The sequence below is a fragment of the Agelaius tricolor genome, unplaced genomic scaffold, assembly GCF_023055355.1.
Source record: "Agelaius tricolor isolate 1412-34295 unplaced genomic scaffold, bAgeTri1.0.p SCAF_8, whole genome shotgun sequence".
In the NCBI taxonomy this organism is placed as follows: domain Eukaryota; kingdom Metazoa; phylum Chordata; class Aves; order Passeriformes; family Icteridae; genus Agelaius; species Agelaius tricolor.
Window position 1 is genome coordinate 28985558 of NW_027269268.1, and position 144179 is coordinate 29129736.

A 144179-nucleotide genomic window follows, 5' to 3' on the forward strand; every position below is an offset into this window, starting at 1 on the left:
TTAACTTTTGTTTTAGCCTCTAAAAACAGTCTGAACTAAAATCCTCTTCCCGCTTTTTGTAAAATAGAATGCCTAATTTATGATAAATTAGAGGTTTTCAGAAACTGTGATTTCTATGGTAATTTTATTTTCATTAATAAATAAATTATTAGGAAGCAAATTCACAGGGGAGGAAAAGAATCTGTGGGTATATATGAAAAGCAAAGATTATTGCCTGGATTTATTGAGTGAGAACAATGGCGTGTTTTGTGCAGTAGTTGCAACTTGTTTTATCAAATCACATGATACCTAAATGAAAGTCTTTTATTGAATAGTATGCCAAAACAAAATTGAAGAGTATGTCTATTCCCCTTCAGATTTATTTCATCTGATACTGAGATAACAAATTTTTGAATTAAGGCAGTAAAGATAATCAAATTATCAGACCTGAAATATCTACATTCCTCTATTGGACAGAAACTCTCATTTTAGTGGTTAAATAATTTTAATGTTTTTTAATGTTTCATTCACACTATGTCTTTGATTGAGATGCACCTGCACTATTAAATACTTTGGCAGTGTTCTGCTTAAATGATGGCTTGGATAGCCATAAAGATAAAAACACAGGAAGAGCTAAATCTTATTTCTACTCAACCACTCTTCAGTAGTTGCTTCCTTAAATATTCAATCCAGTAATTAGTTTTGGTTTATGCTCAAGATGATTGCAATCAGATGGCTTTGCAGATTAGGAAGTACTAGTAGTCTTGATATTCAGCCAGTTAGTTCTTTCTCAGTTAGATAACAGGTCAAAAACCTTATTAGTGTAGTAGTAAAAAAACAATTTACATGATGCCATATTACTCTCTGAAAATTCCACAAGCATATATAATGATGCTAGAAACATTGTAGTTAAAATATAAGAATGTTTTTTATATCATACCAAGAAAGACACTGCTATCCTCTTCAAAAGTAGGATAAAGGCAGATGTGTTTTCAGACACAGAAAGATTAATTTTCTGCCATTTTGCGCTGTTGAATCTGGATGGATTTCTAGGACAGTTTGCCTTTTCAAATGACAAAAAACATTCAAAGTCCAGTTTCTTTTAAGTGATAAATACAAGGCTTTGATTTGAAATTTTAACTTCAGAAACTGGATCTAAGTTTAGCTGCCTTGGAATAGCAAGTTAAACTGCCTGCAAGTAAAAAAAATTGAGCTAGTATGTTACTGGATTAAAAGTGTTTGGGTTCACAGGAGATTCTTTCAGGAATTCAAGAAGTATGTAATGTGAAATCATTATAGCAATTACAGCTGGGTGGTTTTTAACAGCCTGAAATTTAACTGGAGCTTGTAAAGATAAAGATTTATATCTCTCTCAACATCAACCACTGATGTTCTTCTACCTAGTACTGAAATGTGTTAACAGCTTGCACTTGAGTAGATGCTGAAAATTACCATCCTTTCTTTTATGTCCAAACAGTAGTTTGGAAACCATGATACTGTATAGTCTAAATTTGATGTTGGGGAGAGTTGGGTCTGCTAAATCTTCTCTGCACATTGAACCTGTGTAGCAAATGACCAAAATAATTGTAAAGAGAACAGTAAAATCTCTAGCCAGTGTTAAATTTTTCAATTTATTTGATTTGCTTCTGACCTTAACCTTTTCCAATTACCACTTTTTGGAAGGGACAGGAATCTGTTCAATAAAGTGAAAATTTCATGAGTTTTCTGAGGAATTTCTTGCACTCTTCTGCAGGAATAGGTGATAACTGTATTCATCCTAGGGAGCAGCTAAATGTTGTTTTACAAAGAATTTACTACAGACTCACCATTAACAAATAGAAGAGGTGATGTTTTGGTGGACACACGTTCCTGCCCATGTTGTCGCTAGTTACCAAGAAAAGAATTTTGAGAAACTTTTGAAGCATAATATGAAGCAAAAAACCTGTCTCTTCAGCCTGCTCCTAAAAATCACCATGAATATTCTGGCTCTTGGGGCAGTTGATAATTAAGCCAGAAACCCAAATGACTCAGCTGCAGGGAAACTTTATCAACATTTATCCCTAAAGCTTCATCATAAATTAATCTTTCTTTTCTCTCCTTACAACCGAGACAGTCTGGGAACCTGATCTTAAATCAGGCCAGTTAAAAAGTTTTAGATGTCATAAGCATAGTAATTATTGCCAAATTCACATCAATTAAAATATAATTTATTTAGGAACTGCATTTTTAAACTCCCTATCTCTCTCACACACACCCATACAAATGTTTTTCATTGTATTTTGACTAGATGAGATGTCACTTGTAAACATTTCAGCACAGTTTATATGAAACATTTGTCTATACCCTTGAAAGAGTATTTGAATATTCAACAAGTCTCTGGTTGATAAACCATTTTAAATCACTGACACATTTTCCTACTTCCAAAGTTTACACAGTGTTGTTTCACTCTGTATCTCTAGAGAATCAAACAATAATGAATTTTAAAATATTTTAAAACCATTTTTAGAGTTTGAAAGGAAACACGAAGAGAAGGCTAATTAGCATTGAGAACTGTAAATCATAAAACACTTTATTTGTTTGGGTAGGCAAGCAGAGTTACGTGATAGGGTGGAGGCAGGATATCCCAATCATCATAATTTTTTCCTCTATAATTATGAACCCTAATCAACATTTTGTGTGCACTTTTTTTTCCCTTGTGCAACTAACCACCTAAGCTGTTGGTACTCTTTATGTAGTCTAAAATCCGATAGTGGGTCTGTATTGTAAAGCCCTAGCTAGATTGAAGAGGAGTATCTAAATTCATGTACACGGACTTTTTTCTTAAATGCAGTAATTTGAATCATGATGAAATGAAAAAGGCTTTCTGTTTTTTCTGTTTTTTTTTTTTTTTCCAACTCTTGTTCTAATTAGTCCTAAGTGCATACAAGAAATCTGGAAGTCTTGGCTACCTGCTCCAAAACATGCCATTATAGCTGTGCTACTCTTTTTGTGATCTCAGCTCAAGTAGACTTCCAGCCTACTTGATGGGAGTCACTAATGCTTGTGATATTAAACCTTTATTTATGGGATAGAGGGTCAAGAATTCCTCCTTGGTTTCTATGGTCACGGATGAGTAGGCTGGCTGAAATTACCTGGAGCTTCCTCTCAGTTGTGAAGTGCAGTGCAGAGAATGGCAAAAGTGCTCAGAAATCACTCTGGAGTTTAGGATCTCACCACTCCCCAGATCAGCACAGAGATACAGAATCTGTGTCCTGTTTCCTGGACCCTGTGCAGTTGGCAGTGCCTCAGCCACAAAGCAGACTTGTTCCAATAGAGAGCAATGCCTGCCTGCATGAATAATTATTTGTTACTCTTGGTATCCTTTTTACAGAGATTAGTGATATCTGAGGGATAGTGCTGTATTGGCATTGTCTTCTGCTGCCCAGCTGCAGCCAGCACCTGCATTTAGGAGAGGGCAATATAAATTGTGAATGGACCAGAGCAGAGTAGAGAATTGGTCATAAACTGAGATGGAGATGACTGATCCTGAATGCAGGAGCCCCAAAACCAATAAATGTGGGGTCAAAGTTTTCAAGTGGGAAAATATAAATCTATGTTAATAGCAGAATGAATTAACAGAAATTTAACAATTAATTTTCTTATCCTAGTGGCCTTTCAAAATAAGAAGATAAATTAGCTGAGCTAGTTAGCTAATTAAGTTAGCTAAACTTAAGAAATGTCTGAGTAGCCCTGAAAAGATGCATGGAGATAATTGTTAATATACTGCATTCTTAAAACATAGAAAATGTTTTAAAGCAGTGAACCAGTGAGTGAATATTGGTCAGACACAGCTTTTAAGGCAAACTTCTGAAGACAACTTTAAATATTTTGAGCAAGTTTTTCGCATGTGCCTGAGAAACACTTGTCACCTACAACAGCAATCAAACACAACTTCCCTGGTAGCTTAGGTATCTGTTTAGATATCTAGCTTTTATGGTTTTTTTGGGCTCAATACTGGGATCCTTACCAGTGCTTAAGAATAGTATTATGAAACTGAACATAACTGAACTTGTCAAAGGACTTGGACTGAGAGTTATTTTTTTTGGAGATGTTTTTTCTCAGTCCATTAGCATTGGTGTTTCCTCTCATTCTCCTTTGAAAATTGCAGTCTTTTTCTTCATGTAATATGTTGGGAGTTTTTTCCTCTTTTATTTTTTTAATTACTTTTTTATGTTGTCCCTTACCCAACCTCGTCTATAGCAATGTTGCTGGAGTTCTGAGTTAACTGGAAATTACCAAAGAATTATTTTGTAGAATTGCATTCAGTTTTAGTAACAGTCCTGCCACCAGCAGCAAATAGTGGCAGCTGTTCAAGGAGAGACAAGTTGAGTTCATCAGTCTGTTCTAGAAAGTTTCCAGCATCAATTTGAGTAATTTTGTGGCTTATATTTGTAATAGAGAAACCTGATTTTATTTGAGAACACCACTGGTACTTCTCAGTTGGCAGAGTTGATTATTGTGTGTTTGTCCTGTGGCTTTCAATAGAAGAGAGACTTTCTTGTTCAGTCACTTCCTTTAGTAAAGAAGCAGCAAAAATATAGGTTGGCAGAAGTATAAATTATGTTTGATGCATCCTTCCAGATGTTTTCATATGAAAATATTTTTAACTTTGATTTTTTTTTTGCTCAAACTTATTTCTATATAAATTAAGGTTCTTTAAATAATCTTTGAGATAAAAACTATTGATTTTCACAAAAGTGTTAGATTTATATAAAAAAAAGATACAGAAAGCACTGGGGGTGAGATTTTTGTGTGAGGGTAAGACACATATATTTTTGTCTTGATCTTTCTGCTTTACAACCAGCTGCAAGTTGGCATTTATCAAGGCTGAATTTATTATGAAAAATATGAAAGCAATAAGTTTCTATAAAGTTTCAGTATAAATCAGGTTTATTTTTTAAGTAATCATTTAATCAAAACCATCTGCATCTTCCGATCAGGCAGAGACAAATAGATGAAAGCTAAAACTTGAATATAATCAAATATGAATGTACAGAAAAATCAAACACTCAAAAAGAGTCCATGCATGCTTGCAAGGCTATGTCAGATTACAATAAAACTCAGTCTTCAACATTTTTTCTAGAGAAAATAAATATTTAGTCAGTTACAGCTCCAAAATGACATGTAATTTGTTGTTTTTCTAGGTCAACAAAGAACAGTAGAACAATATTGTATACAAATGGAAATCAAATAAAAGCCTATCAATAAAACATTTATGAAATTACAGATCACAAGGACAGCAATGAATTTTGGGGATGAAAAATCTGGAAATTGCACAGAACAGAAATACCTATATGTAGTGTTGCCTAAATGTTGATTTAGACTTCACTTGTTTGTTCAACAGAAATGAAGTTATGAGATCAGATTGGTGCATTATAGTCTTCCTAACTTAATTTAACTCTAAAGAAGTTGGACTTTTTATTAATTAGTGGACCCTTATCAATGCTTTCTCTCTACCTTGTTTGTGTGCCCTTTCAGAAATTGCTCTACTATACATACCCTTATATAAAATATCTTTTATGTGCAACACGTAGTGTTTTGTACTTAGGCCCACATGTATATTTATATGGTGTTAAAACTGACAATTTTCTACTTTTTTCTGTTAGTATTTTCTTATCTTGTAGGTTTTCATAGAAAATATAGCAGTTTTCTCCCAAATTTGCCCTAAACCAGGACACCAAGAACGAGATGTTAACTACAGTAACTAATTTCTAATTTCAGCTCAGATTCACCTTGGTCTTCTCTATTTCATTAGGGTCTTGCACTGTAAGACCTTCAATATACTGAAGTAGTTGATAATGTTTGATTTCTCTAGTTACTTTGGTTTTAAAAATGTAAAAGCAAAACAAATGTGCTACTAAAAGAATCAAAATTCATTGAGTTAATGTACTTAGGTAAGTACATGTATACAATAAATGAATGTATAGTACACATTACTCTATGTAATTTAACATATGTGTTAATATTTCTTCACGTGCATTCTGTGTATTCTACAATATTTTTTAACCCATCTCAAATATACATAAATTCTATGCTGTTCTGGTACCTGTGACTTTTTAGCTAGAATAATTCTTAGTCATTTGCACATTTGGGGGGGTTGGGTTTTTTTTTCCCCCTTCTATACACTATTATTTTCATCAAAAATATACCCATACCAAAATACTGTAGCTGTAGAATATGTTGGTATCATTGGAAATCATTGACTACACTTGACAGGCTTATGATCTTTCTTGAAGTACATAGAAGTCCAACTCACCTGCCAAGTGTTCTTTGATTAATGTGTATGCAGATAACTAAATGCCCTTCATCATGTGTTTTTATAAGTGATTTATTGAACAGTTTATATTTTTCCTGACAATTTTTTGTTGCCTTTTTCCCACTGAGCAATATAAGAGCAGCTACTTAAAGTCACTTGTCACTGAAGTAAGACAAGCTAATCTGGTAACATGATGGCTCCTGAAGCAGTGAGAAAGTAAGAGTTTTGTGGGATTTGGTGTTGGTTGGTTTTGGATGGTTTCTTTGGTTTTTATTTGTCTTTGGTTGTGCATTTTGTGTGTTGTTGGGGCAGGGGAGGGTTCTGATTGAGTTTTTTAAATCTGTGTTTCTGAACGAGACAGTTCCAGAGAACACTGCATTGGATAAATGATGGTATTAAGCATAAATCCATGGAAAACTAGGACTTAGTACCCAAGCTGGCTGAGATCTCCTTTCATTTCCTTTCTATCCCTCTAGACCTTTGCCCTCAGGAACTGAGCTGTGGATTTTACTTTTAAGAGTAGGAGGAAATGGGATGTCATATTCTCTTGTCCTCAGTGGCTGAAGGGAGTTCACCTGCAATTTGTTTGGTCTAAAATTTCAAGTCCTGTTGCAAGACATTTTGAAGTAGAGAAAGAACACTGTATAGTGAATGTCTTCCTCCCATTGCTTCCTGAGAGCCTTCATTAGCAGCCTCGTAAAATCCTGTGTTTTATCAGATTTCATTTATCTGCATTAAGGATGACCCCATCATGTTTGCCCATTGTCTGCTTGCTCATACATTAACCCACGGCTGTCAAACAAGCAATAGGTGGAGGTCCAGTGGGCTGGTACTTCCTGCTCCCTTTCAGATGTACTGATAAAGGATAAAGGAGTCTGTGTGGATGTCTCTCAGGGTTTGAGGAGCTGACAGGCTAAAGCTGAAGGGCTGGTTTTCCTCCTCACATGTCTCAAACACATGTACACACATATCTCCATATCAACAGCGTCAAAGCAAAGCTTCCAAATGTGAGCTTGTTTTGATGCACGTTTTCAGTCAGCATTTCTTCTTTCTTAGGTCTGAACAAAAAGTAATACTCATGTCCTCTTATTATTTCTATGAAACTAATCAGAGGCAAGAAATGCAGTTCTGATTGACAAAAGCACTGCTTGCTCTTTTTATGCATATCCTCGGGGCTGAGCAAGAAAAGTAAATTGAGCACCACTTATTCTATTCAAGTGATGTTCTTTCTTTCATAATAACATTATAATAATTACAAAGCATTAAAATGCTGAAATATTGTGTGTTGTTTCAGAAAACTTTCCAACAGAGATGATAAAAAAATATTTAATAGACAAAACCTGCTATTAACTACAGAAATTATAGAATATTCTGAGGTACAAGGGATCCAGAAGGATTATTGAATCCATCTCTAAAGTGAATGGCCCTTATGGGGATCAAGCCTGCAGAGAGGCATCTGAATGATAATAGGAAAAAAAATAGAGTTTTTATATATTGACATGATTTGAATACTCAATCAATTTAAAAGCTTCAGATTCAGGAAATATATGAATTTTTACATTGAAATTGAATATACTTCATATATCTATCTAATTAGCTTGCACTATAATAGAAAATAATTTTAGAATAATCTTGGCTCTGGAAAACTGTATTGGAACTTGGCAGCTCTCTCTAGCTATTGTAACATTTGAATTGTGCTGCTGAATCCCCATTAGGGTGTTAACCAATTTTATCCATAAATAAATTGAGAAATTATAGGTAATGATAAATGCACACTGCTGGTTCTATATATCTGTAAAATGTCTATGGAATTTGAAAGTCTATTGTCAAATTCTTTTTCTGGGAATTAGAGGGTGGGGTGTTTAGTGCTTCAAAAATAAATAAATAAGAAAGGAAATGGGCGTGCTGTTCTCTGTCAATTCCAAGCCCAGGTTGGTAAATTGGGACCTTTTTTCACGTGGATGTTTGCAATGGATTGACTGGATGTGGATATTTATGGGGAAATGCTAAATATGCCTGACTGAAATTTTCCCCTAAGGTCTTATCTTGCAGGGACTAATGTGCATTCTACTTAAAAAGATGTGTATCAGTGGTAGTAACACTTGGGACAGTCTCTCATGGAATTCTGCATGTAGCAGTAGAAAGAAGTGAACTTCTGTTAACCTTTTCACAGCACACCCAAGAGCAGATATTTACACTTAGGGAAAGTACAAAGTGATGCTTTTCATTACTGATGCTTATTACAATACTGAAGACATTCTGCCCAACTCCAGCCTGGAATGTCAATGTTGTTGATATTTCCGTGTGGAATGGAGAGATTCTGTTTGGCTTGTTTGGGAGTCTGGTGCTGAAGCTCATTTGAAGAAGAGATAAAGCAGATGATGGCTCTGTAGATAAAAAGGCAAGGCTAACAGGGAAGACACTGTGTGGTCAGGCACACATCAGAAGTAGGGATATAGTCTGAGCTAAAAATCAAGGAAAATTGTCATTGAAAATGGTTCTATGGATCATACAACTATATATCCATTTAAAAATCTTTAATGAAAAGCTTTTTCAAAGACTGGTTTGTTTTTTTTCATCATGTTACTTCCTTCTGAGTTGCAGAGAAAAGCACTCTTTTTGTTACAGCTGAAATATCAGATGCACTTAGGAATGCAAATCTGAGCTTGCATAATAGCAAGCTTGCAATTCAGCAAGAAAGTGAACTTTGTGAAAAAAATCCATTGATTTTGTGGGATTAGAATTAATGAAAAATGATCTGCAAGACTTTCAGAAGTATTCTTCCTACATTTTCAGCGGTAGGAGTATGAATCAAAGATGTTTCCACTTTTTTTAGTATTTGGATAATATTTTAAAATGAAAATATATCTGAGTCTGCTTGACAGATAAGTATGTAGGTATCATCTGAAATTAATTCTGTGGTAGTTTATCAAGGTAGAAGGAAACAGCAAAAAAATTCCTTGATTGTTGAATGTTCTAGATCCTCTTTGTAAAAATGGGCATCTCCAAATATTAATCAGCTTTCATCCCTTATGTGGAGGTGTAAAAATGAGGAAAAAATAGCTGGGCCCATTCTTTCCACCAAGTAGAGATATTTTCTTGAGGGGAAAATTAAATAGTAAATGTCCTTAAATAAGTCCAGGCAGTTACTGGTAAATATCAGATGTTGCTTAACAACTAGACCTTATTTAATGGTAAAAAATAGTTAAATATTTATATCAGAATTAAATCTATTTAAATTTGCAATGGAATTTAATCTGTAGTGGTCATTTTCCTGTCTTCTTATGGCATCTGACAGAAGAGCTATACTCTCTAGCATGTAGAACTATTGAAAAAGGATTGCTCTTTAACATTTTGTAGAGAAAATTTTAAGTAAATTATGTGACTGTTTTAAAGAAGGAGAGCAAAACACAAAATGCAAATGTTTCTTTTAATTTATTCTTGGATTAAAACAGTAGGTTTTTTTCATTTTGAAATGTCCATTTCCAATTTAGGCATCAACTAACTCTAAAAGTAAAGGAAGAAAAGGGAAAAAGAAGTAATAACAAAAACTGCATTGAAATGTTACATCTTGAATTAAGCTTAGATTAGAATACATTTCTCCTCCTTGCTCCTCTCCTTTCAGACAGCTTTTTTAGAGCTGGAAGGTGTTTTCCTGCTTATGTCAATCTTACTAGCCAGAAACAGTTCTCACTGCAATTTTTGCAGTTTTGGTACAGAAGGAAAGACTATAATGTAGTTCCATTCATTCTTCTTTGAGACATTGCAGAAGATGATTTATAGGCAGTTACTTTTTGCCTATCAAAAGCCTTAACCTCTGAAATACTCAGAATAACAGGCATCATTTGTTCCTTTGGGGTTTTTAGTTTATTTTTGTCCACTTTTAAAAAATATTTTCAGTTGCTACAGCAGATCTATGGGTGGATGTGGGCTGATACTACTGTAGGTTGTCATTTGTATTTCTAAAGTTTGATTTGTTTTATTTCTTCTTCAGCTGGAACTGTTGCTTTCCTTTACATTTGGCTGATTGCACATGTGTACAAAAGCCATCTGACTTATTAGCAACCCAGATGAGTTTGGCAAGGCAGAATCTTTTGAGCAAATGGCAAAATCTGTAGCTTCTCCCACAGCTGTGAGTCTTCCTGCAAGCTGGTCAAAATATCTTACAGTAGTTTAACATTTTTCACTGTCATATTTCCTTCTTACTCGAGATACACGTTTTCTTTTTTTTTTTTAAGTCCTATGGGGATTTTTGACTCCTACTTAATAAGTGGCTTAAAAAGAGATGCCTTAGGTCAGTCCTCTGGAAACTTTTGGTGGGCAAACAACAACTAGAAAAGGATTGAACTTCTTGATATATTTATTCTAAAGAATAAATCATTTGGTAAATAACATCCCTTAGGGAATTTACTCAAGGTCTTGGGAATAATGCTGTGTTCCTCGTATTTATGAGTTTAGTGTTTCATAAGAACCCACTCAGTTTTGATTCACTATTGTATTGCTGTTTTAATATTTTGGTCTGGGTTTTTTTGCTGCTTCTTGATTTCATTTTTAGTCAACTTGATTTGAGTGTTATTCTTGTAATCCTTGATTGCAATAGTAGTTTAGAATTTTTAAAATTTTCTTGTTTTCTGTCATATGCTACAGAAACTTTTCACAGCAGTTCACAGGCCCAGAAAGTCAAATACACCTCCCACTGATACATTTTCAGGCTTTATTTACGAATCAATACTTAGCCTCTTTTACACAATAGTGACCAAAACGTCAAGAAAAAACATATTCCAGCAGGTACTTAGCACATCGTCACAGATGATCCATCTTTCAGCAATGCAGCTACACAGTTTAAAAAAAGAGGGCTTCAGGTTAAAAATAGGTTGTATTGTAAAGACAATTACATCTTCAGTTGCCAGCATATGTTTATACTGGGTGGGCTATTGGCAATGAACTCTTTTATTAAGTGTGTTTTTCCTGTAAGTTAACTGTAGCTCGTTCCATTTTAGTTGACGCTATACCTCAGCTGTCTCTAAGGCAACCAGGCTGGCCTTTTGTCTTCTAAGAGAGGAAATCATAAGACACACATATGGATACACTAGAAAAAGAGACATCTGTAAGGAATTTAAATACTACCCACAGACTTTTCATTCCTATGCTACTGCCTGATTCTCCTTATTTATTTGTGGGGTCCATTCTTGTAGATCTGACCTGGATGAACATATTAGTCATAAGAGCGAAGACTTTATCAAATGATTCAACAGAAAGGTATGCAAGGGATGGAAGGTGAAATGGAGCAGGCATTTTACATACTCTATACTGGGTAACTTAAAGCTCTCAGAATTTGACTGAAGCCACTATGAGGTCGAATCAAGACAGAACAAGTACTAGCTAGAGAAAATGTCTTGTTAAACCAGAAAAATCTCAAAGTTCAAAGGCACCAGCAAAAATCTGGTGCTAAGATGGAGAAGGTGTTAGGTGAACAAGTGGTGTACTGGAATTTTAAGGCCTCTTTTAGCAATGGTCAATTCATTATGAGTAAATGATCGTATGATATGATTTCATTTAGAATGTAATGTTTTGCTTGTAGTTTTACTTAGCTGACTTTGCTTTATCACATGTATGCAAAGCAAGGGCATTTATAGTAGGCATTTACATCAGGGAGCTTCCCCAGCATTTTCTGCTAGAAGAGAAAATGAGGAGGAAGAGCTTCAAGTTTTTACTTATGCTAGTATTTGGATTTTTTATTTTATTCATGTTCTCTTCAAAGAAAAACTATTTTTTGAATTGTTGGGTGCTGGTAAATTGGAGGATGGTAAATTTACAGACTAGGTGAAGTTGTCTTGATGCAACTTTCCTGCAGAAATCTGTGCCGTCAGGAAAATGTATGAATAAAATTCTCTATTCAACAACTCTAAGAATTTCACATACTGCATTTCCTATGGGAACTGATAAAGCTATGTTAATAGTTATAGCAATTATTAGGAAAATCATTGAATAATGACTGGACAAACAAAGCGGTTTCTGGCAATGAATCTGCTGCAATGTAGTATTTATATTTCAGTGCAATTCAGTCAATCCTCTTTCTGTTGGAGAAGGTTGTATTCCTGACTCTCATCTGTGGAGAACTGAGGAATAGTTTAAGAGAAGTTAAGTTTTTAATTCAAATATCTTCAATACTATACAAAGAAAAATGGTCTCTCCTGAAACTTGATTTATTCCCCTAGAAAACTTTAGATGAAATTCAAAGACTAGGCACATCTTCTGGTGGAAAAAGGCTCACAGAAAGGGGTCTTTAAATTACATTTCATGGTTAATTTATCTTTAATGAATACAATTGAAAAAAATTGGGGCCTTAGCTGTTCTGAAAGTACGCGACTATACTATACTACTGTTGAATATTGCCAAGTTTCTGAATTGTCATGTGGTCTTTGTACTCTTGGTTTCATGGAAAAAAAAATTGATTTCATGCCATATGATGACATATAAATAGGAAGGCCTGTTTCCTTGGAGGATATAATTTTCTTTTAACTTGAGAGAATATTTTACCATCCCAAATAATTCTAAATGTTATCTTGCACTTCACATCTGTTTGTTTGTTTTTGTCTTCTGTCTTTTTTGATGAATATGTTCTCCAGGTGGTATTGTCTGCATGCATCTCCTTTCTGCAAGATAAAAATTATGGCTAGATTTAATTTTGATTGTACAACTGTTTTCAGTCTTTATTCAATTTCCTTTGATCGCTTTTCTTTCTTTGCCATGAGTCAAATATTAGTATAACTCAAAAAAAAAAAAAAGTTCTAGTATATGATTAGACTATGGTCTTTTATATAATTGCATAGTCTCCAGACATGTTAATTTAAGTAACTATTTCCAAATGAGTATAACTGTATTTTTTTATTGCTCCATTCTTCCTACACCTCAACAAGTCCTACTTCATGTATTCAGGGAAAGATATTTTCTTTTTATTAAAGAATTGTTGCCTATCAGCTTCTGAACAGCTGGCCTTCTTCACCTACTTAGTACTTTAGAAATTTCCTTTTCTCCAAATCCTAGATTGAAGTAAAATTTGGTTATTAATGCAGATAAAATAAAAATTATATCTTAAAATATTTAAAATAATTTTTATCTTCTAAACTATTTTTCCTAAACATCACTATTTTTGAAATATTGAGGTTCTGAATCCTTGTATTTGTCAGATTTTAAACATACAGAAGATTTTTCACTCCATTTCCCTCTTTGTGCTCTTGGGATGTGTTTTTTCCTGTTTTCCTTTCCTAAGCCACACTAATAATGTATAAGGTAAAAGTTATGGTTAAGATATTTTGCACCCAAGTCACTGATGTGATCAGGCATATATTCAAGATACAAAAATTGATATTTCTGCTGCAAGAATGGTACTATTAGTAAAGACAGTCAGTTTGGGATACAACTGACCAAAATATGGTTGTATTACAACCATAATACAAATATCATTATCAGAATTAGTCACCTGGGTTAATTTATAGGCAGAATAGAGAAATAGGCATTCCATGGCACAGCTAATCTCATTCTAAAGTGGATAAGACAAACCACATACTTTCAGTGTTCTCCACTGTCTGTGAAGGGACACAGAGGTAGCTCAGGTAAAGCCAAGCTGTCACGTCACTGTCTACAGAGTTGGGAGACATCTCCAGCCCGCTCCCCTACACACAGTGTGGAATTGAAGCCAGATGTGAGTACACACTACTTTTCATATGTAACACACGCTTCTATTTTGTTGCTAAGAATAAAATTTAATTAGATTTTGGTTTTTTTATTTTATTATATCTCTTTGACCTGCTGGACTTCTTGCCCAATAAAAAAACTCAAGAGTAACTTTTTATGAGCTTCTTAGAATCCTTTCTTGAATTTGAGTTACAAGTACTATTATAATTCTCATTCTGTGTTCCTGCTAGGTTATGAATTTCAGGATCATTCTGACTTGCCAATATAAATTTTGGAAATGTATAAAAAGTTTTGCATGAAAGCATCTAACTGTGTGGTGGAATAGTGTTGCTCCAGAAATTTATGATCAGTGATGAAAAATAAGTAATTTAGGTAAAGCTGATTATGATGAATGCAATTACAGTCAGGTTTGCAATTTCCCCCTTATATATTTGGGCTGTCTTTGGTCTTTATTTATTTAATAAATGACATATGTTTATTCTTGAGAAAGTTGAAGATCTTCAGCTTTGTGATGAAGTAAATCCCATTGAACTGAGGTGACTGCATTTCTTATTCCTTCATAAGCCATTCTTGGGAGCAATTTACAGAGGCATTGAAAATGAGTGCACGAGGGACACAGTGAACAAAAACAAGATCTCAGAGCTTCCCATGGGAAATGTCTTTCTTGTTAGGTCACACAATCAGGCTGTCACTTGTGTATTAAATACTTGAATCTTTTCAGCACAGATATGCATTTACCAGAGAGGGGAAGGAGACTGGTCCCTTTATAGCCCACTCACAGCTTATCAGTTATGGGGACATGTTGTTTCCTGGAAAGGTGCTCTTATCAGAAGATGATTGCACGGAGATATTTGCAACTGGTTTTGTCCTTCTTCAAGGCAAACCCTCTAATCTAGAAACCTGACTGGCTTTGTCTTCAGCTTTGGGTTTGAACAATGTACAGCAGCAGCAAAGTTCTACATAATGACTCTTTATTCTTAGTCTTTTTTTGAGCAGCAGTCAGTTATGTCTAGCCATAAATTCACTGTATGAGAGCGTAATGCAATGTCTTGGGCAGGCATACGCCTACTCCATTTTAGCAATGGCATAGATTAGTCTAGGCCACTTCAAATTTGCACTTGTATATTAGGTTTTAGTGGGTCTTTTCTACTTCCAAATGTTTAAATAGATTTAAATAGTACATAAAAAAATATGTTATGGAATGCTGGAATGGTCTGCCCAGGGAGGTGGTGGAGTCACCATCCCTGGATGTGTTTAAAAAAAGACTGGATGTGGTACTTGGTGCCATGGTTAGTTCAGGTGTTAGGGCTGGGATGGACTCGATGATCTTCAAGGTCTCTTCCACCCTGGTGATTCTGTGTGTCAAAAGACTGAGGTTTTCCAGTTCTACTGATCATTCTCATGAAAAGCAGACAAGAACCCCCGCCCAATTTCATTTGAAATTTGAAAGTAATCAGATGGTAAAAGTGATCTGTGACATCAAAATATGTAAAAATTTAGAGGCTTACTCAATGACTGTGTCTGTTCTTCCTTTTTAATTCTAGCACTGTTTTTCCATCTTGATAAGTATGTAAATAAATAACCTACCTTCCTTATCCAGACCTTTCCCTGTTCTCCCTTGTAGATGCACAGCAAACAGAGAAAAAGACTATGAAAGGTAATTTGTCATTATCAGGTATGATTATCAAATTGTGTCCAGGGTTAACTAGGAATATTCTGTTCTGCAGGGTAGAAAAAAACCCCCAAAAGTCATTGCTTGGTGCAGGGTTTATTCCACAGTGTCTCACAATGCTCAGGATCACTAGAGAGAAGAGGGTGTCCTTGCACTTCTTGAGAAGTCTGAAAACCTGGAGAGCCCAAGTTTGGGTGTTTATGAGGTACTCAGTCCTACTGCTGGATCATCTCAGTTTCTGCAAACAGGCTCCTCCTTCCATGCCTGAAGAACTCTGTTCATTTCCTTAAAAAGAGGGTTAGAGGAAAAGAAGGTCTCATAGATCTTTTCATTAGGAAATGAAATAAGTACTTTCTTGGCATCTGGAGTGGGAATTAGTTTAATATTATGTAACACTTCCTCTGGTGGTGTTTTGATAGAGCCAAAATACATTAATTGAATGAAACTCAGACTGCAACTTCATATAACAAATTTCAGGAATTATGAAAAACAAAATGATAGTGCTTTGATTTCAATTCCAAAGGCAAACATAAATCAAAATTAATGTCACCCCTTAGGAGCATTTCCAGAGCACACTAGGTGGTGCTCTAATTCCAACAGCAATTGCTGAATGTGCTTTATTCCTTCTGCTTTCCTGTAGAGGTATAACTTGTTGCTTTTCTTAGAGGTCTAAAAATTTTTAAATTATAAATATTTGCCCTGTACTTTTAAGATGCTCTAATGGATCTTTATTTGGTAGGAACAACACTAAAACCTCTATTTTTCATATTTTGATTTTTGGCATAGTGAAATAAAGTCCAAAGACTTCTGATCCTTATTTTATTTAGGACTAAGGTTTCAGACATGGGTTTTCCTTCTGTGCATCAAAAGACTGAGGATATTTTTGGGAAAATCCTGGATGTCATGCTCAAAAAATTCTACTGGAGACTGTTATAATCTGTGCCTGTTTTGGTACCACAACTTTATCAACATCCCTAGAAGTGAATCACACTGCACATAGTCTGGATTGGCTCTGTCAGAGGAAGGAGAACACGTTGGATTTAGATTCCCACTACTATCCATGTTACAGATGTGTAGCCTTATGACCTCATATGTAGGAGTTGCTATTACTTGAAAAATGACACTGGTCTTTGTGTTAAGTTGGCAGAAGAGCTTCAGATTTATCTGGCTCTGCCTGGACCTTGTCTTGATCTTTCTGGAAGTTTGTTTTAGCTCGTTTAGCTATTACAGCAATTGCCTAATGAGAAGATGACCATGAACAGCTCATTCTATCTTTTGCTTAGCTTTGTGCAATTTTGTGGTACAGTGCTTCTCGTTACGTAAAGTGCCCAATAATAGGCAATAATAAAACTGTTCTATATAGAATGAACTATGGTTGACCCTGGAATAAAATGTAGGGTAGAGGGGACAGGGAATGACAGTAAAGCCTTTTAAATTATACTAGAGGCCCTGGTGCTATAAACCACTCTGTGTGGTCAGTCACTGGTCACCACAGAAATGCAGCCTTGAGACTGGTCAAAACCAGTGTTACGGATTGCAAGGAGAACAGGGGAGAAGTATTCAATACATTAAAATATGCTGTGTGCAGGGAATTTGGTTGTACTGTGGAATTGGAATTGTAAACCAGGGGAGCAAGCAATGTGTAGAGCATGTTAGAAAGTGCATCAAAATTGTGCTATAGAGACCTTAGAGGGGAGGAAGAAAACCAACATCACGCTTCTCCTTGAGAAGACAAGGAAGCAGTCATCAACTTACAGTCTTAACCAAAGGAAGGGTGTGATAACACCAAGAATAAGGTGTAGATACTAGTAACTGGGTGGATTCAATTTTAACTACTACTTTGGAAGGCTTTTTGATAATAATATTTTTTCTTTGATTATTCTCTTTTTTATTTTTTTCACCCTGTAATAAGGAGTCCTGGGCTAATTGAGATTTACAAAATGAGGTTTTAACCCATAAAGTGTTTTTTTATCCCATGCAAACTGTACAAGTTGTAGCTCAACAACCTGATGCGCAGATTAGATTGTGCTCTGGAAGCAACGGCTCCAGCGTTTTGATAGCACTGTTTTACTTCCCCCTGTTGGAGATCATTGCATGAGCCAGGGAAAGAAGATAAAGAACATAATTTCAAGGGGAAGTATGAGTGATTGAGACTTCATACCTACCATGTATATTTACAGATAATTAGGAACTCTTCCACAGCACTTTCTCACTTTTCTGTACTCCAAGTGTGTGTATTTAAGCAAATATTCCTAGGGTACCACTGGCATACCTAATGTGACTAATTGTTAGTAATAATGGAAATTGAGTACGACTTTCAAAGCAAAAAAAAATGTCACTGCAGGGCTGGATGAAATTATTTTGGAAATATTACCCATACGTCTTCTTGTATGTATGGCTTTAAAAATGATATGCATTCACAGTGGTCCTATTAACATATCAGTAACAGCTGGAAATACTCTCCAGCCTTGATGTGAATTAGGAATCATGTGGGAAGATGTGAGAGCATTCCAGTTCAACATTTAGATTAACAATTTTAGACAGTTTGAACCCATACCCTAGGAACAAATCAAAAGGCATATATAATTTTTAGCTCTACACAAGTAATATATTACTTTACTGTATCAGAGTTTTTTCAGGGTTTTTAAACAGAGCCCTTCTCTTGTCAAGTGTCCTGTATTAAACTATAGTTCCATGTTGACATTCATTAAGAAGGAAAGATTTCATCAGATGTTTCCTATCACATCAGAAGGACTTTGCTTTGGGTAGGCAAATATTGCAGAAATTATCTTGGCTTAGTTAAATCTAAAAATAGTGAAGATGTAGGAGAATACCTTTTAAAATACTTTGCATGCTGTCAGCAATGATTATTTTTGAGTTTTCTAAATTGTTTAAAACACAAAAATGCCGACTGTCTTAGGAAAGTCTTTGCTCCTACTTTTGCCCTTGAGTTTTCTGTCCAAAAACTTGTTTTATCTATTAACCTTATTTATTAAGGGGTGTTTCAATTCACCTTTCTAATAGTGCTTTCAGCTTATAAAAGATTTAATTTCTGGAGAGTATTTTGTTTTTTATGTTTGAAATGCAAAGCTATGTGCAGTTAAAATAAATGTCTACTTTCCAAATTGAACTAAAAGTGGAGCAATATATCCCATTTTATTATTGTTTTCTATTCTAATCAGAAAGTAATCTTGCACCAGTATCTTTTCTGTTATTTCAAACTTCATGTAAAAAATTTAAAAATTTCCAGTCAATCATGCTCTCTTTTTCTCAAAAAATTTGACTCAGTTGGCTTGCTTCAACTGATTTTGTAAGACTAATAGAAGCCTCAAAGCTATTAAGTTCATACAGATTCATGAAAATTAACCTGAAAATTGGGTATGGGTGATGCTTCCTGAGTTAAATGCTGTGGTATAAGGTTACTGAGACCCATGAGTAGATTCATCTGTGGGAAAAACCTCAACTCAGTAGACACCTGAACATCTAACCATGACACCCCCAGCCATAAGAATCTAAGTATGCTGAATTCCACTATTTTTTAAGAGTTTCAGCAATGTGTAAAGGCCTATTATTTTTTGATTCTATAGAGGAAGGAGAACATATACATACATACATACATACATATATATATATATATATATATATATATATATATATATATATATATAAAATCCTCTATTAATGAATCAATAGAAAGCAAATGTTTTTCCCAGCATGCTCTTTCCTACCCGGAAAGCTGCTTCTGCTTGAAACTGAAATCTTTACATCAGTATCTCTGAAGCAAAATGTTTACTTTCAATGTTCCACAAAAACCTCATTCTTTTTGCATCAGCCTAAAATCTGGTTCCTTAAAGTATTGTGGAGCTCCATGAAAGTTGAGATCATGTACCTCTAGCTTTCACTCTCTGTCTGCCAGGTTCCTCCTCTAGGCTATCTGACCTCTGTGCCTCACTAAGTAGTATCCAGTAATTATGAAAGTTTAGTTTTTATCACATTATCAGGCTAATTTCAGTAGATGAGGAAAATTAGATAACTTGTAGTAAGTGGAATGAGATGGATTGTTACATCATGAAATATAGCATGCCAAGGTAAGGAAATGCCATTTCCCCATAGGAAGTTGAAACAATGAACACCTATTTTGAGATGAGGAAGATGCTATCAGCTTATGTAGACAAAAGCTCATCATATCTCATAATTTTATGATTACACAATAAATATCATTAAAGATAAAACAATCTCTTGTAGACAGTGCTTTTTACTGGTACTCTTCTAACAGCTTAATGAAGCAACCTTCAAAAACCTCTGTAAGCATTTTGGAAAAGTTCATATTGCATCCTTCCTTGTTCCATAACTGTTCCTGCAAATTTTTTCCAAAACCTTTCTAGCTTTAGTTTCATATCCTCTATGTTATTTTCACTCAGTTGACAAAAGGTGAAAGTTCTTTCTCTTGGTTTAAGAAGTAAAATGCTTCCATAGTTATGCTCCTTTTCAATCCAGACAGGACGAGAGTTTGGCCACTATAGGGTTTTTCTCTAACATTTTGTTCTTAAAGCAAAGGCTGAACATAGACTGTCATAAGCAGATATCACTTCAGGTCAAAGGGTCCATCAGACTTCTCTTCTTTGCATCTCCCTTTGCTATCTCTCATGATACTGATATTCTGCTGGAAATAAATCAATGCCAATACACTAAGATTTGGGAATATCTAATGTTTAGAGGTGTTTGACCATATGTATAGAAGTCTTTGTGTGAAAGATGATGATATTCAGTCATTGCCAGCCTTCAGTAAAAACTACCATGTGTGCTTTAGTTTATTTCCTTACCATACATCAAGAATAATCTAAGGGTGCAGGGAAGAAAAACCAGAGAAATTAGTTGCAGCCTGGTTTTCACTGCCTCTGTCTGCCTCTGCCATTTTCCCCAGGATTATATAAGATAAAAACAAAGATGACTTTTGTGACTCTAAGACTCAAAGGTTTTGAGAATGCTCAGGTAAGGAGAAGTTTATATTAGTTATGTTCTTCTAATGCTGCCTTTTCAAGCAAATAAAAACATTAGGATATTATTATTTATAACTCATAACTTAGCATAAATGAAGCAAAAACTTTACCCTAAACAAATCAGAGGTCTGGCAATCACTGGCTGTAGGAAGTTTAAGAAAGACAAATGCCAGATTCTGCACTGGGGATGGGGCAACCCTGGATGTACCTACAGACTGGGAAATGAGGTGCTAGAGAGCAGTGATGTGCAAAGGGACCTGAGGGCCCTGGTCGATGGCAAGTTGAACATGAGTCAGCAGTGCCCTGGCAGCCAGGAGAGCTCCCCTGTCCTGGGGAGCATCAGGCACAGCAATGCCAGCTGGGCAAGGGAGGGGATTGTCCTGCTCTGCTCTGCACTGGGGCAGCCTCACCTTGAATATTGTGTGCAGTTTTGGGTGCCTCAATATAAAAAAAATACATCAAACTTTTAGAGAGCATTCAAAGACAGTCTACAAAGACAGTGAAGAGCCTGAGGGGGGAAGCTATAAAAGGAGCAGCTGAGGTCACTTGGTCTGTTCAGCCTGGTAGAGACTGAGGGGAGACCTCAGTGCAGTCGACAACTTTCTTGTGAGGACCAGAGGAGGAGCAGGAACTGATCTTCCTGTTGCCTAGTGACAGGACCAGAGGGAATGGCCTCAAGCTGTTTAGGTGGGATGTTAGAGAGAGGTTCTTCACTCAGAGGGTGGTTGGGCTCTTGAACAGGCTCCCCAGGGAAGAAGTCAGAGCACCAAGCCTGACAGAGTTCAAGGAGTGTTTGGACCATACTCTTGGGCACATGATGTATTTTTTTTTAAATTTTTGACTCTTGGGGATATCCTGTTCAGAGCCAGGAGCTGGGCTTCACTGACCTTTGTGGGTCTCTTTTAACTCAACATATTCTATGATTCTATGATTCTATAACAACTCAATTGTTAGCTTGAATAGTAGCAATCCAGATATGCAAACAATATCATTTCCATCTGAGAATAATTTTTAATTAACTCATCTGTGCAGGGATTTTTGTCAAGTTGCCTGGTAACTTTACCTCTTTTCAATTTAGACTTATTAGAAAATAATAGTAAGATTTTAAAAAAAGCAGACAACTCTGAGAACAAATCTGCCACTTTATAGAAATCTGTCAAATTTAGGGCTGGGAAACTGTGTTCAGAATCCATGCCATAACAAAATTCCTAACATATTTTGCACGCTAATCACAGATATCAAGGTGGCCTGAATGTGTTAGTCAGGCTTATCCTCCAGCTTACACTTATTTGAAAGTGTTAGTTTCCTCCTTTTAGGTCTATAATTTATTGAAGTTACTTAGAAACTTGCATTAGTAATGCAGGATTGCAGTAATTTTTATATGTATATTTAAAAGTTTTTAAATTTTTTTACCAGTTCTCAAGTTTTGAAAAGCTAAACCACTTTGAATTCTTAAAAAAAAAAGAGAAGAATTTGGGTACTTAAATTCAGCATTGGGCTCAGTTATATACACCATCAAAAATACTCATCATTACTGCAAGATAACAATGGATACTCAGGCTATTTATTACTCTTACATCTGTAGAGACTAAAAATGAACATTCAAAAGCCCTTAGTGTAGAAGTCCAACAATGTCACTTTTCATTTAAATCACTGAGATGGAGAATGGGCCACAGAAAATTTGTTTCTGCAGAAAACATATGATGTACAGGAAATATGCAAATATACTCATTCTGTTAAAAATTTTCATTTGCCTTTCAACCCAGAAGAGCTTGGAAGTTTTAAAACTTTCAAAAGGCAATTTGCAAGAGCAACTTAGATCTGAGTTGTGGTCAATTTGCCAGATCTTCATCGCTGTGACACTTTGAGTGTTTTACAGTAATTTAGTTTATTTTAAGGTGCCATAAAAGACACAGGATGAAAATACTTAAGCTGTTAAACTAAATTTTATTTCTGTGGGAGTGATGGTTATGCATTCACTTTATAAAGAAAACTAAGAAGGATCACTAAAACTAAGATAATTTATTTGAATAAAGCATGTAATATTCCTTTGAATAAATAAAACTTTTAAACTTTTTATTTCAAGTTCTGAAGGTCAGGAAATAACTCACATGATCAGTTTAATTCCTTCTCAAAATATGTTAATGGGGTGTAAGCATAAAGTAGAAAGAAGCAAACAAGGATGGAATAAATACTTGTATATATGTCTGTTGCACTGGCTTGAAACTTGTTAACTCAAGGTGCACAAAATCTTTTCTGCTTATTCATGAAGATTAGCATCACCACAGCAGAACAGGCTGTGGCCCACTTTTTGAAGAGTTTTCTGGTTTGTGCAATCGAACTGCAATGATAATAGTCACAGGACTAATAGCTGGCTTGAAATGTAACCCTGTTAAACATCAACCAAAGCCTTCCACAGAAGGCTGCTGTGTTCTGCTGGTGCGTGACTTAGCTGTTTACAGAAAACTGACTGGCTGTTTCTGGCTGTTTACAAAGTGGCTCTGAAGGTTTACTTAGCAGTGGTCTGCTTTCAACAAAGCTGTGTGTATGATTTCCGACTGCCTTTTTTTTTTTTTTCCCCTCATTTTTTTTGGACTTCCATGAAAAGGGGGAGCAGTTTAACTTTATTTAGGACTCTGTTCCACTTGGTCTTCGAGCTTATTTTGGAAGAAAGCATGTGCCTTTTTAGAGGAGTTATCTTCTGGTCATTTTTGAAGGCTTTAGATTTGTTGTCACCTACCTCAGCTTTAAATCCCAAAACTGACCTGAATGGGGCTGCCCCAGGTTTACTTTTTATATTTTACTACTTGCAATTGGTGGGATCCAGTATTGTTAGAAGGTCCTCAGTAAACAAGTAGGTGACAGCAGCACACATTTTTTGACCACTTTCGCCCTACAATCCATAAGAATCAATTGTAGTAGTTTGTCTTTTTCTTAGATTGTTCTGAAATGTAATCCTACATGTCTAATGATATATTTTACTCCTTAAAAATAGTTCTTCACTTGACTGTATTTTTTTTCCTCTTGAGTTTATTCATCAGTTCACAACTCTGCGGCATCATACCATGGCTGACCTCTCCTGATATGCCATCTCTCACATTCCTGCAGCAAAATTGTCTCCCCCAATGACAAATTAAGGATAGAACAGTTCTCTCCATTCACAAGTTTGACCATTAAAAAAAAAAAGTCTGTACTTTCTCCTGCTGAATCAAGTAGAAAGGGGCTCGGATTGTGAGGAAAAAAACTTTTGTAAACAAATCTGTTCAATTACTCCATTGCATTGTAGGAAATACCTAACTCTTATTATATCCTCAATAATAGGATTTTTTTTTTCCTTGGTTTCACAGAACTGAAAGTTAGTTTTTATATTAATTAAGGAAATTATAAAGTGAAAATTGAAGTAGATATGCATTACTTGTTTGTTATACCATCTCTGATGGAATCCACTGAGGAAACAAGGCTCTTTGAGGTGGAGAGGACAGGCTGGAGGCCATAGGAATCTTATTTAAAAGGACCTAGCTGTCATATTAAGTCAGAACTATAAAATAAAGGTAGGTAATTTCATATGTTGTGAGAAAAGTATCTTAGATTATTCCAGTACTTTATTGTTCTGAACTAAAATTTTAAAATTTCTGAATGTGTGAAGAGTTTTGGAGCATGTCTATTCTTGGATAGCTATTTTGAGATACATTTAACCGTGTGACAAAATGTGATAAATGCATAAACTCACTTAAAATTTTTGGTTTTTATTATCCTTATACCTTGGATCTGAGCAATGAAGGCAAATTACTTTTATGAGATACAATATAATTATCATGGAATGTCTTGGGTCAAAATGACTCATAAGGATCATAGTAAATCTTTCAGTGTGTTTGCTTTTCAGGTTGTGCACCTGTGGTGATTCTTCAAATTTCCATAGTCTCATCTTCTTACAGTATACAGAATAGAAATTTAAATCTTAAAATATAAAGAAGGAAAAAAATAGGAAATAATGGCAGACATAGACAATTTTAACCTCTGTTTCCAAAATCACAGTAGATTGTCTCAGATTTATCACTTGGAATCATGAGTATCATATCAATAATACATGGTGGGGAGGGCAAAACAAAGTTAATAATAAAATCAACATTTGCATTTCTCACCATTATGAGATGAAATAGATTACTGCTTCAAGGTTGATTTATTAAATAGTATTCCTCAATCATCTAACTTAAAACCGGTAATACTTGATATTAATTAATGCCTTGAATAACAGAATAAAAGGATATGTAGGATATATTCAGATGACGATGACTTAGATGGAAGTCATAAAGCATAGAGGGTGAAATATTATGATGTTTTTTAAAAACACATGAAACTATTTCAGAAACATGTAATAGAAGGATAAGGTTAGTAGAAATGTTGAAGATGAAATGCATTTACTTAATTAGAAACTATGGCAAAACAATTCAAATTTGTAAAGATAGTAGTCTAGCTCAATACAAATATTGAAGAGATGAAGTATTTGTTGTGAAAAATACATGTGCATGGAGCTGGGAAAAATGACCTGAACTCACGAAAATGCTGCACTAGGTTGCAGACCCTTGGAAAACAGGTGCTCTTCAGCACTGGCTTAGGATCTGTATCCATGTAGCACTCCATAAAACCAGTTTCAAAGTCATACAAGTGCTGAAATCCCAGTCCTGAAAGTTATGTATTTGAATGGTTGGTTAAATGTCATTGAAAATGGAAAATAACACTGGAATTTAGGCACATATAAAAATCTTGCTGTCAGCCCTGTCCATGAAGAACAATGGACAGCTGACATAGCTTTCAAAAGACAATGAAAGGAAATGCCTTCAAGGGAACTGTTAAAGAAAAGCTGTTTAAAATAGCCCTTAAGACTTTTTTGACTCTGCCTTCAGCTCTGCCATAAGTATCTCAGGATATGACTGTAATGGTGGTGTTGAGGAGCTTTGTGTGTGGATGTTGAATAAGGCTATGGTGCAACTTTAGATTGCAAAGGAGCATGAACTACTTCTTCATGAAATCACAGGCCTGAAGAGGGAAATTCTAATCCATTTTCCTATGGGTACCAATTGGTGAAATAAAATCAAATAATTGCCTTGAGACTTTGTTTCAAAGGAAGTCAGCTATGGGGTAAGAAATTTGCCTGGACAGAGCTACCCATGTAGTGGGCATCTATTCCTGTCAACCCCATACAGCTGTTGGCATGAGTCTGTGTCAGTTGCAGATAACTTCTGCACACTGCTGTCTAGTGACACTATCTTGATGTCACCACAATGTATCAGTATGTTACTGAAAATATAATTTAGTTCATAGGAAAGCATAAGGATAATTAACATAAATTTTGAAAAGTATCTTCAATTAAATTTAAACAACCCATCAGCTTTTATCAGCACTCAACAGCATTTCTCATCAGACTGTGTGCAATCAGTATTGCCACCTATAATCTTTTGACCATAATTTTTGTAATTCCTTCCTCCTCTCTACTGGGAAGCTTTAAATAATAATTTCACTTACTGTCTTTACTCAGTAGAATATGTACAACAGTAGAATATGTACAAGATTTATTGTATTTCATTTCTCCTCTGAGCAGATTTTTGAGTCTTTCTTTGCTTCTCAAAGAACAGATTGTTACAAGCCAAAGGAGGAAACTTGACATATTCCTTACAGTTTAGAAAGTGTATGAAGTTTCACATACTGCAAATGAATATGTGTGGTTGGTTGACCCTGGCTGGATGCCAGGTGCCCACCAAAGCCACCTTATTATTCCCTGTCTCAACTGGAGAGGAGGGAGAAAATATAACAAAAATCTTGTGGGTTGAGATAAGGGCAGGCAGAGATCTTTCAGCAGGTACCCTCATGAACAAAACAGACTTGGCTTGGGGGAATGAGTTGAATTTGTTACCAATCAAATCAACATAGGACAATGAGAAATAAAACATGTAGGACTGGGTGTAGGTAGGACTGTAAATTTCTGTGAAGTTGGGTTGGGTTCACTTGTGAATATCAGGATTTTGGATGGCTCCATGGGGTGAAAATGAGAGGGGAAGTAAGATATCTGACAGCATATGCAATGTCTTCTTGGGAGACATTCTGGCCTTTACAATTCATTTCTAGACTTGCTTTTGGAAAATCATTGAAACGAATCCTTTACCTTCAAGAAATGAATGCAGTGTAGAGCTTAGCTTATGATAGTAGCTCAGATGCTTAATTTCTTTAGCCACATTTTAAACCATGTTCTCTACTTCCTGCTTTATCTGAAAGGATGGTGGATCCTCTGCCAGGATGAACATCTTCAGTTCCTCCTTTGAAATGCATATCACAAATCTCCTTGGCTAAATGTACTGCTCCTTTTCAGGCAGCATCCTTTGGTAATTCTTCCTGCTCTTCCCATTTTATTCACTTTCAAGACAAAAGGTCTACTACTGTGTTTTTTATATTCTTTTGGGGGCTTTTCCAACATCTCTCACATAGTATGTATGAGATATATGAAAAAGTTTAGATAATACATGTTCTGGAAAAGCAGCAGCATAAAACATGGCTTCCATTAAAAAATATATTTTCATTCACTTTAATTATAAATTAAATTTAAGGGTAAGAGATTTTTAAAAATACTTACATTAGTGATTTGATTCTGTAATTGTCTCCAGAAGTTGTTTAATTAAACAAATTCTTACCTTTAGTTTAGGAACTGTCAGAATACGTACTTTTAAAGGTCAGGGCTTAGGTAGTTTCCTTATTAATGTTGTAGGGAGGGAAAAAGAGGAGCAAAGATCACTGCTTAGGTACTTTGCCTTGCTTTGAATGGAAAGAAAAACCCAAACAAACCATAAAATCTTAACAATCATTTCGCTTTCATCACGTTTTAAAAGGCTTGCGCAAAGCCTTTCTCCTCTGCAAAGCCAAGCGGGATTTGTCCCTTTATGATGATTGCCTTAGAAAATTTAAAATGCAGGGAAACGAGTTTAGCAGCTGTCAAAATTAGTTCAACTCCTGGGACTAATAAAAAGAAAAACTGTAATGTTGACACATCAAATGACATCCTCGGGATGTGGGACTACACCTAATGTGCGTTTTGTCTGACCTACAAGATGTGTGAGTGGCAGCCCTTGTGCATGGTCATTAACTTGAAGAGGGACATTATGCTTAGGTCTGAAATTGTATATACTACTTAAAGGAGAATAAACATTATACTGTAAGTGTGGGAGACCAAAACAAACCTTGAATTTGTTGACAGCTGCATTGCAATACTGATGTGTGCTTAAATCCCCTTTTAACATGTGTGTGGGTTATTTCTTTAGTGTTTGGATGTGGATATGTCTAATAATGCTTATCTTTTTAAAATGTTTATTTGGCTTAGATACATATCTATTCAATGCATAGTGAGAAACTATAAGAATTACTAAGCTGGTGTTTTTAAAAATATTTCCAGATGCTAAAACAGACAAAAATATCAGTAGAAACCATAAGTATGAAAAAAGAAAAATGATGTTTTAAGAGAAATTTGTTTCCAATATACTGATTTAACTACCTTGAACTAAATAGGTCAAGGGCTCAAATGCAGAAAACGGTTGCAAGTCAAAATGTAAAACACCCCAAACCCACCACCCTTCAAAGAAAGATTTCCAGGCTTATCTGGATGAATCCTGACCTGAGAAAGAACCTCTTCCCTCCTGCCCTGAAGACAGCATGAAAGAGAGCTTTATCTTGTAGGTCAGAGAAAGTAGGAAGAGGTTAGAACTGCCAGAAGTCAAGCTGAAGCGACCTTTGCAAGGAAATGAAAACAAATAAACAAAAAGATTCTTTAGATAAGGAAGAGAACAAGATCTGTTTGCACGAGGTAACCTGTATTGGCCCCAAATAAGAGTAGTATTTCGAATCACTTTTAAATAATGATGCTAAGACTCTGCACAAGCCAGACAGCTAATGATTATGGACGTGTGGCAATGGAAACCATCTCCCTAATGACAGTACAATAAGCTCAGTATGTAACATATGCTAAATAGATTATGGGTAGGAATTGGATAAGTGCTTTCAAGAGTTTTGCCATTTCAATCTGGTAGCAGCTATTTAGGAAAATGAGATGAGAAGTAAAGGGGAGAAAAAAATAGAATTAAGTATAATTTGTGTTTTTCAATTATGTATCTTCCTACAGTAATATAAGCTTAGATAAGATACCCAATCCCATTACCAGAAAGGTTATTTTTCTAATATCCCTAACTCAATTCAAGCATAAGGCCTTCTGTGTCAGCTAAGGACATTGTGCTTTGTGTTTTCTATTAAACATTCTAAACATGCTGTGGAGCAATGGAGTCTTTTATGGCTTGTTTTGTGCTGAGAGAGTTAAAACTTTTGTTCCATGGACTCACAAACTTCCTTTTGTTGGGTCAGTTTGATTCTGGGAATGAAATCTGATGCTTATATAGGGTGCTACATAAACTCCTCCATTTTCCTCCTACCAAAAAACATGTTCTATGTATGTTCAAGGTCTGGACGTGCATCTTTTGTCCCAGGTAACAAGCAAAAGGACAAGAGGAAATGGCCTCATATTGTACCAAGGAAGGTTTAGGTATTAGATATTAGGAAAAATTTCTTTAGTGGAAAGGTGGTCAAGCATTGGAACAGGATGCTCAGGGAAGTGGGAGAATCCCTGTCCTTGGAAGTGTTCATAAACCTGTGCACTTGGTGCTGGGGATGTGATTTAGTAGTGGGCATGGCAGTGCTGTGTTAATGGTTAGACTGGATGATCTCAGAAGTGTGTTCCAACCTAAATGATTCTGTGTACACATATATAAACAGCTAGCTTTTGCCTTTGCTACTGTGGCCCAACTTCTTGGACAACTCATGGATACAAAATAATAGTAAATGGCTTGTTGCTTGCAAAAACTAAGCAATAATGCCTGGGAGGGTTTTAAAGGCTGTGTTATGAACACTGCACTGACTTTAGCAAGAAACTATTGTTCTCCAAAGAGCTTGGAGAAAATCTGCTTTCCAAAGGCAGAATTTAAGAAACTGTGGAAAAGAGCCAACAGCTCTGAACTGCTATTGCCTTTTCACAAGCAACTGGAGACAAATTTTATTAGAATTTTTTTTCCAAGAGGTATTAGCCACTGTATTCAGAGAAAGGAGAGGATAGACAACTCGACAAAAAAAGCTTTCATCACATTTTCACCAAGGGCTTGGGTGCCTGCAAATTTTTGTTTATTTTATTTTTGACAACTATTATCTGCTTGTCAGTATGGAAGTGCCACACAAGAGGGAGAAAGAGATCACCTCCTGTATGTGATGAGCAACCAACTTGTTCCCTAACATCACCTAAACTCATAATTCTTACCATGCTGGAGAAATATACTTTGTCCTCCTGGAATAACTTTACAGTTAATACATGTTTTGGTGGGATTGACCGTCCTCCTTGCTGTTGATTGATATACGTCCTAACCTTAGATCTTCAATGTGTCCTATCGTACACCCTGCCACAGCATTTAAGCACCAGGAAAAGATATTCTGCCTTATCTAAATCTCTGCACTGTGCTGCTTAAGACATCCCTTTTTTCCCAGACTCTGCAAGAGCCATTTCAGAAGGCTGCTTCGTGGGTGGCAGGGGATGCAGGAGGAGCGTGGCTGGTATGCCATTGCAGGTGTGCCTCTCCAAAGCTCACTACCTGCAGTGCAGAGAAAAAAAGACTCTCACTACTTGTTTAGGGCTACTTGTGGCATGTCCTTCCTATTCCCTTTTGTAGAGAAAGCTGAGCACAGATTAGAAGTAGTTCAGCACAGCTCTCTCTAGACAAACAATGAACACTGATGCATGGAGCAGGTGAAGCACTGCAAGAGATGTTGGGAGTCTTTAAGGAGGGTCTACAAAGATTTGAGAATTTGTAAAGCAGGTTTACAGTGTCCTGAATTCTAGCCATTTTCTATACATGCATAGTAGTGGCATATTGGGTGAAAAGAGCATTATCTTTTCTCTCTGAAGTGAAACATTCCAGAATTATCCCCAATTTCATTAGAGACAGCCACAACATTCACTGTATAACCTAAAGCTTGTCATTCTCAGAGCCAGCGCTAGTAGAGTGCTGCAGGTGATCTGTTGAGGGATGTATGCTGTAAGTATGATGGACTTTTATCTTTGAGAATATTTTACCTTAGTCTTTGTCACTTTTATTCATCTACTGATTTATCTGAGTAATATAATTTTCAGGTTTTTAACTGTGGTGTTTAATCGCTGTGGTATATTTATATTTTTCATCTTTGGAGGATTTACATTCCAGACTGTCTCCTATTTAGAGAAGCTAGGGCTCAAATGCAAGTTTGACTTGGAAGCAAAGCCTGTTGGTGTGGTCGTTTTGGTCTCTACTGTGTTCACATTTGGATTAATTATTTTTGTGGTCTTCTCATAAATAAGAATTAGCTTGCTTTTTTTTTTTTTTTCTGGTGAATATCTGTTTGCCATTGACGGATTCTTCAAAGGTGGGTACAGACTATTTTTGCTTTAAGAATGTTTTAATTTGGGTAATTAGGGTTATATCTCCAGAGACAAAAAAAAAAAAAAAAAAAAAACCAGAAAAAAAATTGCATTGTATTAAGTATTTTAATTCCAAATACAATTTTCATTTCACAAGAGAAAACTATCTGAAACTTTTGCAAAAGAAAATAACTACTGATATGCAGAACATTTTCTGCGTAAATACACTCCTTGCATGTTTAAGGAAATGAAATTTCACTAATGTTTGGCATATTATATGCATAATCCCATAGAGTTCAAAGTCTCGTTTTACGCTTCAGCACTGGGAATCAGGATTTCCCAACACAATGCAGTCAGAAAAAATGAATTAGCACTGACGCAGAGCTCGTGACCTCCTTGGCGCCAAGGGGCTACATTTAGCCAATTTCCTGCAAGGATATAGCTCAAGGAAAATTTCTCACTGATGCCTAATGTAACATATATGATCACATTTACCTTTTTGTTTTAACTTCTTCAAGAATGACTTTAAAAAAAAAATCAAGTTTTTAATAGTTACTTGAATACCATTCCCTTGTTGAAAATAAGATTTAATTTCATTGCCTTTGTATATGTCCTGTTTGATGGTTAAGTCCCGCGTTTTGTTATTTCAACAAACTTCAAACATGTCATAAATAAATTTCCACTGGGTTGGCACTTCCTTTTTGCTTCCTGATGTAGGGATTGATTGTTCTTTGCAAGTCTCTTGGGATTTTATGAGCTTTCTCAGAATGACTGACTTGACCACAAATTCAACCATCATAATTTTCAGAAACCGTTCACACAGAAAAGCCAATAGAGGCAATTTTTAGAACAATAGCAAGTGCTACGTATTGTATGAGATCAAATGCCTTCTCAGGTGTAGCAAGAGACACTGACAATGATGGAATCTATTCAAAATGTTATAAGTGGCATTAGAGTCAGTAGCAGAGAAGGTTGTTAATATGAAAGTTGTATGAGATAATATTCCTAGAATAAGTGTTTCTCACAAGGGGTGTCTTTGTATATGCATAAAAATACTGACATGGTTAAATAGATTACTTGGCATTTGGGAAGTTTTTCAAGTTCTGTGGAGATGAAACAATATTAAAACTACTTAATCCACTTAAGAATGTAGTAAAATTTTAATAATATCTAAATTAGTTAAGTAATATAATTAAATAATTAAGTATCTCACACAGAAACAATAAAAGAAATTTATGTAATAAAAAGAATTAACTGACAAAGTAAAAGTTCAATGTTTAATCCAAATGCTTAGTGAGAGAGATGTCCAGTGGTATCTTGAATAGCCAAGTGAATCCTGATCTTCTCTAGGCCTTGCATTTATACCTGACAGCTTTGAAGTGTCAGCTCTGCTTGGTGTCTGAAACAAGACTCTTGCTATGTTTAGTCTCGGAGATCACCTTTTAATATTCTACTAACTATTCAATATTATTAGTGTATTCTGGTCAGTTCTTAATGGAACAGCATAAATAAGATCACTTCTGGATAGTTCAACAGAAGTGTTAAACATCTGAGATTTAATTCCACCCTTTTTTCTTAAGTACTTTTGGCCATAGCTGGATATAATTTCTCTTCTGTGCAAAACTCTTCTGTGCCAAACTCTTCTGTGTGAAATGTTTGGGAAGATGTCTGTATCCAAGGAATCATAGAACCCTTTAGGTTGGGAAAAAAACCTCTGAAATCATCAAGTCCAAACTAAAGCTAGAGCTGCCAAGTTCACCACTAAACCATGTCCTCAAGTGCCACATCTACATGTCTTTTAAATATTTCCAGCAAAGGTGACTTAACCACTCCCCTGTGTCAGCCTGTTCCAGTGCTCGAAAACCCTTTTGGTGAAGAATTTTTTTCATAATATCCAATCTAAACCTCCTCTGGTGCAATTTGAGGCCATTTCCTCTCAGCCTGTTGCTCGTTACTTGGGAGCTCCATTCCCACCTCACTATAACTCCCTCAGAGAGAGCCAGATCATCTCCCTTGAACCTCCTTTTCTCCAGGTTAAACATCCCCAGCTCCTTCAGCTGCTCCTCATAAAACTTGTTTTCCAGGCCCTTCACCAGCTTTGTTGCCCTTCTCTGGACTTGCTCCAGCCCCTCAATGTCTCTCTTGTACTGAGAAGCCCAGAACTATTTCTGTGATGGCAACAGATGCACAATGACTTCCAACTCCTCTTGGTTGCTGTCCACGTGGAGTGCATTGATGCAGATGTACTTCAGTTAGGCTATCAATGCCATTGTCCTTTATGAGTTTTTGGATGTCTAATTTGGATTTCCTATTGACTTTTGAAGTGCTTTAACCAATTAGAAGGTTTCTCTGGAGCCAACTGGGCACATATCTGGGTTGGACTGCTATTGCCCTATAAGATCTTGAAGGCAGCCTTTTTTTGGAAATTTATTTTTGCCAACACTGAAAATGAGATTGTTCAGTTATTTCGTATTCCAAATATTGGGTAAAACTGGATTAAATATTTAAAGACAGTAATTGCTGAAAAATATGTTTTGTAATTCCGAATGATGCATAATTAGCATTCCTAGACTTACTATTTAAAATATTTCTGGAAAGCATTCTAATGCAGAACTAAGTGTTAAATATGCATTTAATTTATGTCCAAAAAATGCTGCTGGCACAGTCATCCACTTAGGAACAAGTGGTTACTTGACTACTGAGCAAACGTGATACTAATGAATGGAGTATAACATCACATAATTTTCCTATGTTCCTACCACAGAAAAAAACGTGGAGGGCTTTAATCCAAAGTAATAATTTTTCCTGTTTTCATCCACAAGTTGTACAGTTTCACCATGCTGTGTGGAAAAGCAGCTGGAATTACATACCCAGTGTAAGCAACTAGTATATAAGTTTGTACTCGGGCAGTCGATGAGCTCAGAAATATTTATGCATTTGCTTAACAGAACCAAAACTACTTACTAATTTGTCAGTGTATCTATGCCCTATTTAATCATGAGAATCATGCCATTTTAATCAGAATTTTATGCCCAGTGGTATAACTTTCAGTCTTCAGTTTTAACTAGTGTGCAGCTAGCACGTAAAAGGAAATTGAAAAGGCAAAACTGCATTCAGCAGAGCACTTTCTTATCCTCCTGCACAAATTTAGAAATTTGCTACAGAGAGCAGAATTAAGAGTTTCATCTCCATTGCTCAATAATTAATTCAAACTGGGAGAAGCTGTATGTAGAATGGTGGGAAGACTGATATTTTCATTGCCACATCTTATCAAAGAGAAGGTGAGTCTCATAAGAGGAGATGCTAAATGTCCTTCAATGTAAATATCTGTAGTTTAAAATCACTGTGCTCAATTTTGGGTCTGAGCTGCTTCATTAGGAGAGAAACTATGTGATGCCACATTCAGGTCTTTCTTATGACAGCTTGCTATCACTGTAGGCAGAGAAAATATCTAAGAGGCTGGATGCTCCAACACTGGCTGTGGTGTAATCCAGGAGAAAACAGTAGCTGGTATCAGTTTTGGAAGTGGGAAGATGAACAGGGAATCAACTAACAACTACAGAAACAATGCTGGGAGAGAAAGCCTTATAGAGAGATTATGCGAGAAATTAAGTGGTGAAGCTAAAAGGCGACAGGAACTCAGAGAGATGTGATGTACCATTTTACATAAAATTAATTTCAGGTAATACTACTTAAAATAGAAAATTTACATATGTTCTCTTACCCATTATATAATAGGAAGAAAACCCCATTGTCTGTAAGTCATTCATAACACGTACTGAGGAGATAATGTATCATGGGATACACTTGAAAAGGTTTGCAAACTGCTGCAGTATCTGAGATTATCTGCTCTAAGACCTAGCAGAGGGATCATTAATTTTCTTAGGTTAAAATTCTCATTATTACTTGTAAGGACATTGTGGTACTTGGAAGGAGATTTTTTTATTCCTTGAAATTTTATTTTCGTATATCTGTAATGGTATTTTATCTAGCAAAATAGGAAGGTGTTCAAAACAACAGTTTTACTCCAGACTTCCCTTTGAAATTTCTCTGATGTTTTTTTACTCAGTTAATTGTATATATACTTCATATTTATTTATTTCTCTATTTATTTCTATGGAGATATATAAGCTTTATCAGTAAGCGAGATATATCTGTAGGAATTTAGCAACTGTTGTTAATATTTAGAAAAAACAGCTTTTTCTATACTTTTATGTGAATATTTATTTTTTTTTAACAAAAAATAAGAATATAGCTACTCTGTTGATCAGTCATTGAAAAAAGAACATAATTGCCAGAGGTCACTAAGAGCTATGCCATAGTTTAAGCATCTTTTTGTTTGACTTGGATGTTAGAATTTAAATTCTGCCTGGGAAGCACTTCCCAATTAATGCATTTTAGAATTCAAGACCTATTTCTTCATACAAATGGACCGAAATAATTAATTTCAAGAGAAAGCAATGGGAGGAAAAGAAAGAGCCTTACTGAGCTACAATTCCACCCTTGGGGGAATGGGAACAGATGGTTGTACTACAGATCCAGAACTGTTCTGCATTATTTTTCCTCACTGTCTCTTATCCTGCCTTTCAAAGGCAACAACTCCCCTTTTCTGGACCACAATACAGATTTTTTTTGGATACTTAGGAGGATGTGTATAGATGTGGGGTTATGAGATTCCATATAGAAGGATGCATAAAGCCAGCTGAACCAGAAGCGAGATTGTTGCTCTGCTCTTGTGAAGACAGTGGTGTTTCTCACAGAAACAGTACCTGCAGGAGAAGGATAGAAATGGATCAGAAAAGTTGGCCAGTGGCTGTATTGTAAACATTATAGGGAATCAGACTGCATATAAACTGCATATATTCTATCTATGAATTAGATATAATATAGTGAGACAGCCTGTCTCACTAGTGCTGGATACCAGATTTTAATACCTGGTTGTGTAGAACTTGAAGTGGTTTTGATTCTCATCAAAATTTGTAGTGACGTAGAGGATATGTATTGTTTGCATCTTGTCATGGGAATTAGTATTTTGTTTATGCACTGTTTAGAAAACAGCCTTATTCTGGTCTGAAATGGCTTATGCAAGAGAAAGCTATTTCTATTGTGTTTGTTTTTCAATTAAATACATTTTTTCATCTGTTGAAAATATATGAAATAGATGAATAGTACTGAAATCATGTTTTTATGGAGTTATATGAAAACCTTGTGCTCTCTGTCTTATTTGCATTTAGGTCTCTCTAGAGAGTATGTTTAACTTTTTTTTTTTTCTGTATTTTGGCATGAGAAGGAGATTAGATCTGTTAGAAATGCATACTGTTTGGTGTAATCTGGAAGTAAACCAGAATGTATCAGAATTCTAACTAAAGAAATAAATACATTAGCTTTCACAACATTATTTTTCAGTGCATTAAGGGCATACTCAATGCTTTTCTCATACTCAGTGTGTCTTAGCAGATGGAATGATCCCACTGAGCAACCTTCTCTGCTTATAGTTTTCTACTCAGCAGATGACAGTTTAGGTCAATGATTGTTTTATTTGATGTAAAGAAAAAAAAGTAAATGTAGGCAATGTAAATAATAAGGATAAATTAACATTATCAAAGGGAAAAAACAAACTTTAAAGACTTTAGATGTAGAACAGATCAGCTCTCATCAATTCCTGAATGTTGTTTTTGTCTTTGAAAGGCAATTACTTTTGTTTTTTCATTTCTGCTAAGATAAATTTGGACATGTAAGTGTTAAGTATCAATTTAGACATTTGGGTCTTGAAGACAGGCAAGCAGAACATTATCTAATTGCTTCAATGATAATTTTTTTCAAAAAAAATTCAAATTAAAAAAAATCGCAAAAAATTTCAAATTAAAAGTTTTCTCATTTAACTCAAACTTCAATTGTTTAAAATCTATTAAAGAGGCTTTCCCATTCAAAATGGTTTTCCTTTTTGAATTGTTTTAGTGGTTATACCTTACTATGCATGAAGATGACCGCTTAGGAAATGGAAATATATTGCTTTCATTGAGGTATATATAAAGTATTAAATAATCATTAAATAAGCATAGTAAACCAAGAAATACTCCAAAATAATCAACTGCACACCTGGCAAGGCTGCTGAAAATTTAAGTATAAATAAGTTCTAACTGTGTCCATTTACCCTACAAATTATTGAAATCACAGCAAAACCACAAAAATATGTGGAGTTTCTTTGCACATTGAAGAACCATTTAATCTCACTTACTCAAAGAGAGCAAAGCATGTTATATCTTACAGAAGAAAAGCATGACAAAAGCATTTCCCATGAGAAATAGTCACATGAACTAGATGAAAAGGATTTATTCTCATACTTGTAAAATTTCCAGAACTACAGGCTTACAGCACGTGGCAACCTCCAGGACAGCTCAACCCCTTCTCCAACATCTGCTGTTCTCTTACAAAAACATGATGGTCAAATAAATAGCACTGGAATCCTGGTCAAGTCAACCACATTAGTTTAGAATATTATGTTCTCCATTTCTGACTTGAATCTTCCTTACTTATATGAAGTATAATAACTTAAACAGAACTAAGAGAACCTTTCACTTGAGTTTTGGGTGTAAAGCCGTTAGAACTTTGAGTATCTACTGAATTTTACTTCACAGATTAAATAGAGAAGTCATCAGTTTACATGCCTTGATGGAGTTTAGGTATATACCCTGCATTCTAGGCACTTGCCAAAGTGCATCTTCAGGTTAGGGACAATTACTTCAGAAATTGCCTCATATGAATTGGGAGCAAATTAAAGAGGAATCCTTTTGGTCTAAGTTTAGGATTTAGGTATCACTCTCAGTGATTATATAGTAATTTGTGAATCTAATTCATTGTTGTTTTTTCCTTTGTGTATCCCTTCATCTTTCTCTTTACAGATTCTTCAGTGAGAAGGAGATTTTCAGCACTGACTGGTGAGTATGCTTAAGGCTTAGCTATGTTTTGGTGTGGCACTTCACTGTGTTGCAAACTCTCGTGGCAGGGACAAAACAGTGGAGACCACAATTTGGTTTAAGCTGTCTATTTCACAACTTCCCAAATCTCATATGAGTGGTTTTGCTGTCAGTAGAAGTTCTTTCAAATGCTCCTAATCTTAATTAACACTTCATAAATTGTGAGCTTTTCAGTTTTCTCTGTCTTATTTTTTCAGTACTTTTTCCATGAGGCGTTCTTTGAGGTTCAAGTGTTTCTGGCTCTCTCTGGGAGAGCTAACAAGAAATTCCAGTAGATATCTGTTGCTTCATTTTGCATGGAAAAGGAACAAAACTTAGGGATGATGTCTTCTCAAGCTAGAGACTTGTAACAGCTATAGTTACCAATCTGTGAAACCTGGAGTTTTCAGGTAAAATACTCCTGAGTAGCTTTTCCCTTCTTCAGTAATCAATGATGTTAGAACAACCTGTAAAGAATAAGAGTGCTTGATGATATTTCCCAGGCCTTGCTACTCTGAAGACTGATCACAGCCTTACAATGAAGCCATTGAAATGAGTAATGCCATTCAGATCAGAAGAGTCAGTGATGTCAGCAACAAGCCTCATCCTGCAGATGTATTGACTTGCCTTCAGCTAACCTCTTCTTGGTGTTCTTTTCAGTGGCTGAGATTATTATTAATTAATTAATTAATTTATTTATTTTTACTTTTTTGAGTACCGATTTTTCTTCCTGGGAGTTTGAGGAAGCCCCTAAAACAGCTGATCTTCATTCCAAGCTGGCCCTAGAAGCTGCCTGATGGGTAAGTCACAGAAGAACCCAGAATCTGTCAGCACTGGTGGCTGCAGCTGCATTCCCAGTTCTAAACCACTCAGAGAGAAGATGCTGGTTTAGGAATCCCTGTGCACAGTTCTGCAGGACTCTGGCTGGAGATAGAGTGAATAACTGAACTGAGACTGTAGGCTAGGAAAGGTGAAGTTTTCTTCACCCACTGGTTGTTTATCATTGTTAAAGTTACTAAATTGAAAACAGTTATTTTAGAACTGTTTTTCAAATTAAGCTACAGTTTAATAATATAAGCTATACTTCTTACATGTTTCAAAGAACAATGTCATAATAAAAGGAAATGTTAACTTGTAGATCTTTGAAACATAAAGACCTCTGATTATGTAAGCTGAATGTTTTTAAACTTATTGCAGTAATGTACTGAATGAACAGATAAAATTCTACCACTTGGATTCTCTAAAGCATAAGCTACTATTATTAATCTTTCAAAAGAATACTGATCTTTTATATGTAATACTTGCAGCAATATCAAGACATCTCATTGCTGCACAGCCTGTTCTTTCAAATAAATATGCAAGCATGCTGTCACACAGTTGCCTGACAGTTAACATCATCAATATGGGTTTGAAAACTCACTCTCTTATTTTTAGAAATTACATTTGATAAAAGATTATTCTCTACAAAAAAACATATATTTGTATTTTGGTCATAGCTTGGAAGTGAAGTTAGATCTTAGTACTAGTTCAAGTTTATTTCAAACTAAGCCTCCAGGCAGCGTATCTGCTCATATGATTAGGGGTTTGGTTTTTGTTTGGTTTTTTTTTGGGTTTTTTTTTTTGTTTTTTCTTTCTGGAAGCAATACAAGTCCAAGGTATTTTTGTGCTTCAGTTAGAGGTTATTTAATGCACTTCAAAATAAGTGTCTCTTAAATGGTTCACAAAAACTGATTGGATAAGCTGAAACCAACAGTATCTACTCTGATTGTACCTCATGGACTACATTGACCCAAAAGTGTTCTCCAGCCAAATTACTGGACAGGGTGCAGGTTAGTGAAAAGTACATCAATAAGATATAAGATTTGAGCTTACAAATAGTATCTATCCTTAAAAACGGCATTATCCTTCTGGAAAAGATTCCATAACCCCATTTCATCTGTCTTCACAGTGCTGCAAAGCAGGTGGTGGATACATCTGTGCTAAGGAAGAGCACAGACCTCAGGGTTTTTGTGGGATATATGAGAAGCCTCCTTACCTACCCCTGAGCCCAAGATTTTACTCCCCACACAGCATGAGATGTGAACACAAACTCAGTAACAAGACTGAATTTAGTTCCCAACGCTGCGCTGGACATCAAGGACTGGGTGAGTGCACTGTTAGACTGCAGAATCCAGCAGAATTAAAATTTGAATTTTTTTACTGGGAGAGTGATATTATAAACTGTTTTTTGTTTGTAAATTATCCTTTCTGTTTCAAGTGGTATCTGCTAGGGTGATCAATGTATCTATTATCTCTTTTTGCAAGTTTGCTTTGGGGAGCTCTCAACTGTAATTATATTTATTATTATTACTTGCTTGGACAGATTGGATTTGCAAACTTGGAATGTGAAGTTTCAGACTTTTTTTTTAACACTTGCTTTCATGCATGCGTAGTGAAGAGTAACTCTAGGTGTCTAAAATGAGATTAATCCCAGTGTTGGCATGATTATTTAAGAGAGAGAATAAAGTGGTGTTAATGATAACAGAGAAAAAAGCAATGCTATTTTTAGGGAGAGATTGGATAAAAAGGGGATATAGAAGGGTTAGAGCTAACAGTGATATGTGGAAAAGGCTGACAGGGAAATAGAGATGCTCTTACAGGGAGACTGAGATGTGGTGCAGAAATCCAAGAGAAGTAATTTGAGAAAGAGAGCAAAGGGGAAGAGTTCAGTGACCACATACAGCTGATTGTAAATGTAGAGAAGGGATAAAGAGTTTGCTGAAATGCAGTTGAAAGGCAGTGACTGTCATGAATAGATACAACATCCTTACTCAGGATCAGGAAAGATACCTGAATTTAGAAGATGTTATTTTCATGACAGGGTTTTGCTGAGAAGAAAAGGGAATAAATGGTAATAAACACTTACTAGAAGTTTCTGTTGTTTGCCAGAAGCAGAAATGCTTATATAAAAGAGCAAAGATTTTTATGTTTTTTATGTGTTTTAAGATTTTTATTATTTTTTCTGGAATGTGGTACTTGTAATTTAGTACATTCTCAAGCTGAAACAAGGTCCCCTAATTCACAGATCCAAACTACAGATAAATTATAATTTTTTTAATGATAAATTACTAAAATTTTTGAACTTTTAATTATAAAATTGATGACCTCCTAATGTTTTCTACTGCCCACATTCCATTACAACATTTGGACAAGAGAGTATAGATAAAATGAGTCTATACGTGCATTCTATAAAAAGGTTTTTATCTCTCCAGAGCTTTTGAGATCTCTGGTGTATTGTGGAGTCTTAAACTTGTATTTAAGTGGCCTAATTTCATTAGTCTTTATTAGCCATTAATATTAATTAAATTTAAAACAAATTAATACCTGGTTCATTTGATCTTATTATTTCATCACTCATTTAGAAGGTTGTCCTGTGTTCTTTCCCAATAGTTTTATCTGAAATGCAAAACGAAAAGAGAAAGAGAACAAAAAGAAGCTATTAAATAATTTATCAACTATTATTTTTATTTTCTTTGAGGAAGCAAAACCCCTATAAATATTAAGAATTCATCCTATGAATATTTTCTAAATGAAAAAGTTGTAAAAATTCTGAATTGAACACTTTCAAACTTTTCTACCGGACAGCAACCATTTGTGTCTCCAAATGATGCAAAATTAAATATATTTATATCAAAATATTTTAAGAATATATCCTTAAATTAAATACAAAATAAATAATATTTAAAAGAACACAGTCTGTTCCTCAGGCTAATCTGTTGATGAGCTTACTGGCTTCATTAATTATTCCATTCCTGTCTTTTGGTGTAGATGTGATGGGTGGTTATGCTTGAAAGAAATGGGAGATATGCAAAAATTCAAGGGCAGCTGGAGCTGTAACTGAGATCTTAAGACTGAAAATGAGAATACTGAAAGCAATCCTCACACTAAGCCTTTGAAGATGATACAGTACATATGCAAGATTTCATGCTGGTCTTTCAAACAGAGCTGAGAGACCTGATTTACTATCAACTTGTTCAGCATGAATTAAACAAACATGTCAGCTGACTAACAACACTGACACTGTAAATAGCATGTCCCTCTGGTCATGCAGGTACAGGGGGCTTACCCTGCAGAATTTACGGTCTCCCTAGAGTACAATATTGAAAGAGTACAGAAACTGCTGTAAATTCCTGATGAAATGCAAGCATAAGTCTGTTTACTATTAAATGTGATTTACTGCAGTTACATGCGCTCTCCCTCTCCCAACCACCTTGTAATTTTTGTACAAGGTACAGGGATTTTAGACAAATAACAATACCAGCTTTTTATTTGGAGTTAGTGCAGAATAACTTGCATATAGAATTATCATCTATCTTTCAAATCTCCTTTTAAGCTGTATAACCTATTTTTATATTTTTTTAAGAATATCAAGGTTTGAAGTGAAAATGAAAATTTCAAAGAGATCATAATCAAGTATCGCTTCAAAACAAAAACAGTGTAGACCTGTAAGCTACTTTTTGTAATAATTGCAAGGAAGACCTACTCTAAAGATTATTTCATGACAGTATGGAGATAAATGGGATCACATTTATCACATAGAATCTGTAGAGTCTCTCCACTAGTAATGACAGTAATTCTGATGCTTGTGTTATGTATAATGCATTTTTATAAAACTATGCTCATGGAAAGTAGAACTGGAGATTGTGATTACCAGAAAATGTTATCAGTTGCTTGGATATATTATCCTATGCATCTACATAATTTTGTGAATGGCTAACTATTCACTTTGCTCAGACAAACCTGATTTTGTGGTAACTTTTACAAGTCAGGAATTTATTATCTATAAATCTTATTTTACTTAGATTGGCATAATTTATGCTTAAAAGTTTCAATACTTGGAAAGTTAAGAAAGAAAAAATGTGCATTCATGAACGTAATTCTTATTGGATGCTAGTGTTTGTGATAATGTTGAAACTTCTTGTTCACTGGTCTCATTTTTGAACTTCCTGCCTTCCCTTCCCTACTCAGATGGGTTTTACTATTTTTGACTGTGGTATACTTACTCAGTAGAAATGCAAGTACCTGCTTGGCCACAATGGGTTTATTACCTGTTTTCATGAACTCTTTAAAAAAATTTAGACATTTGATCATTGCTCAGTTTTGCAGGGTTTGTTTTTTTTATTTGCATATTGTTTTAACATGCACTTTTTATAATCTCTGTGGAATCATGTGATGGAATGTAGATTTTGTTCTGCCTTCACTTGTGCCCTTCTGCTTTATAACCAGAAGTACATTTTTGATCTGTTAGTTAGATACCTGCTTACTTAAGCTCTGTTCCTGGTATCAGATTTGGTTTGTCTTTCTCTTCACTGCCTCTCTTCTGTATTGGTCTGGGACAGAAATTTAAAATCTTCACTTACAGTGGGGTTTTTTTCCCTCATGTCTTTATAAAAGTGTAGTGGTTTTGGTTCGCCAATGCAAGTCACGGCAGTAATCCAATTTGTTTTTCAATTGTTTCTTAAGGTATTTTAGGCTTCCTTCAAGCAGGTAACCTACAGAAATGGATGCTTGAATTTTTTGAATACTGAATTAAATTTGAACATTAACCTCTAGCTCTTATGTCAACATTGCCAATTTAGACACTGATGATTTGTGTGACTACCAATCCTACTGATGGAAGTGTGAGTTCTTATAACAGCTAAAGTTGTACATCAGTGTTGAACTGTCATCCACATTTCTACCTGCATTTGATTGCTGAAGCAATATGGTAATAAAGACATTGTTCAGCATTTGCATGCCTGAACTTCACCCTATTATCCTGTTTGGATAATAAATAGCTGGCCTCTTAAGAAGAACACTGAGAATAGCAGGCAGACAGTGGAAAGTGGTGACGTCTCAAAGTATCTCTCATCCTGTTACACTGACTCAACCCACGATGGGGACTGAGTAATTAAAACTTATGAAATACAAAAATCTAGAAAAGCAACCCCTCCTGGCCAAAGCTCTGGAATATAATACTATTTCATCAATAACTCTTTTAAGAACAGCTGTTGAGACCCAGCAGAATTATTTTTAGAGCTCTGGCCACTCCTGTCACAAACATTTTGCTTTGCAGCGTTGCTTGCTCCACTCTGCACCCAACAAAGTTTCTGTAAGTAAAAAACTTCCTTCCAAATTCTAAGTTAAAAATCTTACCTTGTTTTAAAATTTTAGATGTTTGACTTCATATTTTCTGAAAGAGATTTTTTTCAATGTAGAGACTGTGTCAATCCACAGCCCAGTCTGGTACAAGTCCTTTCATGTCCCCATTGGAATATATTTTTCCTCTTCAAAATATATTTGCATCTGTATACATGATCTGCATATATATGATCAAGAGATCTGATTTGACTACATAATGGTAAACTCATAAAAGCATTTTGAAAGACTTAGCTGTGAAATTTATAATGTAGCCTGTAACACTAAATAAAAAACAATCTTGGTATTTCCACTTACATGCCAATAATCTTGAACAGATATAGTTTTATACTTTTCCTTGGGAATAACACCAAGAAATAAAATAGTAAATGAATATATTAGAATGTGAGTAGTTGCTGCTGTGCTGTAAACATAGTGCTTATACTTGGGCAATGTACAGAATCTCCACTGTCCTCCTTGTTATTAATTATGCCTTTGCTGCTTTCATTCTAGAGACAGAAGTACCATGGGCTCACAAAACCCTCAGTATAATTCTGCCACATGGCAAACACAACAGGTACAAGAAAATGTCTGCATCCTTCTTTCATAACAGTGCTTTCTCCTTACTGCTTCTTTCCCTGCTAAGAATACAGAAAATAGAGCTGAATCCAAGTTCCTTTTTTAGGCAGATGATTAAACATTCTCACCATTATATAATACGATTTCCATTTTATTTTAAACATACTTTGCATGATATAAAAATATTGATCACAGTGAGCTTTAACAATTGTTACTGCTATAAACAGAAATGCTGCACGATGGTTTTAGTGGAAATAAATTATATAGTCATTATCTCTTAAAAAAAAAAATCACAAGAAGGAGAACCTAGGCTTTTGGTCATTGACAGAAAACAAGTCCTTATTGAGTTCTTTACAAAATGTGAACCCCAGTTGTTTTCTACATTTGCTTTCCACGTCTTGAGAAAAGCACGAGTCTGTCTCTGAAAACCCCACAGGGTCTCTGGTGAACATTTAATTCCAATTTTTAGCAAAGTTTCTGTTGTTCTTTTGTTCTAATGGAAAAGTGTACACCAGTGTAGCAAGTAGTGCTCTCTTGGCTAATTCATAAGTGGTCTTTTCCAATATGTAGGTACACAGCGGCACACTTCTTCACTGAAGTAAAAGCCAGCGTCGCAGCGTCTCGTCCGCACTGTACACGGAGGTCTGTAACAACTGAAGAAAGGGGAAAAAAGGTGGGCATTAATATAAAACCATTGTTTATAGTTAACTGGAACAGAACGCTGTGCGCCTTCACACTGCTATTTCTCAACAGAATATTTAATTCCTACAAATACATATATTTTAAGTTTTTATGTTCTTATGACCATTTTAGTTGAACTATTCTTCACAAAAGACAATGAAACAATAACAAATTATACTGAAATTATTATTTTGCAACAGATACATATAGACTTTTTTATCACACTGCTGGTTGTAGTTGCATTCTAATCTTGTGTACTATTTTTTAGTTTTAGTTTGAAAATAGGATATATTTCTGTACTCAGATTGGTTTGTTGTAACCTACTGCATGCTGCAAATTGAAGGTGGTAATCCAGAATTAGGTGATAACCAAATATCTACCCAGGACTGTTTCTCATCTTATTGACTACTTCAATAAGCCTGAGAGAGGTTTGTCTGCATATGTTACACTGTGACTCTGATCTTGAAAATGAGAACATACTTCCTTTCAAGTTGCAAATTCCCACAGCCAGTCTCTGAGCCAGTGGGAATATATCTGCATTCATATTGCATCTGTGTGCACTCTGAAGAAAAATCGGAGGCTATTTATCATGTTTCTGATAAATCTTAATGGAGAAAGAACAGAATTAGTGTCTACCTGATTAAAATAAGTTTAACAATAATACGGCATTGAATCACAAATCACATCTCCCTGTGCAGTGGCAGAAGTTTTCCTCACCAACTCCTTGACTGAAAAATAGAACTTATACAAAGATAATATCTCTGGTTGTCCCTGAACCCTTCCTTTTCCTATTTAATTTTTCTATTAAAACAAGAACTTGACCCAAAATAACCTTACAATAACAATGCTAAATACTTTCTGGTGTATAATAGAGACAAAGTACAAGTCTGTGATTTTTTTCAGACACTGGCAATGAGTCAAAAGACAAAAGTATATGTCTTGAATTTCAGCACAGTTATAGTTAAAACTTGTATTGAAATAATGTGTGCCTGTTTGTCAAACACTGATACCATGATCTATTACGATAACTCTTACTTGCATACATACAGCACGCTAAATTGTGCAATGTGACTCTCCTCTTCCCTAGGTAATTCTTGTTTCAGTCTTGTGGTGACTCTTATTGTTGTTGCAAATAAGTTAGTATGTTGTGTGCTTGTTTTGGATTCTAAGTTACTACTTTGCAATAATTTGTTTATGATATGAGGTCTACACTACAGTTACATTAATTCACACCATCCAGTTCAACCAATGAATCTGACTATGAGGAAAGTGATAAGGAATGAGGAAGACTGCAAATGGGACATTTATTAACTAGTCACATCATGTTCAGTGTTTTCAATATCATTTATCCCAGATTAGTTCACCACTGTGGTCTCTGTAATTAAGGGAGTAACATTGTTTTATGCCACCTAATAGAGATTTGAAATCAGTGTAGCAGCTCATGGGAATCTCTCAAACCCCTAGCAATCTATTCCCCCAAAAATTTGGAAACAGTGGTAAAAGGCAATGAAAAGGTCTGTGGAACGATCTAATATTCTAAGTGAACAAGCAACCAGCCAGGGGTCCATTCTGGGAAAAAAGATGGAGTGGATGAAACACTGAAGTCACCCTCTTGCTGTCTCTGGCATGAAAGTTCAGACCATTGTACTGAATGACAGCAAAATTAAGAAGAAAAAGAGGCAAACCCAAACTCTTCCACATCCCTCTGACTGTACACAATGAAAAGCACTCATGAATACATTAAGCATGAGGAGTTCACTCTGTTTAGGATTCATGCGTCCTTGTGAACTTCAACTTGCAGCTGGAGTGCTATACAGCACCTCTCCCATGTGAGTTTGTGTCTAGCAGCAGTCAAGGTCAGGTTACTTCAGTCTTATCCTTATTTGGGACATTTCAACAGAGCAAGAAAGTCCCTCTCCTCCTCTAAAGTGCTTAACAGATGAAGTTCCTAGTTATCTGGCCCAGCCAAAACTGACCAAAATAAATTTTAGAGGTGGTAGCACAAGGTGAATAGCAGTAGAGTCATTGTAACTACATAAATGTGGTTTCCTTAGGAAACTGCTGAACAATAGACCAGGTCTTTCAAGAGATTTGGTCTGAATGCTGTTTACAGAGTGGTTTCATGTGACAGAGGTCTGTTTCAATGAGGAAAATCTGAGCATGCTGGAGCTAAGATAGATGTTTAGTCACTATTCACAGTGCCAGGCAAAGCAGCAGCAACTTTCTCTTTATGGTCAATAATTGTGAATTTTTGCTGTGCAGAATGCCCAGATTGTTACAATGAGCACTCTAACAACTCCATAGAAGAAATGAGGAAATGCTACTTCTTGGGCTGATAAACAGCATAATCACCTTAAAAAGCAATCTGCTGAGAGCTTTTTTTCCCTTCCCATCCTGTGCTTTGTAGACGATTTTGTATTCCTTTCATCTGCAGCAGGGTGTAACACTAGAAGCAGAGGCATTTTAGCTACAGTGCATAAAAATATTAGTGCTTCAAAACCAGAAACTACAAGCATTATTTGTAGGACAGGGAGCTGTCTAGGACATGGCTACAGGATTGTGCTCATGTCTAGAGCTCACACGTCTAGCACAAAGCTCAACAGAGTGGTACATCAATTTGTTTTTAATAAATTTGCATCATAAATATATTTTATATTTTTATGATAGAAATTAAATTGTATAATTGATGCTGTTTTAAATGAGCAAGGGATCTTTAAGAGATAAAAAGGATGTTGCAGGATTTTTATTCCTTTTAGAAACAGCTTGTGCTGGACAGAGCCAAAATGTGAGAAACCTATGCTGTTTCTTAAGGAGGAAAGATTGCCCCCTCTAACAGGGCTAACATCTACAGGACTATTGGTTCTAGAGGCATAAAGTAACAACATATATAAACCTTGCTTTCTGCACTCAAAGACAAAAGAAAAACAGCTCAGAAAAAAGGTAAAAGCATCCTATGTCATACTGTCCTTGGAAGTGAGAAAAGGATTCTATCGTATTCAACCACAACACAACAGAGAAAGGCTGAACTTAATTTCCTCCCTCAAATACTAAGTCTTTAAATCAAGAGAGATATTGAAATCAACATCAGATATTTATTATGGCATTTCTTAGCCTCTTAAGTGCCTGACTTCTTCAGGTGTGAATGTTCTTTTAAAATGTAGGTGGTTTATATTTGTAGCACTGCTGGAAGTGAAACTTATAGTGTAAAGGCTTTGTAATGTGTAAAGCTTATGTAACCAGGTTTCTTCTTCTGGTTTCTTCTTCTCATCAAACATAAAATTGAGTTATAGAGAAGAGATAATTTCTGATGTTTCTAACTCTTCTACGTCACTTAAAAGGCCAAATATTTGTAAACAAGTAATGCCAGTTAATAATCTTTTCCCTCATTTTAGAGACTTCAACACAAGTGTCACTACTTGTATTTGACATTTAGAATACTTATTATGCCTAGTAGCTTCCTCTTCTAGTTTATAGAAGTCATACAAGGTAAAACTGAACTGACAACAGGCTTACTATTTACTTAAGACTACAAAGCAGTTCAACAAGACAGCTGATGGCCAACCCAAAATTTTAGGCCTTGAACACCATAAAAGAAATAAAAACTGTGGTTTTACCTGCATGTCTGGTGATGGAACCTTTTTCCTTTCAAGAAGCATTTATTGGGAGATTCTATACATTCACAGATGCATTTTGCAGGATTTAGTGGCTGATGTCTAGGACAGGTCTTTTTACATACACACTGGCACTTTTCTTCATCAAATTCCTTGTTGGGCCCGCAGGACGCAGGGATAAGTTTGTTTTTGCATGTGCACTGACACGATGATCTGTCTAATTCTTTGTGAGGTCCACAGCTCGAGGGCCGCACGCCTCCTTTGCAGACACACTGACAGGTTTCTTCATCCAGCTCCTTGTTCGGTCCACAGATATGGAATCCTTCAGATGTGTCTGGAAAAGCAGCAGAGAAGTCCACTAGTACCAGAATTTTGTGTCTACTCTCTCACCTATTTTTATGTGAACAAATGAGCAAATCCATCCCTTTTATGGTGTTTCAAAAACAAGCATTTATCAAAAGACAGCAACAACCAGTAGTAGCAATGATACAGAAAATGATACAAATAATTACTACAACTTCTTGTCTTTAGAAGGACAGTTGATGCTTTAAGGGAAAGTGCTTACCAGATTCTTCAAGGTGAGAAGAGAAACCAAAATCATGCTGTGACAAACATCTGCAAATTTGATTATTCCAAATATGATTTTTTGGACAGGTCTTATTTGCCACGTGACACCTGCGAAATGAAAAATGCTGTTGATTTACTACTATAAGAGCTCAAGGGGAAAAAAAAAAACCTATTTCAGCTGTTGATTGCTTTAGTTTCTCACTATTGCAAATATGTTTCTAAGAGTGTCAGCTCATTCATAATTTTGTTTTTTATTCCTGTCAACTCTGCTACTAAAGGTTCTCTCCATTTCAGAGATTTTCAACCATTTGTTGAAGAAACCTTCTCATATATCAAGTTTTAGCTCCAAATTCCAGAAGGTGGCATTTGTACCTTGCTGATGTTGATTTGAAGCAGACCTAACCGTAGAACATAAGCCTCATATAGACAAGTATAAAAATTCTTTTGCATGCCAAATACTGCATGGTAACAGGCATCATTTTCCGTCTAGTTTTTTGAAGTACAAAAATGTTTTCATATTTAAGATGTCAAAAGACAGCAATAATAGTTTTGGAATTAATTCTGTAGGCAAAACTTTAAAAAATAAAATCAGTTTATCAGATTCCATTCCACTTTACGTGAAAGTTATGTGCTATTAGCTGACACTTTCTCATCAGTCACTCATTCTGACCAGCCTTCTCGAATCTAAAGAATTAGACTTTCAGCAGTGATGCCTCTTCACTTTAAAAATAAAGACAATAAACATCTAAACACTTTAGTCCTCTTTTCCTGCTACAGTTTGCAGCCAAGGTAGTAGTACCAAAGAAAGCAAAAAATCCAAACAGCAGCTGTTGCCTTTTTAAAGAACGAGTGAACTGAGCTGTCTGGTGAATCACTGATAGAATATTTATGTGTATTATCTCATCTTCCTTGCTTGCAATTTCTTTATCACCACAGCTGACATTACATCTTTGAACAAGTCAAGCCTAACTTCATGTATCCGGGCCATGTAATTTATTCATTGTTTCTGTAGTATTTCTAAAATCCTACTAATCTTTTAAGACAACACCTATATTACACATTTCATGCACTTTTCATTCCCCTGAGCACCATTACTCACACATTCAAAAATGCAGGTGCTGGGATAGTCTTCTGTGATCATCATTTAAGTAGACCACTCCCCTTCAACACACTAAATCACTCCACTTGTGAAGACTGCTGCAGTTTAACATTGCCCTGCTTCACCCCATGTTTTATCAAACTAGTGTTTCCTGATTTCATCCCAGTAATGATCTCACTCTTGCATACGTTTCCTTGGCATATGTTTCCTTTAGCCTGCCTTCCAATTCTGCTTGAGAAATTGTATGGAAAATCTACAGCCATCTTATTGTATTCTGTTAAAAAAACCCAAACCAAACCAACCAAATTAAACCAAACAAAACAAAAATCAAACCCTCCTGCTTTTTTATTGCATGAAGCCACAGATTTCAAACTTAAATACATTAAGTAACAGTAGAGAAGACCTTTATATATTCTGATCTAGTACTATGTTGTCTTACCTCTGTTGAAGTGTGATTCCTTAGTCACAGGACAAACTGCTACCTGTGGGTGCTGGTCCAAGTCTGGTACCTGTACTCTCACCTCCCTCAACTACAAGTAGCTGTTTCCTGGCTAGAATAAACTCTTGCACTGATCATTTCAACTGCTCTTAACTTAGAAACACAGAGAAGCTGGAGAGTCAACATAATTTGACTTTCTTACTGCCTCTTGGGTTTGTTTTTTTAATAATCTGTTAATTATGCAATTAAACTAATTATGAATAGATTTATTTCCAAGCTACTGTTTATGATCCATGTTTTGATGAACAAATTAGATAGATTATATTCTATTTGAGTTTAATTTCTGTTTAGGAACATGTCAGAAAACATCCAGACTTAAACAGATTGAAACCACTGAGGAAAATGCTTAACACCTCTGAGAAATTTGTTCTATTCATTCACCTCATTAAAAAATGCCAATTCATTCCAGATTGGCTTCTAGTTATTGACTCTTCCTCAAAGCAACTGTTAGTCTGTTATGTGTTTTTCACCTCCTATATATTTATACATCATAAAATCATCACTCAAAACTCTAAATTAAGGAAGGAGATCTTCAAGTGTTTTAATAACTTAAAATCAGATTTCTGGTGCCAGATTGTTCTGTGACATTTTTCATTCAAAATCACACACACAAAAAAATCAACAAGCTACTTCTATGGAATGCCAATTAACCCTTTATTTTCCCCTTCCATTCCATTTTATATGCGCCTCTGGCACATGAAGATGTGAAGAAAGATTTGCGAATTAAAGATTCCCTAAAAAACAAGCCTTTAAAAAAAAGCATTCAAAATATGAAAATATAGATTGAGAGAGAAATATTGTCTCCTAATTATTTACAGAGATATTTTTAGCTTTTCTTTTGAAAATAAATTGATTTTGCTGATTTTTTTTGTCTCAATTGGACTGCAGCTCTTTCATCAAGCAAATCCCACATACATTATTCTTCAGTTTTAAATCATCTTGCTCCAGTTTATCTACCGGGCAGAAAGGTGATGTTAATTTAGTAAAATTCTCTTTGTGTAAAACAATGGCAGCTCCCTTGCAGAAAGCATTCTGCTACTGTCACGCATAGCTCGCCTATCCTAACTGTGAAACCTTTCCAGCAGTATTTTAGATCTGAATTATACAGGTTTGCTCATAATGAGAAAGGCAAGAGAAGCCTGATACTTACTGAGTTTGTGCTGCTGGCAAGGAACGCCGTATGATGGAGTGGACTTGTCTGTACACATCCAGCTTGGACATGCACCGGCAGGACGTGTGGTTGGCGAAGCTGACGGTGACGGGCTTGGGGCCGTGGGACAGCGGCACCGTGATCTCAAACAACTGCAAAAGGCAAGGAAAAGCAGAAAACTGATACAGATCCAGCTAAAACTAATGTTAGGGACGTGCAAAAAACCTATCATGAATTTAAGTTCAGATTTTTTTGTCATCTTCCAGCATTCAATTATACTGCTAAATAATTATTATGTGCAAAATGAATATAATGTCTATGATGTGACAACTAACATTTTTAGTGTTAAACCCTGTTACATGCCAGCTTGCTTACCACAACATTTAATATATGAGAGGGAAATGTACAAAGAACTCATTTTTCTAGAGGAGATGACTTCAAGCTAGCAGCATTTTTAAAAAATCCAAAATGAAACTTTCAGAAGGTGCTTTGAAAAACTGAAGAATAATATAAAGAAGACATTAAGTTACCACCTAATACATCAGTTGCACAATTACAAAAGCTTATGTAAAAAAGCAGTATAGTCAACTTTGGTGACACCAGTTCTGGATGAATAACATTTGAACTACAGCTTACCACATTTTAAAAATTTTTAGTATTTGTGTCTGTGCAAGTTATATGCCTATCCTGATAAAATATATCATTAACTGTTCTTTTTTATCCCAAAGTATTAAGAAATATCCACTACTGATAAAATAATCTGTAAGTGAATTAACAAGATCTTAATTTTAGTGGAAATTATAGTTCAACTGGTGAAAGAGGACAACTTCAGCGATGCCTTGTAGTAAAACTGAACAAGTGATAACAGAAGAACAGTTCAGTTTTCAATTCAGGACATCTACTTCATCAAATTAAGTAGGTTTTGCTATAAAACTCAAGTCTCAATAATCTCCTGAAAAGCTAGGACAGATACACTAAGTCAAAGTCTTAAAAGCTAGTTTTCGATAGTCTTTTAGAAGGGCAACAGTGCACTGCTGCCTTTTAGGTGTTCAGTCGTTCTTCCAAATACATTTAAGAAGATTTCTTCATCTTCTGGGGACTTTACTACCTTTAAAAATGATCATTGTTTTTTTTATTCCAGTTCCACTTGGTAAGATTGTATAAAAAACCTTATTTTTAGCTGAGATGTATTTGCAATGCTCTTTAAAAATCTGTAACTTTAGAGTATGTCATTTACGCAGCATGCAAATATAATCAGAATACTGGTAATTTTAAATGCTTCAAAATATAAAATACAGCATTATAGGATGTATTCACCTGCTTAGAAAGCTGATTCTTAGAAGATATGTATAAATTGATGGTCAGAATAAAGAGTATGAACTTAATTACAATATTACACATGTAAGGAGAATCTTTTTTTTCTTTTTCTGTTCTCTCATGATAGTATGACCTTGATTTTCTGAAGCTGAAATAAAAACCTGCTACAGAGAGAACTGATAAATCTTAGAAAGTGAAATAAGCATGAGTCTGTGAATGGACTTAACTGCAGCTGGAAAACAAGTGCATGCTCTTCCTGTATTGATCTTCTTGCAGTAGATCAATTCCTGTATTGATCTTCTTGCAGTAGATCAATTTGCCATGCTGCAAAGCATAGCGGACTACACACCACTGGAGATGGCAGCACAGGACGACTGCTACATTTCCAAACCACCTAAAAGAGGTAGGTCCCTGCCCAACAGTCCAATTCAGATTCAGGAGATCACCAAGAGAAATTTCACAAAAACAGCTGAGATGTATCTATGATGGTAATGGAACTGGAAATGATGGTGAACGTGAATTAATCTTAATTTACATTTATCCTTCCACTGTGAAAGGTATCAGTTTGGAGATGAATATTGCTAACAACTACTCCCATCACCACTTCAGTGGTGCAGTGAGAAAAAAGTCTAGTAAAACAACATAAAGGTAGACTAGCTTCCTTGACCTCCTCAAATTACCCTCAGTTTGTTCAAATAAATTCTCTTAAGAGTAACGTATTTTACCTCACCCAATAGCTGCTACTGTCTATTCAGTGAAACTATTTAAGTGAATAAACTCAACATGCATCAGTTTTGTCTGAATCTTCATCTAAGTAAAACATTTCAGATTATGTAAAACCTGGCCATGAACAATGCTTTATGGTTTTGATAACATCTACAATTTATTTTTTGCTCCCCTTCCTCATCCAACAGAACAATAAGCTCAACATCTGCTGTCACTATAGGGCATGTCTGGCAACATTTAGCAACCAAATGCCAACACATAGAAAGGATATTTCTATGTAAAATGCCTCATAACGTCTATGTATGAGGCTGGTTCTCAATTCTTTTTCTGGCACCACTGTTGGCTGTGGCTATTATTGCTGCTACCCACATGGCCCAAACGGGCAATTCTTCTTGGAGACCAAATGGTTTATATTTCTGTTTGATCCCCCATTCTCTAAAAGATTGGATTTACTGCTCTCTTAGAAGCCCAAATCTTCTCTTCCTCTACAACTTTAAATTTTGATTAAATAAACAGACTAATGCACTCTAAAGGGAAAAACCATTTCCTTCAGGTACCAATCCCTAAATACAGATATTAAGTACCAAAGACTACAACAAATAAGCTTCAGTCCCCAGAAGATGTAAGATCTGACAGCAGTAGGGATTAGAGAAGTCTTTGAAAAGTGGAGAGCATTTATTGCTCTGAAAAATTTTAGTAGTTATAATAAATAAAACAGCAATTCATGAGTATTGCTCCACTCAGAGGCAAATAAAAGACAAAAATAGCCTCAACTGGTCCATGCTGTCCTGTACCTTTTTGCCACCAACACTGCATTTTCAAGAAACCAGTGGAAAGCAACAACAGAAGCAAAAAGCAATTGTATAACTAAAGAATAATATATATATAACAAAAGTAACAAATCAACCAAAAACCAAACAAACCTAAAACTCCCCCCCACACAATCACAAAGCCCTGTCCTCCTCCAGAAAAGCTGCTAATTGTAAACATAAATCAGTTACACATTGTTAATCTCAGAGTACAGCACATACTAACAGAAGCTCTGTGTAATTGAGGAACAATTGAAAGCCATTAATAATTAAATGCATTTAGTAAGAATTCAACACCTGCCATTCAGCCAGTCTAAGGCTGTTTTATCACAGAAAGCCAGATGGCAGGTCTTCCAGTCTTTCACACCATTTCTAGGGCTTCTCTTCCAAGTACTGTCCACAACCTAGAACTTAATATGATTTTAAACTTAGAAAAAAAGAAAAAAATCTAACAGAAGATGAGAATCACTTGAGAAAAAGCATTCTCAGAACTCCTGAAAAAGCAATTCCATATATTCCTTCTCACTGATCCTTAGAAACACAGAGTGGTTTGGTTTGGAAAGGACCTTAGAGATCATATAATTAGAACCCCTCTGCCATGGGCAGGGACACCCTTCAATAGACCAGGTTACTCAAAGCCCCAAAAGGCATGTAATTTTGATCTGTGGCTTTGATGGCTTCTTCTTTACACTAGAAGGACTTTGTAGCATAGTTATCAGAAAAACATAGGCTTTTTATACAAAGCATTTCTTTGCTTCAGTGGCTAAATTAACTTATTCAGCACTATCATCATATGTGCCAATATCCATTGTATCAGCACACATTAGAATTATTAATATGCTCCCTGACTCCTGTTATTGTGTGGGAAGGCCATCATTCTAGATACTTTCCAAATACAGGATTTATGTATCTTTTTTTCCCAAGATTTACATTAACTACCCCATGTTCTTCAGATGGCCTGTGGTTTATTTTGGCAAGTTTCCCTTAAATTGATTGAGTCTGAGTTTCCATCACTTGTGATCTTTGCACTTTGTAAAGTGTCAGTAAGGCCAGCCAAATATAACCAGTGTAACACAGTACAATGTGTCTAGAGAGATTTTTAAACTAAGGACATAAAACTGATTTCAAAACTAAACACCTCTATATTGAAAAGAAAAAAAATAAACTATTTGAGTAATGGCACATCATCATTATTTTACTTTTGAACTTTCCTGAAAAACTGTTTCAAGTCTTATGAGGGATACAACAACAGGTATTTCATATAATAAATAAATAAATATATTTTTAATATGCTTGGGTTCCTTATTCTATATTTTTCTATTTTAATCCCTTCCTCTTCCCAGAAATATTAACAAAAAACATTTGGAACTTATATATCTCCCAATATTAAAAGTGCCTATTATATCACTATAATAATTAGTCTAACAGAAAAATGCATGGGAAAAGGTAGAAATGGTAATGTTGAAAACAACTGAGGATTTTTGTGGCATATCTCTGAACTGTGAAAAAGAACACCACATGCATACCGAACTGGGCAAACGATTTCAAGCTGTTAACTTGTTTCCTGTGAGAAAAATCTCCTCTAAATCTAATTTTGATCTGCTTGGATAGATGTTTTCCCTGGAGGGACTATAACTGTAACCGTGAAATGAGATGATTTAGGACCTTTACAACAAGTGATCTGAAAGAAGCCAAAAAAATGTCCATCCTGACAGCCAAGAGGGAGAATGGGATGAAACAGCTCTTTGACATCAGCCCTCTGCTTCCCTTCAACATATAAGTGCCTGTAGGTGGGGCATTAAAAAGCACTGCTGAGGGACAGGCTGTAACTGCACCAGGTAGCTCCACAATCTTTGTATCCACTGCTGAATTATTTGTGCCATGCAAACAGAGAACAGCTGCTTGATAACAAATCAGAGAAAAAACCCTAACAACCTCACCACAAAATGAACACCCAAGCAGTCACATTTCCCACAGATCCTTACTTGCCAAGCCACCAGTTAAAAACTGCTGCTACTGCAGGCAGGAAAGGACCTACTCCAGTTGGTGAATTAGCCTAGGGAGTCTTCAAATATTGTCACAGACCTTGTACTGTATCTTAATTAAGAAGTTGTCTCATATTTCAATCCTGCTTGTATAAATATCCCTTAGCAACTACAAAAACAGGTTTTTGGAAAAAATGGTATTAAAAACAAAGCAGAATACATTTCTACTTTTCTCTCCACAAAGTTAAGTAGCTAGAAAGGAGTAACACAGCCTGAACTAGAAACTTTTGACCTTGCTCTAGACCTCTACCACCAAGGCAGTCTGGGAACACCTGATCTAGTCCATTCTTCTGGAAATCAACTATTTTCTCTCTATAAACATAATTTCTGTGCTTATTTCTTTAATTTTTAATTAATTTTGATGAAAGCTGATATAATCTTTCTTTATATTTTAATGTCTGGAACCAGTGCTGGAGCTTGCCCTCACAGTAAGAACTCCAGCTAAAAAAATTAGTTTCCCATTAAGCACTTTTTCTGCAGGATGAACACTATGAAGTTCCCTTATGGAGTTTATGCACAAAAAAATAAAGCTAAAAATTAGTGAATTATGAGAAAACTATTTGTACTCATTTCTTTCAGGAAATAAGAGAAACTGTGGTGAAAATAGATGTGTAGGGTACCTGAATTCGACAGAAGGTCTTGAATCCAATACTTTTTTTCTTTCTATTTCTCATCTGATATAGGTTAAACTGTGGTCACATAATTTTAAAAATGTGAGATGGTGACAGATGAAGATATATAGCTATAGGTCTGTTCCTTTATTAAGGGTTCTTTTAAAACTGCATTCTGTCAAGGACCAGATAAAACTGGAAATCAGAAGCAAGACAGAGAACTCATAGATACAATTGCTTGCTTTTACAGAATAATTAAGAAAACAAAACAGTTATTGCCTCTTCTTTCGAGTAAGACCTTTAACATTTTCCTTTTCAGAGTCTCTCAAATCTTTAACTACTCTAGATCACATCATCACCAATAACATCAAGAACTTCAAAAAGAAACTCAGTGCTAAACATTTTCTACTGGGTAAAAAATTACTTCTCTCAACAGATATGAGCAGTAAGATGAAGACAAAGATTTGATTTAGCCCAAACTGACACAGTGCTCAAAAAACAGGAAATCTGTGTTATGTGGAACAGCTCTCTCTGTGATTAGATAATCCTTTATTTTGGTAAGCTAAACTTTACCAATACATGAAAAAAAAAGTCTCACTTCTTGAGTTTTAAAATGAAAATTATATTTGCATCTTTCAAGTAAAGGGAATTGAGACAATTGTAAGGGGAATTGAGAAAAATGTTAAGGCTTGAACAAAGTCAGTGTTGTAGTTGTCCTCATTTAAGCTATTTGAGCTACATTACTCCTGTGCTGTGTGGCTGTCTACCAGTAGCCTAAATTTAGGATTGAAAATTCTTGGAAGGATATAGCATTTCAGACAGACAGATTTGGTGAGAAATGAAGGCAGAAAATGCACTCTATAAAATTAGTGGCTTTTGCTGTTTTCTTTACATTCCCGTTGTAAGGGGATGTAAAGAAAATTCCCTAATTCCCCTGAGAAAAGGCTCAGAGCACTAAGAAGGTTTTGATAAAGGAGTGACATTTCTAAGGGCTTCAATTTTATAACTGGCTATGCAATTTTTGGTCTTCGTTATAAATATGCACTGCATCTTCAGCTAGATGAATCCTCTTGAAAAAGGAAGCAAGTTCTACACTATAAAGTGAAAAACAACCAACAAAACCCCTACCAAATACTAGAGTAACAGGAAAATACCCTAGGAAATGCTTTTAAGTATGACTATTTTTACATGATTTTTGAGGGAAATGTTGAAAGATAATTGTGATAATTCCTGTATCTACTTAGAATAATGTAGTATATACTGCTTTAAAGGCAGGTCACAGGCTCAGTGCATGAACTCTGCACTGGATCCTACCTGATCCCTAACCCTGAACTTGAAGAACAAAACCTGCACATGCACTGGAAGAAGATGCATTACAACAAAATAAATAGGTACATAATGCTAATATGTCTTAATATAGTAAAACAGCCTTCCTAAAAGGCTTTCTTTAAACATGTATCCTGCCTGCACATGTCCTGCAGCAGTTTACACCAATAAAATTACAGGCTAGTTTTCCATGGAGTGCTTGCCCCATAGAAGCATAAGATAGATGGAAAAAAAAAAAAAAAAAGAGAGAGAATTAAGTTTCATGGATAATCTCAAATTTGAGAATGAGACATAATTTTTTCCCCTGAAAAATAAAAATCTTTTGGTGAAAAGAGCGTTAAACATGGTTTTTTTCCAGGCAGTAGTGTCTTCAGCTGTTTTTCCTGTGTATTTTGGAATCAACTATTTCCTTAGCAATAAGAAAGTTTAAATTTTGCATGAATATAAATGTATTTGCAAGGAGTACATGAAATGTAAAAGCGTGAGAACTTACTGTCTTGCTGATGTAATTTGTGCTGATATTCATACACTGAAGTCCTTCACTATTGCAGCAACCTCCACATCTGTAGATGGATACACATGGAGGTTTAAAGAAGGTGTTTGTAGTTGCTCCAAACTCTTTTCCCACATCCACACACACTTCACGTGGCGTGCACTGAGTTTTTCTCCATTCAGTATCGATACCTGCCAAGTTACAGGGAATTTCATGTTATAAATTAACTGTTTAAAACCAAAACTATCCTGCAGTAAATTAGGATTCCTTATTGAACTTCGAAACCAAAATATGAAATTCTAGAGTCACACCCTTTAGTCAGTGAAACACACATCTATCTCTCTCTGTTACCTTCTAGTTGTTTTTTTCTCCTTCATAGGGACATGACATATCATCATGGAGCAGATGAAAAGTCACAATGGAACTAAAAGGGAATCCAACAGGCAGGGGAGACCTTAAAGCACAGAATCATAGCCTGGCTTGTGTAAGAAAGGACCTTTAAATGTCACCTGCCATCTAGTCCAACCCTCTTGTAATGAGCAAGGACATATTCAAGCAGATCAGGTTGCTCAGAGCCCCACCCAAACTTGAATAAGCTTGGATGTTTCCAGGGATGGGGCATCTTCCACCCCACTGGGCAACCTGTTCCAGTAATTCACCATGCTTATAGTAAAATTTCTCTTCCCTTTGCCTAGCGTGAATCTACTTTCTCTAGTTTAAAATTATTACCCTTGTCCAGTCACAATAGGACCTGCTAAAACATCTCTCCTCATCTTTCTTATAGACCCCCTTTAGGTTCAGGAAGGCTTCTATAAGAACTCCTGGGAGTCTTCTCTTCTCCAACGTGAGCAGCCCCAGCTCTCTCAGCCCATAGGAGAGGTGCTCGAGCCCTCTGAACATCCTCACAGCCCTCTTCTGGACCTGCTCCAACAGCTCCACATCCCTCTGTGCTGTCCCCTGAGCTGTTCACTGTGGGCACAGCACTGCTGATGGGTCTCACTAGAGAAGAGGGAGGGGCAGAATCACCTCCCTCAAACTGCTGGCCAGCAGCTAAAGCTGCACATGTCCTTTCTTCACCTGGGGCAATTCTCATCTTGAGTCAAGTCTGCACTTTAGCTCTGCACACTTCTGCAAAGTAATTCTAACCAGCCCCACACAGTAGTTCACGTGGATATAAAATATTATAATTTTAAATTTTAATTTATTATTATACATTAAAATTATATTATAATTATTATAATTATAATTAATATTATAATTTTAAAATTTTATAGACATAATGTGAAATTCATTTAAATACATGTTCAGTTTGTTAACTAGAAGTGTATAATTTAAAGCAAAAGTATTTAGCAATTATGTACACCATGTGATTTAATCTGATGGATGATTTTTGTGCCCAGATTATCCACATAAATTTGGGCAAAGACTTAGTATCATGTTATACAGCATTTTACTAAATATAACCTTACACTCAACAGCCCCGAGACTTACAGCTGTAAGTTTATTCCCTTTTGGCAAACTATTCAACAAAAATGGAAATTTTGCCTTATGTGTACTTTAAACTCTCCATTAAGGTACATTAGTTCCAATATCATGTCCAAAAATACACCTCCTGCTATAAATCCTGCATTCTCTGCCTACAAGCACTGGCTTAAACTGTAAGCTAATACATTTTCATCCAAGCTATCTGAAACACTGAAAAAGGTATTCAAACACATTGGTTTGTAAACTGTTTTGCTTGTTTTAGCACAACATCATTACAACTATCCTCTTGTAAAATGAAAAAGTTACAAGTGTATTATTTGGCATTCCAAAGTCATAATGCATAAGAGAAGAAAGCACTACTAGCTGTGATGCAATTGCAGAAAATGAGAAGAAATAGTTCAATGAGCCCAACTATTAGCATTCTCTTTGATTTCTGCAAAATTGTTATAGCCTCTGCGAAGTAGGATTCTTTATACTTTAAGACAAGCAGTTCACTTTCTCTACTGAGCCAAGAAAGCACTTTTATACAATGGGCATACCTAAAATACATCTGCAGAGTGATTTCTTTCATTATGAAAGGCTGACTATCAAAGATTTTCTACTACAGAAAACACACCCTATCAAACTGCTGAGGTTGGTTGACTGACAATGCTTAGCTTTTAAAGCGTTTTGACACAATTGAAAAGCCTTCAGAATTTCATTTATTGTGTGTTGGAACGTGGATTGCGTCCTGTACTTACTTTTCAGGATCTCTGCGTTATAGTGTGCTGCAGCAAATTTCAGGGAATCATCTGATCTTGTGTCAAAGCTGGAGTGCTCCCTGTTGTGTTGCCAACCTCCTCTCCTCAACTGACATTTGAATATTTTCCAGTATTCTGGGTAAAGTACTGTCATGAGTTCATCCACACTGGACACGGACCGCAATTGCTCTTCCAGGTCTTTGCTTCCATGAGCCTGCCAAAGTAACATGCAGGATTAATTACTTTCTCTGGTACACAAGGTTTGCTGGAAACTAGTCTGAAAAGCAAGTAATGCATTGTAAAATAAAGGGGTCATCATCATAAAAACTGCTTCTGTCAGTCAATGCCAGCATTACTATATTGACAAACAATGAAATGTTTTGCTTCTTCCATCACTTCTTTATCACTCATGTAGTTCAAAATATCTGTGTGAGAAAGGAGCCTACACAATTAAGTCTACACAAACACAGTTTGCAGATTACATATATATAAAAAAAGCATTTTTATCCTGGAAAGGTAAGTTTTTGTGATGAAATTTTGAATGCATGAACCCCCAAATACTTAAATGATGTTCATATTATTTAATATCATATACTCCTAAAGTAACACCAATTTTTTCCCATTTCATCCCTTAGTCACAGAAAATTAAAATGCCCAAAAATGCAAAACCAGTTAAAACAAACCCAAAAAACAAAACACTAAGCAAAGAAACTAAGAAACTAAATCATGTTATTTAGTACCATTCTAGGGAAAATCTTAATAAGCAAATTATATTATAAAGCACGACTTCCTAAATCAGTAGGACACAAGGATTTAGGTACCTTGAAGAGTCTAAACCTCACACTCCCTTTCTGTTTCAGGAGTAGCCTCAAATCCTGTAATCCTGCTTCCTTATTCTGTGGCCTTTACACAAACTCATTGCAACTGTACTTTTCTAAATGACTGAGATTTACATTCCAGTTTATCGCTTATCAGGAAGATTCCTCTGTTCCTCTTAGATGAAGCACATGGCCATCAAAAGACTGGTGTTTACCCCCTGCCCACCTTTCTCATCCATGGATTGCTGACCTCTCAAAGGGAAGGCCAGTATGGAGAAAGAAGGGAATTGAAGAACCTTTAGCCACCTTCTCAGCCTACATGGCCCTTAGATGGCAGTATGAGACACAAAATACAGAGTACACTAGTACAAAATCCATCAACTGGCTGGAGACTCTCTACAGTTTACTATAAAATTGTTGCTCTACTCAAAAAACCTGTAAGAGTGCAAAATGTCCAAATGCAGAAAAACAAAGCTATATGAACCAAAATTTACAATTTCTTATCCGACCCTGCCACTAACAAAAAATAAGCTTTTTCAGTTCAATGATTTTGAACATTACACAAGTAAAACAGGTAGCTCAGAACTAGCCCAGCTGAATCAAAACTGCTCCTTGTCTCATGGACAACTTCAAGGGTATAAAATGGTGTATAGTTTCATCTACTCCCTTATCTGGTGTCAAACACAGCAGAAACACCTCAGGATAAGGCAAATTCACAGAACTAATTTCTCTAAACACAGTTATATACAGAACTGTGAAGAGGATGAGGCACTGTACCAGGTCACCCAGAGAACCTGTAAATGTTCAATCCCCGGAATTGTTCAAGGGCAGGCTGGATGTAACTCTGAGCAACCTGGTGTAGTGAAAGATGTACCTGTCCATGGCAGGGGACCAAAAGTTAGATGATCTTTAAGGTCCCTTCCAACTCAGGCCATTCTGTGATTCTATTATTCTATTACCAATTGTAAATTTGTTTAATTTGACAAGGTGTTATGAAGTTCAAAAAATGTTTTCACTTGAGCCTCACTAACCACAGTGTCCTTGCAGACGACTGTCCTGGGAGGTTTCAATAACCAAGCCATTGTCTCAGAAATGTGCCCATGCAGGCCTTCATCTCTTGTCACCGTAGGAAAGGCCATCCCTGACCCAAGCCACGCATCAAGCAGTTTCTGAGAGCTTTGATTTCAAATTTAATGGTAACACAGAGAATTTTACTTCCCATCACCCCTGCTCTCCTTGCAGGATGCCATTCAAGGTCTCAATCAGTGGGTCACAAACAAAAATCCAAGCTTAACAAACACCTAATTTGGCGACTCGCTGCTTGCACCTCCTGAGAGGTGAGGAGTGCAAGGTTTGAGCAGCCTCACTCCTGCCAAACTGTTTCCTGAGGGTGCTGCAGCATATGGCCCTTGAGTAATGGGAAGCAAGTTGCTGCACCAGCACAATGCCAGCGTTGCAGATGCGCGTCTGCCACGTGATGGGAATGGGCATGGCACAGCGTGGATATCCTGTCACAAGGCTGGAAGCCAGGCTGTTATGTAAAAGGCAGAGGAATAAAACCTGTGGTTAGCTATCCACTAGTTGATCCTAGGAAGTCCTAGAAGATCATGGGGGTAACATGGAAAGAGAATTCAACCAAAGCTTTGCCACCTTTGATGAATCCTTGAAAGCATGCACAGCCCACAGTAGACAAAACATCACATTGGCTGCTGATGTTGCAGATATTCAGAGTGCAGCCTAGAGCATCAGGAAAATAAATAATGAAACTCAGTATTACTTTGTTGATAAAAAGTCAAGCATGAAGCAGAAAAGTGAAATTATTAGAAATCATGCACACTGACTAATTCCTCTTTGGGCAGGCAATCAAGTCGTGTCTTTTCAGCTGGGCACAAATTTTTTAATACATATATTAAATATGTATTAATAAAACTCAAAATATGAAGAAATTAATGGCTTTAATTAAGCATTGTATCAAATATAATAAAGTTTTATTTTACCCTGGATATTCCACAGGCCATAGTGCCATGTGCCTACAACCCGAGACAAGGCAGTCCTGGTTGTGTGTATAGATTAAGGAAGGAGAGGCTGGAGAGCAGCACTCTGGAAAGGGACCTGGAGGTCCTGGTTGATGTCAAGTTGAGTCAGCAGTGCCCTGGCAGGCCAATCCTGTCCTGGGGGACATCAGGCAAAGCATCACCAGCTGGGCAAGGGAGGGGATTGACCTGCTCTGCTCTGCACCAGGGCAGTGTCACCTTGAATATTGTGTGCAGTTTTGGGTGCCTCAATATAAAAAAAAGAATTAAAAAAAAAATCAAGCTATTAAGGAGCATCCAAAGGAGGGTTACAAGTCTGGTGAAGGGTCTGAAGTTATTGAGAACACTTGGTTTGTTCAGTCTAATGGAGACTGAGGGGAGACATCATTGTGGTCTTCAGCATCCTCTCAAGGGGAAGCAGAGGGGCAGACATTGATCTCATTGCAAAACCAGGACAGGATTTCAAGAAATGGCATGAAGCTGAGTTGGGGGAGGTTTACTTTGGATCTCAGGGAAACCTGCTTCATCCAGAGAGTACTGGGGCACTGGAACAGGCTGCCCAGGGAAGTGGTCACAGCACTAAGCCTGTCTGAATTCAAGGAGTGTTTGGACAATGCTCTCAGGTACATGGTGTTACTCTCAGGGCTGCTGTGTGCAGAGCCAGGAGCTGTACTTCAATGATCCTGATGGGTCCCTTCCAGCTCAGCTCATTCTGTGATTCTCTGAGTACTCCCTTGATATAAACATAAGGAAAACAATTTCTGGAGCAGATATATAAAATTACTTTTAAAAAGTTATCTTCTGCTTAGCTTAATTTGCTTGTAAAGATGGCTTCAATTCAAATTTATACTGTGGAAAAACAATCTGATCACTAGAAGCCTGTTGTTCTCTCCCCTCTTCCAATTTAGTAAGAAAAGGAGAAGGAAATTCATATGTATGTACTAAATACACTGTATTTAGTGCCCAGAGTTAGGGAGCCAAAAAAAAAAAAAAACCAAAAAAACCCCACAAAGAAAAATAACCCAAAAAACCAAACCAAACCAACAAAGCTCAAAAACAAACAAACAAACAAAAACCCCAAAAAACAACAAAAAAAAACCCCTTGAAATGTTGCTTTTTCAATATGCTTACAGTGTTACCTTGAGATACAGATCAACAATCTCTTCCTATACATCTATGTATTTTTTAACTGCAGCAAATTACTCTCATATTACTCTCATGTAAAAAACTGTTTAGAGGAACATTTGCTTAAGGAACTTGTGATTTAATTTTGTAGAACAGCCAAACATCTTGTTGACATGAACATCAAATGAAATCTTAAGTTCTGGATGATTACAAGAGTGTGTCCTGCATACAGGATAAGCAGCAGATCATTAAGGATTGCTAGAAAGAGTTTTCTACTTTTTACGGGAAGAATGAATCTGCTTCTGTAAATATAATAGTAGTCTGGCAACATTTTTGATTTTGTGCAAATTTCAGTAATTTCACAAAAAAATACTGTCTTTGCTCTTTCTTAACTCTGCATTGGCTTGTAGCGTAGGACACTGGATTTTCATTGCAAAACAATTTTGAGACTTAAACACATTTAGAATATATGATGACACAAAGAAAGTAACATCAACAAAAATGTACTAGAGATTAGAGGAGCTCTAATTTTTCATTCTTCTTATGCACGTGCAGATTAGTAAAGTTCAGAAAGAAATATGGCTTGTAGCTGCAATTACTGTCACCAAGCTAGTTATTCCCAAATGTTAAGTTCAAAGGGAGGAAAGAAAAAGGAACATTAATAGAACATTAGCACAGGTTGTAATAAGAGAGATTCTATGACTTTTAGGACTGAAGAATGCTTTTTGATAAATTTAAACAAACAGTTGGTTTTCATACAATTAAAGAGCACTCCTGATGAAATCGTGGACCAACTGCTTAATGTTTTACTGGTAATGCATTCTGGAGTCTAAGTTCTACATTAAGAAGGAAGCAGGAAATAGAGCCAAGAGTGATTACACAGGAAGGAGTTTTCTCTATCCCATGCTTTTCTATATTCTTGGCATTTTCAAGTCACTTAAGGAATTGGGGTTTGAACGTTTTTTTTTTTTTTAACCCCCACCACTCCCTTCAAAAGTGTTTATCCTCTCTGATTGACCATTCTACTATTTTTTGTCATTTTTACCTATTATCATCAGTGTTGTCCTGCATGAACATCTGAAAATGGCTAGATAGAAAGTGTATTCTAGAGAAAGACACTGATTAAACCTTTGACTAGCCAAACTCTACAAGATGATAGGTGATATTAAGCAAAATAACAACCTAAAAATACAAGTGTGAATGGAGAATACAATAAAGTTACACTTCTCCGTTTCAGCAATTTCGCATTTTTTATGAGGAACAGGAGAAGTGACAAATACATATAAATAAAGGTGCAAAGCTTGATGACAAGTGCTCTCTTGCTATTATTTAACTTCAGAATATTTCATTCTATCAAAGTATGTTTTCCACAACGTGACTTTCCATTACATGGTATGCCCAGTTTTTCATAAAATTACGGCTTGCAAGGGAAAGGGCAGGATACCAAATAGGCTATATATCCATTAACAAAGTCAAATGTATAACAGATTTTCCATGCATTACATTACTTATCTTTCATATGTCCCCAGTGCTTGCCTCTATTATTAATAACAAAGGTCAGAACACTTAATATTTGGCAGCATGCTTGACACATAATTGATGGTGCAATATGCTATAATGGTACCTTATGTATCTGTGCTGACTACAGTTGTCAGCTCATTTCATTTTCAAGGATTTTGTGGACAATTCTGAATAGGAAAATGCTGTCTATAAACCCCTCTGTTTTAAGATGCTTATAGTCTGTATTTATTAATTGACTGAAATGGGTTAAAATCAAGTACTTAAATCTGAATGTTGAAATTACTTGTAAGCAAATGGAAATACTGCAGAAGTATTTATAAACACTTCACTTGCATAATAATTTATTGCAATTTTCATATATTTCAATGCTAGTATTTTTAGAAATTGATGCCAATAAAAAAAGAAAATATTTTAATTAAAAATTGTAGCTATAGTTAAGAATTAAATTCAACTTTTATGCCCACTTCTATGGTCTTACTAGAAAAGCCCTGATTTTGATCTCCCATGCACCCATTTGTCACCAGCAAACTTGGATGACTGCAGTTGAGAACTTTTAAGTTACCATTCAATACAGTAACAAAACAGAGCCTTACAGAAGCCAAACAGTCACAGTGAACATAAATTTTATTTCACATCACTTCAAATAGATGTGATGTGATATAAGTAAAAATAAGTAGAAAGACCACTGCAGTTAATATGAACTAAATCAAAACATCATGACAACAGCAGAGAGATTAGAATCAGTCTCTGCTCCAAAGAGCTTACAAAGCACATCAGACAAACATAAAAAGTAAGAATCAAAGTGGAAAATAAATAAATAAACAAATCAGTCTGACCTATATTTTGCTTTAAGTGACTTCTATTCACTATGACGTTTTAAATACTAAGAATAACATTAGGGAAAGAAAACAAATAAATGGGAGGAATGAAGAATGTACAAAGTAGATAGACAAGGAAAAATAAATGAGTTTAAGAAGAAATTCAAAAGAATTTGCTAAGAAGGAAAAAAAAGACATTGGCTATAAGGATAAACTTAGGACTACAGAAATGTCACTTCTATATTATATATCACGTATTTTTTCTCTTGTTTTGACCTTTTTTTTTGAGAGGAAGATCATAAACTGCTAGAAAATCATCCTAGACTTACACTACTTGATATTGCTCCACCAGTTCATAAGTACAAGTATTTAGGCTAAAGTAATTGGTAATGCAAAATTTCCATGTTAAGGGAAATTAAATTTTTATGCATGTCAGCATTTTTAGTGCAATATTTTATGTAAATATTCTTAGACAATGCCAGAACAATATCTAAGTTTATAGATTTGCACAAAGGTACTTACATTAAGTTCTTTAGTCAAACATTTAGCTGCTGCTGAGGTTCTGAAACATGCTTCTTGGCTGGTACTTATTCTTCAAGTACCTGCATTCCTCAGTGGTTCTCAACCTTCACTAAAAAAATGCAGGTACTTTCATATATTCAATGGGAATTACTTATGACAATACCCTTTTTTTAATCTGAGTTCCCTGGGAAGCAGAGAGAAAAGAAAAAAAAATCTAGTTGCTTTCTAGAGCAGCTCTGTAGGCTGCTGCCTGATTGCTTTAGAAACCCATTCTGGACAGCTTGCTCTCACAGGGTTCTACAAACTTGGGTAATCAATACCATTCCTGACTATAACAGAGCAGTTTTCAGAACAAGGATTTGTGGCACCTTAGCTAGACTCTTTTTTTGGAAGAAATTTCACAACTAGATTATAGTAACAGGAAAGGTTTTGTTCTCACACACTTTGCCCTGATCTTTCAAAAAAGGTCAAAGGCTGCAAATATGTGGGATAACCCTTTGCTGTCTAAGTGCAGCTTCATCTGGATTGTTTAATTGATTCTAAGGCTTGTATTGAAGCTTCCAGCTAGCATTACAGATAGATTTGGAATCAATAAGGATTTGGATTATTGCTGCTGAAAGGCTTACATCTGATTAAATCTTGGCGACATCAGGCAGTGCAATCTGTACCAGATGAGATTTGTGTGTTATTCTCTTGGTCATCAGCAGCTCCAGTGGTGACAAATGTGTGCAGCGCCATGCACGACCAGAAGAAAGGGGAAGCCCTTTGTAAGTAAAAAACTTTTGTAAAGGGAAGATAAAGGACAACACTGTGATGATTGCTGGGACATCAAGGTGATGAACAGGCACAGACCCCTGCCAGGAAGGAGACAGCTAAAGGAATGAGAATGCCAGCATCCTCTGCAATGCACGCTCTGCAACCCAGCAAGGTTCTGGTGCTGATTGCGTGCACTGCCTCTGCAAGACATCTGGGTGGCTGTCACATGGCAGCTCTGTAGAATATGACACATTATAAAAACAGTATGTTCATTTTGAATGCTTTTAAGCAACTTTTAACTAACATTGAGAGAAGCAAAGCACACAATTCTGAAAAGAAAAACTTGCACTCCTGCTAGAAATCTTCCTCATTAAAATATCTTACTCTCTCAGAAAAAGATAAAATGCCAGTTAAGCTTTTTTTTTAATATGGTCTGAATATTGCTGTTTTTTCAAAATACTCTGTAATCTCTTGTTTTCCTTTCGGTAGTCACATGTATTCCATCAAAATCAGTACAACAGAATAAAATATCAGGCCTTTCAAAGGTTGCTTATTCTCAGTCTTTGCTTAGCTTTCATTAGTATTGCTTTTATGAACAACTATCATTAGCTTTGTCAAAAAAAACATACAAACATAGAGTCCTTTTTTGAAGACAATTATCAACGTGGTAGCAATGCAATGAGCTGCAATCTTGAGCAAGTGTAAGACTGGCAGTGAGAATTAAAAACTCCTGCTATCAGGAGTTTTTCTCAGTATCAAATGGAGAGTTACTAAGTGGAGAGGCAAGGGGTAAATTCATTTTAAATGAATTAAAATTAATTTCAATTTGAATGCCAGCACATTCTGAGACATTGCCTGAGCACAGTACCTGCTCTACATGAGTACATCCCAGATCCCAATTAGTCAGTGAGTAGGAGCTCTGGCTGTCTTTCAAGGGACTGGCGTCAAGAAGGCAGAAGGTAGATTTTACATCATGTTTTCAATTCTGCAGGTCAATCATTCATAAATGAAGGTTTCACTAAGGGCAGGAATAATAAATTGCACATTTGTAAGAACATTTCTGAGTTATGCTGAACAAATAGGTTCTCACTGTGATGAGACTATTTAGTTTTCAATTCAACACCTTTGCTTATTCTTGAATTTTTGAAAACACAGTCATTTATAGGAGGGAAAGATTACATGAACACACCGTGTCTTCTTGTTGAATAATTTCTCTCACTACTAAGTAACTTGCCTTTTCACCAAGTTTTTAAAATCACTATTTGAAACACTGAGAAAATATAATTAATCCATGGTCTAAATATTTAGTAACAGGTCACAGAAATTTCTTGAATTAGTTATACTTTTAAAATGGTTCATAAAACAAATAATTTCACAGACCACGAAACTACATCATTGAATTTCAAAGGCAAACTTGAACTTTATTCCTAAACAAATGTCTTAATCTAAAAGAACATGATTTCTGTTTTGTTAAACAAATCTTGCACAGTTTACAGATCTGTACAGAAATATTAATTACAAGACCACCTACTCTGTCACTATTTAAAAAAATATTCCAACCATAAACAAAACACTACTTAAAATTCAACAAAAAACTAAAGAAAAGTGAGGAAGTAATAACACAATAATTCTATTTTTAAAGTCTTAGTTTTAAATTATTACAAACAGGTTTTGTATATATGAAAGAGGAAACAAATAAAGGGGCTCAGAAACCTGTGCATTTTATTTCATTTAGGGTTTCCAAGTATATTACTGGTTTATGCTATTTAGCATCATGTTTTTTTCAGTTAATTTGACACAAGTCTATTTAATAAGCCAAAGCAACACACCAGACTAACATATCTGTCAGGTTTTGGAAACAAAGGTATAAAATTGTGAGATTTCATTAATAAAAAAAGTACCAGAAGAAGCTTTTATTTTTATTATCAAGCTATTACTTAAATATTTTATGAAAAGGATCTTTGCTAATCCAGGCAAAAAGAAAGAGAACATCTGAATTTTTTTAGCCAAGTAGTTATACAGTTCAGAGGACCAGCTACCCACAACCTGCTTGTGCCTAACCTGATAATTTGTGTTGGAAATTTGTTCTACCCTGAATTCTGTGTGAAATATCCTTTGGACCACAATTTGACACCTGTTACAGAAAATGATGCAGAGACAAACCCATTTGTTTAGATATTGAGCCTGTAATACTTTTTTCCCTTTTTTGCTTTCCCTGAATGGCAAACTTCATTGCAAACTACAGTATAGAAAATCAGTAGTTCTGTGGAGCTGTCACACCTGTTCTGAATGATGGGGGAGAAAAAATAAAAATAAGAAATAACAAGGGTCTTTGATCACAAGAAGAGAAATCATGCTTTTGTATCACTAAAGGAGAAAGCTTACTGTACCATGTAAAACATGACAGGTATTAAGAGATTTGCCAGCAAGGCATGAGAGATAGGGAAAGGCAAATGAAACCTGAGAAAGGCAAATCCAAGAATTAAATTGAAACTTGGTCACAATTCCCTTTCATGCAACTAAATCAGGAGAAATGTATGTTGCCCATTATTTTTGGCTTAAATTATTCTGAATAGCGTATTGTACAGCAATGTTACTTAAAAAGGATCAGGGAACATCAGCAGTATTAAAACAGATCCTAATTTACACTGACAGGACATAGAGTAATCCAATGCTGAACACAGTATGCTATCAGAAGAGTTTTTGAATGAGGCTGGACTCCAGAATGAAGTTATTGCAAGAAGTATGCCCTGAGGAATCAACTTCCATTGAATGGCAAGACATATAACCCCTGATGGAAGATACAATATTGCATCCTGAAATCCATCATCATTGCCATTAGCTGAAACTTGTCCTATATGCCATCTTGCTGAGCTGCCTCCATTCTTATACAGGCCCAGAAACTAATGAAAAATAGATTAATATGGATTATATATATTAAAAGGAGGCATACAGAGAGCAGGAGAAAGGGAGAAAGAGGCTCTTGTTATTCTAGGTCTGTGAAAAGATGTAAGGGAATATGTTTAAAATTAGGCTAAGCATAGGCATAAACCCTACTGATATACTGAAATATTTACTAAGGTTAATCTTTTTATCTGCTCTTAGAAGTAAACAATTTTTAATTAAAAAGAATGGGTTTGTGACATTACATTTTGTAGTTACTTGGTCACAGAGTCTTGAACAGAAGAACTTTACCTAAAGAAACCCAGTCAGATTTGTGACATGAAAACAAGAATGGGAGAAGAGGTAAGGGAGTAAAAGTGGGTTAGTACTATGACTGTGTAACACCCAGTCTCCAGCTTGGACCACCCTGAGATTTTATTCTTCAGCAGTAAAGGTGCATATCTTGAGTTGACAGATTCTGATACAAAAAGTAGGAAAAAAAAAACAACAAAAGGCTCTCAACTTTCTGAAAAAAAAAAATCCTATAATTTTCATTGTCTTCAAAATCAAAGGTTCTAGAGGTTTTCTTAGATTTTAGCAGGAAAAAGCGTCAAGCAGGAGAACTTGTGCAGAGAGAAATTTCAAATTCTCCAGCACTACTGGCAACCTTTCAGGAATTGCTTTTCAAAGCATATGAAACTATTTCCTAAAGACAATCTGGAGAGATTACTTATAATGGTTTTCATATAAAACCATGATGGAATTATGTGCACACAAAAATAATGCAGTAGAAGAATTCCTTTGACTTTTTTCCCCAATTGCTTATGGCACGTACCACAAAGCATACACATATATTTACAGGATTGCAGTCCTGGACACTGGAATTTTGGACACACACTTAGTAATACCAAGAGCCCATTGTAGTCACTGAGGTCACCATTTACAGGACTAGACCATGAAACAATTTCTGTTTGTTCTTGTATGTTTCAAACATTTCTTTTACTGAGAACTGCAATTTCCTCAATGCTTTAAGAGCAGCTCTTTTCAAACAAAGTAGATTCAGACACAAGAACACATGTCTCATTAGAGTAACTGGCAGTGAGAATGACATTTCTGAATTAAATTTTGCTTCAAAAGAAAGTGCTTTGTTGATTTTCAAATTTATTTGAACTAGGATTGCAAAAGAAGGAAAAATTTAAATGGATTAATTTTAAGGACGTTTTGTTTCATACTGAAATAGTTCTAAAACAATTTGGAGAGCAATTATTAATTTAACCTTATAAACATGTATGGCAAATGCTATTAGATATTTTTATTAATTTAACTAGAGGCTATTTCTGATACCTCACATCACACAATAATCTCCCATGCTCTCTTACATTTAAGAGAAGTCAAATAGCTGCCTCTCAATTATAAGTGCCAAAACTTGAACGGTATCTATTAAATTCCTGTTTTTCCTGAGAAGGAAAGGAACAAAGAACACAGAACTTGCTGTTTGAAAAGACTTAGATTACAGAAGTGTTGCCTTAATATGTCTCTTTGCAATTATTTGCATTCGTCATTTGGATCCATTAGAACTTAAACTATGGCATAATTGTATTTCTTTTTTGAGCTGTCATTGAAATTGACTGTGCCTTTAAACAAATGTGCCCAGATGCTCTGGGTACAGCTAATCACAGGCACAAAGGCCCAGTCAAGGTCAGGCTGCAACTTTGTCTCTAATTGCCTGGTTATACATTCCTTGTTCACGCAAATCTTTTACTGACTTCAATGGGATTTTTGTTTAGTGAGGATTACAGGATTCAGCCTCCTAGCTTAACTACTGCATCTATACATCGCTGTGTGTAATATGCTTCAGTCCCTACAGTTACAGTATCTGTACTTTTACTAGCCCTAAATATCACGTTGAGTTTTTTAAGACTTTTACCATTCCAAAGCCCTAAAATGCAGTTTCTGTTTTTAATCCTTCTCTTTTTTTGGATCTTCCACAGTCAACACTATTGGACTTTAAATAATAGTTACCTGGAAGCCCATCTTTGTCTTACTGCTGCTATAATTTTCATTTCAAACATTCTAATTTGCTTTCTAAACCTACTGACATAACTACTATATCAGCCATTCTGCTAAAACACAAACAAAGTATGTTTCCTACTCGGTTACATTTCAGGTCCTTATTAAAGCAATCTGGTGATTTTTACATGATCTTACCAATGTCCATAATAGCTTTTGTTGACTTCTCTAAACATTTTTGCTTGCCACAGCATGTTTGTATTATTAATTCCCAATTCCATTTTTTTACTTGTTTACATCAGGTTGCTTTGCAGTTTTCCTAGTTTACCCCACAACATATGTCCATGAAACATTTTTCCATCATTATGCAAACACTACAATCTAGACAAAGTGCATGCCATCATTTTTTATCAGACCAGCTGTACAACTGAAAGACAAGGGTGTTTCTATGTTGTCGGTTCAGGCCTGTTGGTCTCTTCCTCATCCAAACTGAACACATGAGGAAACCCAGACACAGCTGACAAGATAGTTCACTCCAGCGCCTGATTCTAACAGCACTAAACAAAACACCATGAGCTTGTCCCCAGAACATCCCAAGCTGCTCTAGCAACAAAAAACCCTTTTTGTCACCTCCTGGAACATGCAACCTGCAGTATCACACTACACAAAAACCTTTCTAAGGGGCTGAAGCACATACTTTGACAATTTAAAATCAAAAATACACTCAAAACCCCCCAAAAAACCAAGTTTCTCTGAACTGATGGACCCTCCAAAGCAACAAAAACAGTAATTATGTCTCAGAGACATTAAACAGGAGCTGAGAGTACTGACAAAATGCTCTGGGCAGCATTGACATTGGGTGGACCCATAACTAAGGGGCCTGAGGGCCCAAGTTTGCTCTCTACTACAATCCACAAAGCTCAGCTAGATAGAGGCTTTCCTTCCTTGAGAAATGCCATGAACATGAGATACATCTGGTGCAACCCTTGCCAAAACCTTGATTAACTCCTAACACCTCCCAAAGTAAAGCCTGGCATATGAACAACCCTGGAAAGTGAAAAAAGATCAGTGAAACTACAGGACAGCACATATAATTTACAGCTCAGTAACTTCCCCATGCATCTCATATCACAACAAAGTCAAGCAGCTTCAGAAGGCTACAGTTTAGTCTAATCAAATTTATTGACACATGTTAAATCCCTGTTGCATTTGTGTATTTACCAAATAAAATTTTATTAGGAAATGGGATTTTCTCCATATCTCTCCCCATGCAAGGTTTTTGTGGAAATGTAGCTACCTCAAGCTCTCTGACCCCTGGATTCTGTCTGTTGGATTTAAGAAAAAAAATATTAATTCTGGAAGACTTTATACATCACAAACTTAGCCTCTGTCATTGCAAACACTTCAAGCAAAATACCAAAAATAACTCAAGCAAAGCTGTCCAGATAGAAAGCCAAGCACTCACTGGTCTTACCATAGGGAACCCTTACCTGACTGTCTCACACCCTCTGAACTCCCTCACACTTGCAATCCTACCTCAGGTCATGCTATTTATACTCATGTTGTCACTGATGTCGCCTCCATTTCTGCAGCATGACACTTTTGATAGAGATGTAGAAAAATAAAATCTTATGTTAGAGGAATACATGCCTCCTTAATGCATTGTCAAGAAAAATTTAACTTTTTTTTTTTCCTATTGATTAGAAAGATGAGCTGGTTAGCACTCAATACTTTTATTATGTTAAACATTTAGATTTTTAAATCTATAGACTTTGCTTCTACCCAGACCCATGGTCTTTAGCTCACGTGGGTCTTTGGGTAGCTACAAATGTTTGTGTTATCCTCAATTCTAAATATTAATTTCTGACTTCTGAGCAGTATGTCAATGGTGAGCCACAGACTGAGAAACTGAGTTCCCTGATTTTTGTCTTAAGAGAGGCCAATACTCCAACATGCTTTTCAAAGCATTTTACTGTAATTTGAACAAAATTTCTTGAGCAGCAGATAAAAGATGAAGAATTGCTTACATGAGAATCAGAAGCATAAACTAAAGTGACACACTGGGTAAAGCATAATCATTTAGTTAAAAAGTCTCTAGTGAGCTGCAAGCAGCAGCAAATATATAATTGCTGCTCAAGGTTTGCAGTTTCTGTGACATCACTATAGGAGCGATAAGAATACTATTTAATGGCATCCACTTTCAAGGTTACCTTATGTTCCAACAGAGCTGGAAGCAGTCACTGCCAAATGACATACAAACTGGTATTTGTCATGCTTGAACGGCACATGCTAGTCAGAAGATTTTATCAGATATTTACTTTAAATGCAAAAGAGCACTTAACTCCCACTGACAAAAAAGGGATGCAAACTCGGTAAGTTTAGGACGCTGCTACAGTCACCAGGTGCTAGCGTCATATGCAGAAACAGTAGCTAACTTCTGAGGCTCCAGCACCAGCCTGACCATCCTACTCTTCTTGCCCTGGCATATACAGTTGCAGAAAAGAGCACAGCTAATTTCCAGATGAGGTACAGATCAGTACAGATCAGCCTGTGGGCTTTGCAAAAGGACTTCTTAGTCTTCTTAAGTATCTTGGTGCTCTGTCCCATCAAATAAGGGAGGCTGGGTGACCCAGCAGAGATGCAGTTCACAGTCTAGACTGCTGCAATTGACATAAAAGCCATTTTAACTCACTATCCTCTCTGTAAGCAACAAGAAGCACATATAGAAAGTATGGATTAGAACTGGACAATCCAAATTTTGAAAGGTAACAAAGTGAATGTTACCCAGCCAATAAGTGCATGTTTTTAAATGGAACTCAAAACCACATCTTTTCTGTGAATTGAAATTCTTGTGTGTCTTATTTTGACCTCCTTTCAGTAAAGCCTGCACTAAGTCATGGTACTTTGCAGCCTGCACTCAGAACAGAAAATAATTCTCTGAAGTGTCCAGATACATACTTTCCATTCTGGGCCTTTTTCAGATTTCCAACAAATACTCAGCATTTAAGGACGGATCCCTGTTCTCTGCAGCCACATGTGGCTGGCTTCCTGAGCTCAATGCCAACATTTCCTTAGAGCATTCCTAACATGAGTTGCCTAAAACTTCTCCCCACCATCTTTCAGACCAAATGACACATGCACTGAAGTCTCCCAGCTCTGACTGTCAAAGCTATTTGTGCTTACTGATTCTGCCCACAGACAGACTCCAGCGCTGCCAGACTCAGCATCCTTTCTAGGGTAAGGCTAAGTGATCCTTCTCAGGGCTAAACACACTTGAAGGTAGTTTTGAAGAGCACATGGATGTTCCTTATCTGAACAGCACATTTCCTGATACTCTCCCTGAACAAAATTAGTACAAAAAGCACATAGTAATCACATTACAACAAAATCACACATAAACTGCAGCAGACACACGGAAAAGGAAGCAATAAGTCTTCAGTTCCTAGAGCTTTTGCCCAATGCCAGTACACACTGAAGCTCCATGTGAATTCATTGAGATAGCCATGTCAGGCAAACAGGCTAGCAGGCAGAATTATACCTATTTAGCAGTACCTCCAAGTTTAAAGCTAAAGAACTTCTGGGAAAAACAAAGAGAAGCAGTCTTTAACTGACTATACCAATATTCCTGACAAAAGCCTGCTAATAAAAGGTAGAAGTTACACTTGGTATCATATCCTGAATCAGAAGGTATACTATATCAAAAAGATGTTGATTTGCCATTATATTTGAAGTGATTGCCTCAGGATTTATACTTAATCTGGTTTTCAGAAAGCATGAGCTATTCTAGATAGAAACAGATGTCAGAAAATGCACTGTCAGACAGAAAATATGGCACATTATTCTAAAAAGAGGCTTATGATTTTTTTCAAATGAAAATTAAAAAGACAATTCAATATAGTCAAATCCAGCAAAGGTATAAATGGCATATAGTTATATGTGTGTTCTTTCATGACTTCAGATTTATCACTGGTAAATTAGTGACTCCGATTTTCATGATTTAGATATATTACTGGGTCAAATGGTAGTATTTTTGAAAGTAAAAACTTGGAAATATAATTTTAATTTAAAAGTCTCCCAGATTTATGAGCCTTGTCAGCGGGGGGAATGTGTGTAGGTTTTTTGTTGTTTTGGTGGGGTTTTTTTTTGGGGGGGAGGGGGGGAATATTCTTTTTTTTTTTCTTATGGCCAACTAGTACTTGTTATTTTCTAATCCTCCTAGAATAACAGACTGGAAAGGTCCCCAATAGCCATCTAGTCAACATCCCAATCAAACTTCCAAAGACAAAAAAATTCACAGTGTCTCTACAAACCTAGTTCTATTGCTTAATCATCCCCCATAGAAAATGGGGGAATGCTTCCAATCCTTTGGAAGCCTCTCCTGCTTCAAAAGATGGTAATTGTCTCTTGTTCTAAGCCTGAGCACCTCAGTGAAAAGCCTGGTTCCATAGCTGAAGTAACCTGTAAGTGGAAGACCACTATTTGGTCCAGTCCTCTCAGACCCTTCTCACAGGGCAGATGTTTCAGCCCATCTTGGTGGCCCACTGCTAGACTCAGTCAAGTTTATTAACATCTTTCTTGTTGTTTTGTTTTCTTTTTCTTTTTGCTGAAAACCAAGCACAATATTCCACATGTGGTTTAACAGTCAAGTAGAGGACAGCCACTTGGCTCAATTTAAGGGCCACACTCCTCTTGAGGGAGCCCAGGACACTGTCAGCCTGCATGGCTGGTGTTCAGCTTCCACCAGGAACCCTAAGTCCTTTCCCACAGAGCTGCTTCCCAACCACTGAGCCTCAGTCCCTATCTCTGCAAGGAGCACTTCCATCCCAGGTTAAAGACTTGCATTTGTTTTTATGAATCTCATCAGATTCCAGTCGGTTGATTTTTCCAGTGTACCTGAGTCCATCTGAATGGCAAACCTGCAAGAAAGTCTATCAGCTTCACTGCCTCCACACCTCCAGTTTGCTGCTATACACAAACCATATGAAGGTGTGCTCTGTCTCACCAGCACATACCCTCTTCTTCTCTAACTCTCAAGGACATAAAAACATGGTTAGAGCATAGTAACACCAAGGTTGTGGGTTTGATCCCTGTATGGGTCATTTACTTAAGAGCTGGACTCAATCCTTGTGGGTCCCTTCCAACTCAGAATAACATGTGAATCTGTGACTGTAGTAAAACAGGACAAATCCCAGGAGAGGGCTCTCATCCACAAACCTGTGATCAGATTTGTCAAGCATGATTTACTCTTGGCATTTACAGTCTAACTCCAAAAAAATCCATTTACCAGTTCTCTAATCAAACCCCAAGTTGGCTTTTTTCAAGGGCAGGATGATACTCAGCTACTTGAATTCCTCACACGAGCTTCAGTAATTCATAGTTGCTACAAGCCAAGGCTGTCTTTGATTATTGCCTTCTTGGCCAGATCTTAATTTGTGAGGACTCTCTCTCTCTCAGATACATTGCACCCTCATTAGCATCCTTTTGACAGACTCCAGAAACCTCCTGGGCTGCTTTTATGTGTGGCCCTTCCAGCAGGCAGGAGGGAGCCTAAAGTCTATCCCAACAACAATGGTCTCAGAGCTGCTTAAATATGACATTGTCCTATTCCCACTAAGCAAGTGATCCCTAAAATAGGCTCACCATTATGTCACTCATACCTGCCCCTCCTCTGATCCTGATCAACAAGAAACCCATCCACTCAAACTGCTTCTATTTGCAAAGGAAAACCCCCATTCCCTTCTTCCCTGCCAGTCTTCCTACATCCATCCATCATAGTTGTTCCAACAATGCCTTATTGATGGGTCTGCATGCAGAGGTCTGTCTCCTCCTGATTGATTCCTATGCTGTTTGCATCTCTCTGCAGGCAATTCTTCCCTGACAGTCTATAAACCAGAAGATTTATGTTTTGCTTTGGAGTTGTTCTTCCTCAGATTTGACCATCTGCTGGTAGTACTTTTCTGTCTGTCATCCAAATTTTGCTTGTTTTCTTCCAACAATTTTTTTCCTTCTCTTTAAAATCTGTGTCCATCCCTCTCAACTCCAGCAACAAAACATTTTAATTAAAAAGTACATACAGACAATCTCACAAAGTTTATCTGTCAGCTGTCACACTTTCAAATTAGCACTGCTACTTTGAGAGAAGCTGTACTGCTGCAAATTAAAATTATGCAGTAACACGTTCAATCAGTATCACGTACGTAGGCAATGGGAGGAAAGGTTTTATCCTAGCCAAACAAGGATAAAATTTCATCTAACACAGTGAGTTTAAAGACCAGAACAGAAGACTGAAAATATTACCTGGAACTGAGCAAACAACCACATAAGTACAGCTATCCTGCACTGGTACTCCAACCACTGCCTTTAAAAGTTACCCTAGGAATATCTAAAGATTGCAGTCCTGAGACTGCCTAACTCGATTTCATTTGGCACAGGATGCACTCTGGACCAGAACACAGGCACCCTAGCTGAGAGGTGCAGTTGATTCTCTTGATGGACAATAGGCCTTGACAGAAAACATTTCCTAAGACAAAAAAATCAGCAGGGCCTCAGTTCTGCTGAGGATACTGACCAGCAAGATATTGAAACATTAATCAACAGTGAGGATCACCAGCCTCACATCTTGAACTACAATTCCACTTCCTTGGCTAAGCCTGCAGAAGAGCTTTAGAGAACAACAATACAGGCTCATTACAGGCTACCATTTATAAGAAGTGTATGCAGTTTCTCTTCCAGCAAGTCAATTGACTGATGGTAACTTAATATTTGTTTAGCAAACGGAGGTCACTTAAAAAAACAAGATGTTATTGACCCCTACAGTTAGTACAAAAAACCTCTGAGAGGAGGAACAGACACACAACTCAATGTGCTAGAAAAAAAGTGTTAATGTCGACTACTGAATGAAAACGCTACCAAACAACTCCCACTGATGGGTTACTGCTATAATATTGTAAAATAATGTAGATCACTTGTGGTTCCTCCTAAACAAAATACTCACAATCCAAATTTCCAGTTGAGAATCTTCTTTCATCCAAGACTTAATTCTGAGCACATCTTTTTGAATTAAACCAAGAAGATAATCCCCAAGGTGAAAATAAAGTGATATAAACATTTGTAGGGCTGGAGTTCAGATTAGCCATAATTTTAAATTTATTTTTGAAAAAAAGCTTTCTATTACTAGGTGACTATTCCTATATTTATACACACTCTTAAACAACACATGTAACTGTTAAGTATAACTTCCTATATATTGCGTGGTTACACAAACTTTTTTTAGAAGCAAGATCAGAGCAGAGAAAATGGCATAGAAAAACCAAAAATGCAGGACCAAAAGAGGCTGTGTTCCTCACTATTTCATGAAGGCTTTTTCCAAAATGCAGACAAAAGAAGGTTGTCTACATTATAAAATTGCTAGACTAAAATCAAAATTGTTTCTATACCTAAGTTCTGCTCATTTTCAAATCTGGAATGAAAAGGCAGTCCAACCTCTTTGCTAGAAGTGCCTGCAAATCAAAAAAAAAACATAATTGAAGGAGCCATTTCTGGCTGTTGTGACCAGAGCTACACTGATTTTAGTGGAGTTGAGACTATTAACAGCAGCTGAAGATCTGATCTTCCAATTTAAATTCTGTCTTGACTTTGAGTAATTCTGTTGAGGTCACTAGAACAGGGTTACTCAGGACATAAATTTGCCCCAAGGGCTTTTGTTGCCTGAGATATAAATATATTACATTAATGTATAAACAGAAAATGCCTAGCAAGTTCCAGTAAAGCAATTAATGTAATTAGTTTGTAACTTGTGCTCAAGTCTCTCAAGGGTTACTGGGGGTCAAATTAGGGAAACATTTCTGAAAAGCATGGGTCCTAAAATAGCAAAGTTTCATCTGACATCTCTAAGTGGTAGCACCTCTGTATTTTGACTTCTTTTTATAGAGTAAGCAGATGCAAATGGAAGAATAAAATACATCTGAAATGTTGGAATGTCAAGTTTAAAAGCAAATGATAATTTTATGTGTTTCCAGAAATAAAAATGCTTTAGTTAATTTCGATTTAAATTTCAGAACATTATAAAGACACAAATAACAACAAAGGTAAGATTTTTTTCCACATGTTCTAAAACAGAAAACTTCAGGTGCAAACAAAAAGTAACCTTTTTTTACTGTCTGTAACCTCTCCCCATCTGGAGTTTAAGGTTCAGTAAATCTTGCACCATATGAAGCACACACAAGTTAGCAGGATTGGGCCTAAGCATTAAACATCAGTGGACCACAGCAAGCTGTTTAAGGAAACTGATGCCACTTGACATACATGTGAACCAAGTAGCAGTGTCTTTTACAAGCAGCAGCATGGTTTCATTTAGAAAGGCAAAAGCTGAAGGTTGAGAAACACTATAAGACAGTCATTATCTATAAGAATGTCAGGGAGACTATTTATTTAATTAACTAAACCTGTCTGAGAACCCTAAACAGCCACTAAAATATAATTAAAATGAACTATCAAAGGTCACCATGGACCATTTGTTCATTTGGATAACAACAGAGGCAGATACCAGCCATTGATAACTCTCATTTATTGAATTTATTAACAAGCTGCAGGAATGTGCTTGCTGCATTACATGACTATGCATATTGAGCAATTGTTTTATTTCAACTTAACTTTCTTCCATTTTACATAGTTCACAACCCTTTACGCTATGTAAACACAACACTTTATTTTTAGATCCTGTTATGTCACACATGACATTTATCAACATGTCAATTAGTTACAGAAAACTGAAAAGAAAGAGTATGGAAATGCAGTCTCCTTAAGGGCTAAAGAGACCAGATAAATCATGACTTTACAACAACTACTTGTAGCATGTAGTTCTGACAGCACATCAAAACTCTGAATTTTTTCATGCCAAATACGTAAATCTGTTATTTAACAGTTGCTAACAAAGCAGGAACTTTCAAAGTGGAGATTAAAAGGAATAGAATAGTCGAGTCTGTTTCAGTTCCATTAACAAAAACACGATGCTTCCATATACAGCTAGAGTACCAAGGGATGTGAGCAGCCAAAACCACAGCAGCTTTAATGGAAAAAGACAGAAATACGTATTTCTGAAGCACGGGCAGAAATGGAAAAATGCTTTTGATCTAGCTCATGAAGGATAACAAACCCTGACAATACACATTTGGGATGCTGCTCTCAGGTTCCATTATAGTATCATAGTGCAATGTTTCTAATTTGTTTGTGTAGATATATTTCTAATTTGTAACTGCAAATACAAATTCCTTTGAATTAAAAAGGAATTTAAGCAAGTCAGATAGTTCACACTGAAATAAAAGGAAATATTATTGTTTCTGATTTACGGAGAAGTAACAGCTGGCACTTATTATGTCTATGTACTACATCAATCACCAAAAACACAAACTCCAATAAATCTACCTTATGTCCTTATAAATATAAAGCTGTTTTTCCTTTCCTAGACCAGATTGCTAGCTTATGAAAAGTGGTACAGCTCTAAATCCAGCACTCTATCTTTGAATCAGTTCAAATTATGTACCAGACACTAATTTATCTAGTTTAGCTTTTACAGATGGGGGAGGATTTTAGTCTTGCTGTTGCTGTTGTTGTCTTATGGGGTTTTTGTTTGTTTCTTTTCTTTTTTTTACCAAGTGATTGACTTCCACAGAGAACACGAGACATGGTACCAGTAAATCAGAATATCAGCAAGTACTGCTGGGTTTTTTTCAAAGCTCGATCTGCAACAGATGCCAATTTGTGCATCATTATCTCTACTACAGCAAGTGTTGTTTTTAAACAGACAATCCACTGCAACTGGATAGTGATGAGAATAAAAAGAATAAAGCAGTGGAAAGAACGTTAACCACAGAACGATGAGTAGGACTTGGCCTCTCACGCTCCGACCACCCAATGTATGGGACATTAGTGCTGAGAAACAAACGTGCTTTAACTCTCCCATCTGACAAAGAAAGAATGAAGCAGAACAGATTGTCCAGCAAGCTTCTGTTAAGGGCTTATCACAATTTTCAGTACAGGGGCTAGAGCAAACCACTAGAGAGCAAATATTTCTGAAGTCTACTCAAACTACATCGGAGGATTTAATCCAGACTGCGAAGAAGGAAATAGTTTTCCATTAAATAGAGCATTAACCTTCAAAGAAAAGCTGATCTTCTACCTAATCAGCAGAGGAGCAACTTATGGACAGATGGTGATGAGAAGACATATTTATGTCTTTCAGTCTTTACATTCAGGTTTTAAAAAGGTCAGTGGTAGCCAGGCAGCTGACATGGGTAACAAAGTAACAAAGGGCTTCAGCTAAAATGGGGAAAGCATTCTCCTATGTGTGAATCTGGATGCTTTAAAAATCAAATTACTTTGTCTAGTTTTCTCTAAAATACTTTCAAATTTGTCAGAAGGGACAACAGAGCTATTACTTGCCATCTTTGAGAACAACCAATCTGGTGGACTGCTACTTTCCAGAGACTATGAAAGAACACCAGAGTTCCTACCCCAGGCTCAATTCCAATTGCACAAACATTAGAGCAAACGATAAACAAGTTATTTGCAAGTTCTTAGGGAGGAAAATGAAGAATCATCTTCATCCCTTATGCCCTAAGAGATTGTAAACATCTGTTACAGCTCTGTGTAATACACTAATCACATCAAATTAATATCATTATATTTTCCTGTTATGGCAGGGAAAGGTTTCCTGATAAGGATGGAGCAACATGGATTAGATGAGTTAGGCTAAACCTTCTACATGGTAATAAGCAGCACTGTTTCATTGTCACAAGGGGGAGAGCCAAACTTTCCCTCTGCTTGCTTGCAACCCAGCCTCACTGCTCCCAACACTCTTCTCCCAACCCTGCACAATCTCTGCATGCATATGTGGCCACAAGTCAGATCCAGCAGTCTCTGCTGCAAAAGAGATCACATATACTTTTAAACTCACTATTTTTGCAGCCTAAATAAAGTCAGAAACCAAGACTTGACATGGCTGCACATGACATCTGTATAACAGCTTCCCCAACCCCTGCCCCATGATCCTGCTCCATGAATGGTATTGAGACGTCCTGTGGTCAAAGGGATCCACTAAAAGATACTGATTAGCAAACTTGGCCCTTTATCCAATGTGTTGCACTGGCTAAGGACTACAAGAAATACAAACAGTTGTCATGGAGCTGCACTTCCTCTTACAATTATTCTTGAGAAAAAAAACTGTGTAATTTTTTCTGCCAGCTCAGTTTTCTTGGAAAGCTTGTGACCTCAGTGTGAATTAAAGGCATCATCTTGTCCACTCTGTAATTTATTTTGACTTTAGTAAGGCTTTTTCCTTGATATTCTAAGACACAGGAAATGTGGTCTAGAGGAAGTTACTACAAAGAGGGAAGCAAAACTGCTGGAAAACTGTACCCTACGTTGTTTGTCAATGTTTCACTGTCAAAGTGAACACAGCTGTGCTCACTGTCAAAGTTAACACACTTGTTGCTGTGCAGTTGAACGTACTCATTCTGGATTTGGGTAGCTGAAGAGGGAGATGCTTACCAAAATATGCTTCTGACTGCTTAGTGGTAGGCTGTAAAAAGTTTGGATGACAGGACCAGATTTCAAAAGAAACTCTGTCAATATAAGAAATACAGGGGGGAAAAGGTTATGAGATTTTGTTAGGACACTTCTACTCTTCAGAATCTTTTAAGTTCAGTCCTTCAGGCAGGAATACTCAACTGGACAAACACAACGGAAGAAGTAACGAATGGCTGTTAACTTTGTAGCAGCTCTCCAGTAAAGCCATCTATGAGTCACAACCTGAACATGAGTTAAAAACTAAAAAGAACACACTCAAGAGACCAGTGTTTAGTCTAAAGGAGTTTGAGGGAAGTTAAGAGCTAAAGACAAGGAAAGAGGAAATAAGTCATGTTCCAAATCCACATTATCTTGGACAAAGAGTAACAGATTTATACTTACAGCACACGCTATTTACACTGGATATTAGGAAAAAGAATTTTGGTGAATCAACTTCTTTCCTAGAGATCTGAATGGGAAGCTATATTAACCAAATTCCCCTTTTGTCTGTTAATAGTCTGCCTTTGCTGTGCCACACAAAAACTTTTTTTGAGGCTTTTTTGTTTGCTTTGAATCTAGCCAGCATCTTGCTTTCTGCCAGTCTTGTTGTAAAACAGTACTGCTGCAGCTGAAGTCAGGAAAACAATCAAGACAAACTTCTCTGATGGAACTACATCAGCATATCTCACTAGCAATTGTTGTAAACAGTCCAAGTATATGAAACAAAATAAGGATGCGTTGATTCAAAATTTCTTTTGCTGTGAAGCTTCAGCTAGATCCAGTGCACCAAGTAACTCCTTCAATATTCATGTGGACAGCTCTACATGTGAATGTGATTCCAAGAAAAAGTGTCTTTTAGTGTAATTATATATTAGAAGGAAAACACAGTTTTTGTGTTTTCCCAAATGCCCAAGAAATAATCCAATAGAGTGATTTTTCCTTAAATGTGTTGGATATAACCAGCCAACAAAATCACTTTGTGAAAATACATAAAGTACTTCTAAACTATTACTTTGTGTTGCAGTTACAAAACAGCCTAACAAATGTTGTTTGGACACCTGCTCCAAAATCAGGATTCTACCATATTGCCATACAGTAGTTTAAAGAGGATGGGGGAGAGGAAGAGAGTAAAAGGAAAACAGATCTTTTTCTGACTAATGGATCAATTCCAAAAACTTTAACATGCAGGAGACTCTTTCTTTTTTCTTTTGGTTTCTTAGTAGTTGTGCAAAATTTGCAATGACTTTCAGAAAAAAAATACACTTCAATCTTGTAAGGCCACATATATAAGTGTATACAAAAGCAAACATGAAAAAAAGGCAGAAATCTAATTACGCTTTAATAAAAAGACAAAACACAAGGGGAGCCACAACAGTGAAATGTAATCTTTCAGTAAGCAGAACACCCTTACATTGCTCACTAGCTTTCCCATTCATCAATTCAGATCCCTGAGTCCATCCTTGCACTGGGTGTATATAAAATGGATCTGTGGTTTAGCCACAACCTCCTGTGTAGATTGTTTCATGCAGATGTTCACCAGAAGGCAATTCTTTGTGTAAGAGACACTTGATTTACTTTACATGCTTGATTTTAAAACATAATTTCTAATCAGAAAAACTGTTTTAAAGTTCTAAAAATTAAAAGTATGAATTAATCCCATCAAAACCCACTCAGTACCATATTATGGTTTTAATCTAAAGGAGGGCTATAGAAATCAAATCATCACTTTTTTTGAATTGCATGACAATTTACAGTAAGAATCTTTTCTAATCATGAAGTCATTAAAAAATTGCAACATTTGGCTTTTCAGAAAGAACTTCCCCCTATAATAGACATTAGCACTGAAGCTTTGATTGAGGTTACATTTATGTAACTGAGCTCAAATATGTTTCTGTTTTAAACTACTTAGTTTTAGGGAGAATAAAAAAGAAAATTACTATTGGTCCCACTTTATACAATTCAATTTTAATTTAAAGCAATTGCTGAAAATTTTTAACCCCGCCAAACTCTTAAAGACACAATTTTAAATTATCTCTGGAACAGCTCCATATTGAATCTCAACTTTAGCTAATTTCTCAATAAATTAAAACATGAAGTTCCAAAGACTAATCTCATTTTCTGCATGTGAAAAATTTCACCGCAAAAAGTTTCAAACTCTTTTTCTTTCAAGGTGCATACTCCAATAGCTGAGCAACAGCTATTTTCCTTTCTATTAATTCTATTCATAAAAACCTACTAGGTTTTAACTAAGCAGAAATCAAAGCTTTGTTGGCAAAAAAAGAAAGTCAATTAAAATGTGTGATGTATATCAGCTGTTTGTGGACATTTTCTTGGCATACATACTAATTTTAAACTAATTCTTGATATCATTATTTTGACTTTGGAGAAGCTGAAATTTCTTACATAACCCACAATATAGTATACCAGAGATTGTAGGGGCAATGAGCTCTCAGAAGGTTTAAGCTTATAAAGAGTTTTTTCCAAATAGAAGTAGAGATATGAGAATTTTAAAGAGCATAAAATGCAGTTGGATCAGCTAGCTATCTACAAAAAAAAAATCTCAACAAAACAGTGATTAGAATCTCTGAAACTAGTAGCTGGACAAAAACCTGATAAAATGCATTAACTAAAGCTGGTTTCATGAAACACTAATGTTAAATGAATGGCTGCATTAGATAAAGCACAGTAAGTCCATATTGCAGCCTGCTTTACCCACTTCTCAGGATGTCATCATGGAACAGAGAAGAGTGAAGGAACATAGCTTCATAGCAGAATGGTACTTTTGACTGCTACAGCTCCACCTGAGGAAGAAGGACCTTCCATCTCAGCAGCCACCTGGAAGCACAGAAATCTTGGCTGCTCTCTTAAGCTTATGTAGCAGGGAAGAACTGAAGCAGAAAAGAACATGGTGAGGGCTCTCCAGTAGTGCCTCAACTTATCTTTTTGGGTTTTTTTGGAACCCAAAGTTCTTAGAAACCTCTGTAAAGCCCCAAGCTGTTCATTGACTCATCTATCTCAGCTGAAGCAAAGAAATGCCTGTGAAAGCAGAGGTTTAAGCAACTGGATGTCTAGGGAGTCTGAAAATCCTGTTCTATCTTGCCTTGATATACCTCTCATCTCTTAAAGTGGTTCTTCAACCTACCTTGATAAACAGAAACCTATTCAGACTCATCCTAGAGAGATCCAGGTACAGCAAACCCATGAGTAGGGGATTCGTAAACAAACAAACAAACAAACAAACAAAAAAAAAACAAAAAAAAATCAAAAGAATCTCCAAACCTCTGAAAATCCAAACAAATAAAAAATGGATCCAAGTCATGAACCTAAAAGGTCAATATTTTTAGATATGCCTCAATAGAAGCAATCCAGAAAATAAACTTGACCTTCATTATCAAAAAAGAAAACATTTTGTTACACAAAAAAAAAAAAAAAAAAATCCAACATATACATACATTCTACTTCAGGCTCTAGATATCTCAAGTTTCCCAATGCCTTAGTCCACGCAGAGAGAACTTCCAGGGGCTAAATCAGAATTTGTATCGGTTTATCCTTTGAAGTTGTTCCCTCTCCCTGATCTCTCACAACATCTCTGGGTGACCAAGTTTCTAAGACAGCACATGGCTAAATGCCCATAGATGCTGGATTGTGTTCAAAATGCAATTCAGTTAACAAGCACACTAAAGTCCTCCAGTGGTAATAACCACTCCTTTGCTCACAAACTTGCAAATCCTTTATTTGCCAAAGATTACTGAGGTTTTTTAGACTGTGGAAAAAAGTTGACACCACTCACTAGAAATTACTCTATATGGCCTTTTAAAGAAAGGACACTAAAAAGAAAACAAGTAGCTTAACATATTTTCAAATATCCCTATGCAGCTGTCTAATAGCATAAATGTACTTCAATCTTTAACTGGGTCTTTGAAGTAATGGCAAAAGAACTTCTTGGCAGTAATTTTTAATTTTTATAAGACCTTGAAATACACACTTTATTCTCACTAAAATAACTATGTGTACTTGGACTAAATCACTAAATCCATTGTCTTTTGCCAATGTCAGAAACTGAATCAAATCCTGAACCTCATAACTGTCAGAGAACTCTTAATCTTCATGTACAGAGACAACAGTTCAAAAATATTCGACACAGAAATGTAGCTAGTAAACTCAAAGTGGAGATATAGATATCAAAATTACAACTCGTAGCAGAAAAATCTGATATTGCCAATTTGCAGTTTGCATAGTCAATGCTACATAGAGATAAGAAGTACACTGCCACATTTATGTTTTTTTTGTTTTGGAGGAACTAGAATTCCAAGCATATACCACAGCAGTTATTCAACACCTGAATATCCAAAACAGGTCTTCAAACCAGTAGTGACAAACCTGCATAAAGAGCTTGTCACTGGCTTGATGGCACCTATCATACATTCAGTCCCAGCACTTATGTCAAGTTCAAACAGAAAATGAAGGTAGTTTGTGACCATGTGCAAGTTAATAGCAAATTAGTTACCTAGTGAAGGCACTAACAGGTGAAGCACTAACAGTGAAGTGGCTGTTACAACACAGAACCAAGCATGGATAAAATTCTTCAAGAAACACTTTGCAGGGTCTTCCAGAGATGCACCCAGCCCCAGCTATGCCTAGAAATACCCCATTACTATATATATATATATATATATATATATATATATATATATATATATATGATATATATTCTATATATTACATTGTATGTTATACCCCAGTTATCTTAAACTGTGGTTCAAGAACAGGTGTCCTCTCAAATTCAAGACACTACTTTCTAAACTTCCCTTCCCACTGTAATCCTTAACTAAAAGGTTGTTGGAAATTACAGAAGCAAAACAAAAGGAGTTTCTTTGGGTCTCCACTTTCTCTAGCAATTATTATGGCTTTATATATACACACTGAGCAATGCAGCAGTTTTGGGGTTTGTGGTTTTTTGCTTGTTTTCCATAAATAAGAAGAGAATTACACCAACTCTCACTACCATGTCTATGACTTCTCCAAAACAAGTTTCTTTCTTATTTCAAGTCTCTGGCTGGTGCCCATGTTTCCCAAAGAGAGAATTAGTCTGACCTGGTCTGCCCTCTGTACATGACACTGCAGCTGCATTCGCAGGCTGGAAAGGGGACTCAATGGCTCTAAGGAGCATTTTCTTGAGCAGAAGTGTTTCATATGAAGTGCTACAGGTTTTTCTAAGGCTCTTAGAGAGAGAATGAAAGAAGGAGGACAAATGCCCACAGAAGAACTTCCATGCAACCGTTACTGTGGCCTGAAATTTCGAAGCAGCTCTAATTCACTCAGCAGGCTGTTGCACAGCCTGGTAATATCAAGTAGAGGTAGAGGACTTTAAAAGACCTTAGAATTAGAGGTAGAGGACCTGGCCATTATCCTACACCCATCTGTACTTCTCAGAAGGTGAAAACTAGAAAAACCCTCCTAACAGTTTTCTTCTGGCCTATGATAGAAAATGACGTACACCAAAGACGCACCTAACGCACTTCTATCACATGCCACACAAACATTCCATCTGGCTATATTTGCAGGGACAACAAAATTCACTGAAGTTGCAAGTTCTAGCTAACCATGCTCAATACCCAAAGGTGTTTCACCACACTTACCCACACCTGCTTACCAGTTTGAAACAACAGCATATCCAAGCACCATTTGCACACATGAAGTTGTTTGGGATTCACAAAGGAGGGTCACCAATGAGAATCCCTCCAGGAAGCTGATCACTTTGGCACACTCTGAAAGCTTGAGTTTTGTGCAAAGTGCAACAGGTGCTTGCTTCTAAAAATTGCACTTAGAAGAAGGGGTCAGTGACCACTCTTTATGTACGGTCTGGTACTCTGAATGCTTTCCTTGGAAATGGATATCTGTTATCCCAGTAAAGTTTCTATCAGAAGTTCAAAACCACCCAGCAAGTGTTAGCAGCTGCCCAACCATCAGGGTGTCTTGCTTCACACTGGGCAGCTACCCAGCATCTCAGTGCCAACAGGCCAGCCATGGATAACCTGAGTGCAGTCACACTCGATCACAGCATCTGGCCCTCAGCAGCTTGTTGCCCCTTTTCCCCACTTTGTCCCCGCAAAGATCAGACCCTTGATCTTTTACCCAAAAGTATAGCTAAGAGTAAAGACTGGAGATTTCTACTGAGGATGTTGGCTCCATATTTTGTTTCTTTCTACGTGTGGGTCTGACATAAGTCTGCAGATTGGGACAAAACATGGATTGCATTCTGTTTTCACCTAAGTGCAAGCCCAGCGTAACTACTGAACTAATACACTTATTTACTCAGTTTTATATCCCAAATAAGAGAACTCAAGCCAAAATAACTCTTAGATTTATAGATTTCACTTCTTTAGTTTATGACTTTTATACTCCTTAACAGATCAAAACAGCCCCATATTTTTAATATGCAAAGTGTATTTCAGGTCTAGCATGCTCAGTTGAGGAAAAATGCATTTATATTTAATTATTAAAAAAATTATATTTGTTCTCTAAATTCACTGCTTGAAAGCTTTTCTTTTCCTGTTAGCAATATTGCCAAATCTTATTTCCATCTTCAAACAGAACTGTTACTGTTTTATTTAAACTCTTGGAGGCACAATTCAAACTTCCACATATGTTTCCATACAAAGCCCAGCAATGACAAAAAGCTCAAAAAAAATTAAATATTTCTTCCAAAGCCAGAAAGGTCATTTGGACTGAGATGCCCAAAATTATTGACTGGATTTGGCTCACTAGAATAATTCCTTCTGCACGTAGCTACAGCTTTCTCCAGTGCTCTTTTTCAGATATTTCAAGATGTAAATAAGGGCAAGCTGGGGCTGCATGAATTACTCACACAGCTTGCTCCCTGTCATAACATTTATGGAAAGATCACAGCTCTTCTCTCTTCACTTAACTAGAAACAGACAAGCCATGAAGACACCTGCTCTTGTTTACTGATCTATGATGGATTAATATACACTCACATAAAAGCAGCATGTGCACTTGTAAGAGGACAATTAGGGACAAGAAGAACATCACCTCCAATCATGTGATGAGATATATAATCACTACAATGCAGAGAGACACCCATCTTACTCCCTGATCAGTATAATAGCACTGCAATGATGTTTGGATGCATCACTTGAATAAAAGTTCATCTGTAGACATTGAAACTGGAGACAGTAGCTCAGTACCTGCCTTACTAGAGCCACATGCAGAAGAGGGAATGGGGGGTACAATTCACTGTTGTTCCCTTTTATATGTGTGAGATTCTTATAATGCTGTCTCATTGACAACACTGGAATGTAGAAATTACTTACTGTGGCTTTTAAATTAATCTTCTAGTACTATTTCACATTTAGTCTTCTATACAACAAGTATATATAATGTTAAATATTAGAAGGTAAATCAGTTTTATTTCAACTATCATGAGTTTAAATTTTCATTATTTTGCTTTGCTGGAATCACAATTTTTCATATTTGGGAGTGCTGGCATTTTACTGCAGCAGGTAAAAAAAGGTTCTCTATGTGACACAGCAGGTAACAATGACATAAGAAGCACTTCTGATGCAGTAATGTACATTTGTTCATTGCTCTCCCTATCTTTATAGGTTGTTGTTTTACAGACCATATAAAACACTTGCAATTTATTACTAAGGCAATTTAAACTAGCATTGTAGGACAGCTGAACCATTCTTCCAATTACAGTTTGCAGGCATTCAAGAATACATTTTATCCTATGCTTTGTTTCTGTCAATGTACATTAGCAATCATAAATATGAGACTGACAGGGTCAGGATTATCAAGTTGAAAAAAATCAAGGTACTGCACTGGATTTGAGGTAAGAGTTTTAATTTGCTTTAATTTTCACTTTCCTTTCTAATGAAATTAAGCAGCCTTCCATAAAAACATGAATGGGAAATATAGGGAACTGCATTCAGTCTTCCTCATTTGTCATATTTTCTATGAAACTATCACTTGGAGTACTGAGGCAAGAACTGCACTTCACCTAGAAGTCACCTGGGTCTTATTGTAATTGCAATCTACTCAAAACAACTTTTTCTGTTTTAAGCAGAAAGATGAATTCTATTGCACTTCACAGTTTGGGGAAAATACAACCAAAAAATTGAGGCAACTATAAAACACTTTTGACTCAGATGAAATGAGTGTGAGAGAGGTGACTTGGGTCTCACTTCCCCACTCAGAATAAAACTATTAAAGAAGGATGAAGATGAAGCAAGAAAGCAGGAGGAGGAGTGAAAGAGACCCTGCCTTTGGCATCTGAGAGCACAGGCAACTATTTCATTGGCACTGCCACAGGGGCTTCTGAGTTTATCTAAAGGCACATTTGTGGACAGTCACATTTAGATATGAAACAAGTTACAGTCATTCATGTATTTAATGCAGATTAGGGAATAAAGACCTGTAAAACTACTTAAAAGTATCTCATTAATAAAAGGAAAGTTACTAACTCAGTGGCTTCTGTCTTGTGCACATCTTGATCACCTTTTATAATATGAAATGATCCAGAACATAATACAATACTTCAAGTGAAAGCAGTCAGCCTTCTACTCACCCACATCAGAGAACATGCACGCTGATTTGACTGTATGATGAGTCAGGCACCTAACAATTACAAAATCTTTTCTAAATTAAGACATGATTTTGGCATGAAAATACGTTTCACCCTAAATATGAACAGTTGTCCTGATAATGCAGATTTGCTGCATTCTACTACCCTGAGATTCCAACTGTCCATGAGTATACAGACTTGAAATCTTATGGCAATAAATTATTAACAAGCATAAGAAGTAAATATCCTGGAGTCTTAATATATACCTAGGTAAGATACACCAAGACTGCAACAAGTATAAGCACGAGGTCCTGAAAAACAGCTTACTGATCTCCAATTTGAGTCTCTCCTCACCATTTAACAGAGTCAGCATCCTACTTTCAGTTGGGAGAGAGCTCATTTCTTCTTAGTAGCTGGTACAGGGTTGTGTTTTGGATTTGGTATGAGATTGACACTGAAAACACACTGTGTTGCTGGGTAGTGCTTAGCCTAAGCCAAGGACTTTCCAGCCTCCCTTGCTCTGCCAGCAAACAGGTGCACAAGAGGCTGGGAGGGAGCACAGCCACAACAGCTGACCCAAAGTGGCCACAGTGATATTCCATACCAGAAAACATCACAAACAGTATGGAAACTCAGAGGAGCCCATCACTGCTCGAGGATGGTCTGGGCATCACATGGGAAGCAACTGTGCTGTGCATCACTTGTCTCTCTTTGGTTTCAGTCCTCTCTTTCTTTGTCCTTCCCATTAGAATTATTATTGTTATTATAATTCAACAATTCAATTATTAAAATGTTCTTATCTCAACCCATGAGTTTTACCTTTCTTTTTCCAGATACTCCTCCCCATCCCACTAGGAGTTGGGGACAGTGGTACTTAGCTGTGTGGTATTTGGCAGCTGAGGTTAAACCATGACAGTCAGTATGAAAGTTTTAGGCATTGTAAAAATAGGCAGTTAAAAAATCTAAAATTTGGCAGTAAATACCTGGTTTCCAGACTATTTTAGTTTTAAATTTGTTTTTGGATTTTGTGTTTTCTAAACTGAAACTGACCTACTATTAACAAAACCATAAAGCAGGGATTAATTCATGAAAAAAATTTGAGTGATTTTACTTCAGCTATAGCAGAATTGTAATGTGACAGTTTTAAACACACATTTGTATTCTTATTTTCAAGTTATCTAAAGAATCTATGTGTATATATAGATATAGACACATATTGTGAATGTGCATGTGTGTTTGGGTGTCTATACATAAAAGGGTGGGAACAGCATGATTATATTCTATAGCTAGATCTAAACTAAGCAACAGCATCCGGATACAGAACAATACCTTAAAATAAAACTATATGATCTCAGGAAATTCCATACTAAAATTATCTCTCCTTAAATTCCACTGTATTAGCACTGAATGGGAATCAAGACAACAGCTGGTGCTAGCAGCCAGAAGCATTGATCTATATACAGTTTTTTTCTTTAAAAAAAATCAAGTGTGCTTTAGACTCTCTCAGCATAGAGTATGCTATATAGTGCTCCTACTAACCTTAGTTTCTGCATACATTTTACTGGAGCAGTAGGAATAAACTGGATAGCAGTTCCCATCTCTTCATTGCTGCTTTGCTTTATCTCTTTTACTTTTTCCTTCAGCTACTTGCTCTGTGCAACTCAGCACCAACCAACAGGATTTAAACACCACGCAGATGTTCAATACTACAGAAACCTGAGCTTGATCTGAGGACAAAAGTTTCATATGCTTTAGAAAAATCCCTCAGCAATTTCACCAAAGAGGCTATGGAAAACATGAAATGCAACTGAAAAGTGTTGCTGTTGTTACACAGGATACACGTGCAAGTGCACACTTATTTAAACCTCCCTCAATCAGCCTGCCCATTTAAATGAGGTAACTTTTGAAAACTGAAATTTGTGAATATACCTTGTAACTGTGGTTACTGAGGCCACGCCATGTATTCCTCAGAGCTGCCAGTCTCTGTCTTGTAGCTACAACACAAGACCAGACAGCGTGACTCAGTTGCTTAAACTTTGAGCAGTTAAGGCCCAATAATCACAGATGTTTTACAAAGAATGACTACCTCCTTCAAGGCATTTTCTGCTCTAGGGCTATTTTTTCATAGGACATTGCAAAGTGAAAAGAAAACAGGCCCTCACAGCTGGGTTAACAGTACCACTGTGATCTAAGTTATTGATCAACAAATGTCCTAGACTATCCCAAAAAAACCCCACACTCACTCTTTCTATTCCCAACTGCTTATTCATGCCCTCCCACAAATTCTTGTCTCCTGGGTAGACACAGGCACATGTGAAGCCAAGAAGTAAACCAGACTAAAAAAATAAAACAAAACAGTTCAACAGAGTACTCCTTAACCCTCACACCTCTGCCCAGGCAAGCTGCCATTGGATCATGTTCCCAGTCCAGTTCCCCACATCTCCCACTGGCACTCAGGAAGGGACAGTGCAGGTGACAAACAAGCAAGTGGGCAATGGGAATAAATACTATTTGGGCTGGCAGCACCAAACTATGCAGGTTCTGGCAGTTAACTGGAACTTCTCCAATTTGTCCACTTGTAAGACCTTGTTTCTAGCTGTTTATTCAAAGGTTTTGACAGACTTTAACCTGAAGCTTGATTTTCCACTGAGGCACTGTCCTAATGTCTGTTTCTTGTCCACATTAATATAGTGCAGCCTCCTCAATGAAGATTTGCAGCACCTTAAATTGACAGGGAGGTATGATATGGAGTGATGAGAAGAGAAAGAAAAAATGAAGGGTGCCTCAGGGGCATACTTTTAAAATCTCCCGTAAAATTTAGCCAACAAATAAGCCTCACAGCTTATGAATTTCTGGTAGACTTTGGCAGATTGCTCTGCTAAAACACAAAAAGTTTTAAGGAGCAATCAGTGTATATTCCCTGCAGCTGCTAAACAAGACCTGCTGTGCAGGTACAGCTTTGGTCTGCAGTGGGTCATGAAGCAACAGCAGTGAGAAGAATAAAGTTCAGTGTAAAGAAACACAAAACAGGAAAAGGCTCATTTTGCCCTAAGAACAAAATGAGAAAAAGGACACAGAGAGGGAAGATAGTGGAGTCTGCAGCTGAAACCTGGATCTCAGAGAAGAGAGTGAGAGAAAGAGGAAAAGAGAGCTGTGATCTGGAGCTGGTGAGGGAGATGGGGGAGAGACACACACTCCAATGAGGAATATACATTGGCACTAATTTGCTAAAGAAAAAGTGGAAAAGGAATCAAAGAGCCGTGACAGCCTGGTGTAACCTCATTGCCATTTATTCACATGAGAAAGAGCAATTACAAATTATGATTATAGCTACTAAGATGGGAAGGGAGAGATCAGATTATTTCACAGTTTGATGAAGAAGAGAAGCAAGGTGTAGACAAAACACAGTGAGAAATCAGAGATAGATTTAAAACACAGGAACTGCTCAAGAAGCCTAAAGGGCACAAGCCTGCTGCCCCCTCAGCACAGGCTTCTCTCCCTTCAGCTGTATCAGGTTATGCATCAATTCACAGTCCTCGAATTAGGCTCAGCAGGTAATTCACAGGCTGCAGTGAGGGAGGAAAGTGGAAGCACTTGGGCTGGTGCTGCTCCCCAGCTGCCCACAGCCACCCCCATGCTGCAGAGGATGTCTGTCCTCTAGATTTGGACAATACAGCTACAGGCATTTTTGTTTATCCTTTCCAAGTCCCTAAACATCAGGTAACTCCAAAGAGTATCAGAAGTACATCAGAAAACAAGCAAGTTTTTAACACTAGCATTATCCAACTTCTGAACACTTTATTTTTACTGAAGTAGCAAGCTGTAGTGTATATATTCACACACTTCATACATTTGTGGTTTCCATGCTTGTCAGCACTACCAGATTTATCTTGGCTCTAGTCAAACATATTATTTATGTGGAATGACAGCAAGGCATTGATAATAAATCTTCATATCACAGCAAGAGAAAGATTCCCAGACTCCAAACTTGTGTCACTGAAAGTCCAAGTACAAAGTAGAAGACAAATAATATTTATTTGTCCTTCTGCTAGTTTAGTTATTTCCACAGAACTAATTTTGGACAACCACCTTCACTAAACATAAATAACCAATGGACAGTCTTGTAAACTGTCAGTGCAAGTTTAGCTGCTCATGAACTACATGGAATTTGTTGTAAAAATTAACCTGTTTACAATTACATCGTTAACCAGATCACTTTATCCCTACAAGAACACAACCACAGTACTATCTAATCACAGGGAAACCTGAGTTTGAGCTTTATAGCTGTTCCTGAGCCATGTTCAGCAGGAAGCACAGCTGACTAGTTAAATTAGCAATCACTCCAGTATTACCAGCCCTCCACTTCAATATTGCTTATTCTTATCTTATATGTATGTAAGGAGAAAAAAAAAATGAAATCGGCAAAATTAGTTCAGCTAATAAGAACCTTATTACCTAGAGAGATTAAATGAGAAAGCATTTTATTAGAATAATCTGTTCCCATTGGTAGTCACGGGTCATGAGGAGGTGTTTGTGAAACACTGCATCCAGGTACACGACTACTCCTAATTTTGCTACACAGTAAAGCAAGATCAGCCACTAGGAGTTATTTGCCTGAAGTACTCATAAGTAAACTGTTGCACAGTTACTGTAAATCCAACATTAATCCATGCTGCTACCAAAAGGAGCACTTCCCTCCCCACTAGAAGCTTCCCAACATGTGTAGAGGAAGGAGAAAGAACCAGAGAACAGGGACAGGCTTCTGGCTGGAGCTCTCTTCTGTCAAATGAAGTACAGCCTTATTTACCATAACCCATAGGTAACACAATTACTTGTCACTCACAGATACTACTTTCTTCAACTACCAGGGCTGGACCCAGACAGGTAGGATCAATTACACCTTTCTATCAGTTTTGCTTACAGAGCATAATTATACTAGAAAATTAATTTATTTCAGGCAACTCTAGTAAAACCACTTCAAACTCAGTAAGAAAAAATAATCAAATAATAAAATTTGTCCTTCCAAGGTACAGCTCTGTCAGAGCTTGGCATGAAATATAGTGACCTTAAAGAGGGTGGTAGAAACTTCTCAAACTGTGGTGATCTTCACTGACTAGAGTCAGAGAGGTTGTGGGGTTTTCTTCTTTGTTTTCTCTCATCTCCTAGAACACTTTGAAGCCATTGCTGCAGCCCAGCTAAAGCACTTACCTATCAGAGTACCAGGATGCTGGCTGCAAACTAATTCTGATTTTATGAAAGCAGATGGGAAAATTGGTAAGCAGTGGATTAGAGTACTTCTGCATGAAATTTTGTTACTTTAATGATTACCAAAATCATTAATTCCATTTTTCTTTTATTTATTAATTCAATTTTTCTTTTAGGATTGCTACTGAGGTATCAGTGCAAGTTTTGTAAAAAAAGCAATTAATTTCACATCTTACTAAGACTTTGCATTTACTTTAAATTCTTCAGTACTAACTCAGGCACTAACTCAAAGTGAAAAGGAAATTCCAATTCTGATTAAATTAATTAGCTAATGAACACAACCCACTCTGGCTCAGAAAAAGCTTTTTTAACAGCTTCCTCATTAGGCAGTTTAAGGTAAAAAAAAAAATATGTATAGTGATGACAAAAATTTAAGCCTTTAAAGAATACATGTTAAATAGTCTAAGTTGGGGCTTTATGATAATGCACATACCAGGGTTTTTGAGGAAGGAAAGAACAAAATCAAAGCTAAATACAATTGTAATTGTTTTCACAATTGTAATAAATATGTGCAGAACAATGACAGAAATCAATAGGCTGGCACAAATATGAAAAAATATTTATAATTCAAAAATGTTATCATTATCCAGAAGAACTTCAATTTTATTAAATATATGACTTGTTAGATAAGATCTCTATTATAACAAAAATTATTTAAACAAATATGCCTCAGTGGGACCTTTGGCAAGATGCATAAATTCCTCAAATACAGCAGAACATGGTACTTTCCTAGTGAGCAGAAGAAAAAATGTCCCAATACCACAAAGCAGAAGGAACAACAATGCAAGGATAAATTAAAAAAAAAAAAATCCTAACCCTAGATGACTTAGTCTTCTTCAGAAGACTACAGACATTTCTGAGGGGGAAACACTCAATGTCTGCTAAAGCTCATATTGTATAATCTTTATCTGAAGGGCTTCTCTTAATTCCCTTATCTTCTCCCTCATCCTAGAAGATGAGAATAGGGAATTAAGAGAAATTTGTGACTCAACTCCACCTCCTTCCTCTAAATACCCTTACAACTATTCCTGGACTTTTCTATGGACTAGGGCATCAAGAGAAGGAAAGGATCTCATGGATTGCCCGTGTAATCAGCAGTGCATTACTGTTCATCAAATGGCACTTGAATGATGGAATTTCCTACAAATAAATCCATAATAGGGGTTTTAGGCATCATAAACACCTCAAAACAGCTACAGATTTTAATTCTGACCTGGAGGGAAAATATTTCCCCAAGCTGGCAAAGCCACAGGCAGACAGCAACTGAAGAGACACCTCAGATATAATAAAGGTCCAAAAATGAAAATAAAATCAGTCTCTTAACCAAGAGGGTGAGAGAAATCTGACAATGCACCCACTGACTTTGGCCAAAATATACGAGCTAATGAAATTTGTATTTGATTGAAATACAAAATAAAATAATTAAATGACACATCTATGTTCTTTCTTTAGTTTGGTCTTCAAAATTTAAGGACATATATCCCAGATCCTCAAATTAAATGCCCTTTCTTCCTCCCAAGTGCTGAAAATAACTTTTGTGCCTGTGTGACACAAGGTTCAAATTATAAATCTTAATAATATTAATCAAAATTAACTATAGAACAAGTCATTACATATATTGCAAGTCTACAAAACCAAAGAAACTCCACTGCCCCCAAAGCAGCACCATTCATGGTATGAAGTAGCTCAGAATCTACCAACTGCTAATAGAAACTTCAGTATGAAAACAGACCAAGCCATGGACAAGACATCCTTAAAGAGATACTGAAGAGGCAGAGGGATGTCTTCTAGTATCCTCAATCCAACAGCTGTGCATGTTAGGTGAGTAGGAGGGGAGGGCTCTGGAGAAACTGATTAAGTCCAAATATTCTCCTTAAACAGAACAGCAGACGCTGCTGACATGGCAAAGGCCACTTGCAAACCATTAGCTTGCCCCAGTGGGGTATTTCCTATATTCTTATGCTTTAGGCTAGGCTTGACATGTATCTAAAAATTTGCAAGCATGGGGAGGTTTTAAAATTTGCTTGGTCATATGCACCTAATTAGTGCACATAACCAAGCCCTCACAAATCCTGCCTGACAGTAACATCTTATTGTTAGCAGGCATAAACAGTCTTTGCAAGACTGCTGACATATTTCACAGATCACACTGAGACCATATCTCATTTTTAAAGAAAAATCATTAAGGACATTAAATATATAGCTCATGGTTTATAACTCAAAAGATAGCTAGTTCCATTAAATCTCTTACTGCGCACATGTGGCAGGCAGAAAAACACATTAAAAGCATAATGAACACAAAGTCTAAATAATCATACATCATCTTGAAACAGGCCCCTAAGAACAACTTTTATGTGAATTTTGAGGAAGTAGTAATACTATGAAATGCCTTCCCCCATCCTGTTCTTCAATATAAATATGGGTAGTTCTTTAAAGGAGGCACTTTAATCATACTCATGTCTGACATGTTACAAAATACTGGCATATCAAGACACACTTTTAAAACAAATACACAAGTGGAATTATTAGGAAAGAGAACAAAACATCATTGTGTCCTGACACACATCTGTTGTGTCCCACATATGGAATCTTGTGTGCACTCCTGGCTCTCCCCTCTCCTTGTTTTGCAGTCTTTGAGAGAATTAAGAAGGCATGAATTCAGGTGATCAAAGGTAAAGAACAGTTTCATTTCAAAAAGCAGGTTACATAAGTGAAAGATCTTTAGCCTGAAAAAGAACAGTGGAGAAGGGAACTCAATAAAACCACAAGTGGCATGAACAGAATTGCCCCCTGCCTTGTCCAGAGGAGGGACTCTGGAAGTTTCATATTTAATCAGCAGGTGTCAGAACCAATCCTTTTGTTTGTCTTGAGCCTTTGTTTGGTTGTTTTTTAATTTACCATTATGTATAGTAAACAGAACATCCACTTAAAGGCATACTTGTTGATACAGAGAAGCATTGATGTGAAAAGCTTCTGTGGGCTCAATGAACACCTGGAGAAAAGTCAACTGAAAGCTATTAAAGAAAATGAAATAACACACACACCCCATCATTTAAGGCAAGGAAGTTCACAAGCTGCAGCCAACAGCCTGTCAGCATGCAGTGACACTTTCCATTTCTTTGCTCAGAAGGAGGTTGTCAAGCAGATCCTCACTATTACTAATTTGGCAGGGCTTTGGATGGGAAGGGCATAAATAAAAAGAAAAGAAGGCCAGCCAAAAAAAAACTAAGGGGTACTGAAAGACCAGAAGAGTGCCTGCAGCCAGGTGCATGTTGCCATGGATGCCCTTTCACAAACATGGTGAGTCTGGGGATGCTGCAAATGTCTGCTGCTGAGTTTTCTAACTGAAGTCCCCAGCTGGCCAAGAAGCAGCAGGTACATGCTGACACACCAGGTATTTCTCCTGAACGTGGTCTGTGGGATGCAAAGGTGGAAAAAGAAAGTGGAATAGAAATTTCCCAAGCCATTTCCATGAGGAGGTTTGAGGACAAATCAGCTGGATGTTGTGCATCAAGCTTCCTACAGGTGAATCAATTAGGGCAGCTCACATGCTCAAGGATAAAAAAAGAAACTTTTGGGGGCAGGACTCACTGGGTACTGTCTTCTTGCAGGAATAGACATGGCCATGGCTAAAAGGCAGCCTTCACCTGGAAGGAACTGGGGAGAAGGGTGTGCCAGGGGGAAGATGTGACAGATCATTTCCCATCATGTACTGTGTATGAGGTTTCCAACACCACTCTCCAATCATCCTCTGCCACATCAGGAGGGCACAGGGTGCAAGTTCAGTGGCTATACAGCATGGGCTCTCCAATGAGATTGCTGAGAATGGCATATAGGGCTAATCAGGCATTTTGTCTGACCAGCCACAGATAGTCTTCTCCTATGTGACTTCAATACTCCATATATATAGCATAAGCCAACTAATCATGGAGTAAAGCAGCAACTTACAGGCTCAAAGTAAAAACAGATCATCCATCTGTCACATGAGATGAGGATTTGAAAATTTCATTAATTTTCTGAAACTGCTAGCTAAGATATCCAAAGAGTTTCATTACTACAAAGAGCCTTTTTATGCTGTTAATCCAGATTAGTAGTGACTGTTCAATTTAGAGTTTGCCTAAATCTTTAGTTCTACCTGATGCAAGAGAACAGCCTAATTCTTCCTTCCTTTGAAGCATGGCCCTGCTCTCTGAAAATTCTTCTCAGCTCCTTTCCCTACTTCCTGTTCCAAATTCATGGTTCATTGTGCTTTTACTGCTTTACAGCCCATCCACAGATACTTGAAAAAGGAAAGTACTTCAGAGCTCCTCTACAGATTTTTACTTCTTTATTTGTTTTTAGTGATTTGATCGCCTGCTGGCCCAGCCACATGGAGAAAAAAAAAATCATTAATCTTAAAAATCTTCATAATTTTCATAACTGATATTCAGAGAGAAATCGGCAGCTCTTCTCGGATAAGAAAAATAAAAGTGTTTTATCACAAAACACTTTACAACTCTTAGTTGTACAGACTGCCTTTCATCTGACTTGAACAGCACAGTCTTGGAGAGAGCCACAACCGTAGGCAGCCCTTCATCAACCAGTTTGCCACTCTAAGGTGGTCTGATCTCAGTCTGAGTCCAGCTGTTAATTTAAACTACCTCCCTCAGCACACAAACACTGAACCCCTCCCAAGAGGGGACATTCTCACGTGTCCAGCGCTATTGACATGACATTCCTGGCAGCTGGAACAAATTGCACGGAGGTAGCCAGGAGCTGCCCACCTGCTGGGCTCTGCTCAGCCACAAAAGCAGCCCAGACCACTCCAAAGCGTGTGCTCAAAAAAGTTCCCAGAGCTCAGAGTGTGCCTGGGAACACAAGGCAGAAAGCACAAGCTCAGCACCACTGACACTCCAGCAAGCAAGGAAAGCCTCAGATAATTTGATTTTGAGGCTCTTGCTTCTGCTGTCTGGCAGTTTAGATGAAATTAAACTTTACAAAGGAGACATGCCAATACCCACCATATTGGGGATCACATCTGTGGGATTTTTGCAGCTATTAATGTTCTCCTGAAAGCTGTGCCCTGTGGGCTACTCAACAAGATTCTTGGTATTTTTAAATGAACCAACATTTTGCCCTTCTCTAACCAGCCAGAAAAACATTTGACTGGAAAGTCAAAGTAATCGTCCTTCCTGGAAAAACAAATTCTCCATATTTACTGATTGTACCGTGCAAGCCTGCTTATTAACAAGATCATCCCATTTCCTCCAAATCACAGAATATTTCAGTACTAATGAACTAAAGGAGGTAAATTAGAATATATCCTTGTGGCAAAGAGATATTAAATACTTAATATGAAAAATTTGACATTTTAAAGTCAAATGAAACAAAGTAAATTGTTGTATTTGTACTGCAGCACTGCTCTGCCCATTATGCAAGATGTGCTTGAGAGTGGGTGGGGTGAAGAGGAAGTGCTAGGCTCTGTTTTAATTTGGAAACATCTGTCCCTAGGGAAAGGACAAACGTCAAAAAGACATCAACTCATAAGTTTATTTTGTATTTTCCTTCCACAGTTAATTGCACTGCTGATCTAACAATAATAGTATAATTTTTATAGAATTGCTACTTATTTCCACCAAGACTCTTGATTATTATTACTTTTAAAGGCAAATTACGTTTCTGTCAAGTTTATCTGTGGGTAGTTACAAACAGGTAGAACTGGACTGACTGAAGTTCCTTATTTCTAAGATGAAATAGGAGCGGTGTATTCTAAGTAATAGTGAGTGTGCAATTAAGCAGAGATTCTCTCCTCAGCAGCACATCAAATAAAGAATTATCCTTTTAGGGGTATGAAATACAAGCACTGTCTTTGACTTACAGGGAACCCTTCTATTATGGTATCCTCATAGTCTCCACCTCACAGCAGTCACAAAGCTGTCACATAGTGTGCAGCACCTCACAGTTTTTGGTCAAGAAGAATGACAGGTCAGGACTGGTAAATTCACAGGGCTCCAAAGGCAGCATTAAAAAAAAATAGATTATTTTAAAAACCAACAAAACAAAACAAACAAACAAAAACACCAAAAAACCCTACCAAAACCCTCTCAGAAATACTTCCAGCACTTGAGGTAAGAAATGCTTTCCCTTTTTTTTTTCCTTAGGGAACAAAGAAAACCAAAGAGACTTTTACTTACGCAGACTGGAGAGTTTACCCACCAGCTGTAACTTTCCCTCTCCCCCTCTGAAACAAATACACCCATTAAACAAACTAACTAGCCCTCCAAACATTTGATTGTCTACACAAACATGAGTTAGTCAAGAGCAGATAAGGTGTAAAGCTTCACTTGGCCAGTTCTTCTCTTGGCTCTAAATATTGTAACTGATGCCACAAGTACATTCTGGACAGCTGGAGCAGTTCACCACAAATGCATTTGGCCAGCTGAATTTGGCAGTTTGAAGTAACTTGAAGGACAACAACAGTAGTTTTGCTTCTTTTAAGCAACCTCAAATAGAAAAGAATATTTCAGTTGGAAAACACCTACACCAATCACCAAGTCCAGCTGCCTGACCACTTCAGGGCTGACCAAAAGCTGGAGCATGTTGTACAGGAATTGTCCAAATGCCTCCAAAACACTGACAGGCTCAGGGCATCAACCACCTCTCCAAGAATATTGTTCCAGTGTTTGATCATCCTCTCAGTAAAGAAATGCTTCCTAATGTCCAGTCTAAACCTCCACTGGTGCAGTTTAACTTCCCCCACACATCCAACCACTGCACCTGAGGGACAAGAGATCAGCACCCCTCTCTCAACTTTCTCTCCCCAGAAAGCTGAGAGAGCAGGGAGGTCACTCCTCAGACTCCTCCTCTCCAAGCTGGATGGACAGAGTCCTCAGCTGCTCTTCACAGGACATTCCTTTCAGCCTTGTCACCAGCTTTGTTGCCCTCCTCTGCCTACATCAAAGGGCCTTCACATCCTTGAATTCTGGGGCTCAGAACTGCACACAGAACTCAGGGTGAGGAGACAACAATGCAGGAGAGCAGGGTATCCACTGTTTCTAAAAATCTTTAGAAATATTAGAAGTTTCCACACATGCTTGTGGGGTGTTGGGGCACTTAATATGGGTCATCTTCAGGGAAAAATATTAGGAAATAGTCAATTGTTGCATCTGTTCTCAGAAGCTATCCCTTCTGCTTAATTCCTCTCTTCTCTCTTTCTCAACAGACCATAACTATTGAGTAAGCAAAGTCAAAGAATTAAACCATATAATTGTGTAAAGGATTTTGTTCTTTACAATTCCTGAAATAACTTAGTGCATTCTCAGTGCTGCCACAAGAAGGTAGGAGAAGTAACACAGGTGATGCCACATTTGACACCAGACAGAAATACATGTGTCATTTGCTCCCCAGCAGCCTTCTGGCATCTTCTTCCAAGAACTGTCCAATTCTTTGCCAGAATTTTCCCTTGTCCAGTATAAAAAGTCCTGTTCAATTCAGTAAGGAGCAAGATATAAAATGTCTTCAACAGTTTTTAAGCTGCATTCGGAAGGTCAAACTATCAGAAAACTGTGAGTGAGTATGTAGAGTCATTATGTGAACAGTATGGAATAAGACAGAGTTAGGGTGACAGCCGTGTCAGGCAACTGATGTCATTAACTTCCCCAAGCAATCATTCTTCATTGAAGTTATCCATAAACAAGATCCCAAAAGTTAGCTGCAGATGACATATGGCCTTAGTATCTACATGAAGAATGATTACACACTCATCTACACTCAGTAAAGACTACAATACCGTCAAAATACAGCAACTGTTATGATTTTTTTCCTTCTCCTTATCAGAAGTTTTCCCCCATGTTTTCTCCTCCTTCCCCAAAGAACACCATTTCTCTTGGTTACTTTGCTAAAAAGGAGCTTCTTACTAGAATATCTATTCCTTCCACTGACAACTGCAGCCTCTAAATACTTGCAAGGAGTTGTAGCTACCTTAGACCAGCCAGAAAATTTCAAAAGAAAAAACCCATCAAACTACTGCAGACCAAAGAGGGGGAGCAACACAAATATTGTCGCCAAAAGAACTTCTGGAGCAGATAAACACAAAACAAGACAAACAAGTTGACAAAGTCAACAATCATCCATGCTCCCATAAGTTATCAATGTTTTAAATTAAAATTCTGGTGCAATTTATCCAGCCATTAGTTTCTTTGAAGCAGATAACACATTTACATGGAGGGGAATTTGGTATTACATTATCACTCTGACTAGAGCCCAGGTGAAATTTTAAAAGTAATAAACATTTCTAACAGATAGGGAAAATAATCATACCTATCCTACTTACTAAGCAAAATTTAGTACTTTACCAAACAAAACTCCTAAGAAGCAACTTAGTCTTTAAAAGAACTCACAACTTTCAGGGACAATCTTGCTTGGAATTTCTTATAACTCATTCTACAAACAGCTGTAACACATTTTTTTTACATTAAACAGGATATTACATTTGATAGGAAACCAGTGTGACTTTGGTTGGATTCCCTTTTTTTCCAAGGATTTTTTTTTTTCATGAATCACTGACCACATTTAAAAAAGCAGCAGCAGAAGGCTCTCAACAGACTTCTATCCTGAATGCAGGGTATCAGTGGGAGATTATTTTTACCATCACCCTCAGCTACAACAGTCTGAAGTCTAAGTCTTGGTTTATTTTTACTAAAATAAGTGGATACACACCGTTGAAACACAGGCAAGACTTTGAATACACACAACCTAAATGAGTTTAAAAATAATACTTTTGATGGGATGCTTCTGTATGCCTCTAAACACTGCAGTTAAAATGACCTCCACAGCTTTTTTATAACCTTCATAAATGCATGGGATTGCTGCTGACAAACAGCTGAAGTCCCTCCCAGGCACACCAGTGTGCTTACACTAGACAGGAATGCTCTCCAAGAACTAGAAAGTGCAGTGAGCTCTCTGAGCTTAGTACTCTACTTTACACAAAAGGCCAGACCAAAGTTTAATATCTATGTTTGCAGAAGCATTGCTTAGCCTTTAAAATAATTACTACTACCAATGTTCATCCTGTTGCATCTGCTACAAATAACGGTTCTAAAAAAACCAGCATATTTTTGTGTTCATGTGTCTGAAAAGAATGGTTACACACATACACACAAGAAAATTTGCAGCAGACTAAACAGCAGCAGCAGGAAAAAATTTTCTCTCTACATGCTCTACTTAGCACTGCTTAAATACAGGGAGTGAGGTGTGTGCTTGTTTTCAGAACAGACCAAGCAGCCTCATCTCTCACCTGTGCATGAGCACAGAGTAAAGCACTCGGTGAACTAATGGGTGGCCATGAAACTGATGGGTCTGAGACTGTACCGTGGAGATACAGTGACAGCAGGAAAGCCAGAAAACTGACACACTGCTTTCCCTCGCACTCCCACTAACTAAAAGTACTTAAACTCTGTTAGCTGTCAATGTGCAGCACTCGGTGATTAGGTCAGATTTGAAATAATCTTATAATAATCAAATTTAAAAGTTATATTTCAGGTAGCATCCAGGAAAAATGTAGCTCAAGTAAGCGCATGCATTTACATCGTGCTAAATCACAGAATCGCAGCACAAACTGCTCTGTGCTTTATTGCTCTCTGTGTACAGAGGCCCCAGTGAAATTTTCAGGGATGTGCTTTACAACAGGTAAATACATTTTCATTTGCTATTCCCATTCTAATACAAAACTAAAAATTTTCACATAAATATAGTTTTAAACCTTTTCAAACTACGTGGGACAATTGACCAATATTGCTTTTGCACAGTCACATAATTCTCAAGACTATGCAACAAAATGATGGTGCATCTATGGCAAACCCTGCCAGCTGTGTAGTTTCATTCCATAATAATCTATTCCGGCTATTGTTACCTCATTGCCATTAATGAAGTCTAGGTACATGCTACTGCCACACCTTTTTTTCAATTATCTAAGAAGTTTAATTCCTGCACAGAACACCCACGTGGTTCCTTCAGTTCATTTTCATTTCACTTCAGCAAACAAACAAGAAGGCATTATTTATTTCTTTAAAATAATACTCTCCCAGGTAGATAGTTTATACTCACCCCACATTCCTTATACAAAATTACCTAAAAGAACACAAGCAGGGACTAAACACATTATAAAAACACTCGAAGACAGTACAAGGAGCTAAAGTTGCAAAAGAGCTCACCCTCCCCTTGCTGCAGCTGCTCCGAGCATCCCTGCGGGGCGGCGGCTCCCTGCCCAAACCGTGTAATCCGGGGCAGGAGGGCTGATTCCCCCGGGCCCGCCCGGAGCAGGGCGCTGACTGAAGGAAGGAGCAGGCTGCCCTCCGCACCGAGCTGCCCTCCACCCCGAGCCACCCAGGCGGAGAGAGGGGCCCGGGCCGCGCTGCTGCCGCCCCGCCGGGAGGGGCGGGTGCGGCTGCCAAGGGGTCAGCTCCTCGGGACAGCCCCCTGTGCTGCAGGAAATCCGCAAGAGGTGATTTACGGGCAGGGCTCATTCCCATCCCACCGAGCTGACAGTTCAGCTGCAAAGTATTAATCGGGGCCCTGAAAGCTTGTTAAATAAGGAACCTTACCCTTAGAGTGAAAAAAAAAATAGTAGGGGTGGGGGGTAGGAGTGGAGAGGGATGAGGTAGTGTTGCACAAGCTTATCAGTGCCCACTTGCTGCAGAACATGCCCTTGCAAGAGCTGTGTATGAAGAACTACTACTATTTATATCTGTAACACTTCCAAGTTGCTGCAAATCTCTAGACAAGTTTAATAAGTGAAAATTACCTGCTTAAAAATACAATAACCCTATTTTCTGGCCAGCTTTTCCTCCTATGTTGGAGGAGCCTCAACTTCATTCACGCTTTTTAAAGCGCTTTCTAAATCTAAAGCTCTTAAAATAGGAGCGAAGAGAAATAAAGATATTGAATGAAGAGCTGACCCAATGGCCTGTATGACCTGCACTTAGGCATCAGTTTAACATGCAGCAGCATGGCATCTTGATGGGAAGTAAAAACATAACATCTGTGAACTTCCTTGAAGTTAACAAAGTTCAAGTAGTTGGCTTTATACTGACAATACAATCATATTTTCCTTGAAACAATTATTTGCAGTTTACTTATTTAATCCTTTCATAATTACCTAAGATACTCATCTCAACATTCACAGAAACAAATATGTGCAGTACTCACTCACTCAAACAGTTCCAGCAAAAGCAACAAACTCATAACTAAAGGCTTCCAACATGACTAAGTCTGCTTGGATCCAGAATTTTTCTCTACTTACTACTCAGCAATAGTCAGGCACAAAAACGTTTTCCTATTAACGTAATCACTTAACACATGCTATCCCACTCTCCTCGGTCTCTTGACCTTTCCTTCCTTTGCTGACAGTTCCTCTTTTTCCAAGGAGCACTTGCACTTAGACACAATGCACTGCAGTGGCAGCTCCCAAAGACTTCGAGGTTTCTTCAAGAAACAGAGTAACTTTCCACACCGTATGCTGGGAACACAAAAGCATCACCGAGGAGAGTACCCTCACTATCAGCTGTTCTACCTCAGCAGTCTAAGTACACAAAGTATGTGCTATGCTCCAGCTTGGAGTCTCTCTGCCTTTTCAGCATAAGCTATTCCAAGGCTTTAAAACTCAAATGCCAGTTTCACCCAGTAAATAACTGACTTACAGGTATGGGTTGGAAGGAGTTGAGGTATTTTTACCCTCCACTAAGTTTTGACATTCTTTCTTTTCTTTTTAATTTTTATAAATAGTCTAAGTGGTAAGAGTGGCTAACTGAATTGATTTTGTGTTCCTACTTTAAAATACTTAAGTGTGAAAAACACTTTATACACTTTTAAGCAAGATGATCACTGATAGCATTATTAGCACTCAGAATATTGCAGTGTAAGCATTCAGCTGTAGTTAAAATATTTTGAGACTACAGTATAATCAGTAAACTTTTCCATGCAGATTTGAAAAGCATGAAAGTATGACTTCTGTGGACAACATATGGCGTACAACAGTTTGCATACCTGAAGTGCAGCTAATGTATACTATCAAAACTTGATTTCCTAGGAAGTTACACTAAAAGCTCCCAAGCTTTTAATCAGTAAAGCAAACAGCGTAGGGGGAGAAGAAAATCAGAATATTAGTTTAAATTTCAATCCACACAACTCCCTCCCTGCCCCATACTGAAATGAATAATGAATGAGCTAGGTCATGATTGCTTTCAATAAGTATGTCAGAAATCTTCAAAACAATGAGATGAGGGTAAGACAGACATCAAAGATCTCCCTAACAAAGCCACATGCTTATACAATCACATACTATGCATCTTTTTTATGCATCAGCATACCAGGAACTGCATAACCACAAGTACCAAAGGTACTTGAGTTTTATGTTACGAAACTTAAAATGCAAACAAAAATTAACCGAGAATTTTAAGTATTTGTGTCTGGAATCCGAGCATTCAAGCCCAACCTTCACCATGCGTCTGGGCAGAGCTAAGGTTTTCAGACCGGAGTGTCACCTTACACCTCCCGTCAACTCTGTCACACAGCAGCAGCTCACCCAAAGCGTCAGTAGCTCCAAGAGACCTCTCAACAAATGGAAAGTCTAGGGTTTTGCTGTCATCGTCCTCCCACGCCTCCCGAGCCGCTCCGTTCTTGTGCCCAGCTGCCCCCCGGAGCGCTTCTCAGCCCGCCCTCCGTCCGTCCGTCCGTCCGTCCGTCCGCGCTGCCCAGCGCAGGACCGCGCTCGGAGGCGCCTGCGGGGCGCGCCCAGCTCCAGGGCCGGCATCAGCCGTAGCCCAAGGGCCGCTGCCCCGGCCGGGATCGGGATCGGGATGGGGATCGCTCCCGGCCGGGCAGTCCCCGCTGCACGGCAGGAGCGCAGCCCGCGGGCTGCCTCCGCTCATCAGGTGTTTCGCGTCTCTCTGCAGTTGTTCCCGTGCAGCCCGCCCTCCAGCATCCCCGAAAACTCAGACACTTTTAAAAAAATGCCTTTCCCCAACTTTTAAGGACCCCCCCTCCCCCCCACTTCAAAAAGCTTCTCCCACATCTTTTCCTTGGTGGAATTCCCAAGCCGTCCGTTCAAAGGGACTCGCAGCCACATGCCCAGAGGAACTGGCATCTACAGCGGGGGCACGGGCTTACCTTTGCCTCCCCCGCGTCGGGCTCCTCCTCGTAGTAGCCCTGGCCGGACTCGTAGGCGGCGGCAGCGGCCGGCTCACGGGGTCCCAGGAGCACGGCGCCGGCAGCCAGGCAGCAGCTCAGGGAGAGCACCTCCAGCAAGTGCATGGCGCAGGGATGGCAGAGCGGGCGCGGAGCGGGGCAGTCGGAGGAATGCAGCCGAAATTATGAGGCTCCTTCTTTTCCTCTCCCCCCCTTCTTTCGCTGTCCTTTCCCCCCTCCCTCCCCTCGCAATATCCAAGGCAGTAAAATCCGTGGGATGGAGAAGATGCGGTAGCAGCAGCTCCTATGCGCCTGCAGGGGAGTTCCCAACTTTCCCAGCCGCTTTGCAAATTCTCACCAAAGTTATCCAGAGTTTGCCAGGTAAAAAACCCACCAGGAAACCGGACATCCGAGGCTGCGCTCACTCAGGAGCAGGGGAGGTGGAAAGCGCAGAGAGGAGGAGGAGGAGGAGGGAAGGGAAGGGAAGGAGGGAGAGAGAGAGCGAGCGAGCCGGGGAGCAGCAGAGCGGGACCGAGCGGCCGGTCGCACCCGGGGAGATGCCTTCCTTCGGGCGGGCCGGGCCGGGGGCTCGGTGCCGAGGGGCCCCGCCGCGCTGCGCTGGCTTGTGCTGTGCCGTGCGGACGGCTGTCAGCGCGGCCGGGGGGTGCGCGGCGCCCGGGGCTGCGCGGCGGCGGCGGCCGCGCATGGCGAAAGCGCCCTCTGCCTGCGCCTCTGCGCGCCGAGAGGGGCCGGCGGCCGCCTTCCTCCTCCTCCTCCTCCTCCGCCGCCTCCGCCTCCCGCCGCCGGCGGCCGCTGGCGCCCCGGGGAGCGATGGCCCCGCAGCGCGGGCGGGAGGCCGCCCGGGGCGGCTCTGCCGGGAAGGGGAGGCGAGCGCGCCCGGTCCCGCAGAGCTGTGCTCGGCCAGCCACGAGCTCCGGCTCCGCCAAGACGAAACCCGCGGCAGGTCCCAGCCCCGAGAAAAAAGCGACGTGCCCGGCTCGTTACATTAGGCTCGGAAGCCAAGGGGTGAAGTTCGGTAAAACTCACACAGAGAAATCATCCAAGAAATTTTTGTGAATCCTAATCAGTTACTTGTTGAGCAGTGTTGGCAGCTTCACTTAAGACAGTATGCAGCTAGTTTTGGCTGCAGAATAAAGGAATTTGCCGTGTTAGAAACAGTAATCCAAAGAGCACCATAATTATTTGTAGCCTTCCTATCAATGACATTTTGAAGCCGTCTTCGATGAGAAGGAACGCCCCATTCAGAGCCCTAAATAAAACTGAGCACAGATCCTGTGTTCCAGTTACACTGTGATTAAAAGTTTAAAAAGAAAGCATATGGCTATCAAAGTAACACTCTACTCCCTGCTCAAATCTCAGCTATGCAAAAGGAAAATGTTATATTCCCTATACTCTTGGTTTTTGCTTGATTATTGACCCTTGGGTAAATATTTAAAAATCTTTTAGTTTGTTTTCTGCATCACTTGTGTACATCTTTTGGTAATTAGACTGTATGGGAACCAACTGTGATGGCAGATCCCTGACTGCTTTGACTAGATGCTGACAGTCTGCTCATGTTACACTGTTCTTACTCTTTGGGAATCCCATTATGTTATTATTTTGGGAACAACATTCTGGGAGTTATACATAAAGGTGTCTCTGGAAGGCTCTCAGGTACATCCTGGGGTTTTTTTATTTATTTGTTATCATTTCCAAAGTGGTATTTCAACATGCTGCTACACAAATATTTTGATTCTAGAATGTAATCACTTCATTTGCAATCAGAAGGAAATCTAAAGTTTAAATAGGGCTGTATTTTAAGAGGATGTGTAGTCATTAGAAAATTTTTGAAGCACTAACATTTTTCTAAATACTTTCAAGATGGAGTAAAGCAATGAAATAAACACATGGGTAGAAGTTAAGCAGAACAGCTATGAAGATACAAAATAGCATACATAAATTAAAAAGGCCATTGTTCTTCACTGGACCCTTCCAGCGCTTCAGATCAAAGCATAGGATTAAAGCCCAAAGAGAGCATAGGCCAGGATGCAAAATCCATCTAAATAGAAATACAGCATTACTGATTTGAGTGTAAATATATTAAAAATCTCTCAAAAGTACCACAGACTGGTATAGAGAAGTTCATGTGCAGCACTTTAATAAAACCTGCCTGACAAATCAAGCACAGATAATATTATTTCAATAAATGAGTGCTGTGCAAGGAGAAGCCGCGGAACTAAATCACAAAACAGAATGAAACATACCACTCCTGCTGTGCCATCATAATATCAGCTGGCTTCATTATTTATTTCCCCAGTTCTCCAGCACTTTCATTCTTCCCCCCACAATTCATGGAACATCCATCATGGGATCAAAGGCTTTTATGTAACAGAGCATTTCCACCAACTGCCCTGTATAGCAAGTTTCAAGTGTCATAATTGAAAGCTAGTAACCATAGTCATGGGGGCTCAAGTCTCAGTCTAATCAAGGTTTTAACAAGAAAGTGGTTGAAATCTATGATATGTTCTGTGCACAAACATATAAATACTCCATTGGTTCTGGGACACTAAGGTTTTCCTTAATCTAGACTATTTTTCTCCATCCCATAAAAGATGGCTAATTTGAAGGTTTACAAATTAAAATATATTTCATACTTTCTCCACCATCTAATAGTTAATATTTCTCCTCTTGTTTTCAAATTAAGTAGAAATCAGCCTAGAGGACAATAAATTTAAAATTCTAAGTGACACTGTGTACACTAACAGTGAGCTGACCTTATAAACATAGGTGACTAAAGAGATATCCTAAAAACGTAGAGATGCAGCTCTGGATCTGACTGTCCTTTATGCTTCAATGGCAACAATAGCTACTGTTGAAAAATAAAACAACAATTTTTATGTCAGAAATAAGAGTCTTTCAAATGAATTCTTTTAATATTGTTTTAAAAATCCAGGCCCCAATCCCTTGTTCAAGTTGGTGTAATGTATGTCTGCCAAGAACACACCTCTCCTGTGTCTAGAAATACCTGATGTGCTCCTTTCAGATACATTCTGCTTCTGAGACATGGATGCATTTCAATGCCTGTTTCCTATCCATTTGTTAGCAGTGTGAAAACTCTCTGCAAGAAATGTGAGCAGAAAGTGGGAAATACATGAGAGTTAAGAGCAAGAAAAAACAGTAGCATGCTTTCATAATGAGGTTTACTTGCTTAATGTAGAAATAAATGCTAACAAATGTTTTCTTTCTACAGATTATGATTTCCATTATCTTTAAATTATTGTGTTTGGTTTAAAGCAATTTCCTTTTCATTCTCCTATTAAACAGACAGACAGAGGCATACTCAAGAGTTAAAATCAGATACCATGGCTTGTTTTTTGTTTTAATACACATCAGTCTTACTGGTAAGTTTCCATGGCATTTATGTTTAATGTAAATCTCAAAGGTAAAAAACATTGCTCCCTGTGTGCAGCAACTCAAAAGACTGTGGAAGTGCCATTCTGGAGTCATCCCAAAAGATGAAGGCATTAAGTAAGCTTCCTTAGTTCCTTTACAGATGGGACTCCACCATGCTTCCTCTCATGATTAAAAAAAAAAAAAAAATCAGGTATTAGTTAGTGTCTAGTGTCTAAAATATCAATGTTTGGTGTAGATACCATAAATTAGGGGAAATGTAAATAACCGTAAATGTTTAGGAAAAAAAAAAAAAAAAGAAAAGGTAATTCTGATTCAGTGCCAAACTGGACAAATTACCTGCTCACTGATACATTTTCTGCCATTGAATCATGCAATCCAAAGTTTTATTACACATTTCTTTTCATATTGCTTATCTACTCAGACTAACCAGCTTTACAGAAGACTTAGCTACTGAAAAAGGGGGGTACTGTGGAATTGAGGCTGCAATCTGCTTCTCCACATTTCTTATTTGCATAAAATATAATTTAATGGAAATATTTAGGAGTACTGCCAGTTTTACTGATTCTGAGAGCAATGTCCGTCCTCACTCATCAAAAGCACTTTTAAAGCCCTGTCTTTTTCTTGGTATGGGCCCTCATTCAGGATTTCCTCATATAATCCTAGAAAAGGATCTAAGCATGGTGGCTTGGAGATCATCAATAGCTACTGAAATATTTTCTTTGGCTTTGATCAGACATCCTCTCTTGAAAAACCCCATGGGAAACTGTTCTACACCAAACTTCCAGCCAGGACTCCTGAAATGTCATTTTATCCATTAATTTGCATTATTGCCGGGACAAATAACTTCAGTTCAATGAGAAAGACATCGTTGCTGCAAGATCATTTTCTGCAATGCTTGACCTAGCAGCCTGCACTTTGTTATCTAGAAATTTGTCTTTTGTTTAGTATAAAAATTGGTCCCTTTTGAAAATTAATTAACAAGACAAGAATCCTTAGAATTCAGCTTTTTGACAGCAGTTGATATTCAAGGATTACAGGATTATTGGGATTTCTTTGTTCTCAGGGATTCCCTTTTTAAACTGTTAAAATCAAAACCATTGGCATCTAACATTAGAATTTCTCTGTGTTACAGACTAAATGACTGCAATAGTGTAAAACCCTTCCAACCCTTGCTATGAAGGGGTAGTATGATGCAAAAATGGACAGCACCAGGCTGCATCTCAAGAAAAGTGTTTGAATTAACCAAAGCAAATTACATATCTCTAAAGCTTAGAATGGAGAAAGCCTTAGCACACATTTTATTCAGCTGACTTACATTATGATTTTTCTCTTTACCATAGTTTTTCTTCCCTCTTGTGATGTAAGGTCTCACACAACATCAAGTCTCCATAGAACATTAATTTAACATCCTGTAGACTGATGATGTTCATTGTTATAACCTCTGACTATAAACAATAAAATGACTGATTGCAAATTTATGCTGCCTCTTAACTGAAAGCTGTGCACAATCTAAACTGTGTATAGTCGAAGCCATGTCACTAAATAAACAATCTTAGATTCAACAAAAATATTAGGAGCTAACAGCACATGACCACTAAACATACAAACACTTAGCTTGATACATACCTTCCTGCAGTAGTTTTCCAAGTGATAAGCTATGAGATAGCTTTTTCAAAATTTTTTTCTTCCCATTTATACTTACAAAATTTGGTAGTATAACAGGGCAAGACGGTACCAAATCAATTCAACAGAAATAATTGTTTCTTTAAAGAGATGTAGTTTCCCCTGATTTTGCTCCTGTATACCTCCTCTTCACTTGGGTATCTGCTGCATTCCTTCTCTTTTTCTTCAGTGCTTCTAACATTCTGTTCAATATTTTGCCTATCCTAGAAATTAGGAATATGCTAAACCCTACAAATGTAAAATGCTGAATTATTAAAACCTTAAAGATATTGTCAAACATTATTGAGACCAGTTCACTTCCAAACCCAGAGTAGTATAAATGCATCATTTTAATGATCCTCATTTTTTCTTAAGAGGTTTTATTTATAAAAGTCAATTATTTTCTCCTATTTAAAATAGCCTTTTACAGATTTGAACACTTAGCCTTCCTTAATTAATCTTCTAGTTTTAAGGTAAAGAAGATCAGTGTTTTCAAAGTCCTGATAAATTTTTAGTTTCTGAAGTTACGCTTATAACTGTCATTTGGATGACATTTATCCAGGGGTTCACTGAAAGCTGATGCTCAACACTGAAAGAAGGTACTTCAAAACTGACTGTGTTGGGCAGAACAAAACACCCCAACCCATTCTTCTGTACCCATGTACATTCCCATGTGGTATTTGCTTTTTAGGCAGATTCATTTTAAGCTTGCAATAGAATGTAATTCTTGTATGCTTTTTAAGGATTTTCTATCTAGCCAGATGTTCCCTTTCCTGTAGTTGTAGATCTGACTCTTCCCACGTTGGAACACTCTCATTTCTCAATAGAAAGGGAACTACCTCCTATTTTTTTCTAATAATTTTTGTACTTCATGATAATTACTTCCAATTTTAAGTCTATCTGTCTTTGCTGTCCTTGCTCCCTAGGTCCCATCTTTACATATAACAAAGTAGAGGTGTATTTCCCCTGTGCTGCCATTGGTTCCTTGTGGTCAGAAAAAGCGTTTTTATTGACCTATTGCAAAGTTTAAAGGTTGAAATTCCCTCCTGACTTCCTGATCCACACTGCAGGGTTTGCTTCAGCCCATCATACTGATTCAGAAGCCATAAATACCAAAATGTAGGGACATTAAAGTCCAAGGTTCTTTCTTAGGTCCAACTTCATTTTTCACACAGCTGAAAATAGTTGGAGATAAACTTGAAAATTATGAAAGAGAGATTTGTGGTTTGGATTGGATACTGGTTTGGGTTTGTTGGGTTTTTCTTTTGTTTTCCTTGATACGCCAGGTAGCGAACGTCTGGAATTTGTTGTTACAAGAGGTTTAAACTGTGAGGTTTAAAAATGCATCAGACATAGTTCTGGACATCAGGACCATAAAATGATTTTTAAGTAAAAGGGAGCTGGAGGGGTGAAAGGGAGGAGTAGTCCAATGTTGGATACTTTATTCAATGAATACAGATGCTGGAAAAGCATGAAGGAAATTGACTGCAGTAGCAGACACTCACTGTGCTCTTCTTAAGTAGCATATTCAATTGTAACTGTTGGAGACAAAAAAAAAAATAGATAAACAGTCTAGACAGATGGTTTATCTAAGCCCATAGGACATATCTTATATATGAGGGAAACTCAATCCATTTCTCATTGATTCAGGTCCAAACCACAAAGTAAATTTGTTCTTGTCTTACAGTCTCATGTTCAGACCACTATACTTAGTCATAACAGAAATATTTATTTTTACACATCATTATTACACCAAAAGTCAGTCCAAAAGGGTTGAAAGGAAGTACACAGGAAATCAAATCTGTAAAATAGTCTTTATAATTTTCAATGAAATTAATAAAGGGTGCCACTGCCATCCTCATTGAAACTAGATTTAATCATTCTGTCAGAGAGAGATAAAACCTAAACCAAACTCCATGTACCAGCTTTTTGGATACATGAGAAACCTGCAAACCAACTTTGCAGCAGCAAGTTACCATCACTAAGTTTGAATTTGCAGCATGCTTAACTTGGTTACTAAGGTTTTGTTCTCTGCTCAAAAAATCATGACGTGTTCCTTTCAAAATGTTGTATGTTTTGTGCTGAATCAAGAGCATTATTGTTGTTATTAGACATCAGGATACATCCTGAGCACAGACCTAGAAAGATGAGGAACCAACGTCTCTAAGATTTCAAAATTCAATCCCTAACCTTTTCACTTTTCAAAAACTGCTAATAGAAAACAAACAAACAAAAAGCAGTGACAACAAATTAAAGAACAAAGGTACACTGATATGGAGATTGCATCAGAGGCCCCAAATAATTCCCTCTTTCACTGTCTGGCCAGAAAATTTAATTTTCCTACACACTTAACACTGAGTGGCAGAGGTCCTTGTTCGCTGTGATATAGTGAAAGCCATGCTAGTTTACCCTATTATCATTAAAGAATTTATGCAATGAGAGACATGCTTAGACCAGTTATTGACTGCTTCCTACTTTCAGCTCAACCTGTTAATCTGTCTCTGAACAGAGTCTTGATGTTCCACACTTCAGGCTAAACTAGGCAAATGATGCAACTGGTATGAGACCGTCACTGGGCAAAGCAGGCACAAAGTAGAGAACATCCATCATCCTTCTGCTTGCTTATCTCTTTCTAACTTGAATTCAAGCAGCTACTACTGATCTAAAAAGCAGGTAGCATGCTGGGCCTAATCTATTTTTTGAATTCCTATCCCATCACAAACCTACAGCTATACTCCACAGGGACACTTCAACTAATCTGTCCCAGTATAAAATTCTTAAGTGCAAAGGGTAGATCAACAGACCACTTTCAGGAGCAGATTCCAGCTGTGGAACTCAACCTAATCTTCTCTATTGATAATGAACATAAGCCTGAGTGTATTCAAAACTAAAACTAACCTCAGCTTCTTAGTAAGACTCCCTGCAGTGATGGCATCTTCCCATGGTAACCAACTGATCTGGAGAGAGGAGGAGGAGGCAGAGAGACAAGGATGTATACTTTTAAAAGCTCGAAATTGAAAATCTTTTTTTACAAAAAAAATTAAAATTATAGGTTCCAAACTGTGGATTATTACATTAAAATAATTTTCAGAGATGCACGGATGTTACCTTTGCTTACTTTTTCTGCCTTATAATTCTGAGTGGTCAAAAGTTACCCTTTATGTAACTGTAAGGCCATTCATAGATATCTCACTTAAGCAGGATAGAGTAAAGTCTATGAGTCATCCTTTCACCCTATTTCTCTGCTCCCTTGAGATATGACCAGTCAGGAGCAGCACCGATGCCATGGAAGGACTCTGGGATGAAGGAACAGGCCAGTATGGTGCTGGGTTCTGAGTTGCCCAGAGCTGAGGTTGGACTGTCAGACCACCTGATGATAACTTACTTTAATCTGTTTATGGACTAGTATACAGTCAAGGACAACCTCTCCAAGTCCATGAGCTCAGCTACATGCAAAGAGAAGAAACAAGACAGGATTTTTTTTTTCCTGGGACCTGGCCATATTAGGAAGGTAACCTGGTGAAGCTCAGGGAACCCTAACTATGTGGTGCTACTACTGAGACTACAAAGACAGCCACAAGAGAGATGAGACAAGCTATGTTATAGTTTAAAAGCATTTTTCTGCTTCTAAGGCATTGCAGATAGCTTCACCACACACCTTTTGCTCTTGGGTTACTCCTAATAAGTTTCTAAGCTTTTAGGATGAAAATAGGTGTTTACTAGTGGGTCTATGGAGTTCTAGTATTCTAGTTGATAAAACTGCATAAAAATCAAAATAGTCCAAAGAAATATTTGCTTCCACACAATTCTGAAACTGTTCATTTGACAGGCTAATATCTATAGCCCACAGTTTTACACTAAAATCTTTAAGGCAACTGGAGGGAATTAGGAGCCATAATTAATTGTAATAATATCCTTTTATGTTGCAATAGCCTTCTTTCAAATCACGTCTTTTTTTCTAAGTCCCTATTCCTTTTCTTGCCCTTTTCCATCTATGTTGATCAGCTAAGCCAAAAGGGGTAAGACTCAAATGAGAATGAGATGTATTCATGGATAGAGAAGTATGCACAGCAAGGCTGTTAATATTCATAGAAGATCTTGAAAAGTCATTTGATTTGATTCCCTTTTTTAAAACAGAACTTCAAAGTCCAGATGTACAGTAGATTCAAAAGATTTTTTTGCACATTGTGTGACCTATTGTTTAGTAAAACTGTGTAACAAATCCCTTGTTAAATTATAATGCTCCATGCCAGTAGGAATAAAACAACTTTTTGAGTCCAATCTACTCTCAGTCAAGGTCAAAAAAAGCTGGGATCAAACTCAATGAGTTTTCAAAAGCTTACCCTAAATATACAATATCAAAGTTCATAATTAAGAAGACTCATTTCATCAGTCAACTTCATGCTTGCACAGCAGTGGGAGTAATTATAATACAACTCATTTTTTCAGGTTGGCTTGAACACTTGACCTTATAAGCAAACTCCTTTTTTCACCCTTCCTAAGATGCAAAGCCAAACCATTTGCTTTTAACAAAACAGAGCTGTCAGTTTGACATTTCAAAGCATGTTTAAATGCTTTCTTTCATTAAAAAGATAGTTTATCTTTAAATAGACATTTACAGGCTATTTCTACTAATTTTTACCATGCAAAGATTAAAAAAAATGTTTCTGCTTTCTTGACATTTTCTTAAGGTCATCAGTTGAACTGTATTTGTTCTAGCCTTTAGAATACATAGAAATCCTCAAATCCAAGCAAATGCCAGGATGCCTCAAGGGCATTGTTGCCTTGATATTCCTCTTGCATCATACCAACATTTTCTGCCCAAAGAATGTGAAATCCAAATGGAGAACTACAATTGTTTTCAACAGTAGTCATGTGTGGGCAGATATTCATCAAAACTAACTGAACAACAGAAAGTGTAAAATAAATAGGAGAAGACCTCATCTCCCTTCTGTCATCCCAGAATTAAGGCTCCAGTCTAAAGCCAAGCATCTGATGGTTCATTACAGTCAATGAAAAACAAAACAGACTTCTTCCAAAGAGGAAGTGTTTTTCCATTTCTTTGGCACTTTAGGACATGTGCTAAAATATTTCTCTCTGTTAGGGACAGAAGAAGACTATATGCTAACTTTGAGATGGCTAAAGTTACAGAAAAGTCTCATGTTGAGAATCTAAAGTAGAATAGCTGTTCCTGGGGAGATCCAATGCCATAAGGGGATGCAAAATAAATACAGGTGGAAAGAGGGACAGGACAGGAACTTAATCTCCAGCATGGCCATTTGATTATCAAAATGGAGCAAACATTATAGTGGCATAATTGATAAAATAAGGGGAGTATTTGATTGTTGACTGATAATGCTTTCATACTAAAATTGGTGTATTGTTCATCTTTTTGGCTCTCTATTGAGCAAAAATTGAAAGCTACGACAAAAGGTGATTAGACATGTCAATAGGTTTTACTGGAGAATTATCCAATGAGTGAATGAAAAAAAAATTCACATTGCAATTGATTAAGTCAGACTAAAAATTTGTTAGGTCCTTAATGTTGTCATCTTGCTTATGGAGTGATTTTTATTAAAGTACTTTGATTTCTATCTGAGATGTTTGGACTGTCAAAATCAAGCTATATAGAAATAGGATATTGCTAGATGATCTGATGTTCTGATTGAGTTTTGGGATGCAGTCATCTGTTGGGAAATATGCCATTAAAAAAACTGTGTGATCTACAAAGTGTGAAAGTAGACAGATTAAACAAAGGAAATAGCATTTAAGACACATGTGGAAAAAGCTTAAAAAGTAAAGGTAGATCAAAAAGCAGATTAAGAAGATTCCAGAAAGCAAAGAAAAAATGTACATTTTTTTTTCCCAAAAAGAAAAAACCCTACATTTCATCAGATGATTATAAAGTCTTTTTAAAGTAACCCTAACTAGAGTAATAACTTCACGGAGTCAAAAGCTTCTCATTCAGTACCCCTAGGCCCAGAAAAACCTGACATCTCCCCAGCCACCACATTTTTTTCCTGCCAATCTTTTAAACTCTGGAAACTAAAAACCAATTTGTCTCTTTCTAGTTAAAGAACCTCTCTTATGGAAGTCTACATTGTGAGACGAACTTCCTAACAGTTTTGGTGATCTGAATAATCTGTTATACATAGGTGGAACTGACTCTTTCATGGCTCCTTTGGTATTTCAGCAGTAATGCATTCAAAGTATTCTGGTTGCCAAAGTGAACAGATATTGCTCAACAAGTAAAGGTTACTATTTTATCAAGTAGAAATAACATTTTGAGGTTCATTGTTTTTTTGCCTTTAGAAAGAGCATGCCATTTTTCTACCCTTTTTTCTTTGATAATCATAACTTTATGAGGATTTTAATGTAACACAGTGAAGTGCCTTGCTGGACTCTGTATGACCTTGCTTTCATTATTTGATTTTTATTTCCTTTTTTTTTTTTTTTTGTTTTGAATGTTTTTGTTGTTGGTTTTTTTGTTTGTTTGTTTTTAGTGAACTAGAAGATATTTCTGTAGAACTGTTATGTTTTTTATGTTAATTCCTGTAATTGCTATGTGTATCACGTTATATATACAAAACATACTAACTCTGCCATGTAAAAATGTGGGCAGGTGGGTATTTTAAAGGTCCAATTTTATTGTAGATAAAAAAAGCCATTTAACAAAATCTCACACAGAAAATCTCTGATTTTATCATGGATGACTAACATAGCTAATATTAAGCATTAAAATCCAACATCATTTCCTCTCTCCCAGACTAGATTTAGAATTCTGCTCCCAAGAATACCCCCCAAAAAAACCCCAACCCTGCTCGAGGAGGGGAGAAACATGAAGCATTTTACCTTCTGAATTAGAAGTGTAGATACCTGAGACAAAGTGCACACCTATGTCTATCTGATTCAAACCATAGTTCTGATCATAAGAGATCTTCTTCCAGTTATGCAGGACTGATTGTATGTCCAGATCAGGTTTTCAAAGACTGTCATGAAATGGTTTCAATAAGAGTCTCAGATTTTCATAAACTAATGAAGCCCTCAGAGTTCCCTTACTCACACATCACTGCAGTGTGTGTGCTGCACTGCATTCTAAATCTATTATGAGATGGCTTTTTTAGCAAACCAGATGTGAAAACTACCCACAAGTTGATCCATTCCTTCTTTTGGAACCATGTTTATGGTTTCAATTTAAACAGCTCTATCTTTCCTTTGCACATGTCACAAGAATTAAATGGAAATGAGACAACTGTGTTCCAGGTATTCAGGTATTCTTTCTTCTATAGCTAAATATCAATCATTCCATACAAGTGGTCTGATTTTCACAAGTATCATGTTTTATGGGCTACTAAATTTAGTTTATCTGAGTGTAACATTTGATTTCTCTAATATTTAAAACTCAGAAAATTGTGTCTAATTTCTCTATAGGCATTCTTATTGCAAATGGTAAATGCCTACCTGGGGATGAAGAAATTCCAGATTTATTCACCGTAAGCTTCTTGTGCAGTAAATCCAAACTGCTCAACTGAATCAACAGCAGGCTAGAAAGAGAGCACCAACCAAGGCACGATTTCCACATGAGAGATGTGCAAGAGGCACTGTACTTTTTATCTTCTATATAGAGTGCTGATTGTCTTTTACAAAATAATGAACAGATAATATTTCCACTGATATTTTTTCTCATGAATCTTGCTCGTCTGCCACATGATTTTTTTTTAAATGGTACCATGTATGTAGCCTTCAGCATTACATAATTAGGAAAATAAAGTAGCACTTAACTTTCTCTCTTTTATTAACTACAGAGGTTTCTGCTTGACTTTTATTAAAACATGAGAGGTAGTTGTGTTTATCTTTTTTGCCACCTGTTTGAGGTAACAATTCTAGGAAGTTGCAAAAATTAGAATTACATTATGACATTCATTATTAATCATATATTAATCATTCTTATTTCAAAGAAGAAAAAAATGGCATGAAGTAACATATCCTATTAATCACAGAGATTTGAATCCATCTAATCTTTTTCTATAATTTTGGCTAGACATCTATTATAATGTCAAATACTATTAGTGAAGCTTTAGCTACTCAATACGTGCAGCACAAGTTCTTGCATGAGAATTGACACAACAGAGCTATAAGACAATAAAAGGGCAGCAGGGCCTGTGGCCTCTGCTCTCCAATTCTGTAATGTGAAGAAAAAGCGAATTCACTAGGAGCTGTCAACTCTAAAACATCTCAGTTCAACGTGATTTCACCAAAGATCAAATGGAAAAGGCTAATCTTGTTTTCTAGACACTTAAATCCCATTTTCCCAGGCAGATTTACCCCAGGTTCATCCAAATGTGTTTTAAGCAGAATATCTTATTCTGAAGTGTCTTTTTTTTTCCTAATACAACAGGCACAATAGCACTGAATACATCAGTGTCACAGTTATTGTTTCCAAAGATCAGGCAGAAGGCCACAGGACATCTATGGAAAGTAGAAAGCATGTCACTAACATTCTTACAGTACATTAGTATTTTATTAAAATATTTATTTCTATTTGCATATCAAAAATTTTCAGCATGATATCTTTCCACACTTGTAATCATCCTGTTTTGGCAGAAAACAACACAATCCTTTAGTAGTTTTTCCTAGGGCCTTTAAGTTCTTTTTGCTTTTGTTTAAATAATAGATTGACAGGAATGCAATTTACTAATACTTGGTGTTTTGTACATGAAAGAGATCCTGCTGCTCAGTCAAACGCATGCTACCATAATGGTTAAAATGAGATGAATAAACCATGTAGCCAAAATGTTGCTTAAGATTGGTTACCTACAGAAAAACTGTAAGGATCCTGCAAATATGGAATTTTAAAAGTATTTGCCCCTTTTGGCATCCAATATTTAACTCTGACAATTGCTTTGTCCCACTCTAAAGATTTTCCATCTTCATTTCTGTGATTTTTTCCCATTTCTCTTTAGTAAGATTTTATTTTTGATACAAAAACCAAAGTTTTAAAATGAAGTAACAACTATGTTGTATTGAATTAGCAGAAAAATTTACCAAGTATTTGCCTGCAAATCTGACTCAATTCCCAGTGTTTGTAAGTTGCACTTTGGATATAATTTAGAGCCTTTGGATATAATTTTTGCCTGGGGGATGGGGATGAGGCAGAAGAGGCAGAAAACAATACTCTGATAGTAATTAAATCCAAAATTTACTAAAAATCAATAAAAAGTTTTTCGCTATCCTCAGTGGGAAAGCTTCATGCCTAGTGTTTTGCTCTTTAGGCAGAACATGATGAAGAAATCTGGAGACATTTTGGGTTTACAAATGCATTGATCTTGGCAAAACTGATGGCAACATAGCACTGGTGTTTTGTGTTGCAAAACCAATCACTAATTCTCCATCATGTTCAGTCCTGTATTGAAAGCAAGGGAAGTGTTCCTTTTCCAGCTTGGCATACTCAGCAACATATCTTTCTATTTCTTCATTCTATAGGAATGAAAATGTAAGTTAAGGACAAGATGAGGCTGACACTAATCTGATTCTGTCATTACAAAAGTGCTTCATTTTCCTTCTAAAAATGAGTGCTTATTTTGAATAGAAGAAAACAAGCCAAGAATCTTGACAGTTTGTACTATTTTAACAAACAGCTCCCAGAAGAATACTTCTTCTTAAACTGTGGAAACTTACAGGTGTGTATGTTCAGAAGTGGAGGGCGAGGGCTTAACTGTTTTCCCTTTGTTAAAAAAGGACTTTTTTTCTATATTTCCCCCCCTCTAATCACAACTGATGGAGCAGGAAAAACCTCATATACCACTCTATGCCTCTGGAAATATTTATACCTAGTTCTGAAAGCAAAACAAGAAAACTACCAAAATATTCCTCCTCCCTTAAATAAAACATGTAAAATAACGTTTTGCTACTTTGAAGAAGAGGAATAGCAAAAACAAGTGCTATACAATATGGGAAATTTGCTAAAACACCAGGATGTTTCTCTTCAGATACTAAGCATCAGATTTTTTTTCTTTTAAAAGAAATTTAATAATTCTTTCTTGAACTTTGTATGAATAAAAAATTTGTAAAAGTGATTTAGCAGGGTTTGCAAAGCCTTAAAAGTCCATCAGAAGCAGGGAATTCTTGCCAGCCTCTGCAAAGCTCCAACAATACAGTTAAAGATGACTACTGGGAACCCACAGCAAACCACCATGGAGCATGAGCCAAAAACCAAAACCACATATTACCAAGTTTCTTTTCCTTGGTATCACATAAAATATAAGTACAAATTGAGAAAGATGGGAGTCTATTATTTTATGGGGTAATGGACAGTGTACTACCTCAGCCCATAAACTGCAGGTACCGGAGTTTATAAGATTGAACATTTAGTTTTAAGGTTGCATATTAAGTAATTTTAATGACACTGCTTTGACCAGGCAGAGAAAAATTGTGAAATGTATAATTAGTGTTGCAAAGAAAATGCAATCCTAGCCAAGAACTTTTATGTGTGACTCTGAAATTGAATTCTTTGAAAGGAATTTGCATTTGGGACAAAACTCCCAAACTTTCTGGCTGCTAAAAATTAGGGAAAATGCCAAAAATACCAACAAACAAACACATTCATCAGAATAAAGAGATCTAATAAACTTGTAAATAAATAATGAGTGATTTCAGTAAAGGCAAAAAAAATAAAAAATAGAAAGAAAAGCCCAAGCAGTTAACAGATTAAAATATCTTTACTTTCTTCATTAAAAATAAATACAGCAGCTATTTTACCTCTCTTTACCTCCACAGTATTTTAACTTAAAAAACTGTAGAATAAGTAATCAATAGAAGAAACTAGAATAATAACAGTACTAGATTAGGCAGCATGTATCAAACTAGATTAATTATTTTGCTGATATGTAACAGACAGTACTAGAATTTTTGTTTTTATTTCCTACTTAAAAAAAGTGAATATAAATATATTGTTTTCCAATCAGAGTAACTATGAAAATTATATAAAAAAATCAATAAAGGAGACCACTAAGGACATGAAAGATTTCATTTAAACACATTTTTTAGAAGATGCAAAATTCTCTCTGATGCAATGCATTAGTAATTTTAAAAGTGATCAAATCAACATATAATTGTCTTTGCAGATGATATTGCTTATTTAGGTTAAGTGAGAGATAATAACTTCTTTGAACCAAAAGTGACTGAGAAGCAATAAACATGAAAATCGTAAGGCCTTTTTCAGAAGCTGTATCCTCACAGAAATGGTTCTTTTTCAGGGAAGAAAGACTTTTTTTCTAGAGGTAAACTCTGACATAATATACAAAAGGCTTTCCTACTTTCTGTTTTCTTCTGAGGTATTAATATTTCTGGAATAGATGCAGCTTGTATGTTGAGCAGAAATATTGGGGCAAAAAGGTCTCCCTGACCTATCTCGACCATTACAGTGACCAGCAGCAGGAAGCTGAGGAAAATGAAAGCAAGAACATAGCTATACTTTCTCAGAATATTATCTAAACCTCAGCAAGATGCAGCTTAAAAATTTCTTAAGCAGAAACATTATCTATTTTTCTATGTAACAGTTCTTATTTTTCTTCCAGGAATCTGAACTGTCATACTTTGAGATCATGTAGATTTTCACTATCCATAACACCATGTGGCAGCTCAATCAGTTGTATGAAGAAACATCTTCCTTGGTTTGCTCTGAATACTACTAGTTTTATTTTATGCCTCTCATTCTTATGACAGAACTGAAATAAATCCTATCCACCTTTCCTCTACACTTCATTTTGCAAGCTTCTTTCCCTAAATTCTTTCGTTTTCTTTCTTTGTGAAGGATCCTAGCCAGTATGCTTTTTACTCATGAAGATGATGGTTTTATACTTTTTGTCATCCTTCTCTAAACTGAAATGAGTAAAACAGAATTGTATACAGGTCTCATATGTTTGTTGCAGATAAAAGTAATCACAGTGGTATTTTCTATTTAATTTCTTTATTACATTCCTAATAATTTTTTAACATTGGTTTCTTCCCTTATTACTAGTCATTAAGTCAAAGAAATATTCCCTATATAGTTAAAAAAATTTGCTCCTGAAGAGGAATCTAAATAAACAAATGTTTGCTTTCATATTGCAAGTCGTACAGCTTTTTGTGCCAAGCCTATGACTCAATTTTAAAGTTAAGGATGCTTTACTAAATATCTAAAGTAGAAATCAAGCAATGTTTGAAAAAATAGTGCTCAGTTTGCTAATATCACACAACCCGCCCTTGGTGAGCAGTAGTGTTAGTGTTTCCAAGACAGCATACTGATGCTGCAATAACTTGTTCTTCCTAAACTTCAACCTGACTCATACAGACCATCCAGAATCTTCTTCAGAAACAAAGACACACTAATGCTTTAGGCCTTCATTCTGTGGACAAGAAGTGGTTTAACAACACACTGTAGCACCTGAAAAGGACTACCAGTGCTATTGCAGCTAGAATAAGATCAGGCACCCTGTTACTGTCACCCCACATGCACCCCATAGCCTTTTCCTGGGTACTGGAGAGTAGTTTATATTAATGCCCTGTGTGAGCCAAGGCTTGCAGCAGCAGTGATCTCCTGCAAGAGCTGCTGATGTTGTATCAGTCCATGTATCAGAGGCCGTTTTGCCCAATGAGCAACTGACGGTGACATCTGTCACAGCCATTCAACTGATGGTCATTTCTGGAAAATTACATTCATAGGACAAGATGTGCATACAGGAGATAAAATATTCAGTTGGGTTGTGGTCAAGATGTTTCCTGCTGCCAGCTCTCAAAAGATTTACAGTTTTCAGTTTGAGTTTTCTATTATACAAACTCATATTTTTAAGTGATCTTCTCTTTGAATTTCGGGTTAGTTAAAGAGCAGAAAATCTTAACAAACCAACTAAAATGGAGTCTTGTTGCAATCCTTACATTGCCTTTACTTCAGATATTTGGCTCCAGAAAGCTTAAAATAAATGAAAAAGCAATGGTAGAAATGACATCATTTAATGTAGCAGAAATAAAGGACAACTAACAAACTAAAGCAAGTACTAATAATAAGAAGAAATTGATCTGTAATCAGTGAGAGCAGCACTCATTGAAACAAACCATACTAAAAGTCCTCCAGTTAGATATAGATATTTTTGAATACTAGATATTTTGAATGAATGCTCTAGGTTACAAAACTCAAGATAACAAGTTCTTACACATAGTGTTATGGTGGACTGATCAGCTTTAAATCTGGAAAATAAAAATAACTATTTTATTGCTTTCCCTCTTCCAAATCCCTGTAATGTTTCCTAGTAAAACAGAGTATTTACACATCAGTACTATGTGCATTTTTTAATGAGATTACCTTGTTCTCCTAACCCACAAAATACAAAATGTGCAGCAAGGATCTGAAAGGCCTATAGCCTTTTCTCAGAAGATATAAGTATGACCATGTCATACTTATTTGTACTTTTTGGCATCAAAAACACTTGGAAAGAGAGCCTATAAACCAGAAAATATGTGTTACTCTTGAAGCTCACAGTACCAAAATTTGTAAGTAATATGGTGTCTGAAATACTAGTACAATTTTAACTGTGTTCATTGTAGAAGTCCTGTGCATTTCAAGTAAGAGCTCTTGTAATACAAATTATCAAACCACCAGTTGTGGTTTCCTGTACTTCCACTTCCTTGCTTCTCCTTTTCAGTTGCCCAGCATGGAACATCCATAGGAGTGCAGTTCAAGTGACATAAATGGATCCATATGCAATGGTGAACTCTCTAGCTAATTTGTGCAAGTGAATAGTAACCAAAAAAGCAGGACATAAGCCTCATTTTTGCAATTTTTTTTTCTACTTCTTGGTTTGTATTTGAAGTGCCTCTGAGGTACTACCTAACAAGAAGAGTTCTGAAATGAATACTAAAACTGTGAACTTTATAGAAGTGAAATATAATTAAGAAGAGGAGTCAAGAGGCTCTATTAGCTTTTTGGAATACTCTGACATAATTTGCTAATACATGTCAACATATGTTGAACCATATATTATGCCACATTGACCACTATGCAAAATGTTTTATGATACAAATTATATCTGTGGTCATGGCTGAGATTCATGAAGTTTTTTTCCACTCATTTATTCTAATAAAACCATTTAAGAGCAACTAACAGCTGCTATAGAATGAAAATGCTCAAGTAGTAATTCCCATATTACTGTGTATTGCATTCTGCTTGCACATCTTAAGTGTTGTTCCAGAGGAATGCCTGAATTACAGAGATGATTGCTGGTGCAACGTGGTGCTCAAGGGGTGACTGGGGTGCACAGAAACAGGAGGTGTTCACTCCTACTAAAAATGAGGAAACATTACAAAATTATATTCAAGATAACATCTACTTAGAGATTTATCTGTGCTAGAGCAGTATAGGAAATTATGGTACTGTTTTGTAATGGGTGAAGCACAGCTCTAATACAAAAGACAATGCAGAAATCATAAGAGAGGAAAGCAACTGTCATGGCTGAGTCTGTGGTGAAAAGAATGCTTTTGTTTGATAAACATTACAAGAGCTGGATAGTGCATGGTCTGCAGCAAACAGAGTAGAAGAGAGGACTGACTACAAGAGTGGACAAGACTCTGAGACTCTGAAGTTGCCTGCCACAACTCTGCAGGCAGTAATACGTGCTGGAACACATCACACACATCAGCTAGAGAGACTTCAAAGATGGAGACACCTTGAGAACTTAGTGTAAGAGGGAAGTCCTAAAATCCACCTTGAAAGTCCTCTTTCTGCAAATGCCAAATAAAACCCAAACCAAAAAATCCCAACCAAATAGGAATTAGTTTATACCGAGTGCCTGACCATTTTTTTTTCAAGTTCTAATGGAAAAGAAAGTGTAAGATGAAAGCTCCATTATGCTAAGATTGATAATTTATCATTTGGATACAAGGCAGAACAGCTAGAAACAAATCACAACCTCAGTGCAAGAGGTGGTAAGTGCAATACAAGTAAGCATAATGACAAAATTACAGTTGGTGAAGCACAGACTCTCCCACACACCCTTCTCATTTTCTGGTTTCTAATGCTAGGAGCCTCAGATAAGAATTTAAAATGGGAAGAAACATTTTTCAAATCATTATAGTGAGTCTATTTACTCTATATGAATCATCAATAAAAATTTTTAAGAGTGATGGTAACAACATTAAGGAGAAGGCATTCAGGGAAAAGCAACAAAGTACCACACTGTTAGGCCATGAGTTAATGAACTTCAGTTTACTGGCTGTAGCCCCAAAAGACAAAGAAAAGATGTTTTAGGGGTCAAACCCAAGGATTTGAATGATTTATTGCCTAAGCATCAATGATATATAGGCTAAAGGAGTTATCAGGGCATTCAAATTAAGTTATATATGCTAGACTCATGTACAGTAAATCATTAGAATTTCTACAAACCTAGATAATTTTCTAATACAAACAGAACCAGGTCCAACACACAATCTTTCCAGGAGACTGCAGCTTAAACACTGAGCCAGAAACTGGTTACCTAGGGACCAGTAAGGATGGCCTGTTTATATTATGGATGAACAGAGGACATTTGCAAGCAACACCCACTCACTCATTCTCATATATCACATGCACAGTACATTGAAAGGGCTAAATGTTCAGCAAACTCAGTATAATGAGCCAAAGTTAGTAGTGGAGTGGTAGTACTGCTCCCAAGAGACATGGAGTGTTTATTTGCTATGTGGGCTTGGGAACTTAGGTCATATTCCTAGTCTTATAATGACAAATAGCATTACAATTATGGGTATCTTCCAAAGTGAAAAGCAGCCCATGTGGTCTGCTGACTACTTGAGTTTCTTTAAAAATAAATGGTAATTTAAAGTCAGCACTGACCTGTAAGTCCCCATCCCTTCAAAGAAAATTAATAGTTGCCTATAATCTATGAGGGACTGAGATCCATGCACAAAAGAGATAAAACATTGTCAGCTATAAAAATTAAAGTTAAGCTGTGACAATCAGTAAAGGCAGAAGTGCCATGTCTGTCTCAGAATTACAATAAACCTGTTTATCCTAAGTAACTTACATTTTCTATGTTAGGATACATTAGTATTCACTGCCAAAATGTGGTATGCTATGCAAAAAAGATGGAGTTAGAAAAGCATATTATGTCCCTATTTTCAGCAAAATATCTTAAATATATCTTGAAAACAAATGAAATAGCAATGTGAATAATTTATAAACTGCATACAGAACTGTATCTTAGTTTGTCTGTCCATCCAGTTTTCTGTTGTCAGCCTACCTTTAACCAGCTCAGACATAAAAAAAGCTGCAAGGGGACAGTGAACTTTTAAAACACCATGAAAAAATACATTCAACCCCACCATTTGAAGTAGTTGTTTAACTTCATAAACATCTGTCCAATCACAGGGCTTTAGACAAAAAAAATAATTAGAATAATGAAATTAACTGGAATATTTTTTCTAATGTTTGCTTGAGGTAACTGGAGCAAAAAGGAAGTGAACCATTAATAACTAATTTATAACAAGATGCAGTCAAGAATTCAACATATTTGCTTTACATATTCTACTGTTAATTGTTTACAGTCAAATTTAATAATGATGATTTTTCTCTCCACTCTTGCCCCAAACGTTGAGAAGAAAATTTAAAAGCTTAAATAGTCAAAATATGTTTTTCTCTAGTGACTATTTCCATAAGAAAAGGTTGTGGTAAAAAAAGGAACCTTGAGAAAATTTGAGAAGGCAGTAGCTCAGAGATTAAACCTACATAAAAACTTAAGTCAAATGAGTAATTTAATTGGCTTATACCTTAAATCAGCTAAATAAGCATGTAACTGGAGGAATAAAGACACTTTATCCCAGCAAAATACCCATTTAACACCAAGTCTGGGTGACTTAATCTAGAATTGCTACAAGCTCTCATGTGTAAACTCTTATCCTGATTGCACTCCACCATCACCTGCCTACTGCACATCCTGTTGTTTCACTTGTACACAGCTGGAGAGACCAGCACAGCTGCCTAGGAGCTCTTTACTGGGCTAATGTCAGGGAGAACTTTTCTACTCAGCACTGAAAATAATTTGTATCCTGAACAATTGTTGAATAAAGAGCCTCGCTCTTGCTATTAACCCACAATTTCCTGCTCTACAGATTAATCAGGTTTCCCTTTTAAAGCCCTATTTTGTTACCAGCCTCCATTCATTAGTGAAAAGATCTACTAATTGGGGACCTATGGATATTTGTTTGACCATTTCAGAACTATTTTACCCAAAATGGATTTAGCCTATTTCTAACAGGCCTCCTAGTGGCATAACTGTACTCTAGCAAAAAAAGGAATGGTTTGAAAACACTCAGCCCAAGGAAGGGCTCTCATTGTCAAGAACCTTGAGAGATCATCACACCATGGTTATCTAATTTTAAATAAAAATAGTTAAAATGTTGCTGAGATCACACTCAAGACTGGGAAAGAGGCTGCAGTAAAATCCCTGGTTTTGTCCAAATTTTTATCATATTTTTGGATTAACTTCCCTTGCTTGCCTGATCCGGCAGCTGCAGGGATAAATTCCAGACCATTTGGAAAAATCCTTTCTTCATCTGAGAGATACCTGAAATTGACCAAACTAAGTTATTTTTGTAGGTAACATGTTATTTATACATAATGCATTATTGTAAACTGAGATTTTACAGGAGATGAAAAAACCAGCAAGGCTAACTACCATACCAAAGCCGCACAGGTAATTAAAACCATGGAGATAAATACTGTCTTTGAAATCTCAATTTAAGCTACTGTTTTCACAGTAACATAAGGCAACAAATATTTAGGGAAGTATATCATTCACTCCCAAGAGCTCAAATGTGGCAGTGAATGTATTTTTTATTCACCCTCTGGGAGGCCAAGCAGTTCCTGCAAGGTACTATTTTTAAAGGAATTTTTGAAACAAATACTGTTGAGAGAAAAGTCACATAAAGCTGCAGGGGCACGGCACAGCACAGGCACATTCAAAAGGTTTTGAAGTGGCCAAACTTTATGTACACAGAAAGGCTAAACATTTCTTGTTTCTGGGTCACAGGCCATCAGGACCTTTGACCTTCAAGCTATAGATCTCTTACGCAGGCAAATTACTTACACTGCAATACTTCATAAACAACAGGAGCCCTGCGTGTCCCACCAGGCATTACAAATAAGGTGAGGTTACACTCGCTATAGGTTTGATTTGGATGGAAATGAGCCTCCCTGGGAAGTCTGCTTAAGCCTTTTAAATAATGCCTGATCAATGGCATGCCAACTTAGTTTTAGAATTGTAGATAATAATGCTGCTTTGCTATTTCAGGAACTTAGCTGGTATGAGTCAGCCTAAATATTAAATTCAGATTTTTTTTTAAAATTAAAAATATTACACAGTAGATGAAAAGGAAAATACATCCATTGTCAATCTCTAATTTGCTTGAGTGATTTTTCCTTTAGATGAATTCAGTGTTTAACTGTTTTCTGTAATATGTGCATAAATAAATACTTAAAACATGACGTGGAAAGAGGAGAAAAATGCTAATTAGACTGGAAGTTTGTTTGGGTATGCCCAATTCTTGTTGCCACTGAGTTCCATACCTTCTCTTAGTTTATGCATTCAGAGCCTAAAACAACAACAAAAAAATGTTTTAAGGGGCAACTAGAAGCCCACACTTCCACCAGAAGAAAGGCACAGAAGCTCTAATTACTTCACTTTTCTCCAACTAATAACATGGATATATATCCCTGTTATGTTTCAATAGATGTTAGAGTGAGAAATGGGATGGTTCCTTTTGGAATGATGATTTTCACCCTTTAAGTTGCATTATCTCTTATTAATTTCTCCTTCAATTCAGTTTCTTTAAGAAACACCTTAAAGGAATGAAGAGACATGTCAACATCCAGTGCTCTATATTGAGAGGGATACAGAGAATGAAGTCACAGGACCACTGCCCATGATTCAGTGGCACTTTGCTCAAAATAAAAAGAGTGAGCTAGGGTAAAAATTTTCCTTTTTTTTCCCTGCTGTTTTAATGTTTGGTATGTGATTCAGGCTGTTAGAAGACTGGCAGTAAACAAACATTTAGGTGTGCTCCAGCCATATTAAGCACATCAATATACGTAGAGTTGTGGTCATGTACCTGAGACGCAAAAGTCACAAGATTTGTCCTTCCCCTCAGGAGACTAATAAATAACCAAATTCAGACTATATTTTTAACTGTTTTTCTAGAGCTGAAAGAGCTCCTGAAACAGCAGCTAAAGGTTTATTGGATCAAAAACAGGGAACAGAATTTAAAAATATATTTTAAATCTACTGAACGGAAAACTTATTTAGGAGGTGAGAAACACATAATTTCCTTATTCTCAAGGTTTAGGCAACAGAAACCATGTCTCTTCCTTAATACAAAATTAGACACTTTAGAATCACCACTAATTATCAATGCTACAATCTCAAACAAGATAAACACCTTTCTAATGACCATTTTTCCACTCTGAGAAGAATAAAAGAACACTTTTCACAGGAAGATCTCATTTCATTTAATTTTTTTCTCTTCACTTACTCCATTCATTTTCCTTCAGTTACAGTTTGTCAGCTGAGATATAGTTTCTTTCATTTACCCATCCAACTCCTCACTTTAAAAAAAGCAAACCCATTACCTACTACTAATTGGGGCACTCAAGTTGCATTAGAAAACATCTGCTATGCCTATTGATTTTTTTTTTTAAATAAAAAGTGTATCAAAGTAGTATGATTGCCTGCCTTTTGACTGTCACCAAATCCCAAAGGATTATCATAACTTTTCACTGTTCCAGAAATTAGCCTGATCTTTTTCTATCTCCCTCCTAATTCCAGAAATATATTCACCAATTAAAAATCCATCAAAAGGCAAGTAAAAAAAATTCCTTTCACAGTCTCTGTATGGCACCTATTTAAAACTGGGTTCCATTTGTAAAGTCCTATTTCTGTAAGAACAACCTCCATCAGTAAATTATGTAGGGCTAGACATAAGAAAATAGGAGGACTCATCCACTGAGGTGAAGCACTTTCAGTAAGGGCTGTCTGGCTAAGAAGCTAGGCAAGGTAATAAGCTTGAGTGATTTTGGTGGTTAGGAAGAGAAAACATAGGGCAGACATTAAAACAGAGCACTTGTCATAACAACAGAGCTGTACTGATTTTTCTTGCAACTTGTAGTGTATAAATAACAACATAGTTACTCCTGTTGATCTATTTAATATCACTGAACCTTATGTCTTCAGAAATACTGAATTATATTTCTTTTTAACATAAACATGTTTCTTGTTTGTGATCTTAATGCTATTTTTCCTTGATTTTTCTATTTCATGATGTTCCCTGACTTCCCCACCTAAAGGTTCTATGAAGTCAACAAAGCACGTAAATAAGAAAACAAGTATTCAATAAAGTATTGTACATCATAAGATTTACTCCTAGTCAAATAAGAGCTTTACCAAAGAGGATAATAAAAATCAGGTGCTAAACGCAGGGGTGTGTGTGAGGAAGTGGTTCATTAACAACCTGTGGACTAATTCCTTGTAAGCTTTTCTAAACTCCTTTCCCACTCATTCCAGCAGAAATTTTGGCATAAAAAATATTATCCACATTAGTTTACAACATTAAGTAATATTATTTAATGACTAAGTCATCTGGTTTAGAACAGTCTAATATAAATTAAGTACAATTTGATATTCTTCCAGGGACCAAATCATGTTCCTTTTGCAAAAAAGAAAATACTGCCCAAACGTTTTTTTTTTTGTCTCCAGAGTTTAGTCCATGTTTTCTGGCCATATTTTAATTTAAAATTAGCACAAATGTCAACCATTTCTGGCACCATAATTTCTCTCCTGGAGAGTTTTGACTTGTTGCCTTTTAATCTCACTCTTTTGCTAGAGTATTGAAATATTAAACCATTACAATAAAGGAGATTCTGTCATTACAATTCCTTTACTTCTATAGAGACATGAGAATGCCAGTACTGAAACCCATTTAAAGAGAAATAGCTATTAAAATTCTTTGCTTCACTTCTACTTACTTCCTACAGCTTCTATGCTACATAGCACTGTAATATAAAAGGAAGTGAATTTTAGCTAAACACAGGGACAAAAGGCCCTGCTAAATTAGGCTAGTTTTCAGGAAATATAAATACACCAATGTGACTACCATGCTTGAGCTCAAACAAAAACAAGATTTTATATAAAGAAGTGATCATTTAACCTAGCCTTAGGTGGATATTAATCTATCTTTACATAGGTATAGACTACCAGAAACAAACAAACAAAAACATGACAAAACCTTTTTTGAATTAATCAAGAAACTAACCAGTGGAGATGATGCCAAAATGAAAAGCTCAGGCTTGGAGAAGCACTCTCTCCTCATCTGGGCAGCTGTGCTTCATCAGCACACAGCAATCAGAAGCAAGTGTCAACACCTGAATCCTCCTTTCCCTGCTGCTCAGGAGAGCTGTGATTGACTAGAACAGCAGAGCAGATTAAAGACAGCTGGTTCTAAATTCCTTCCAGGATGGAATGAAAGTAATGACTTTGCATTGAAACAAGTTTGAATAATACAGATCATCAAAGCTACTATTTTCTTTTTATTAACATGAAGTAACATGAGGACTTCTTATATCGTTTTATGATGCTGGCGAATTTCCTAACAGAAAAATTTATGCCAAAATAATGAGGAGAAAGAGGATTAAGATATTACCCTTTAAAAATGGCTTTGATTGTTTTATGACTTTTTTATTAATTTTGTTATGATAGTAATGATGATTTATTTATTTTGTTTATTTCAAACTTATGATAAAGGTTACAGCTCTAATATAGATCTACTATACAACAGTGAAAAAAAAAAGTAGAATGTTTACATATGTATGAGGGTAGCCATTTTTACTAGAGTCACCCTCTTACAGACTGCTAAGGTTTTGGGAGAAATGAGGCCTTTGTTTACTGAGGCCACACAGACTCCACTGGGATTAAATACCTCATATTATTGCTTATGTGGTTTCCCTGTGTCCTCCATTTCTCACATTATGGAAATGGCTTTGTGAGGCAGACCCCAAATACTTATGAAGTTCTTCACAACATTCATCTCCCTCAAAACTGGGCAAAGGACACTCTTCTCCTTGCTGAGGTGAGCTATTTCTTTACTGACAATTTCATTTTTTCAATAGCAGTTTTAAAGATTTGCACTTAGTTAAAATAAAAGGTCCAATTTCTCTTATGGGGTAAGAACTCTTCCCATGCTATATTAGAACTTCTCTATAATGCATTTCTTTTCTTTATGAGAGTAACTGTATCCCCCAGGAAGCCACAAGCATTATTCCACTCAATTTTGCTTCATGAGGACATGTAAGCACATACATAACTTTGTCAGTTATCTAGTATTATTTGCTTCACTAGATATGTTCTAGTAAATTGCAGTCATACCTAGGAACTAGGCTGGACTGGAGTCTAGCTTGTTGCTGAATATGGTTGTCCAACACTGAAACTTGAACATTTCTAGCACAAAACTACAAGCCTTCAGAAGCTTGATTGCCAGCATTTCTAGGTTAAATAATGTACTTAGCAATGCTTTTTTATTACATCACCCTTCCTGTACCACAGGAAAAAAAATTGTAAGTGATTAGTACATATTAAAGATAGAAAAAGTCAACTTGGATTGTAGTTAGATGATTTACAAGAGGGTGACAGAATTGTGTTTCATCAGTTTTGGAATAAAGCCCAGTAAATCTTACATAAACCTTCAGGCTAAGTCTGTGTGAATCTATGTGGTTCAAATTGGAGACATGAGACCAAGTCATGAAAGGAGCAGTCACTATCCTTGTACCAGACATGTTAATTAACTTCTCAGTTTTGGGTAGCTAAAGAGTTTCTGCACAGCTTTTCCTCTTTCTAAGTTAACATGAGACTTGTGACACAGAAAAATTAATAGCTTGATCAGTACCTCTTACAGTGGTCTTCTGCAAATCAGCTATATATTTTTATGTGACACTTCAGCAGGATTATTACGGAACATGTTATTTATGGTTTTCTTACTTAGGTTTTTCCAAATGCTTTGCTAAGTTTTTTCCTTGGAACAATTGTCCATAATCTAATGGTGATTTTCTACACTTCATTAACTGGAAAAAAAATATGCAGAGTGCAAAACCTTCATTCTTCCATGTAAACACTTTCAGCCTTGGTTTCATGCTCTTGGGATACTTCACATGGACTTAAATTTTAAGTTCCTGAGTAACTTGAACACAAGATTTTGTGCAATCAGTAAGGAAACTGGGAGCATTCCAAAGAGTCAAGACAAAAAAAGAGCTGACCTAAATCCATCAGTAAGATCTAAATATTTTGAGGTATCTTTCTTAGAGTAGTGACCTTATACTGTTATGTGTCTCTAAGTAATGAATATAAGAAGTTGGTATTTTTCTCTTAATCTTTTACAAATCCAAGATACAAACATTGATACTTTTCTTTATCTGTTTCCTTATCTGACCAGAGTAATTGCAGATTAGTTTCTAATGAGAAACATTTGTTTGTCTTTATCTGCTGGAGAGTGAGGAGATGATAAAGACATATGTAATCATATTTTTCTGAAGATAGGTCCAAACTTTATTTAAGTAAAAAACCACTCAAAATTGTTCTTGCCACTAAAATCATCATGACTTTGCTTTTTTAAAATTAATTCTAATCAAGTTATACCAAGGAATTAAGACCAGTCTACAAAAAGGTTAAATTCATATTCATATAGGCATCAATAAAAACATCCATCATTGCTTTTTAATTAATTGGATTCTTTTGCTTCAGCATGGATGGCAACAAGCAGTAGTTTCTTTAGTGTCATTCTTTATTTTAGATCTCTATGTGCATGCTTATTCAGTCCATAATAATCTTCTTGCATAGGGTTAAACACATATTTCAACATGTTCCTGAGATCTTTTGATAAATCACATAATAAAAATTGTCCCTCCATTTGAGAAAGGACTTTTGTAGGACTTCTATTTTTCAGGTCTTTCTTTCTTGAAGTAGTGGCTTTGTATTATTATATATCTGCTAGCACTATAGAAGTAATATTAGATTCCAAAAGGGAGAGTATGCTGACAGTTACTTGTACCAATAGCTTTTCTTAATATCTCTGTGGTTTCAGGTTCTGCAATGGAGCTGAATATCACTTCTGATTTGGAAAAGTTTCTTAGTAAGTAAATTGGTACGTGTCTAGGTTTGGATATCTCTTTATTTTCCTTAATTTCATTGAGTGAGTGTTAAATCACCAGCTACTTCCCTCAGTTTATAAATTATCCTGCTACAGAATTAAAACAAAATAGCAACAGCACCACCACCAAAAAACCACCCAAAACCAAAAAATCAGCTCCCCTCAAAAAACCCCAACACCCTCCAAAAACTAATCAAACAAACAAAAAAAAAAAAAAGCAAAAGCCAAACAAACAAACAAGCAAAACCAACCCCCCCCCCCAAAAAAAATAAAACAGCAACCCAACCCAAACAAAAAACAACTCAAATACACCCCCAAAACAATAAAACCAAAAGCCAACCAAATTCTGGGTTATAAAATAACAAGCAAAATCTCACATAAATATTTGCCAATTACTTTTGGGAAACATGAGTTTTATCTAAATTTTAGTTAGAAAAAAGCAAATCTTCCTTGAGATCTCTAGAAAAACTCTGAAATACACTATTATAAAATCTTAGAACTGCAGCTTCAGCTACTGCTGAGCACCTAAAAAATCAACATCTGTATGGGTATTTGCTGTTTAAGTATTTTTTAAATCTGTTTCTTGTTTGTTGAAGCAGACATACTGGCAATAGCATTCACCATACAGTAATTTACCCACTGGCACATGCAGGAAAAGAGCTCTGTCTGTTGTTGAGGACTGATATTCACCTCCTCCCCTTTTCTGAGCATTAGCCCAGGTATCACAGCTCTTTCCAAAACTATTCAGTTTTCCCAGTCAAACACTGCTATGTTCTGCAAAATCCTGTATCTGTGCTATTTTTATCCCTGTGAAGCACATCACGTGCTGAAAGCAGCCCAGTGTGACAGTGTGAGGCAAGAGTGCCTGCAGAAAGGTGTTGAATGTGCATAAACACATACTTTGTTTTTCTCATAGCACCTGCCCAAATCCTGTTGCTGACACGCCAAGTGGTGAAAAACATTTGACAGCATAGCTCTCCAGTACATCTCTCTTCTTAATTCTAATCAGTCAAAAAAGTTTTCGATTGCTTCATGAATGTTTCTGGGCCCATACAACAGAAATATTTTTCATGTTTCTTTAAAGCAACCAGCAAATGTATCTGCTCTTTATGTTCTTCTAGTCAATCTATAATTCAAAGGGTAATAAAATTGTTCAGCCTCTGTTGTAGGTCAAAAGCAGCTTTCCTGGGGCCACTCAGACTCCTTCAGCTTTCTTTAGAGCCCCATTATAAATGTTTCCTGTCTTCTATCTGAGCAGCACATGCAATTCCTAATGAATTCATGAAATCGACTAAAACCCATTCATGAAATGGACTAAAACCTGAAGAGGTTTTAATGTAAAAATGGGTACTTCTCTCCATTTTTCCTACCCTCCTATCATAACAGAACTAGCACTTTATAAGGATAGTGTCTAGTAGCTTCATCTAGAAAAAGCTTAAATTCTTCCTCATTTTCATCTGTTGTGGTACCTGTTTTAAAATGTGATGGCTTTCCTGCCTTATGGGGAGTACTGCATAGGGCAGATTTCTGTACATAACTCTTGGTGCAGCAGGTTTGGAAATATGACTTCAAAGAAAAAAACTGCAAAAATGTGATTGTTTAGGCTGAGGAGGAAAAAATGGTGGGCATGAAAACAGATACATAAAAGAGGAAGGGAGTAATATATTCTCTGTATAGGCAGAGAAGAAGGAAGGAACAAGGGATTTTCATTTGTAATTAGAAGAATCCAACGATAGGTCATAATTAAAGACTGAAACAGGTTGGAATGTGAAGATATATGGTGTGTCTGTCTGGGCATGTTTAAGGCCAGACAAGCACCTTCCAGGAATTACATAGGATTAGCTGACCCTGTTTGTGTAGAATG

The 144179-nt window shown here is 36.8% G+C and overlaps 1 protein-coding gene across 1 annotated transcript; it reads right to left on the minus strand.

Annotated features, from left to right (window-relative positions):
• Positions 1-41555: 41555 nt before the first annotated feature.
• VEGFC (vascular endothelial growth factor C) lies at positions 41556-113748 on the minus strand. The gene is given in 10 exon segments (XM_071432116.1): positions 41556-45459; positions 49102-49432; positions 49664-49773; positions 52414-52565; positions 59741-59931; positions 61966-62179; positions 113012-113183; positions 113185-113235; positions 113237-113345; positions 113348-113748. Coding segments are annotated over 10 exon segments (1833 nt in total). The 5' UTR covers positions 113736-113748; the 3' UTR covers positions 41556-45344.
• Between the last annotated feature and the right edge of the window lie 30431 nt (positions 113749-144179).